The sequence below is a fragment of the Fundulus heteroclitus genome, chromosome 9, assembly GCF_011125445.2.
Source record: "Fundulus heteroclitus isolate FHET01 chromosome 9, MU-UCD_Fhet_4.1, whole genome shotgun sequence".
In the NCBI taxonomy this organism is placed as follows: domain Eukaryota; kingdom Metazoa; phylum Chordata; class Actinopteri; order Cyprinodontiformes; family Fundulidae; genus Fundulus; species Fundulus heteroclitus.
The window spans coordinates 33151933-33273828 of record NC_046369.1 but is presented as its reverse complement, the minus strand read 5'-3'; the positions used below and the strand labels follow the sequence as shown (position 1 = coordinate 33273828).

The window sequence follows — 121896 nt, the reverse complement described above, 5'->3', positions numbered from 1 at the left end:
AATGGACTTGTTCCGATTCATGGATTTATTTCACAGCCGTTTGCATGAAGGACGGCCTTCAGTGTTTTGCCACCTGTCACATCTCAAATCTCTGTTACTCCATCTTTAACTTGTAGGGGGATTTTTGAGCCTGCAGAAGGGAACCCTGCTACAACCCGACTGTCTGACATTGTTACTAATTAGAATATAAAAATGTATATCCAAACTATCCATTTAAAAGGTACAAAGTTGTGTTTTAGCAGAATTCCCAATGTAATCCATCATGGATGGACTACATGATGGAAGGCGGCCCCAAAAGGAGTTCTCCTCGGGCCCTGGCGGTAGTTTGGGCCGCCACTGCTCCGGTGTCTCGCGCTGGTGGAGCCTCTGAAACGTGTCGGCTCTCCCTGACATTAATTGGGACCGCGTGCTTTAACGTTTTCGGCGGGTTGGAGGTCGCGCCGACAGACCGCCGTAGACTCTGCGTAGTGCCGCATCTTCCTCAGTAAACGATCTCTGTGCTTCTGGGTTCCAGCCGGCGGAGGGCAGCCGGTTCAATGGTCTCGGCCCTGCCCCGATCCTTCAGCAGAAGAAGAGCCCGGCGCTGCGGCAGCCAGGCAGTCAGTCCTCCAGTGGTCGCTAGCGGTGCCTGGCCGGTTCAAGGCGGGGGGGAAGCAGTGATGCGACGGACCTAACGCGGAGCCAACAAGCAGACCCCGGCCAGTCGCCGTCCTCTTCCCGCCGCCGGACGCCTGTTTCACGGGGGGGGGAAGCGGCCGCCTTTGAGCAGGTAACTACCGCCGGGACTTCCTGAACGCGGCGCTGCCCGTCGCCCTCAGCGGCTCAGCTAGCCGGGATGCTAACGGTAGCTAACGCGCTGCTCTCGGTAAACCGTGTGCGGGTTTGACCAGACGAGGCGGCTTGTCGGTAGATAACGGGAGCCGTAGCAGGGGCGGCCCGGGCGGCGTGCTTCCTGCCTCGGTGCACCTAGCGTGGCCAGGTTAGCGTTCCCGTCAGAGGAATGCCACTTCCTGGTTGTTGCAGACTCCTGGAATGGGTTCATTTACATATCGGCTGGCCGGGTTTCACAAGGCTTTGTGTCTCGGGGCTGAACCAGAGTCGGACAACCGGTTGGATGTGATCAGTGTGTGTCATGTCCCTGGATGGAGCGCGCTGGTAGAGGGGACTGCGTGTTGTTCAGCGCGCCGCGTCCCCAATGGATCCCTCCGACGCGTCAGGTCATGGGTTGCCCCTCTGTAATCTGTCCCGTTCTGGCGGTAGGTTCCTGCTGCGAGGGCTGACGCGGGGTCTGATGTGTGTGTTTTTGTTTTGTGGTGGTTGTTTTTTTTTTTTTTTTGGTTTGGTTGTTTTGACACTGTGTTCTTCCGTCAGGTGGCCAGAGCTGCTGGTTCGGTGAGCACCTTCCCTGCCTGGTGGTAGATGTGAAAGATCCCAACGCAACCAGCCTCATCATGGGTCAGGACCGGGGCAAGTACGACTTCTACATCGGCCTGGCCTTGGCCATCAGCTCCAGCATCTTCATCGGTGGAAGCTTTATCCTCAAGAAGAAAGGACTCCTGAGATTGGCCAAGAAGGGATCCATGCGGGCAGGTACCTGAGTCCCCCCCCCCCCCCCCCCCCTCTCCCCTCTCTGTTTTCCCCCCTGAACATCCAGGTCACACCGTAGCTGGCAGCGCTGCTTGCAGGCACTCCCTGCTGTTGCTGGGCATCGCAGACAGCCAGAGGAGAAGTCAGACCAGTCAGGAAACTTGCTCGTCCCCACCCTGCGTCTTACAGGCGTGCTTAAGCCAGGGCGTGTTCGTATGTATTTGCGTGTGTCATCGACAGCCTTGTGAACTCCCGGTAATCATTAATGTCGTCCTGTTACTGGATCTTCTTTTTGTCCAGGTCTAAATGCGCTTCCTTGGTTCGGTTAGATCATTTGGTTCACTTACGAGAGGCTAGAGGGGAAAAAGAATCAGGTGAGACTGTCATGTCTCCCAGCTAACAGCACCAGAGATCCATCTGCGTAGCAGCGAGCCGACAGGAACGTCTCTGTCACTGGGAGACCCACAAAAGAGCAAAACTCTTCTTTTAGGGATCATCTGTGACTTTCAAGGCCCATTTTGATCCTTTTTTGTACGGTTCCCTGAAGAATTTAGAGCCCAGTTCTGAAAACCAAACAATGACTGGTTCAGAGTTGCACCAGTCTTATGAAACCCAGTTTTGCAATAATGTTACTTCTGAAACGTTGAGGCTTTTATTGCCAAACTGTTTGTAAGCTTGTTTTTGAAAGGTTGTAATGAACCTTTATCGTAACGATCTAACTTATAAAACCCAGTTTCCTATTTTATAATGGCAAGCTTTATTTTGAAAAGCCTTGCTGATCGCGGATTTAGTCCCATTTGGAAATAAAGAACTATTCTATAATCAAAGACGTATAAGATTGAGTCTCCATGGCCGCGTTCACACTGCAGGTCTTGATGCTCAGTTCTGATTTTTTTCTTTTTTTGCTGAGATAAGATTTTGTTTGAGTTGGCCGTTCATACTACTGTTAAATAAAACCGCCATCATACTTCTGTCTGAACGGTTCAGGACCACGAAGAGACCTGCATGGGCAGATGGGAGACGTCACAGAGCAGTGCAGTGTTTGCAGAAGTCATGGTGAATGTGAAAGTGTTCAATAAAGTTATTATTTTTTTAACTCAAAGGAAAAAAACAAACATGGATACTGGTAGACAGATATGGGTTGCGTTTGGGCAAAAAGATCGTATTTGGGTCGCATTTCCCTGCAGTGTGAATGTAGCCTTATTTAGGGGAAAGTAACCTCACAAAGTGCAAAGGTCCAAAATAAATGAGCGCAATATCGTAGGTGGTATTGACAAAACTTTAGAGTGAGCGGCAGCAGGGTGTGACGCCTACTTGTGATTGTTTTTTTTATATATATTTATGCTTTGTTTTTCTTAGACATGACCATGCGTCTCTTTTTAATGCACTCCTCTCAGCTCAGTGCCCTGCTGGACGCCACTGACACGACGGATTCACCATGAAGCTCATTTTGTTTGTGTTTTTCAGGGCAGGGCGGTCATGCGTATCTAAAAGAGTGGCTGTGGTGGGCCGGTTTACTATCAAGTAAGTCATGCTTGGGTTATAATGAGATCTGTTTCGTTCACTTTTTTTTTTTATTTGGCAAAGCCTCATAAATCTCTGTAAGTCTGCTGCTGTATAGAAACTTTTGTCCTGACATGGGAAGGTGTGCTTCAGCGTGATTTGGGTCTGTTACGTGCTCTGACCGTACGCCATCTTGTTTCCAGTGGGTGCTGGGGAAGCGGCTAACTTCGCAGCGTACGCTTTCGCTCCTGCAACCCTGGTCACGCCTCTGGGAGCCCTCAGCGTGCTCGTCAGGTAGGGCACATATCACAACAAGCTCCGTGTCGTTCGGCCATCTTGAAACTGAAAGCGCTACGAATAGCTCTCACACCTTTTCCAGCCCATTCTTAAGTAAATGACCTGAACTGATACGTGGTGTGGAATCCTCTGTTATCAGCTCTCTGTTGTCTCCTGGGTTCAAAATTTCCATGACAGGTTGTTGTTGGTTTTTCCTGTCGCAGTGCCGTGCTGTCGTCATACTTCTTGACGGAGCGGTTAAACCTGCACGGGAAGCTTGGCTGCCTGCTGAGCATCCTCGGCTCCACCACCATGGTTATTCACGCTCCAAAGGAGGAGGAGATCGCCAGCCTCAAAGACATGGCCAAGAAGCTGGTGGACCCAGGTATGGAGAGAACCACGGAGAACAAATCTGTTACGGATCGTTAGGTCAACGTGTCGTCAGTGAATGAGACATAGTCTGGGTGGGGAGGTGTAAAAGGTCCTGGCAAATGTAAAACATTTATCCTGTATTTGTTTTCAGTTCATGAGTCGGCGCTATAAATCCACCCTCCACTGCAGGCACAGCTGCGTATATGATTTAATATCTAATCTAAACCGTCCATTCCAGCTCTGGCTGCATGTTTAGGGTCTGCGTCCTGCTAGAAGGTGAAACTCCACACCGTCTCCTGTCTTTCGCGTTGTCTAACAGGTTTTCTCCAAGGGTTGTCCTGGATTCAGCACCATCTGTCTTTCCGTTGTCTGTGGGGAGCTGAAGAAAAGCACGAAGCTGCCACTACAATGTTTATTAGTTTTGCAGTTAGGTCAAAAAGCTGACTCTTATCTTGACTATATCATCTTCTTCCACGTTTGCTGTGTTCCCTTATGGCAAACAGGAATCTCACGCCTTCTTCTGGCCACATTTCCATAAGGGTGAGATTTAAATACAAATGGCTGATCTTTAGCAGATTCTCCCACCTGAGTTATGGACAAACGCAGCTCCTCCAGGGACTCTTAGATGACAGTCTGAGTAAATGATGTTCTTCCTGGCCTGTCAGTATAGGATGGCCGTATCTTGGGTCCATTTAGAGCGGTGCCAAAGTCTTACTATTTCATGCTGGATTACCACTAAAACAAAGGCGCACCACCAACTCGCCTCTGCTGAAGCCTCCATGTCGCACTGCTGCAATGCATCATGGACCAATGGCGTTACTGCCTTCAGTCCAGCTAAATAAGATGTAGCCTTTTGAAAAAGACAACTTGGAATCTCTACTAGATAAGGAAACAGCATCTTAGTTTGATTTTTAAATTTAAAATAAAGAAAAAAAAATCGGATGGCTACATTTTGTTCTGTGGGATGTTTATGAAATGATCAATGCTGATAGTTTTCAACCTAATGACAAATGGATGTAAAATGACCACTTTTAAATTATGAGGAATAAGTACAAGGAATCTCCACAACAGAATAACAAACAAATGACATTTAAGAACATCATTTGGTTCTTTGTCATTGTGAAAGGTCTACAGCAGAGTCCCAGTAAAAAGCATTGAAGTCGTTTTATCACATGCGAGTTAAATCACTTCCTTTCTCCTTGTTTTCCAGGGTTCGTCGTCTTCGCCACTCTAGTTGTGATCGTGGCTCTCATCTTCATCTTCGTGGTCTCGCCCCGCCACGGTCAGACCAACATCCTGGTCTACATCACCATCTGCTCGGTGATCGGGGCGCTCTCCGTGTCCTGCGTCAAAGGACTGGGCATCGCCATCAAGGAGGCCATCGCCGGGAAAAACGTCTTCAAAAACCCCCTGGCCTGGGTCCTCCTGGTGGGTCTGGTGGGCTGCGTGAGCACGCAGATCAACTACCTGAACAAGGCCCTGGACATCTTCAACACCTCCCTGGTGACGCCCATCTACTACGTGTTCTTCACCACGTCGGTGCTCACCTGCTCCGCCATCCTCTTCAAAGAGTGGGAGCACATGGGCGCGGGCGACGTGATCGGGACCCTCAGCGGCTTCCTCACCATCATCGTGGGCATCTTCCTGCTGCACGCCTTCAAGGACGTCAGCGTCAGCTTGGCCACGCTGGCCGTGTCCATCAGGAAGGAGGAGCGCGGCGCCCCGGCGGCCAACGGCTCGGCGGCCCACAGCAACTACGAGCTGCTGCACAACGAGTCCACGGAGGACGTGGAGGACAGGGGGCCGCCGTTCGACAGCGTCTCCAGGAGGAACGGAGCAATGACTTCCTCCTTGGACGGCTAGGAATCGCTCCGTTGATCGCTTCTTATACGAGACAATCAACTGTGAGGGGAGGGCACGCCGACGCACCAGTAGATTGTATTTGTTTTAATTTGCCTTAATTTACTCCAGACTGTCGTTCGGTTAACTTACCTGCATTCCTCTGTAGCTCTGTAAATATTTTTTTTTTTTACAGGAAGGCTTTGTTATATGTACATGGATCTTCATGCACTGACTTTCTATGAATCAATTCTAAAGCTAATATATGTTCTGCTTTGAGGACATTCTGACAATGACTTCATTTAATAGGAACTTCCCTATGATTGACCCTTTTTTTTTTTTTTGTGATACTTGAAAAGTAATTTATGTTTGGAGTCACTCAGACTTTCCTGGGAGAGGGTGGGGGAAATTTTTACATTTAAAAAAAAAAAAAAAAATCTCTTGACAAAAACAGATTTGTTACATATTTATTGAATTAAAATGATTAAAAGATTACAACCACAAGGCACAGTGAATCATTTGCTTAACATAAGGATGAGCGTGACTTCTCTTTAAAATGTTTCAGCATGCATGTTCAATAATGAAGACGGTATAAAATAACATTTTTATTCCTTAAAATAGGTTCACCCTTTAATGTTCCACCACTGCAAACCCTTAAATACTCATAAAACGCCATTTCCCTCCCTGCACTACGGCTACCTGCTGGTACTAAAGAGCGGCTCTTTGAAATAGGCCGGTTATCTATTCTTTTCTTATAAGGCACAGGTGAATAGAAAAAAAAAACAAGTCAAAGTGGCCCCTTGTGTTAATGGTCCTTTGCTACTGAAGGCCTACAGAAAGCTGAGAATGCTGACAGTGTTTGGAACTCAGAAGTGGTCCAAATGCAACCAGGAGAGCAGCAGCGCCTCAGCTGCCGGCGAGCGACTGGTGGATGGGGGGCTGGAAGCAGCGCACGTGTTCCACCGGCATGTTCTCTCCGTCTCCGGTCTTCATGTATTTGTTCAGGACGGCGAAGATCTCGTCGTTGAGCCCCTGGAATTTGCGGATTCTGTCCACCATCTTCTTCAGGGGCTGGAAAAAACATCAATCAAAAAACATCACGGTTACTTTGGTTCCTTTCAAACGCTTTAATTAAACCAAAATCCTGCCGCGCTGAAGTTAAGAGGTTCCACCCGGCTGGTGCTCAGCTGAATGCGTCGCCGTGAACCGGTGCCAAAGCCGGTAACTGATCCCACACCAGCCAGGTCCGATAAATACTGCATGCTTCACTGAGATGAAGGTTCCAGGCTGTCAGCAAAGAACTACGGATCGCATTTACAACCGATTCCAAGGTAAATTCAGTTATTCAGCAGTGAATAAAATAAATTCAGAACTGCCTGATGTGTTACAGGTTACTCGTTTCTGTGCATAGAAGTTTATTGCTAATTTTTTTAAGCAATTGTGAAAAGAGATCAACATGAAGACGGGGAGGAAACCAGAACCGGCACACATCACAGATGGTTTCTGTTTAATGCATGATCCCGACAATCTGATAAAAGATCTACTATTCAAAGGCTGAGTGACGCTTCGTCAATCTTTACATTTAGTCTTGCATTTAGACTGAACAATGCGCTCATTTCTTTTATATTAACACATTTCTGGATCTCTGCATGATTAAAGAACAGAATCTAGGTGATAAATCGTTCCAATCACCTGCAGTCACCATTGACTCAAATTTTCTAAACATGAAGATGAAGATCAGGAGTACTGGTGATGCTAAGAGAAGAAGTCCAGTACGACCCGACTCAGTGACCCTGATCTTCAGCTGCTGCCGGTTTCCATTTCAATGAAAGCCGGCAGCAAAAGTTCAATTAAATCTCTTAACTTAATATGAAGCAAATCCCTGTCAGCCTGATGTGGTCAGAGAATATATCCACACACTGCTGAGTAACTAACACATGGGATCTGTCAAGCAGAGAAACTTTTTACCTGCTTAACGATCAATATTTAAATAAAATATAGTGGCCTGATTTTGGTGGAGAAAAAAACGGGTCTCCCAGATTTACATTATTAAAAGAAAGGAATGTGAGTTCCAAACTTTTTTTCTTTAATCCTTTCCATTTTCAAGATTTTTGACCCTTTTCTGTAACAATAACTCTTATCCTTAAAAACACTTGTCGTATTTCAGAGAGGAATAAGCTGATTAATAAACTGTGCCCAAGTTTGCTTTTGAGTAAAAACTGCTGGATGTTTGTGGTCCTACTAGCAATTAATTAAAAATGAAAGCAAAATATATGGTTAAAAGCCTAATACTTTGTTGTACGTAAACATTTTCCTTGAAGAAGATTTTAATTTGCCAGGTAGGATTCCATGTTGGGCAATTTAAAAACTATTATCCATCTGTTTGTACCTGTGATACTTTTTCTATTTGTTTTGTTGTTGAAGCAGACTCCAAGAATGTCATCTCTCTATTCCTTTATTTTTTTCACCTTCATTCCCTTTTAACGTTTTCCCCACCTTTCTTCCCTCCTCTTTTACCTTTACGTTTCTGTGTCCATTGAATTTGGAAAAGCCCAAAATAATATCAACGTTTTTTTTTACATATACATCAAGCGGAGCACTACAGTGAAAGCAGTAATGCTTCACTTGTGAAAGTACATCTGTTGGGCTCTCTTTGGCTCAAGAAATCAATTCTTGGTGCTACACTGCCAGACAAGACACATTAAAGAAAAAAGATCAATCTGAATCATTTGCATGTTCTGGTGAGTCAAACTATTACCTATTCTTCAACTGCGGTTGAGCTTCATTCATTCCTCTGGCTGCAAACAGCCTGCTGCCCTCACTGTGGACACCTCTGACTTCATCTATGACGCATTTTAAATTATGAGTCTGAACATCAGTCATGTGATAAACTACCTCCCGTTTTACTCTCAGCTGGCATTATTGCTGACTAGCCAGTTTGAGTCTAACGAGCCAATCTATTTTCAATTATGAGCGCTAACGGGTTGCTCTTCTGTGGGGACTTGTTTGTGCATCTCTAATGGACACAGTTTAAAGGTTGTGTTATTCACTCTCTTCAACTCACCACACTCTTGATCATCTCATCCTTGCCGTCGTGCTTCTGCACCTTAAGCAGGTGATAGCTGAAGTCGAGGATGTCAAACCGTCTTTGTTGTCCCAGGAGGGCGATGATCATGCAGCCCGCCCAGTGGAGGCCATCGCCGAAGCACTGCCTGGAGGAAGGAGCGGGAAAGGGAAGCAGGTAAAGGAACGGTGTTGCATGTAGCAGCTCATTTGGTACTCGAGCAGAGACACAGCTCCTGCACTCACTCCACTGTGAACTCGTGGGCTCCCACCGGGATGCAATAGACAAACTGCATGGCGCTCCAGAGGCGGTGAAACTCCACGCACTCGTCCACGTGCATCACGCCGTTGCTGGGCAACGGGCCGCGCCAGATCGGGTCGTCCAAGAAGCCTCGCACGCGCGCCAGGATGACTTCGAACATGGACAGGCCGCAGCACAGCCTCTCTTTGGTCAGGAGGTCACCTTCACGCGCAATGGCTATTTGCTGAAAGAAGAAGAGCTTCATGTCATAATGTCTCCTCCGCAGCGCTTTAGAAAGCAAGGATGATGCTGCGACCAGAGAAATCCCTGCAGCCTTCCCTCCTGACAGCTTCAGGACGGTTATACCTGTGGGGTTCCAAGGCGCTCAATGAGAGGAACCATGTGCAGCGGCGTGTATTTAGCTTCCAGGCGCTTCATCTTGGCATCCAGACGTTCCCCCTCTACACAGCAAGGAGAACACAAAGAACTGAATTTTCTTATAACTGATCTGAGCTCTGCTGGAAAAAGGTTCATCTTTTAATAACCACACGTTTTAAATTCCCTTTAATTTCATAGTAAATAGGACCCCATCTTTCCAAAGACTTGTTCTCAAGCGCAGACTTTTGTGCAATAAATTTGCTTTGAATTAATTTATTATAATTGGCTATTTATAGCAAGTGTCTTAAAATAAATATTGACCAAAACCTTATATTGCTAGAACAAAAAATGCTATTTTTTCCCCTCAAGGTCTTGGCCTTCAAGACCTTTTGACTTCACAATTTGGGCCCAAAGGTTTGGACACCCCTGGTCTAAACAGCCATATTTGGAACCAGTGGTATAGAAAAAATGACTTATTTAAGAAACCTTTTCAGACTGGAGGGTAAACAGTCGACAGTTTTGTAAAGAAACATGAGTTGCTCACAAATAGGCAGTATTGTTTGGGAAATGATAGATCGACAGCCTTGGCACCGATTGATTTGGTAGAAACATTAAAGAAATGTATTAATAAATAAAAATGTATGTGAATGAACTGTTTTTAAATCTTAAAGCATTCAGCACTGGCAATCATACTATATTGATTAGAAAAACAGAGAAGCATGGATCCATTTTAAATTAATACATATCCAGATTAAAAAATATTACACATGGTGTACCTAAAGATTCAGTTCTAGTGCCCAAAATATTTTACCAGATTATATTATTATATAATATTAATTATACAGTGTATGGGTTGAAAACCCATGTCCTAAATAAGAAGGCAGTTCTATAGATTATACTGACTATAATCTATAGAACTAGGGGCGGTTTTGGCTCCATGGGTAGAGTAGTTCTCTTACAATCAGAACTCTGGGTTCGATTTCAGCTTCCTCCTGACATACTTGCCGATATGCCCTTGAGCATGGCATTTACTCCAAATTGAATGTGAATGTGTGCGTATTAATGTCTTAGTGTGACTATAGTTTAAAGCTCTAAGTTGTCAGTAGGACTAGAACAGCGCTATATAAATTCAGTCCATTTATCATATATGAATTACTGTGCAGGTGAGTGAGGACACAGACACATAAAGGTCAAATACAAACAAATATAATGCAGAAAATGGCCACCAAAATAATATCACTGATATAGAGAACATGCAAATTAGATATTTTAAAAATCAAAAGCTATAAATTGTCAACATCTGATTCATTTAATAAATAGAGTCCAAATAATATCACTAGCAAGAAATAAGTTACTTCCACATAAAATGCAGAAACTGTTTCAGACTAGGGAAATAGTTTAGGAGAGGAACTGAATTGAATTTCTTTTTATTTAAATAAGAATGTGTGTCAGGGCATCTTTGAATAGCATCTATGTCCATTTCATTTTCAGAAGTAAAAATGTAGAAAGGTCAGATTAATGTAAGCAATGGAAAATTGCATATGAGAAATATTATTGTGTTGCTTCTTTTTGATCCTTTGATTTTTTTTGCAACAACAGCTAATTGTGTTTAGCAACTGTAAATAGTATTAAAAAAACAATAGAAACGCTAATTGTTCAATTGAGTCATGTAGTGGGGTAAGAATATATGATCATAACCATCTAATTTTAAACAGTTTGAAATAAATAAAATAACTACAATATACACCAACTGTTATAATGCAAAAAACGCAAGTCTTAAGAAATTTTAGGTGTCATCTATATCTATAGAGCCATGTACTAGTAATCCTGTAAAGTTGAATCATTTAATCAATTAAAACCTTGATATCTGCTGCCATCCTCTAACAATGCACCAAGGAGGACGGCAGTATTTGGTTCTGACTGTTTGACATTTACTGTAGTCTGTTTTTTAACATATATATTCTGTCCTTTGCATTCCTCCTAAACCTCCATAAGAAAGCAAAATGTGGACCAATCTAAACCAAAAGTCAGAGAAAAGACTCCAACATGGTAAAATAACAGGAAGTTGAGAAATTTGAATAAATAAAATTTAATAAAACATTTACAACAGAAAATACCAATTCCTTCTTAAATCTCTCACTTCTACTCATTTAAAAAAATAAAAGCAAGATTAATGCTGCTGTTATAATGTTAATCAGATTTCAGAAATTTGCATCACACATAATGTAAATAATAATGTAAATAATAATAATAAAGTGAATGCTCCTTACCCTAGAATAATGGAAAGGATTTAATGTCCCTACCTTTGACATGGACTCGGGGCAGAATGTTTTGGAAAGGTGCGGCATGCAGTAAATCACAGACTTCTTCCTGAGACTGAAAGATAAGGAAAATTAAAATGTTTAGCAGCTGCCAACCAAAGTAAAGCAGAGATTTGTGCGCGCTGCGTCCTAATCGCATGGTTTTGCGTACCAGACTCTGCTCACTGAGCAGGCAGAACAGGAGGGCGTTGCCCACCTCCCTCAGGTTCTGGAAACACACCGTCTTGAGCTCAGCATACTCTATGATGTCCTTCAGCTGGTGGTGGAAGAACTCCAGGATGCCTGAAACAAAACAAGTGGGTTTACTAACCCTTTACTATCACTCACAGTTAAATAAATAAGCACAAGGATCTCTAAAGCTAACTTTGTTATTAATGACTAATCAGCATTTCTTAGGTTAATATATTCAGGGTTGCAGTGACATAGATCTGACGTTGAGTTGGAAACACGTTGATCTCCTCCAACATTAATCATCTTATCACATACCAGGGGAGCCATACTCATGGCGTGGAAGTCTGCAAATCTTGGGCATCACCTCCATCAGAGTCTTGACATACTGCAGTATGGTGCCCTGAAGCTGAATGATGTGAAAGGAGACGACAATGATGCAGAACTGCCCCACTGAAACAACAGAAGCCTCTCCCTGATGCTGTACGTCATACTCACCAGACTTTTGACGACCTTAAGCAGCTCCTCCATCACCACAGCAATGCCCTGGTAGCCCAGCAGTCGGCACATGACCTTAATGTGTGGAGGGCCCAGAAAGTTCCTGTAGGTGCTGTATGTGTTGCTGTAGGCCATGTTCAGGGTCTGCGTGCACAAAGGACAGCTGAGTTTACCGCTGCTCTTCACGTTTTATATACAACGTCACCCACAGCTGGTCTCTTAACATGAAAGTTGGAAAATATTTCCCTTCCACTTGTTCTTTGTTTCACGTTCCAAGTCCTCGCACAGTTCAAAAGACCAGGTTTAAGTTTTGTGCACAAAGCCGTTATAATGTGTTAGCAATGGGCCAGGAAAGGTTAGGCCATTAAAAGGACTTTTGCTTTTGTGTATTTACTGAACCAAAATTTGAAAACTCCTCCACTGTTTTGCATAAAATTCTTTAAATGTTTTTAAACAACCCTGTTTATATAAGGAACAATAACTTTTTTTTTAAATGTCCAAATGTGTTGTAAATTTTGTTGAATTTGACAGTTAAATTTTTTTAAATTCTGACCAGAATATCTTATTTTAAATCTGTCAGAACAATCTAAAAAATATTTTAAAAAAATTAATTAATAACCAATTTTATTATCTAATTATGGTTTTTATAATTTCAAATAAAATATAAGCCTCTTAAACTAAGTTTAAACTCAAAATAAAAATAAATAAGACAGAATCAAGAACAGGAAAATGTGTACAAAAGCAACTAATCTAAATAAGTTGATTTGAGAGTTTTGCTAAAGCAATGTCGGACTCCGTAATATTCTCTGGTCCCCTGCCTGATTTGACCAGTGATGACATGTTTAGCCGCATGTCATCATTCAACCGCTGGTTGTCTAGGTGGTGTCCTGAAAACGACGTGGGCTACATTGATAACTGGAGAACTTTCTGGGGAAAACCTGGTCTGATCCGGAGAGACGGCATCCATCCTACTTTGGATGGTGCAGCTCTTCTTTCTAGAAATCTGGCCGGATTTATTAGTTCTCCTAAATGCTGACAACCCAGGGTCCAGACCAGGAAGCAGAGCCGTAGTTTAACACACCTCTCTGCAGCTTCTGTACTGTTACCCATCCATTATCCTATTGAGACGGTGTCTTTCCCACGGCCAAAACTTAACAGATCAAAAACTTATCTAAAAGGAACAAATCATAAAAACCTAATAAAAATCAATACGGTTCACCTTGAACCTAAAAATAAAACAATTAAATGTGGTCTATTAAATATAAGGTCTCTCCCTCCAAAGACTTTGTTAGTTAACGAATTGATTTCTGATAAACAGATTGATTTGTTTTGTCTCACAGAAACCTGGCTACAAGAGGACTACGTTAGTATAAATGAGTCAACTCCCTCCAATTATTCAAATTTCCACATTCCCAGATCTGTGGGAAGAGGAAGAGGAGTGGCAACTATCTTTCAGTCTGATTTATCAATTAGTCCCAGGCCAATTAATAACTACAGTTCTTTTGAACATTTAACCCTCAGTTTCCCTCATCCAAACTGCAAAGCAATAAAACCTCTTCTGTTTGTTGTTTTGTATCGTCCACCAGGCCCTTACACTCAGTTTTTGGATGAGTTGTCAGATTTCTTATCTGATTTGGTGTTAAATACTGATAAGGCTATTATAGTGGGTGATTTTAACATCCATGTTGACAAAGAATGTGATAACCTTAGTGTAGCCTTTAAAACTATCCTAGATTCAATTGGTTTTGCTCAAAATGTGCATAAACCGACGCACTCTTGGCTCCATACTTTAGACCTTGTGCTGACATATGGCATTGATTGTGAAGAATTAACAGTATTTCCTCACAACCCTGTCCTATCTGATCATTTTTTAATAACATTTGAGTTTAATCTAACTGAGTTCTCCACCCCCAAAAGAGGGTTCCATTATAGTAGATCTTTATCGGATAATGCTGTATCAAAACTTAAAGAGTCTGTCCCCTTTTTAATATCCTCCGTATTGCAGAAATGCCCTGTAGATGGCAGCAATGTTGTTTCTTCCAATTCACAAATAGATGTCTTTGTAAACGGTATGACTTCGTCATTGCGTTCTGCATTAGACAATGTAGCTCCCTTAAAAAAGAAGGTGATTATTCACAGGAAGCTGGCTCCTTGGTTTAATTCAGAGCTGCGTTCCTTGAAGCACAATGTTATGAAATTGGAGAGAAAATGGCGCTCTACACACCAAGAGGAATCCTACTTAATCTGGAAGAACAGTCTATTGTTGTATAACAAGACCCTTCGCAGAGTTAGAGCAGCATATTTTTCATCATTAATTGAGGAGAATAAGAATAATCCTAGATTTCTCTTCAGTACAGTTGCCAAACTTACCCAGAGCCACAGCTCTGTTGATCCATCCATTCCCTTAGCTCTTAGCAGTAATGATTTTATGGGATTCTTCATAAATAAAATTGATTCCATTAAAAATAAAATAATTGGCATCCTCCCAAACATGATTACCTCATCCTCAGTAAGTGAGGCAGCATTGGAGGAATCCTTAGAACCTGTGCAGTGTCTGAACTGTTTAAAAGCAGTAGAGCTTTCTGAGCTATCTAAAATTTTAGCTTCATCTAAACCTTCTACCTGTAAGTTAGACCCAATCCCAACCAAGTTGTTTAAGGAGGTATTCCCTCTGATCAGTGGTCCTATTTTAGACATGATTAATCTATCCTTGGTAAATGGATATGTACCACAGGCTTTTAAAGTAGCTGTTATTAAACCTTTACTTAAGAAACCATCTCTTGATCAAGATGAGTTAGTAAATTACAGACCTATATCTAATCTTCTTATCTAAAATTCTTGAGAAAGTAGTTGCTAATCAACTATGTGAACATTTACAAAGTAATGACCTACTTGAGGAGTTTCAGTCAGGCTTCAGAGCTCATCATAGCACTGAAACAGCTCTGGTGAAGGTCACCAATGATATTCTCATAGCCTCAGATAATGGACTTGTGTCTATACTTGTCCTGTTAGATCTCAGTGCTGCATTTGATACAGTTGATCACAATATTCTCCTACAAAGACTTGAGCATACTGTAGGGATTAAGGGAAAAGCATTAGGCTGGTTTAAATCTTATCTGTTGGACAGATTCCAGTTTGTTCATGTTAATAATAAATCTTCCTCAAACTCTAGGGTCACTTGTGGAGTACCACAGGGTTCAGTCCTTGGACCAATTCTATTTACTATATATATGCTTCCGATTAGCAAAATTATCAGACAGCATGGGATTAATTTCCACTGTTATGCTGATGACACTCAGCTATATTTATCCATAAATCCTGATGAATCCAATCAGTTACTTCGACTGCAGTCATGTCTTGATGACATCAAAAGCTGGATGACTTTAAATTTCCTGCATTTAAATTCTGACAAGACAGAAGTTGTAATCTTTGGGCCAGAGTCTTCAAAAAATAAAGTTCTTAATCAATCCCTTAATCTGGATGGCATTAACTTGGCCTCTGGTAATAAAGTTAAAAATCTTGGTGTTGTTTTCGACCAAGACATGTCATTTAAATCTCATATTAAACAGGTTTCCAGAGTTTCCTTTTTTCACCTCCGGAATATCGCCAAAATTAGAAACATTCTGTCCAGGAGTGATGCTGAAAAACTAGTCCATGCATTTGTTACTTCAAGGCTGGACTCTTGTAATTCTTTACTATCAGGAAGTCCACAAAATGCAGTTCGAAGTCTTCAGCTGATTCAAAATGCTGCGGCAAGAGTTCTGATGAAAATCAACAAGAGGGATCATATTTCTCCTGTTTTAGCTTCCCTTCATTGGCTTCCTGTTAAATCAAGAATAGAATTTAAAATTCTTCTTCTAACGTATAAAGCCCTTAATAATCAAGCTCCATCATATATCAGAGCTCTGATTACCCCGTATGTTCCTAACAGAGCACTTTGCTCTCAGACTGCAGGTCTGCTGGTGGTTCCTAGAGTCTCTAAAAGTAGAATGGGAGGCAGATCCTTTAGCTATCAGGCTCCTCTCCTGTGGAACCAACTCCCAGTTTTGGTCCGTGAGTCAGACACCCTATCTATTTTTAAGACTAATGTTAAAACTTTCCTTTTTGACAAAGCTTATAGTTAGAGTGGCTCATACCCTGAGCTATCTCTATAGTTGTGCTGTGATAGGCCTAGGCTGCTGGAGGACATCAGGGTCTAATTTTCTCACTCTACTGATTTCTACTGTTCTTCAGTCTACTGTTCTCCAGTTTTGCATTGTATTACATTGAAGTCGGTCGAGGCAGATGACCGTTCATACTGAGCCCGGTTCTGCCGGAGGTTTTTCCTTCCCGTTAATGGGTGGTTTTTCTTCCCACTGTCGCTTCATGCTTGCTCAGTATGAGGGATTGCAGCAAAGCCATGTACAATGCAGATGACTCTTCCCCAGGAGTGAATGCTGCTTGTCGGGACTTTGATGCAATCAACTGGTTTCCTTATATAGGACATTTTGACCAATCTGTATAATCTGACCCAATCTGTATAATATGATTGAACTTGACTTTGTAAAGTGCCTTGAGATGACATGTTTCATGATTTGGCGCTATATAAATAAAATTGAATTGAATTGAATTGAATGAGAATATAAAATCCAAAAAAACAATCTAAATCCAATTTACTAAATAGAATACATGAAAAACAACAAAAATAAAACTATAAACCAAAATCAAATGGCTGAGCAAAAAAAACAACAACCAAAACAAAGATCAAACATTGTTGCACAATAAAATTACAATTACACATTTTTACAAGGTAATAAAACCAAGTACAACAGCTATTGATTATACGGGCTGATCTAGCAAACCCTACTAGGTTTCTGACACGCAACTGGACCAAGTTCTGATATCTGTGCTTAAAAATGAAAGCAACAAATCACACGGCAAACAGTAACGCTGATTTTCGTCTGAACTTAATGAAAAATGTGAACGAACTTAGAAGATGCTAATCTGAACACCAGGTTCAGACTCCCTTGGGTTCAGCTCCAGTTCTACTGTGGGAGGAAGCAGTGGGACAGATGGATCAGCCGACTGCTGAACTGTATTTTATCTTTTATCTGGACCTCGCCACTTAATATTCCAGATTCGCCACATGCTCGGCCAGCAGGAAATTACAGATCTGCTGTACCACAATGTTGCCAGATGAGCTAGCAAAGCAAAAAGGAAACAATCCCTCTGGAGAGCGTGACCTACAACTGACCTATGGATGGAAAATGGACTTTTTTCATCCATACCAGGAGATTTCAGCTCCCTCTCCTGTCATTGCTCTAATCCGGTAACACTCCCTCTAGTGTTGCAGAATCTGAGATAAAGACCCGCTGATCCGGGCTCCGGTCCCTCACAGCAGGAGTCAGCGTCGAGCATCTCTGTTTGGGGATCATGGAGCAGACGAATGAACACCGGCGGAGACGCAGGAACTGATCAAACAGCCCAGGGACCAACGCACTGGCATGATCGTCACACACTGCCGCTTTTCACGGTGAGTTTACCTTTTATCATGGTATGCTGTGAATGGTCACACAGTAAACTTCTCTACTGTAGAGGTTATGTGTTGGTGTCAGGAGATGATATAGAACGTTAATAAATGCCGAGTCAGAATACCTGTTTTTGTCTGATTAGATTAAGCTTTTAAAACGCTAACACTGCCTTTAAAACATGCAAATTGTAATTACGCAAGACTGTAAAAACACTGCCAGGGATTAGAGATGAATTAAAAGGGGGAAAAAAAACAGAATATAAAGTAAAACTGAAGCATAAAGTAAAACAAGCACTGTGCACAAAACCCACCTGCTTCCATTCTTTATGAGAGGAGGCAAAGTACAATTTTTATTTAGTCTTGACTTCCCATTAAATAATGGAAGTGAAAAACAGTCAAAGACTGAAGTGAACTTTAAATCGCCCTCCTAATCAAATCAGTCAACATTTGCTTTGGGTCAAAAAGATCTGATGTTTCCTAATGATGGTTTAAGCGCTCACAGATCATCACCTTCCCCATGACAGGTGACTGGGAATAAAGATAAGCCTCTTCACCAACAATCCTATATTATGTAATTCAGCGAACATCTGCACACATCTTCATCTGCCTTCCAGCATGTCCCAGATAATCCACCACACAATGCTTATTATTCTCCCCTGGAGTTTTGAATCCGTTAGTTGAAGCCTGTCAGAGCAATGAATGGAGACCAGCACATAGGAACACATCTTGAAACACGTGCCTTGGATGGGAAATTAGGTTACCATGGTGACCCAATTTGCCGAAACGACACCCAAAATCCCAAAAGGGTCAATGGGGAGACGTCAAGAAAAACAGTCTGAACTCAAGGCCTGGAAGAGCGTTCATGCTTCCACCTGATCAAATATGTACAGGGTGCAGTTTTCACAGTTAAAACCGCTTCTTTAATACCTCTGAGGATTTTCCTCAATTCACCCGTTAGGTTTGGAGAGAATAAATCCTTCAAATGGTTTGAAAGTTTCTTTTTAGAAATGTATGTTAACTCACCATCAGCACAACAAATCACACCATATAGACAATTTGTATGGAATTTTACAATAATTTAACACTTTCAGATAATATAGGATTATATCCTATAATCAGGATATATCTCCTTCCAGATCATAGGAGGGTCACATGATTCTATCCATAGACCTTAGTGTATCTACTTTAGTGTTTCTCTTGTCTAAATCTTCTTGTAATATCCGGTTTTAAAGGTATTTTTACATGTCAAATCTTTTACAAAAAGGTATTAGGCATCTGATCTTGTTGGCACTCACGATTAAACCTTTTTTTTTTTATATATATTATGTAGTATGGCTTTCAAACAGCGGCCATTTTATTGGAATATTTGCAGCTTATGTGACTTTGTTCCTCCTCCTGTCGGCCACTCCTGACTAAGGAAACTAGCTACTCACTAATACTACTCACTGAACTAAACCTGAAATGAAAAACCAGCATTAGCCTCACAAATAAGGCTCTAGGAAACTCTTCAAAATAAAAGTCTAGCCTTTTACATAGCTTACGTTATTCTAAGATTGCCATCCACATTTTACATGAAGTGGATGTAGTAGTGGACAAGGGATTATGTCTGGCCCTCAGAATGAAGCTCCAGGCTGACTGTCAACATAGACGTCTAGCTCTTATGGGTTGTAATGTTGAAGTTGGGGCAAAACCACCTTACAGTTTAAAAGAACAGTGTTGATCGAAATGGAGGGGCAGCTGAGCGATTGTTGGTTCTCTTTAATATGTAGCTATTCAGAAGGGAAAGACTAAAGCGGTGAAAAATGGTGTTGGGTGGGATGCAACAAGCAGCAGACAGCATCAGAGTTCCTTCAGCAGTTCTTCCCGCTGTATCTGACTCTAATGCGAGCATTGTTGCAGTAAAATGGGCCGACAGCAGTAAATGTCCTGTTCTTAATCTGTGTTTTCGTCACCTGTTTTACAGTGTGATTTCTAAAAGCAAGCAGGAAGCTCTTGGCGTGTGAAAATCCTTCCTCATAATGGGGGTAACGGTCTACAACGTCTCCTCCACCTCGGCCAGGGTCAACTGGCCTGCCTCGCCCACCTGCCTGGACACCTTCTACAGCGTCATGTACGACCCCAACTGGAACAGCCTCATCATGGGCTACAAGCGCAAGAGCTTCAAGCACGAGGAGCGCATCCCTGTCAGCCAGACCAACACCTACCTGGGCAACCTGCTGCCCCAGACCGCCTACTTCCTGTGCGTGACGTGCCAGGCCGCCGACCCGGTGCGGGAGCAGTGCCAGGTGTTCAGCACGCCCAGCGAGAGCAGCGAAGGCCACGACAGGGCCGGCTGGGAGGTGGCGGTGGGCGTGTGGCTGACCTGCTGCCTCCTGCTGCTGATCATCGCCGGCGTCCTTCTGTGGGGGTGCCTGCACAACATGTGCTCGCTGCCGGGGAGCACCGAGAGCCGGCCTGTCGTCACCACCTCTGTCCGCCAAGACATGTCCAGTTCGGGACGCCTCTTCACGGCCAGGAGCAGCAGCGAGGAAAGCATCAAACGGGCCAACGCCATGCAGACCTCGCTGATGCTGGCGCAGCCCGCGGGTCATGTAATTACCCCGGACCATGAGAGCTAAGCTGGCTGACAGAGAGCCAGCATTAATCGACTGGATTAAGGTCATCGCAGTATTGTTCTGCCCCGGTTGAATTATCACTCGACGTTTTACCGACTCAATGAAAATCCTATGTGTGTTTACGGCAATATACGGTTTCACAGGATCCGTCGCAAACACTATTTCTGCACCGTGTCAAGCTGTCCCAGTTAAAATGGTCACTGCTAGAAATATGAAGCTCACGAAAAGTCTTTTAACCTTTGTGTTCCACTAGATTTGCAGATTGGGTGTTTTTCCTAAACATTTGGACAAGAGCTAAAAACATAAGACTCGATGCAGTGTTTCCTACCATAAATAAAACTTCCCTTTCCTTTATATTCTATAGAGATTTAGTTATCAAGCAGGAAACATTTAGCTTGAACATTTGTTTATGCACAGCTGGTCAGGTCATGACAGAAGTCAATAAAAAAAAAATCCTTTGCTTATGGAATCCAGGGAAACAAAGTGGAAGTGAGTGACGATAACAGAGAGATACACTGACCTTTGACCCGTAAAGATAGTGGGGCTGAGCGTTGGGGGGCTTATCCCTCTGGAACTCTTGAGAGAAGGGCAGGATGGTGCGCACAAACCTGGACGCACAGAAGGAGATTAGTCAAGCATGCGTCACCGCTAATGTAAACAGCTGGATATATTACAGAGACAGAGACGGCAGGGAGCTGAAAACAGAAACGCACACATGGATCTGGTAGCCGTCAGGAGCATCTTCACCAACTATCAGCAACAATCAGTCCCGTCTCTATATAAACGAGCTGCTGTTGAAACTTTCAGAGTAACTTGGCCACTTTTAGTCAGCTGTAAACGAAAAGTGCTATTTCCAGTCTGGCAGCCCTGACTGCAGTACCTAACTGAGAACCCTGATGAGATTAAATTAAATTAAGACCAAACCAATAAATACCTGGGGCGACTAGACAGTAACCATTAATACATTCCTGCTGAGACATGCAGAGGGACTGATCATTTCAATTGGCCAATTTTCAGTTTGACCTGTCCCCACCAGTGACTAGCTGGTCAGAAATTCAAACATTTCTTATAAGCAAACGCACCATCCCTGAGCTCAAACAGTCTTCTGTGTGGATGCCGTCACTGAGGGAAGAAGAGACAGAGCTGGCCGGGTTTCAATCAGTGAGGCTTAAAACGCTCCAAGAAGTTGTTGAAAAGGAAACTGTAGAAACAACAGAAAGCTGAAGTATGGTGGCTGCTGGGTTTCAAACTTTTGCCGTTTTAAACCTTTCCACAGGACATGAATTTATCAAACTGGCAAAGGAGCAAACTGACACTGATCCAACTCTAGCTGACACCAGAAAGTTGAACATTTTACACCAAAGCTGTCTGCTCTTTTAAGCTGTTAACCCTCATCAGCAATGAAATACGCAGGATTTGAAAATGTTGGCAGCTTCTTAGGAATCCCGGAGTTAAGATAAAGATCTACATGCTCAAGGGAATATGGATAGAGAATGATGTTTACAGTTTTGGTAATGCTAATCATGCTAATAGCTAGTATAGGATGGTAAAAATCATTTTTAATGTCAACTCTAAATTATTGCTTTAGATGAGTAAAAACCTGCTTTATAATGACTCCTCTCGGACACACAGAGTCCAACAGGAAGGAAGGTAAGAAAACAATACGCTGAATGTTGTTAATTAATTCCTTAAAGGAAAATCAGAATCAGTCAAAACCAGTATCTGCAGGTCAAATATCGGACCTTTGCCACAATGATTGGTAGCAGGCTTTTAGAATAAAGTTTAAAGTAGAAATATGAAAATGTTATACCGGGCTTTGAAAAAGTTTAAAACATTCCTATCTGACTGCAGATTTAAGAAGAGCAGTCCCAATTATCTGTCTGTTTTATTCTGTAAAGCGATTCACTGAAATTTAATGCAAAACCAAAATTTACTGATACACAGTCGTCGTTTTATTTAGACAAATTCATGAGAAATGGGGAAAGAAGCAACTGAGCATTATGGTATTTTTTTGCCAACCAACCATCATACTGAATAATCTTTTTTTCCCCCCCAACTGTGGCAGCTGCAAGCTCAGCTCAGCTTCTGCTGAGTTGGACCATTAGCATCTATTTCTTTGATCTTTCTCATGTTTATATTTAAATATGGCACAGAACATGGCATTACTGCTAAAATTCACTTTTAAATGGGTCCCATTCTCTTTCATTTATAACTCCTTGAGCAAAATTATTCTTACAGAGTAAAACTGTAACCTGCAGACCACATTTTAGGTTTCAAAAAGCTTTTACGCATTGTAAGAAAATCATTTGCACACATTTTCTAAAAATGTAACTAAAAGTAAACTACAAGATATTAGGACGAGCATACAGTCTTTCTACTGACGTTGTAAACCAACCCACCTGTTGGTAGAGCCGTTGTAGCAATAGTTAGGCAGAAAGTCAAAGTTGAGCTCCCAGAAGACGTGCAGCGTTATCCTGCCGTATGGCGCCGACACGTTGTGGTTGGCCTCGCGGAACATGGCATCAAAGCTGTCCAGAGTCAAGAACTTGCTGAGGAGCTTGTGTGTCATGTGATTGATCTCCAGAAGACCTTCCAGCTCCTGTAGAGACAAACCCGTTACCAAAAGAACAAAGGAGAAGCCATTTATCATCCTGGAATAAACCCAAGCGGCGTACCATTATTGAGGTGAGGTCCTCACTCTCGAAGCGGTTGATTGCGAGTTCAAGAGATTTGTAAAGAGCTGCAGAAACTCTCTGGGTGATGAGTCGGTTCAGATCAATGGAGCGGCCCAGGAGCTAAGAGAAATGTTGTGTTAGTAAAGGAGGCGGTTTGAGGGGGAACAGAACCAGTGAGGGTGGCACTGCAAAGTCCACAGCAGGTACAGACACACCTGGACGTGGCGCTGCTTCAGCAGGGTCTCGTAGCGGTTGGAAGTCGGCCAGGGAATGTTGGCGCCCTGGTTCTTGCAGTCGGTTCTCAAACGTTTATCCAGAAGAAGACTAAAGGGTTTAAACATTTTCCATTATTTTAGATTGTGTATTAAGGGCCTAAGTGTTTTTCTTTCCATTTTTACCATAAGCTTTTTCCTTATTTCTTTACAATTTTATTTAGGTTCCACATCAATCGTCTGAACAAATCAGAAATAAACATCTGGAACGCTTTAAAGAAAAACATTTCAGCACCTCCTTTTTCACAACTTTAAAGAAATGTCTTTATGCTCGACTGTGACAAGCTAAGAAGAAGCTGAAAACCAAACGGGAGAACTCCATCTTGCTTTTTCTATACATTTTGTCTAAAGAAACCCTAATAAAAATACTATCAAAGTTAATAATTGGTGTTGTTCTTTGATATCCTAATGACAGTCCTCTGATGTCAGACATGAAGCGGTCTGACTACTGTCCATTTTTGTTCAAGCTTCAACCATCAGGAAGTGGGACACCAGTGTCTCTGTCCACCAGGATGTGGATATTTACTGAGGATACCGACCAGAAGGTTTCTGATCCAAAATGGACATCTTCAGGCTTGACTGAGATATGTAACTGTGAACATAGACAAGACAAGTGTCTCTGGAGAAAGGTTTAATATCAGAAGGGACGAAGACTGAGTTGTTTTTACCACAATGACAAGAAGCATGTTTGAAGGAGTTTAAAACTTCATCCTGTACCACCTCGACCCCCCAGGAACATACAGCAGGGTCCTTTTTGTGGACTTCAGCCTTTAACATGATCATCCCAGACATCCCCCACCAACAGTTCACCCAGCTCACCACCGTCTGTCAGTGGATCACCAATTTCCAGACTGACTGGGAGCAAGAGGCGATGCTGGGGAGCATTTTCTCCCACTCGATAACCATCAACACCCCCAGGGGCGTGTTCTCCCCTTACTCCTCCTCTCTACACAAGTAACTGCACCTCAGCAGACCGGTCTGTGAAACTCCTGAAGTTTGTAGATGACACCACTGTGAATGGTCTCTGGTCCAGCTTAGTGACGAGGATTGGCTGGGCCACTGGTGCAGTCTTCTAACCCACTGGAGATTAATTCACTCGTGACAGTGAGGATGACAATGGACATCTGGAGGACTAAACCCCCACCCACAAAGACAGTTTCTTCTCCCAGGCCATTTTTCTGATGGACACAATGAACACCTCACAGCCTGATTAGTCAGCTAAACAACTGTTGAACCAAAATAAGTTAATTCCACTTTCATTACCTTCCCTTTTTTATGTTTTTATGTTATATCAAATGTCTGAACATTGTTGGTGCTGTAACCAAGGTCAAATTTCTTTGCTTGTACAATCATGGCCAAATAAAGCCCACTCATAGTTTATAGGGGCATGGTGGTGGCAGCATCATGCCGAGGGTCAGTTTCACAACATGATGGCATTTGTCCCACGACATGGATAGAATAATGAAGAGAGCGAACCATTTCCTAAATACTTCAGCTTCACTTCAAATCAACAGCTTAATCTTTGACACAAGTGAGTGGTGGTAGCATCATGCTGAGGTTTCTTTTTTTTTTTTTGCTGCAGGTGACACTGGTGCATTGTGGATGGTACACAAAATGAATAAAATGACAAAGGAGAAACACCTTCAAACTCAGTCCTTTCAACTCAACTCAAATCATCAGCTAGGTGGTTGAAACTTGAACAAAGTTGGGTGTTGAAACAAGACAATGATCCTAAAGTACATTAAAACTGGGTTTGGGACGTATGGACCACTTTAAAATAACTTTCTGATACCGATACTAAGAATGGTCAAAGGTCCAGCCAGAATTATACCAGAAGCTCGTTGATGGTGATAAAAAAAACATATCTTTCTGCAACTTGCTAGCTGAGTTTCATCCAAATATCAATGGGCAGGTATGTATGTATGTATTCAAGTTAAATGTATAATTTTAACCTGTGTGGAACAGAGGAAAACGGCACATGAAATTCTAAACTTTGCACGCAATTGTTGTTTTTAGTCCATTCAAGTTATCTGTTGTATAATCTTTCTGTTCTGGAAAAAATAAAAAATGGTTCAAACCCATCACTAAAAGTTCACAATCATTGCGACATTTGTACGGATAATCCGTGTATGGAAACTTCTAACCATCACTGTTTTTATTAATTGTTTTCCGTCTAAAATCCTGCTTTCTTTAAAAGGATGCAGCACTACATCCCCCCATAATAAGGTTTTCACACACCCATTCAAAAACTCTGCGTCAACAGGTACTAAAAGAGGAGATCAGTAGCGCTCACCTTCCAGCTAGTATCTTGTAGTAGGCGAAAATCTGATCAGCCAGCTTGTAGACAAACTGATCAAAGCACAAGTTGACCTGAAAAAAAACAAAAAAAAGTTTTAGACAATTATAAAACTAAAACTTTTAATTAGAAACAAGTTAAAAAATTTTTAGCCGGCCCAATTGCCAAAGAATCAAACCACTTATTACTTTTTTTCCCCCCAATTTTGATTTAAAAAGGAAAAACTGATGTTACTCAACATTTCTGAACTGTTATGCAATGACTGAATATGTGAGATTACTGAAGAGGGCGGATGCATGGAGTTATGATGCACAAAATGACTGCAAACAATATACAGCTCTGCCACAGCATCAGAAAGATTAAGCTTTTCTAAAGGACCGTCACATCGAGCAGGATACGCTCAGCCCCTTACCTCAGCCTCTATTTCATCATAGAGGAACTGCTTCTTGAATTTGGTCAGAGCATAGTGGGCGCTGTCGTTGTACAAATCCAGAGGGTATAACACATACCTGCAAACATATGACGGAAACTCTGTTAGTCATGCAATGCCCTCAGATGGATTAAAACGGGCCTAAACGAGTTTAAGAGTAACACAGGAAGCTTGGTCCATCGCTGACTGCAGTCCTATGCCGGTGAGCTTTATTTGTACAGATAAAATACGATCACTGCTGTCATAAGCACATATTATGTCGGGGTATTATTGCAAAAAAAATAAAAAAATCTACTTTACTCATTTACTTGTGTCATACAACTAAATGAGTAAAGTTGATTTTTTTTGCAATAACCCGTAGAATTAGAGTTCTGGCCCATGCCAGAGAATGTGCTTAATGGCTTATGTAAATCTGCCCCGTACGACAGTAATCCTGTGGCCAACATGAAAACAGGCATGAAAACATGAAGAAACAACATCCAACTCTGCAGAGTTAACTGGAGAATCATCCCAACACTGGTCAGAAAGCAGAATATACAGTGCCTTGAATAATTATTCACTCCCCTGAACCTTTCTTCATGCTACAACCAAAACCGTCAATGTGTTTTATTGGGATTGTTTGTGTAAGATCAACACAAAGTGTATAAATAGGAAGTGGCATGAAAATGATTAATGGTTTCCAGAATCTTCTCCAACTACACATCTCCAAATCTGGTGATAATTTGTTTTTAGAAGCCTTTCTGATGTCAGACATGACATGACCCCAGGTAAAATATACCGAAACCAATTATTTCAGAGGTTACTGTATTAGGACATAGTCTTCACTCCATTAATTCAACATGTGGGGTAATGTGTTCTGCTAAGATGAGACTGAATTTAAGCTTTTGGTTTGAAGGCACAACACTAAGAAAAACTATTTTTGCGAATCACCCTGAACACACTGTCCTACCATGAAACATTCCAAAAACAAGTAAAAAAAACAAAGCAACTGGACTTGTTTTCCGGAAAACAAGTCCAGTTGCTTTGTTTTTTACTTTTTTTTGGAATGACCATGACCTGGATGACTGAGAATCTTCACCAGCATACCATGAAACATGGTGCTGCGTCTGGGTGTGGGCGACAAAGATCAATGCATATTCACACATTGATCGCGAAATGAACTTAAATCCAAGAGAATCAGTGGCAAAACGTGAAAATCGTTCACAGATGTTCTCCAATCAATCTGACAGTCTTTTATACGTGCAAAGAGTCATTCTCCAAAAGACTTGCGGCTGTAATTGCAGTAAAGTGTTTAAACATAGTATTGACTCAGGGTGGCTGAGCCCACAGCACACTTTGCTTTTTTTCCCCATCGTGTTAAAGCCTAATAAAGCCCAATGAAGTTTGTGTTTTTAACTTCACCATCAACATGTAAAAAGGTTCTGGAGATCTGAATACCTTTGGAAAGCACATCATGTGATGACAAATTTCTGGTAAATAATTAGACTAAAATGAATTCCAAACAACCTTGTTAACTGGATCATTAACATGCACAGAGTAATTAGTTTGTCTGGGTCGAACGAGACAAAGAAAGAACTGCTTCCATTTAATATCTGTCCTCTCAGAGCAAAACTAGAATTACTCCATCATTGAAGCCTCCTTGGTCTCCAGGATGTGATCGGTGAGGATCCATGGCATGGACATCTCGATGGGGAACTGGATCCTGCGGCCCATGGTGAGCTCCAGGAAGAACTCCCTGAACCAGAGCTGGGAGAGGTCACAGCACTGCTGCAGAGTCTCTGCAGGGAGATTTCAGAGAGCAGACATGGAGAATGCTTTTAAAAATCTGCTTTTTTTGTCTAAATGGCTACCATACACATTTCACAAAGCTGGCAGGAGCTTTCAAAATCAAACTATTTACCGCTGAAGTTCAGCAGGTGTGTGTAAAAGAAGGACTCCTTGTGAAAATGTTCAATGTCCAAGATGGTGGGGCCATCGAGACCGCTGCGCAGAGTCTTCTTTGAGCCACTTTTGTCAGCAATTAGAGACTCCAGCATCGTCCTCACCATGTAGAGCTGCGATGTTTATGAATATACAGAGAGAAGACGAAATCAGTCAGCAGTCAGGTGGATGTAGCCATTACCATCACAGGCAGAAACTAGGATTTTAGAAAGGTGGCTTCCTGTGGAAGGTCCCTGCAGCTGATCCGTGCTGGGCCATCATTTCATCCATAACTTCACTTTTATCTTTTATATTGTTGAAATCTGTTCTTAGAAGCAATCTGAAAAATAGATTGCTTCTAAGAACAAAGCTCTAAGCCGATAAAAACGGCACGGTTTATGCAACATAATGGATGAAACATCGCGCCCAACCTGTTGCTGGGCACCAAAACCGACACCTGAACACAGATCATCTTTTTATAGGCAGCCATGTCCATGTACACGTAAATGTTAGTGTAAGAGTGCTGCCTGACAAAGAAAAGCTTTACTAGGAGTCATCTGGGGGGAAAAATAAAATAAAAACAGAAAACGGGGTTTTTGGACAACATTCTGAAGACAGAGTTCAGCTCATCTCTCAGCATGACAACAGTGCAAACCTGCGCTCTAATCGGATGTGCTACACAGGCTCCGTGAGCTTCACAAGCCTGATTAATGTCAACTGGCAGAGCCTGACCTGGCAGCACCTTTGAAGTGTGACAAAGGATTATGGATTACGATAATAAAGGAACGTGTGTGTGACAAATAACAGGAAAATTCTGCCCAACGATTCGAGTGTAAACACTATCTGAGTGTAATCTAAATGATAATTTCCACACTGTGGGTCAATAAAGGTATTTCTACTCTATTGTAATGATAATGATAATGTAAACTATGACAATCCCACACTATATTCATTTGAATTTAAGCATTCAATTAAATTTTATTTGTATAGCGCCAATTCATGAAACATGTCATCTCAAGCCACTTTACAAAGTCAGATTAAATCAGATTATGCAGATTGGTCCAAAAGGTTTCCTCTCTAAAGAAACCCAGCAGGTTGCATCAAGTCTCGACAAGCAGCATTCACTCCTGAAGAAGCATAGAGCTACAGGGAGAGTCGTCTGCATTGTCCATGGCTTTGCAGCAATCCCTCATACTAAGCAAGCATGAAGCGACAGTGGAAAGAAAAAACCTCCCCTTTAACGGGAAGGAAAAACCTCCAGCAGAACCAGAACCAGGCTCAGTATGAACGGTTATCTGCCTCGACCCACTGGGGCTTAGAGAAGACAGAGCAGAGACACAGAAGCTCACATTGATCCAGGAATGCCTACTGTAATCTAACAATTAGAATAAAGTACTGTATACATTTATTTTAGTAACATCTTTGTTCACAGTGAGATGCACGTCTAGAGTCATCTGTTGACACATTTATGTTGATCCCACTCTACCTAAAGCACTCCTAGCAAGGCTAAAATGAGGAGCAGGTGAAGAGAGACCTGAGTGCTGGAGGGTCCCACAGCTCGACGAGGAACTTTAATGTCGAAGCCTCCCTTTGGGTCCTTCTCTCCTCTGAGGGCGGGGTCGTTGTGCGGCTCCCGGCCGCTCTCCCAGTCACAGACAGTCTTCCTGATGGCCTGAAGGACGCTGCAGTAAATAGATCATTCAGAAATCAGAATTAGTCTGAGCAAAGGGGGAAAAAAACTGTATCAGCAATTGTGATACTACATATTTATAAGGAAATCCACCAGTAAAATAGTTGTTTGTGTTCCAAAATAATCAAATATGGTTCTGTGCAAAAGACGGCACAGTTTTAGAGACACTGGATGCTTATAAAAAGGGAATAAAACATTCATAAATGTCAATGAATCATGAATGATGATTTTGAAAACCATCAATTCTTTAAGCCAAAACATAAAAATCAAGAAAAACAATCTAAAGCTGGTAACTTATGGAAAACATTTTAACATTTCTAAGAGTTTTTGCCCCACTGTTCCAATATATAAACTTTAATACAATCATTACACGCTTCTGGAAACTGACTTTATTGTTTGTAATGTATTTAATTATTGAAGCAGCTTTGTTAACGTACAATGTCCAAGACAAATTTCCCTGTGGGGACAATAAAGTATCCATCCATCCATCTACCCACCCACTAAATATTGTGCCGAGTGTGCATTCACTAATTCTGACTGTTCGGATTTTTTTATTAGCCGTGAGGTATTGACAAGCCTAATAGCTTCTGGAGAACATTTTAGGTTCAGGGACGACTGTTTGACATTCATGACAAGAAAAAATATTCATAGGAGTCAAAGTGACGCCTTAGTGTATTTAAGCGCCACCAACTAGAAAGCAGGGTGGTGGTGGCAGCATCATGCAGAGGGTCCTTTTTGTGGCCAGTGGTCCGGATTTATTGCACAGGTTAGATGAAATAATCAAAGACTACTTCCAAATGTTCCAAGTTCACCTCAAACCAACAGCTAGATAAAATGATGTGAGAAAAATCGATAATAAGTTTAAACTTGTGCACCCAATTATTGTTTGCTAAAATCCTTGTGGCTTTTGTCACTATAATTCCACTCAACAAAACAACCCACAGATAAGTGGGTGTACTGATCACCAGTCCTAGGCACAATGTGAAACCAGGTATGGGCGAGCTTTGCTTCCAACCTCTGGATGACGTTCTTCTTCTTCTTGATGGCATGCCGCAGCGGGTCCCTCAGGGTGATCTGAGCAAAGTCCTGCAGAGCTGAGTAGATGGTGTGACGGATGGCGTGGTTGAACACGCTCTCCATGCGCCCCATCAGCACCTGCAGTCCCTTTATCATGGCCATCACCTGCAAACCGCACCGCAGTCGATGAATGACAGGGCTACTAGGAGTCTGGAATGATACTTTAAATGCGACAATGTGACCGACCTCTACGAGAGCAAACTTCTCCTCGCTCGTGTAGTTGTACCGGGTGGCCCTCTCGTACTCTTCGGCGTTGTCGGGGCACTCCTTGTTGGAATATTTGTCTGTCGGGTGAACCAGTTTCCATGAATACTGCGGGAGAGACAGACCGGCTTTGAATGGTTGAAGGAGCAGAGTGCAGTTGTGTTGTGAACAAATCATTTCACTGTCTTCGGCAGACGGCCTGATCGCTCGTACCACTTCCATAACGTGAGCGCTCCACTGGGACAGCAGCTGCATGCCCTGCAGGGCCAGGTCAAACAACTTCCTGTACTCAGTGTCCGTCTTCTGGGACTCCTGACGCCCTGATCCAGTCACCACCTGCAATCACAACAAGAAATCCCACCAACTCATGACTCGTGAAATTCAGCAGGGCAAGGAAAGTTCAGGGAAGTTAGATTTTTCCACCTCTATGAAAAACTTGCAGATCATATAGTCAGCTAAAAACAGCCTGATTGTGGAGGTAGAACACAAAATATCAAAATATTAAGTATCCAGACGTGATGCATCACTCCAGCTAATGATCTGGTCTGCATCTCCCATACACACCTCGCTGTTGCTGTAGCGAGCGAGCTCGGAGATGAAGCGCATGTGATCGTCCCTGATCTGAATCATCTGCTCGCATATGTTGTACTGCGGGCTGCTGGATATAGAGGTGCAGGTCCATCTGGGCAGCGGAGTACGAGCAGAAAACACACAAATATCAAGCTGTGTGACGGTATCCAAGGTGTCATTGTGGGTCTACACACTTTGTTTCCATTTTTCTGATATCTGCCGTTTCATCCTCACCTGGATTTGTTCTCTTCAAAGTGAGCGCTGGTCTTGATGTACCGGGACAACTCGATCTGCATGTCACCAAACAGCGGGACCACCTGCAGTTGCTGTTGATCCCAAAACACACGGACAGCTCTTAGAAACGGCATATTTATAAATCCCAGCTAACAAAAACTAAAAGTTGGTTTACATTGGACAATAAAACTATTTGGTCAGCATAATGTTTCCTTATGAACACAGTAATGGCAACCTAAAAAGTGTTGTATCTGATAAATGTTCTGATATACTCAGATCTTCACCCCAAAAGAAAAAAACATCAGCAACATTCGACGTCAGTAAAGCGAGATTAAACATTTAAGTTCAGTTAAATGGTGCAACATGTGCAGCAGCCCCTTTCAAAGCCAACAAACGTCACATTAAAGCTGATGGAAAAATCTGAATTTCTGCCCTTTTTGGTGTCCTTTACTATAGAACTGTGCAAAAGTCTCAAAGTCCTGTTCTATCTCTTTCTATCATCAAGGAGTCAAGCACTGCAGCATTAGAGTGTAAAGTCGGATCAAAGTAAGATGAAGTGATGAATATTATATCAAATGTTTGCATTTACCTTGAAGAACTTGTCAATCTTAGTGAGGTTGATTCTCTTCTTTGCATCTAGTTTGTAGATGTTGCTGCTGTTTCCGTCCATGAGGTACAAGCCAAAGCCCATAACCTGCAGAAGAGTAAGGAGTTACATGGAGGATGTCCGTACTCGCTAACGGTGCTCCGCTTTAGGACTGCTAAATACATTGCATATGTATCGTTCTCCAAATATCAGTACGCAATAGGCATGATGAACAGCCTGGACTGCAATAAATGTTAGCTACATATCATGTGTTTGAGCGCTCTATGCCAAACCATGTACTGGCACTTGTTATTCTGTGTAGCAAAAAATATATTAGAAGGTAAAGAGGTGATAAGGTTAGGAGGTTTTATGCTAAAACAGCAGATGCCCACCAGAGGAAACCTTTAAAATAAATAAATTGATAAAAATTAGCTTTTTTTTTTTCTGGTAGCTGGAAAGGCTGCTGATATTTGATGTCTACGTTTGCTGTGCATCCAAAGCAGAAAGACATCAACCGTTTTAATCATGTGGTTATTTATCGCAAAGAACAACATTCATCAATATTTTCTCATGTTTTTCCCAATATCCTGCAGCTTTAATCAGTTTGGTTTCAGTTCCACTCACTTTGAGCAGCGTGTGCTTCTCATTGGGGGTGAGATACAACTTGTCCTCGTAGTAATCCACACACAGGTTGACGATGTCCGCCAGCAGCTCTTCGTAGCCGTTGATCACCTCCAGCTGCTGTTGGAGTGACTGATGGACGCGCCACAGGAGGAAACTCATTACATACTTACACGACAACATTTTGATCAAAACCCGATTCTATCATTTCTTATCGTGCATATCAACTCTATTTTGGGTCAGGCCATGTAGTATTTTTAAGAAATGCACCTTTTCTCTTCTTTAAATGTTCTTCTTCCTAACTTGACTTAAACCCCTCATTTTGAATGCACGTCTTAAATGACCACATTGACAATTGTTTTATAGAAAAAACACAGACAAACCTGAGTGATTTTGTTGTGGTTTGCCAGGAACATGGAAAGATTCTGAGACTCCTGAATGGAGGACGGTTCGGCCATCTTTCTGAGAAACTGGGCAGCTCTAAACAGAGAAAAAGATGAGCTTTGTTTGTGTGTGTATATATATATATATATATATATATATATATATATATATATATATATATATATATATATATATATATATATATATATATATATATATATATATATATATATAAAAAGCAACATTTAAAATAAAAACATTCTGAAAAACCAAAGATACTAACATGTAGTTTTCTGTTCAGTGGTTTAGCCATGTGAGATAACAGCATACATCTAGGAAAAATTGTAAATTCTGCTCTTTAAATAGCAGAATTTAAAGAGCTGCAGATTGGGAATGCATAAAAGCTAAAAGCAGTTCCAGCTGGTTCAGCCAATAAAGATGGAGAGGGATAACACGACAAACAAAAATAACTAAATGTTCTTTTGTAAAATGTATTATTAAAATATCAAGAAAATAACTTGTAATATCCATCCATCCATCCATTTTCTGCCACATCTATCCCTCATGGGGTCATGAGGGTTGCTGGTGCCGATCTCCAGCTGTCAATGGGTGAGAGGCGGGGTGCACCCTGGACAGGTCGCCAGTCTATCACAGATAATTTGTAATATTTATTGATTCAAATATAAAAGAAGAATGTTACAGAACATTCATTGAGGATTTTTTTTTCTTCCTCAATCAGAGGAAATAGTCCTCTAAGCTCTTCGCAGTGGGTGCACATTCCCATTTTCCCTGAGTTTAAATCTGCCGGACACATCCTGCCATCTAGTGTTGGCACCAGACAGCAGCTGTAGCACCACCTTTAAAGCTTCTGGATACCGTTTGTATGCGGAGTGGTCGTTCTTCACGCTGCACTTCATGTTCTTCAGCTCGTCAAGCACCGCGAACATGTTGATGAACTTTCCCAGGGTCAGCAGGTAAGCCTCCGAGACAAAGTCCTTCCTGCGCTCGGTGTGGCACAGACGGCGGACCTCCCCGCAGAAACGGTCAATCGCCAAGCGCTGGATGAAAAAAGGAGGCCGCTCTAATGAGTCGGGCGTAGCGGGCAATCAATTAAAAGACTCGGGTTGGTAAATATCAGAGCGTACCTGGAAGTACATGAAGTTCATCAGCTTGGTGACTTCTGGCTCAAGGACCTCCACAGTCTTCTCATAGATCTCCACTCTGTTGGGCTGCTCGTTGCATTTCACCTGAGAGAGGGGAGATGTTTTACTGCTTATACTGTTCATCTGTACAATGTTGTCAGCTAAGATTAATGTTTAGAAAAACAGCTAGAAATTTAGTGAGGATTTAAACCGGTCAGAGTCGTGATTGGATCGTTTACCTGCGGTATTGCACGGGAGCAGCTTCTCCAGGTGTACAGCATGACCGCATACTCCTGCCCCTCCTCCAACATGTCGTTCTGACCCAGACAGACACATTCAGTCACATCAAGCTCAAGCAGGGCACAGAAAACACACGACTCAAAGATGCATGCATGATCGCTTCTGGTGCAAGTTTATTCCCAGCGGACAGGAGGGGAAACCCGCTCTTCCTCTAAACAAAGTCCGGTTTGATCCCCACCCGAGCAATTATCCCTCACTAATTAGAGACAAAGACCTGCTATTCCAGACATGAGCAGTTTCAGAGCATCCATTTGTCCCCGGGCCGCTAGCTCTGGAGCTGGTATCCTGTGAGCTGCCTGCTGGACTGTATTAAATGTGCTGCTTTCAAAAGGCCTGAAACCCCGTTCTGGTAAATTTGTGTGTTTTTCCCCAGCAAGAGAACAGACACTGCTCAGAGTGCAGATGCGTACCATGCTGGAGTGGACTGTGGCCTGCTCGATGTATCTGGCGATGCCGGTGACAAAAGCATTTCGGTCCTCGAAGTTGGTGTTGAAATTGGGCTGGTGGAAAACGAAACATCAGTCAAACAAGTGTGCAAAATGATTTCAATACAACATTTTAGCACAGAGACAGGTCAGTTTGCCATGAGAAATCCAAAGAGCACAGGAAGCACCACTCAGCGTAAGCGGTAAAAGGACCGAGGATAAAAAGCAGCCGTCACACCACTGACCTGGTACATGACGGAGGCGGGGAGGGGCTCGATGCATGGCTGCTGGTCCGGGAGCGGCAGCTCCTCCAGCAGGTCCACGTTGGAAAGAGCATCCTCTAAAGTCACGGTGGACGCCATTTTGCTGAAAAGTAAGAATGAAAGGATGAAGATTTGCCCCTGTTGTCCAAAAACATCACCATGCTGCAGTATTAAAGTAGAACTTGGCAGCATTTATGCACAAACTCAAATACTGCATCCAGAAGCCGGCCAGCTGCTGGTACACAGCACTCCTGCTACTGTGTCAGGACTTTAAAAACCAGAGGAAGAATGGAACATATCCGTCTATTTAAGCAGTCATTTTACAAACAATGGTACAAATGTCAATTCATTTGTATAATTCAATATTTATCTGAACAGCTACCACAGTGCCGTGCTAAAGAGAGTGACACAAAGTAATCAAATTAAGATTTGAAAGAAAATATCTTGAGCCTCCAAAAATGAATGCTTTGTCAAACAAATTTTCACTGAAGTTTAAGCTCTTTAAGATTGGATGGAGGGTGTCTGAACATCATTTTCTGATCTTCCTGTAGATCCACAACTGAAGTGGTGCTGCCTGTCAATCCATCCTGGAGGCTTGTCACCAGCTGACCAATAGCAATTTGTCCCAAAGTGAAACCCCTCTGACCTGCAGGAGCTGCAGGTCCTTTCCTCCTGACAACATGTCCGGGGTTTTTACTGTACATTACGAATGCATTGTGGTCAGAGGGATTTTGTTAAAAAGACATCAGTAAAAATGGTTAAACGTTGCCAGTGGGGTAAGTACAATTAAGGTACGCATTACCCCGAATGTTTAGAAGGTGGAATACAGTTTATTCCTTTCCCAAAAGCTACGAGGAGTCTAGAAAAATGTAAAAGTTAAATATGCAACCAGCTGACCTCATCAGCAGCTGAACACAACGGTGGAACTCAGTTTGTGTTCATAATTATTGCTTAGTGGTTAAATTAAAGGGCAATACGTGACGCTGGTTCTGCTGTTTTTATGCGTTTTGGATATTTGTATGTTGAACTTCTGGTAGCATAGGTTGAGTCTGCCAGCTATAATCAGTTAACAGGACTTTACCCATTAAAGGCATACTATGCAACATTTTTCAGTTAATTAATATGTTCCATACCGTTTTGGATGATTAAATGAGTCATTTCAGGTTGAACAAAGGTTTTCTCGGCCGCCCTGGGGGTCTGTGGGGGAAATACCGCACTTGCAATGGCAAGAGCACTCGGCCCGCACTCACAGGCTCAGAAGTCTCGTGTGCATTGCGAGAGTCGGTCTTGCTTTACGGCGAGAACTGCTACACGCCCCCAGTGAAAGGCATGCTCGTTGCTAGCGCAGTGGCGATATTTGTGCAGTTATCATGGCGGAACCAGCGAGAAAACAGGGAAAGCCCATGTTGGAGCAGGCAAGAAAGAGGAGAAGGGCTCTGGACAGAGAGAGGAGTCGTACACGGGTGAACATCGGGCAAGCTTTTTCAGAATGGCGAGAACTAAAAGAAAAAGAAGGCTGCAAGGCTGACGCGGACCTCGCGTTTCTGCTGATGCGATTGTAAGTAACATGGTAGGGTTTCCCTCACGCTACCGCCTCGCCGACATTCCAAAAAAATAATAGCTTGTCTCCCCCCCCTCCTCTGCTCAGCGGCGCAAAGCTTGTCCCCCCCCTGCTCCGCCGGTCGTCCCAAATTCCTAGGGGAAACACTGCATTGGAATGGTTTCTCTCTCTCTGTGTTCATACTTTCACTGTGTTGGTCATTGTTTGTACTGCCGTTTTTTTGACTTTTCGTTGTGTTCGCCTGTCTGCTAAGCTCAAAACAACCGCGCCTGGCTTGATGGACAAACCAGGAGAACAGCTGAGCATATTTACAACAGTGCACTTTTACTTTCGCCCTCTGGGGGGAGCCTCGCTGGAAAATCAACCCCGGTTGCATAGTATACCTTTAAACGCTTTGTGCAAAAAAGAAGTAAAATTTGCGCTCCGAATACAGAATTTCACAGTAAATTCTTACCATGGAAAGATCAATGACAGCATGAAAACATCTACGTCAGTCTGCAGTAAATATTTTAAGTAACTAATATACATTTTAAGTTGGGTATTTAAACTTGGCTTTAACGTCGAGTTGTCAGCGGTTACCTTGAAATAATTTTACTGACTTGATGCACGACTTTTTCCCCTTACTGTTGGTAGATAAAGTAAAAATGTCTGTCAGTGCTGTGAGCTTCACTAACACAGCCACTGTAACGTCTTTGTGGTCGGGGCTTAAATCACCTGGGCTTCACTTCCACATGGGTGGAGCGAACCGCGCGTTGGCGTCACGTCGACTGGATTAAGGTTTGGGTTCTGACAGCGTCATTGTAACATACGAATCTGCTCTGTGTTTTGCTGCCTCTAAGCTTTTTTTTTTCAGGACTGAACTCCATCAATCTTACGCGCTTCCTGTTTTTTGCTGAGAAAAAGCATCCCTGCAGCATGGTTCTACCACCACCATGTTCCACGTTAGGATGCCGTGTTTAGGGAGACATGCAGCACAACTTTCCCTCCATACATAACATTTTGCACCTAGAATTAAAAAAAAGGTAACAGCACCTTTCTTCACGTGCTTGCTGTGTCCCTTAAATGGTCTAAAGCAGGTTCTGTTAAACAGCGGCTTTCTTCCAACCAAAGCCAGTTTTGTAAAGTGCACAACTAGCAGCTGTGAGGATAGATTCTCCCACCTAAACTGCCTCCCTTGACCAACCTATCAGGTTAAGGGGAGAACCATGGTTTCAACATCCTCTATTCTGTCCCTTCCACTTCACATTTATGTGCCACCTTGTATTTTTCTGTCACATTAAAATCCATAAAGGTCTGTGGATACAACGTGACAAAACGTTCAAAGGCATGAATACTGCAGCAGGGCAGAGAGGGCACGGCCAAAGGTGCAGCAGAGTTGTCCCTGCTTTGTCTTAAAGCCCGACATAGAGGAGGAAGCTGAACACAGGAAGCTGAAAGCTCAGTTTAAGGCCTTGGCTCTTCCCTGTAGGTTCCCTCAGCGCAGACGGCCGTCAGAAAGCCCGACGCTTCCGCTCCACACGGCTTCAGAACCAGGGTCAGGGTTTGGGCTGCTGAAAAGAACACCTCCCCCGTTTGGCGTCTCCCCGTCATTCCTCTGTGTAACATGATTTCATTTAAATACATCTGTGTGAACCGGCCACAGTTTGGTAACAACATACCAGACTATTTTTTCTGCTTTCATGTCCAGGCAAGCACGAATGTCAGTATTTGTGAGGGGAGGGTGGGAAAAAAATGTAGAGGAGCTCATTTTTTTAATCACTCAACCGGTTCCCAAATACTATAGCGATAATTTACCATCATATTTATGAGAACGTGATCTGATTTCTAAAATCTAGCAGCCCCACAGAACCAGGCAGTCAAAGAGAAGCCAACGGTCTGTTGTGTAGCACATTACCTAATGCCGTAGCCAACATTACGCCAGATTTGCAGCGGCTGTACTGGTCAGAAGGTGCGATGTGTTGCGCTTTAGTTTGCTTTCCCACAGTGCAGCTGACAGAGACGTCACCATCTGCAAACACTCAAAACCCCGCAGCAATCGGAAATGACAGAGTCCTCCAGACAAGCTGACAAAAGCCTCAAAGGTCAGTGGGAGTAGGACCAGCGTTGGCGTGGGTCGCCGACCTCCAGCTCCCCAGAGGGAAGTAGAGACGAGAGAACAAACGCCACAACAAGATGACGGGGTGCCATTTTGGGGCGGTTACGGCAAACGCAGGATGGAGGATCCCACCCTACTGACTCACTGCTGGCCAAAGGGAAAATGTTGCCTATTTTTAGTTAAATCGTTTGTTTTACCCACGAGGCTTTTAATTTGTGACTCACTTGACAGCTAGCAGCTATGAGTCAAACAAATGACGGGTCGACCAGCTAATCATCTAATGAGCAAAAGCGGTCCGTTTTTAAGTGATTGGTAGCAGGTCTAATAAAATTTAAAATTGTCTTTGTTGTTCAGTAAAAAAAAAAGTATACAATTTAAAACCTTCCACTTTGATTAGTATGTAATCGCCACAAAATGCCATTTGATACACTTACTTATGAATGTAGTGAATGTCAGAAAATTTAGGGCTGAATCCTGACAACAATAAATGAGGAAAGTCTCACTCCTTCATTTGCAGCATATGTTCTTTCTTGGTCCTCATGTTCATCACATTTCTTTGCCTTTTTAACACAAAGTTCATAAAAACGAGTTTGTCACACCTCGAAGACAACCGGGAATCGTTATCTGCCGATAGAACTTTGATCTGTAATATAAAATATTCAAATCAGCTACTGTATGCATGCTTGAGGTGGCAGGAAGGTTGGGAAACACGATGACAAATGAGACATGTTTGTACCTTTTACAAAGAACACCACAACGGTGACTATATCTTCATACAAGTGAATAAACAACGAGCTGGAAAGAATCACTTTAACAGGCAGTTATTACACTTATTTACATACTTTACAACTTAATTAAATTAATTTTGTATAGAATAATTGGCATCCACATGCCAGCTATCCATGGACCAGTTGCTGGTATGAAACTAGGACTGGGTATCATCTAGGATGAGCCGATACGATTCTCGATATAGCTCAGCTTGATTTTATTTACTTACTTTCAAATTAATGCCCAAAGTCGTTCAATCAACAAAACCAGCCAAATATTTTATGTTCAATTTATTGAACACTGATATATTAAAACAGGAAAATAAAATGCATCTGGTTCAATGCATATAACCAAAAATGTGCCCAATGTGCCCAAATTGCTGATTTTAGGGATAAAGGCGCTTCTTAAATCCTGTCAGTCTCGCTGTGAACAGTAATGGCGTGATTTAATAATGCCCCCTAGGGGTTGGGAGGTATATCGATATTGAAAGCCAGAATATTGATATATCGTTTTTAAAAACATCGATATTAATCTTTGTATTGATTTTTATGCACAACCCTATATAAAACTATACTAGGGTTTTAAAAGGTACAACTTCAAAGCTGCTCAAACTTTCTGCTGGAAAGTTTTATATGTTAGGAGATGGAAAACCATCGTACCATTTATCGGTATCGTTGGAAACAAAGTGATCATGAAAAGCATTCAGGTGAACTAATCGATGTTTGTAGAAAACCCAAAACAGACAAGCTTGCTTGTTTCCGAAGTAACACGAAATTTCTTTTTCGCCAGTGTTGGTTCCATATGAGCATCAATTAGGTGAAAATACATGGAAATATGACTTGTTTAGGGTTAGTGGTGCAGTGTCCCTGGTTTTCTAAAGCAGCAGCCTGTTCCATAACGGTGACGTTTCACTTTTCCAGCAGTATTTGGCTTTGCGGGCTCTGACTGTACTCAGCGACAGATTTAATGCCAAAAGATGATACTGATGCTAATTCACTGAAAACATTAAATTGCCCATCGCTAGTTTTTCAGCTTCTAAATTAGGACTGCAGGATTGTGCCGTTGCATGCACCACTTGTCTAATTCAAGCATAGCACGCGTGCTTCAACAGAGCACAGTCACAGCTAACCACACATGAATTAAAAAGAAATAGCTCCTCGTGCATTACTCAATTTTTGTCGCTATTTTTAAATACTTCCTTGTTCCTTTGAGGCTGCAGTGTCAGAGTTTGTTCACAGGCAAACGGCAGACCCGATTTTAAGCTATTCATGGTCTGAGAAACAGTTGGTTGGATTTCCCGTTGTGATATAAAGCCCTGAAAGGTCCCGTCTTATAGACTTTAATATACTCCCGTAAGTCTATAAATCACTGAACGACTTATGACCTAAATATATAACAGACTTGTTATCAGTGTATTAACCCTCCAGACCACTAAGGTCTTCTGGCTCCAGCCTGCTCTGCATACCCAGAACCAGAACCAAACATGGAGAAGCAGCATTTAGCCAGAAGGACGTTTAATGGGAATGGATATGAAAGGCAGCATACTGTTGAACTTCAAACAGCATCACTGACTGACAATTAGTCACTGAAAATGGGAAGTATGAACCTCAGACACAGCGAGCACGTGATGCACAGCCTACTTCAAGACAAGGACGAGCTATTCTTTACTGACCTTCAGGTCAGTGAGAGAAACCTGCAGGAATAACTACATTTTCTACAACCTCCTGATGCTTAAGACGGTGCTCCTTTGGTAATGCACAAAGAGAAACCGCTGACTTTCAGAATGTACAAGTGATCTTTAGCTGCAGAAAGAAGCCGTGCTTTTTATCTAGAAGAAGGAACCTTGGTGGGGTTTGCTTTAACTCAGTTCCTGTTGCTGTCTGACAAGGAACAAATACGGGAAGCAATTTCTCTTTAAGGGTTAAATCAGTCTGCTGAAGCAGCACACCACGTCTCCCCGAGTAAACACACACTAAGGAGCTTAAGCAACATTAAAGAAGGCAGCTCTGGTGTTCAGGCAAACAAAAGCAGACCAATCAATCTGTAGCATTTATTCAGGCCAATTATTGCCCATTTTGGGCAGTGGACCCACAGCATGCAGCCATGTCTGAAGGACTAAGAAAGGCATTCAACCATTATGCATTAGGATATAAAGTAATTTAAAAACTGTGAACCTTTAATCAGGTTTATTATTAATTATCATCATAATGATGATGATAATTAATAATAAACATGATAATTATCAGAACCATAATCATTATTATGATGATGATGATACTCTGCTTTTCCTGATCATCATACAGCCCCAGCATTAAACTGTCCTACAGGACGCGGCTGCAAACTATGAACATATTAAACACAGTAAGTAGCTGAACATACATATAAACAAGAATCAACCCCCTTTATGAAAAGGGAGTCCGAAGACCTGAGGACGTTTCTGCCCAGTTTCAAGATTACAATTTGTGAACCACTCTTTTAATTTTTGCGCCATTGCTGAGACCCTCTTTATACTGTCTGGATGCTTGAGAAGAAGCTACTCTTTATTCGTCGCAGAGCCCATGGGCAGAACCGGCGGGGGGGGGGGGGGGGGGGGGGGGGGGGGCACCATGCCCATGGATGAGACGTCAGAAGTCATTGACTCCATCTGAATACCCTTAACAATAGCTCCTAGCTCCTGTTCCTTGACCTTTCACGGGGTCAACAGTAAGAACCCCTTCATGGGGAGGAGAGGAGCTTCGGACTGCGGTGCCTAACTCAGACATCCTTTAACTCCGACGTCATCATGCAACAGAAAGGTACGGATGATGCGAGTCAAATCCAGGCCTACAGCCTTCTGAAAATGAACTACAAAGTGCGCGCTCTCTTCTCTCTGGACATTTTGATTGATTTCCGTGAGGAGGCTTGGCTTATAAGTCATGTCATGCAAAGGATTGTGGGATACCTTAAGGCTTCTTAGCACCGGTAAGGGAGGTCAGCAGGTTCCTAGGCAAAACTAGCCGTGAGAGGGAGCATACAGACTCCTTTTCCTACCTCTACCTTACTGACTGCACTATTCAGACAGCACTTATCATGGCGACCGCTGACGCACTTCCACTTTGGCTAACGAGTCCTTGGTCAATGAGGGTATTCAGATGGAGCCATAGTAGGACTCATCATTTTCCTCTTTGCGCCAATATTCTGTTCATCCAACTACTTCCTGCAGAACTTCAGTCCATTCTTGAGGCTTTATTCCTGGATAGATCCACCCTTCTCGTCAAAAAGTTCATTGTGATATAAAAACAATGCAGGTAGCACACTTTTCCTTGGAGGTAACCGTAACTAATGGAAGAACATGATTTCAAGCACATCTGTCATCCTTTTATAGCATCAAGTCTGGTACTTAGGCTGACTGAGTGACTTCAGCTGGGCTACAGCCATTACTGTATTAAGCACCTGTGTTCAGTTCTTGAAGATCTTTTTTAAACAGACTTAAAAAAGAAGTTAACATTTAAAATGTATTCAGTTTCTTCTTTCAGGAGGCATAAAAAGCAAGTCTAACATTTTGCTAGATTTCTCACGTTTGACCAACAATGAGGAAAAGGGAGATAAGTTGAATGCAATGACACAAAGCATGAGCCTAAAGTGCCCAGTAACAGGTCTGACTGTTTGCATGTGGAGGCAGGTGAAGCAGCTGCAGCAGCAGGTGGCCGGGATCAGAAATAAACCAGAGACAAGCTCAGGGTTCCTCCACATTTTCCATTTCTAACATCCAGACTCACATCTTCTATTTTTACCGTTCCTCTGGGGACCAGTGTTCAATTTTAGTTTAAACATTTGCTAGAAATTTAGAGTAAACAGTGCTACGTAATCTGCATGCTTCAAGATCCATAAAAACGTCTTTGAAGAGGAACCTAAAACCTGATTTATGACTTGAGGCCTGGCCACCCAAGCTATCAGTAATGCTGGCTGAGCAGTAGGCAACATCCCATACTAAAGGCTAAAATCTTAGATCAACACCATTTTCAATACCAACATTTCCAAGGCTTTTAAGGCATGACTATTTCTGGTTAAGAAGAAAAAAAAAATTCATTACAATATTTCACCTACCTTGATTAGGGAAAGAAAAAAAACAATAAACAGGGAACAACTCAGGCGTCATTTGGAGAAATATATCATTTAACTGTCACTTCCCTGTTTGGGAAAATAGTAGACCAAATAACACTACGTGTTAATATCCTTTATGGAAATATGTACCTTTGATTCAGTCACACAATTCTTGCATTTCTATATAAATTGAATATGTTTAGTGTGCCACAGTGTGCTTCTGAAGGACAAGCAAAGAAACATTCAAACCTAAAATAATTTGTGTTTCAAAACAAACTGGCACATACAAAACATTTTTGACAATGTAGACAAGATCTGGTGCTCCGTACAATTTCTGCCTTTCTGCTCATTTTGCATTACATTTTCTATTTAGTGATCAACTACAGCAGCAGCCTAGACTGCTATTGGTTCCTACGTTTTTCTGCTCTTCTCAGCTTCAGGGTGGCATCACTATTACCTTTCTTATTATTAGCCACATAGCCTCCTTTAGATTTACAACTAAAAAGGAGAAGTGATGGAGGAGTGAACTGCTTTGTTTGTTTCACTTTTTCATTATTAAATGGCCAACTGAGCAGTCAGCTGATCAACGTTGTCATGAGTTGATTGGTGCTCCAGATGAAGTGGAAAGCGCGTCTCATGGTGGAGCTCAGGCCAACAGAACCAGGTCGCTGGGCGGCCCGTAAAGCTAATAATCAAACAGGCACCGTTAGCTTATGCCTTCCAAGAGATTTCCTACTTCACTGTTTCTCGATCCAGGAACTTTATTGACATTTTTAAGCTGCTCTCAAACATCGGTGTCATAGCGTTAGCTTGTAGTGATACCTTAGCTGATGGCATCGTTCCGTTATTTTCCTGTCTGTCTGCCAGATAGAGAAAGCTCCTCCAAACAACGCATTGGTGTGCGTCTGGTTGATAAAGAGGTTAATTGTGTTTTTTCTGGTTCAACTCAACATGTTAGCAGAGTTCAAACTTCCAGCAGCAGATCATAGCTGAGCTGAATGTCTATTATCGCGGCGCTGCTGTCAGAAGTGCTACAATTTGACCAAATGGGAATCAGTCAGTTTATATCGATTGTGACTGAAATGAGTAGCTGTGAATAATTCATTTCTGTATCGATTATATCAAGATATTGATAATTTTGACAAGCCCATGCCAAACACAGGTCAGTCTAACCGTGGACAATCCCCAGCCTGGTTGGTGCATCACTAACACAGCTGTTAAGTAATGAGAAAAGAAACATTTTAAAGCCTTAAAACTAAGGCAACAGTTGTCTATTTGCTAAAAGAGAAAAGACCTTTATGCTGGACAGAACCATGAGTAACAAAAGACAAGGGGCCTGACATTATGAAACCTTTAGTTCAAACAATAAAGTAATCAACACTCTGGGGAAGGAAGCATTACTTTAAGTGAGAAACTGATGCAGAAGCAAACATCAATGCCCTGCACAACAGACACATTTCCTCTAAACATGGCAGAACAGAGGAACCCACTTCAGCGGCTTGGTGCATCAAGCTGTGCCAGGCTTAAGGAAGTCACAGATGTTGAAGCGCTGGTGTGAAAACATTTTTATGGCGACATGTCGCAGAATAACAAACCACAGATACCACGTATCATTGCAAAAATCACACTCACCTCAAATGCATACAGTAATACATGTCGAAATACACGTAATATAGCTTAAAAATCAACACATCTGGGCTGCAAGAGGTAGGAACTACAGAAAGTCCTGAAGACAATGCTGTCCATCTTTAGCATATTCATTTATGAGCATTTAAATCCACACACCTGTTCAGGTGGGGCTAGCCTTCTTAAAAGCCATTGCAAACCTCAAGGAGGTTCAATCAGTCACATGGCACTAGCTAAGGTGAATTAAACCCCAGTCACTTTCAGTGGTTATACTGGGCTGCGATCCTTAAACAAGAACCAGAACCACAGAGAAAGGAAACAAAAATAATATCTGCACCACTCTCACCAAAATGATCAACAGATGTGGTTACAAACATATCTTCATGCCTCACCAACCTCCTCCTTCCTTCCTTCCTTCCTCCCTTACTTCGTGTCTTCAAAGCTGATAAACGGAAAAATTCTCAAAAACAACTAACAAGAGCAGCTGAGGCAAAATGAACAACAAAGATACTCGTGTTTCCAAATGTAAGCGAGCAGCTCACTAGCAGCGGATTAGATACGGCGACTTTTTCTAACAGAAACAGGCAGCTAGTGCGGAGGAGGTCCGACCTTATTTAGTGGCATTTATAAAGACGGGCCTTTTATACGGTCCATGCTTGATAGTGCCCATATTGTTTTATAATGAACTAGTAAGCCAACAGAGTGTTAAAAAGGCTGTATGATAGGAGGTGTTTGTTGCAACGGTCACACCAGTCCATTCACACGTTGTTGTTGTTTTTTTTTACAGTTTTTCTCGATTGCCTACACACATTTTCTGGTACTTGAGACAAGCTTCATGTTGATTTGCACTGCTGACTGTTTATTGACAATTGTTTACATATACATTTGCAATACCGTACTACTTTAACTGTAATATGCAATTACCTTCCACTGCACTTTAATTTAAACAGCTTCTGTCCAAACTCTAATTATTCATTTTATAGTAATAGCTACCTGTATATCATGCTCACAATTCTGCCTATAGTAATAGCCACCTGTACATATATCCATAGTACATGTAAACTCTGTTATAATAATCATCTGTATATTATGCTATTGTACATATCTGTAAAACTCTAATATCCACCTGCTATTGCACTTCTGGTTAGACCTAAACTGCATTTTGTTGCCTTGTACCTGTGCCTGTGTAATGACAATAAAGTTGAATCTAATCTAATCTAACAATGACCTCAACATGTAACTCATTCGCCAAACCCCTGAACCAATTCTGCTGAACTACAAGCATAAGTCCTGCTTTACACTCAAATTGCAGTTCTAAAACACACCGTTTTCAAAACACTACACACAATTCTCTGCTTTTGGCACAAGTTTCATGCAGAAAATATCCTCTGTGACAAGGAACACACAGCCATTCAAATATGCACACTGACTCATCACAGGGGCAAACACCTGTCACACAATTTTCCAATTAGCAATCAGAGCTTTAGCATAAAAGGGCAACAGGTGAGCTCTTCAATGGAGCAATGGATGCCAACATTGGAAACAGAGGCAGAGCCAGAGCCAGAGGAGTGAGAGTAAGAGGAGGAGGAGGACAGGGAGGACGAGGAAGGCCAAGGACCACATGATCAACCACTGTGGTTGATCATGTGGTCAACCATGGTCTAACAATGAGGGAGGCTGGGCAAAGAGTACAGCCAAATCTGAGCAGGTACACTGTAGCATCCATCATCCGGACTTTCTGGAATGAGAATAGGTAAGAAATCTACTCTCACTATAAATTTTCAGTACTGCATATCAATACAGTACTCAATGAGTACAGTAGTACAGTATTGCCTGTGGGCTTCTGTAAGACTGTAAAAATACTGTAAAGCATGTTTCAAGTATTTATTAAATGTATACCTACTTTGTATTTTACTATTTGTTTGGCAGAACTGAAAGATTACCAACGCAAGGTGGTCGGAAACGTGTTCCGTCTCCTGAACAGGAAACTGAAATCATAAACACGGTCCTAGAAAACGGCATAACATTAAAGGCAATTCCAAAGAAAAATAATAGAAAACAACGACATACTTCAAAATATTGATAGGGTAAGCCTATTAACACTAGACCGTGTCTTACGCAGGAATCATCTCAGGATGAAGCAAGTCTACAGGGTGCCATTTGAAAGCACTTCAGAAAGAATCAAAGAATTGCAATATAACTGTGTGCAAGTGAGTCCCACAATTGATGCATACTTTCAACAATGTATACAGGAAATAATACATATTTCAATATTGTAATCACAATGATTGTGCTTCACAACGGTGACCACTCCATGTCTATTTCTGATATGGTCATGTGTCTTTCAGAGAGTCCTTAAGCTAGAGGCAGCTCCTGTTGAGCACCAGTTCATCTTCATTGATGAGGTTGGGTTCAACTGGGTTCGTAACTGGTTCACTGCCCACCAGGCTTTTTAGTTGTTTATCTCCCTCCATATACTCCATTCCTCAATCCTATTGAAGAATGGATTGAGGAATTTTCTTCTGCCTGGAGATGGAAAGTGTCTGACCGAAATCCACAAATGCGTATACCTCTTCTCCAAGCTATGAAGGACGTATGTGGAGATATAGCAGCTGATGCTTTTCATGGCTGGAATCGCCATGCTAGGCGATAATTCCCCCAGTGCTAGGCCCAGGAAAACATTGCGTGTGATGTGGATGAGATGCTGTGGCCCGACCGCAACAGAAAACACGAAGCAGCATAGTTTATTTTATTTTTTTATGTAGTAGTGTGTTGTTTTTTACTCCAGCTGTGTACAGTAAATTCTTCTGTTTTGTATGTAGTGTATGTGCAACTTTGTGTTGTTTGGGCATGGGATATAAACTGCGTACATTGTTTTTGTTGGGACAAATAAAATATATTTGTTACTGTAATGTGTATTTGAGTGCTGGTGTTGATTCTCAGTCATCCAGGTCATGATCATTCCAAAAACAGTAAAAAACAAAACAACTTGACTTTTTTCGAAATTTGAAGACGTTTCGCTTCCTATCCGAATGTGTATTTATGTGTTCTGGGTATAAAAACAATATAGTCAAATATTTTACAACACACTTATGTATAAGTTATACTGTCTGTAGTAAGTGTAACACTGAACAAAAAAAAGGCCTAAGTCATCATAATTAATGGTGTTTTCCATTCATCATAGTGTTTTACATTGAACTCATCAGTGTTCAACTGGTTCTTATGAATGTCTAATCATATCAAGGTTTGTGTGCTTCATTTGAAAACAAAATACCATTTTGAGAAGAAATAACATTGTTTTGAATGTAAAGTTTCATTTTGCGGGAGAATTGAGGGAGTTTGCCCATCGTGTCTGTGTTTTTTTTTTTATTTGTGTGTAGAATTCTGAGAATATGAGGCATTCTTTCAGAAAATATGTGCATAAACAATCGAGAAAAACTGTAAACACTTGGGATAAAATGTTCATCTTTTGAAGCTCATTTAGCTTCATGTTGTTAAGGAGACACTTCAACCTCTTCAAAGAGCCCTTTTTGCCCTCGGCTCAGCTTATTAAAGCTTGTTTAGATCCACAAATGCTACGTGACCTTTCGGAAACGGACAACTTGTGATTTCTGCTTTATCTATTTTGTCGTCATATTTAAAGAACCAGCGGTTTATTTCAGAGTTTGAGTTTAAAATAAAACAAAAACAGAACTTCTAAAAAAAAAAGAGGATTTATACATTTTTCTCTATGGGATGTTGATATTTGTGCAAAATTATGTAAAAAAAGCAACAAAAAAAAGAGAGCACAGTTACCAACCTAATGCCAAGAAAACTAGATCTAAAAACATATATTACTGGTAATTTAACTGTCATTCTGTTGTTGAGCAAGGCAATTACTGGTAGATCTGGGCATCGATTCAAATTTCAAGAATAGATTCCATTCAGATTCTCAAGATTAAAAAACGATTCTTTATGATCCGATCTCAAACAGGTTTGCTGGTATTAAAAACGTTCTTTTAGCCGTTACCTGAAATACAAGACTGTGTAGCTATGCAACATATTGATACTGGTATTATTTTTACATTCAACAGCAAATTAATAAAGTAATGGTAGTTAATGGCGGCTGTAAGGACCAAACTTTCTCCCTGAATGTTGAGAGAATTGCTGACACGAACATGCTGTGAGGCAGAATATTAAAACAGATCCAGGGTAGAGAACAGAGGACGCCAGAGAAATCTACAGCTGCTGTTTGGAGACTAGTCTGGTGCTTAATTAAAAACATGACATCAAAACTTCACCTTCCGGAGTGGAGCGTGAGCCGGAAATGCAGGCTCATTTAAGTTCACAATGGAATTTTTTCTTAAAAATTATTATTTTGCTATATCTTAATCATGTAAAGCACTTTGTATTGTCTTGTACTGAATTGTGCTATATAAATAAATTTGCCTTGCCTTGCCTTGCCTTAAAAGATCTTTGGTTATATGAATTGATCTTTAGGAATTTATCGATTAAAAATCGATTTAGAATTGGGAAATCAAATTCTCTTAACACAGCCCTAATTACTTCATCAAAGAAAAAAAGGGGGGGAGCTAAAGCCTCCATTTGTTATTTTATCCATTTTTAAAATCATTAGTTGGAATCTTTTAACATTGAGCCAAAGTCACTAAAGAGCGACTGTGGGAGGTCCAAAGAGCCGTTTGGGGTCCCAGAGGCCAAGGTTAGAGACCCCTGCTCTAATTAATACAAGGTTTTTAGTTTTGTTTTGGTAGAGTATTAAACTTTTTTTTTTGTTTAAGATCCAGAGGCAAATAAAACAACTGATCTTACCTGCAGTCATAAACCTGAGGAGCATGCGAGAAAGTCCCATGGGTCTAAATATGATGGGCTTTATCTGAAACATGTAACACTGAAACAGCAGATTGCTGTGAAGGACTTAGTTTTAGTTCCAGGTGATCCGAGAGCTTTTGAACCTGCTAATAAAATCAGCTAGCAGTTAGTTTGGACTATCCACTAGTCAGAAACTTTATTTATTTCCCCACACAGATGGTGGTATAGATTTAGCAAGCATATCTAAATAAGTGGACCCAGAAACTACCCTGGTTCCTTTGATAGCTTTATTCAGTGGCGCTATCAACCTGAAATTACAGTGGGACAATGGGCAGTGAACGCATCGTGAGATCTAGTTCCTGAACGCAGCAATCCCGGCTGACTGCCGCACAGAACTCAGTTCAGGAAACTAGTTCCCAAATTAAATAAATAAATAAATAAAAACAGGGAATAACTTAGACAAGGCAACATTGCTCCAAAACAAAGACCTTCTCTTCTGAACATCGGACATTCCCTGACTCGGGAATTTTAAAGCTCATTTTTAGGTACTTTAATAAAGTGGGTTAAGTTTTGCTCCTCCGCTCCCAACAACGAAGCGTCGGAAACCTGGATTTCCTCCAGGCGGCAACACGCGTTAAAAATGACCAGCTACACCGATTAAAGTGGGGAAACTTGTGCTGGAAGTTAACTCTTTGATGTGTGCAGTCCTGCCTCCACCGTGTAATAATGGCTCTGTCCCTCTGCGCCGAGCCTCGGCCTGAGATTAGTCCCAGCTCCGGCCTGTGAGCCAGGAAAATGGCTTTGCGTCGCAACCAGCTGTTCACCTCTCCGAGCTAATTATCTGTCTCAAGGCAGAGGGTTACTCTAACACAGCGCCGTTTGTATATATATGTATAAAAAAGTTTTTTTTTTTTAATAAAGTCAGCGCCATGCAACGCAACTTTCCCCCCTCCCTCTGAGCTGTGGGCGAGGTACCTGGGAGTCCACTCCACGCACAGCGAAACCAACTTCAGTCATTTCCACTCACCCGGAGTTGTCGGGAAACTTGTCCGTGTAGACGTCCCACTACAGCGCCATGCAGCCGGGGCTTCGATCCCTTCCGCGACCCTCCGGCCGTCCCGGCTTTGAACGCTTTCGGTCCGAGGGAGTGTTCTCTGTCGTCGGCCGGTAGACTCTTTGCTCGCTCGGTGTTATTCTCATAGGCGGCGGCGAGTAGTAGAGCAGGGAGTTCCTGTCCCTCAAACAGGGAAACTCAACAGGAAGCTGCGGTTCAGGCCTCCTCCGCTAGGGCAGGGACACGCAGGAATGTACAGTAGGTTAAGCAGCCTGCAGGTATGGAAGGTGGTAAGGGCCAAAAAAAAACATACCCATCCTGCCGGTGACACGCCTGATGGAAACTGCTGCATCGGCTTCATCTCTCTCCGCTACGGAATTGGTTTATATTTACTTTTACCAATAAATAATAACCATATGGTTCAAATTTTGCTTTAAAAATCAAACGTGTGTCGTAGTCCCGTGTATTTTGCCTTCTATAAAACAAAATGCCACAGTCAGTGCTTCTAAGCTATAGCTGGTAATCCTGTCCAGGAAACACTTTTATTCCACTGGATGAAATGGTCCTTCCAGCCTGACAGTAGTTAATACAGAATCAGTGGCGTAGGAATTGGGAGGGGGGGTAATGGTATTAAGCATTTAAATTTAAAGTAATACTAATTTAACATTTTAAAGACATAAAAAGACAACAAATACACATTAAAGTACTGTTTATAGGTTGGGTTCTGCAATGTTAAGAGTATAAAACTCATCTTTAGAACCAATCTCTGCTCAAAATGGGGATCTGCACCGCCTAATCTACTTTCAGCAGTTATCATCAGTTATTGCAACCATAAACTACAGAAAATACGGGCAGAGCGGCTCCTTCTGAGTTTACTCTGCTCCTGTCAGGATGAGCTCCAGTGCGTTATGAGGCGGAGGGATATTTCACCGTCACTTAGTTTAGAGCCAGAACAAGCAATTTCACTTTCAGAACCAAGCCCAAAAAACTTCAACCCACAACTCATGAAATTTCCAAGCGACTTTAGAAAAAATAAGACCAAAGTCGCATAAAATAAATGGGCTTCGCAACAGTGAGCATTCTTTCCAAGTGTGTCATATTACTCCGCCGCTCTGATCGAGTAAACAAATGTTTCGGCAAATTCTACATTTTAAAAAAGAAAAAGCTGCCGACAAGTCTCGCTCTCATGTCATCTTGAAGACATTCTTCTTCGAAATGTTGGCTACAGATGACGTTTTTTCTTCTCTCTGGCCAGAAGTTCAATGGCAAGTTGGCAATCCAAAACAAAAGAGCCGGTGGTGGATCATGAATTGGAAAGGTGAAAAAACTAATGTTTTTTCCACTTTTACCCAATGTATTGGAACATCCAATGGCCATGCACGTGGGCATTGTTACTCCAACAATAGCTCTCATGAATTTCAATGGTGAAGTCCTCTCGAAACCCGAAATAATTGTTGTTGATCGCAGCTGTGTACAACAGTTCTTATTGAATTAGCTTGTGATGAGCTTAAAGTATATCTGATTCTGAAGCGTAGTGCCTCACCGCAACATTACGTCACAGGATGTGATGTCAGGCAGCCATCATTGCCCAAATATCGGCAATGATGGATCTATTGGTTGTCCCACATGCCAATTATTGTTATGTTATGTAACACCAGTGTGCGTGCTTGTTCCTTGTTAGTTTCCGCTTGCTGGAGGGCGTGCTGACTTTTAGTGTTTATGTATCTGGTCACCTTCGGTTAGCTTCTGTGTTAGCCGTTGATTGCTGCTCCGCTGCTCTCACCGTATACTTTGAACATGGTTGAGAGTGCAAGAGGCAAACCGTGTAATAGTTTAAGAGAAGAAGACCAGTAGAAGGAAATAAGACCAGTGGATTTGAGAAAGATTTTTTTTCTCGCGGTCTCCTGAGGAGCAGAAAAGCAGATAAGAGGGTCTTGCGCATGCGCAGTTATTCAAAACCGTTGGGGAAACTTCTATTTTACATCATTGTTCAACTCGCTTAATATTCCTTTATGGTAAACCAACTCCCATATTCCATGTTTATCCCTTGGAGAATGTGTTTTTTCATGAAATGGCAGAGGTGGGACCAAGTCACTGTTGCAAGTCCCAAGTAAGACTCAAGTCTTCATCCTCAAGTCCCGAGTCAAGTCTCAAGTCAAAATAGGTATTTCTCAAGTCAAATCCCAAGTCTGAAACTTGTAATTTCAAGTCATTTCGAGTCTTTAACAATGTTTAAATACATGTTAAATTTAAATATTAGAGTGTGTGTTCTTTTTAAAGTATTATCTCAAAACATGATGAGACCAGTGCAACTGACCTTACAAAACAGTAAAATTAAACCTATCTTAAAAAATAGTCCTAATTTGAACTGTATTTTTCCAGAATATTCAGTGAAAAATGCAACAGCAGAACTTCATATTCAGATCCAAACAAAATTACTCTTGGGAACATTTTTGTCCTTAGCTTTTTTTATTTTTCCTTTTTTTTTAAAAAAAAAAAATCAGGCTAATTTAATTAGCTGTGCTGCATCTCACGCACACGTGTACACAGTGGGGAATGACAGTGACGGTCTGCATTTGCAGATACTGAGTGAAATGAATTAATGGTGCTCACTTTTTAAATTATAGATTCCATAAGCTTTAGATTTTGGGTAAAATATCAAGTCGTTTCAGGTTCAAGTCCAATTAAAGTCTCGAGTCATTGGTGTTAAAGTCCAAGCAAAGTCACAAGTCTCTGAACACTTATGCAAGTCAAGTCTAAAGTCATAAAATCAATGACTCGAGTCTGAGTCGTGTGATTCGAGTCCCACCTCTGTTGAATGGTGCTCAGTAGTTAGTTTGGCCCCCGTGTGCTGGTTTCCATAACATCGCCGCCATCGTTTGTCCGGTACAGGTCTGTTCGTCCCTCCATGGATATGCCTCCCCCGACCAACACTGACCCACCACCAAACCCATCATCCTGAACACTGCTGCAGGCAGCATAACGTTCACTGCAGCTTCTCCAGAACCTTTCATGTCTGTCACATGAGCTCAGAGTGAACCTGCTCTCATCTGTGAAAAGAACAGGGCACCGGGGCCAAACCTGACAATTGTGCTGTTCTCTGGTCAATGTCAGCTCCACGGTGCTGGACAGAGAGCAGGGGGCCCACTAGAGGGTGTCGGGCCCTCAGGCCACCCTCATGAAGTCTGTTTCTGATGGTTTGGTCTGAAACATGCCCTCCAGTGACCAGCTTGACATAATTTTGTAGGGTTCTAGCAGTACTCTTTCTATTTCTCCTTGCACAAAGGAGCAAACACCGGTCCTGCTGATGGGTTAAGGACCTCCTAAGGCTCCGTCCAGCTTTCCTAGAGTAACTCCCTGTCTCTGGGGATCTCCTCCATGCTTTTTAAACTGTGCTGGGAGACCCAGCAAACCTTCTAACAATGGCACATATTGATGTGCCCTCCTGGTGGAGTTGGACAGCCTGTGCAACCTCTGTAGGGTCCAGGTATCGCCTCATGCTGCCAGTAGTGACTCTGACCCTGGTATGAAAAAAATAATAATTAGGAGGCCTCAACCTCCAAGACCATTCCTGTTTTTGGGGTTGTCTCAGTGTTGCCCCTTTTGTGCACCTCTTGTTAAATTTCATTAACACCAGAACAACTGACACTTTTATTTTATCCCGATGTGCTTCTATTATAACTGCACGCTTTCTGAATTGGAGATTCACTGCTGGCTCCAACATGTTTTCCAAAGACCTGATAGACTAAAACCTAATGGGCCACAGGGCTGTGCACTTTGGGCCAGTAAACTTGATAAAAATGGACACCTGGACATCTTAACGGTTTCTGACCAATGTGTCTGCCAAGCATCTAAAGCACAGAGAGAAACTTATTTATGACCGTTGGCATTTCAGTCACACACACTTTCACCAGAAAAAAAATAGAAAATGTGCTGCTATAAAGCGCCATTGCTAGTAGCTCAATGAGTATAGCAGTTTACAACTTCCACTGTTTTCCCAACGTGCTACTGCAATACTGTTGCGTGTGATATTTATCTCCCAGCTTCCAAATCCTGTGGATTACAGTATACATCCACAACAAAACAAACCCAGCAGAGACCTGGCATATAATTAGATGAAGAATCACCTTTAGAGTCTTTAAAAAAGCAGTAGTCATTTTCTGTCTGATCAGTGTGTATCATTACCGCGGAGCAAAATGGCCCCGCTCTTGTTTAAAATGTTGAGTTCTTTTGTTTTTCTCTAAACATATGGGTTTCTTTTAATCGAGAAAAGCTCTAACAGAATATGTTTGTTTCATAATTTGTAGCTCTGGATTCACAATTCAGTTATTGAAACTACAACTGGGTTTCTTCAAGTTTCAGTTTCCACACATTTTCTGACCGCTTTAAGACAATTGTTATATAAATTTCAGACCCATATGATGGACAAAAAGAACAAAAGTTAATTCAATAACTTACCCACACAAAGAGATAACCTAGTGAGTTTAGAAATAATTTGGACAACTTATGTTGGTGACTAACTTTATTGCCTTTCACAACCAACAATAAGTATCATAATAAAAACAGTTTTTACAAGCAGATTTCTTTCACAGAAAAACATAAAATAAATACCACGTAAAAAAACTCTCTCCAGCAGGGTTTCCAAGAGTTTTGAAAGGAAGACTGACCCGTTCTTCTTGCTGAAAATACTTTTTTCCCCCCAGTGGAGCCCAAAATAATTTGCAAACTGGAGGACCATAATTATATTTTTTAAAGCATTGAATCTACAATAATTTATGGATCCCTTTCTTAGAGAAAATTGGACCCATTTGTTTAAATAAAATATTGTATGCAAATTTTTTTTATGGAACAGGTAAAAAACATACAAAAAGTGGTGTCATTTTTTAAATAATATCTTTTGGTCCTCGAGTACTTTCGACTTGACAGTTTTGGCCCATATGACAAAAAGTTTGGACACCCCTGATTTAAATGGACCTTTGCAACATTCTGATAAAACATTCTTTTTAGACACAGGAGGCTTTCTCTTGGTAACAGTTAAAGCAATCTCCACTTGTTCAGAGTACATTTAACATTGTGACCAATACTGTCTGGGATGAAGCTTCTGGTTTTTCTTGCAACTCTTCCAAGCATTGCACAGTCAGACGACCACGGGGTGATTCTGCTAAGATATTCATGAAAGAGACGGATAGCTGCCATAAAAGTAGCCACTAGTAAAAAAAAAAAAAAAAAAAAAAAAAAAATTCATGTCAGGGAAATTGCCTTAAAACCCATCTAGTGCAATACTGACAACAGCTTAAAGCAGGGGTCACCAACATGGTGCCAGCGAGGACCACATGTGGTCCCCATGAGCCTGTTCTAAAAAATAAAAAAATAAAAGCACAACCCGCCAGTGAGCTGCATCTAAAACTTTTCACGTTTATTCCTAGTTGCATTTATATAGATTTAAAAATGACAATAGCTACAACAAAGCATGGCAAATATGTTTATTTTACATGATGTGAGCTGTTGTACTAAAGCAGATGTTTATCTGGATCCTGCTCTGAGCAGCTGTTATCTTTACAACAAAGGATTCATCACAGGCTGAGTTAAGGTTCTTAAACTTCTAACAGAGTTGATTCTGTTCTTTTTTTCTTCTTTTCTGTTTGTAGCGCGCTGAATACACACACACCATACCATTAAATCGCTGCTCGGTCAAAACTATGTCAACGATGTTTGTCTTAAAAACATTTTTGTTGAAACTATCTGCTAACATATCTGCCATATCTTTACTTCGGAAGTCACTCCTTTACTTCTTAATCAGATCGATCAACATCAGTCAGATCGGTGCATCTTCTGGTCTCCCTGAAGTATTTATTTTTTTTTTTCCTTCTTCCTGGATTCAAGAGCAAATTCCGACCTGGTCAATCTTGTGTTTTCCCTTTTTCTTTCAACCCAGTTTGGTATTTTGTTGCTGATATGCTCAGATCCTAAGCACCTTACAGAACATCCAAAAGTCAAAAGATAAACATGTAATATTTCTGGTACTTTGATATTAGTCTGGATAAATGCCTTTTGTTCAGAGTACAAGATGCATTGACAGAACTAAGTCACAGATCACGTCAGAATCCTTTACTGATGCAGCCCCAATGATCTAGGTAGAAAAACAAATGGATTGGTTTCCTCTATTCCAACTTCTCCAGCACTATGAGCAAGACAAAGGAAAACTTTCAAGGGTCGTCAGGGGTGTAGTGACTGCAGTTCATCTAGAAATGACAGAGAATTAAAACAAACAAACGTTCTTGGTCAGGAGCTGGTGGATCCTGCCTCACTGTGAAGTAGATCATGAGCAGGGAGAGGGATCGGTCCACAAATACACAGGAGGAGTAAACTATTGATCTAAAGGCAGTAGGGATGACTGTCGCCATGAACATCTTCTAACACACAGGTGACATGGTGGACTGAAGTCAGGCAGCCCCCTGGCCTGCAACAGTTGTGGGGCCAAAATGATGTGCCTTTGATGTTATCTCTACCCGCAGTCTTTCAAAGGGAGAATGTTGAATATGACCCAAAAAATGCACACTCAATCACGGAGGTGGTATATGCTTTGGGCTGTTTTTTTCACCCCAAAGGTGGCGGATGTTCCTGCTGCATTGAGAGGCCGATAGACGGGCCCGCCTCCTAACATCTTTGATGAGCTCCATCCTCCTCGGCCAGAACACTGAAGGAGAGTTTGTGATGGACTTCAAAGCATGAAGCTGCAGAACCATTTTTAGGTCAAGTGGCCTTGCCATTGTCCAAACATCGGACATTTAGGATGATCTGAGAACGTGAAGCTGTAGATTTGGGTTGCCCAGCAACAGCCAAGAAAGTTAAAGAGTGGGCTGAAATTCCTTCCTGGGACGTGTGAACGTCTGATATCCGACTACTGAAAATGTCTCACTGCTAGCCCCCCCCCCCCAAATACCAAGTCATGTTCTGAAATGCTATCAGATATCTTTCACTTCAATGACTTGCTATTTTTTTTTTTTTTTTTTTACTTTCAAATTATGTTTTGGCTTAAAACTCTGACTTTCCATGTTAGAACAAACCCAGGATAAACGCGGGGAATCTGTTTTACAGGACTGTCTCAGAAAATTAGAATATTGTGATAAAGTTCTTTATTTTCTGTAATGCAATTAAAAAACATGAAATGTCATACATTCTGGATTCATTACAAATCAACTGAAATATCGCAAGCCTTTTGTTGTTTTAATATCGCTGATTATGGCGTACAGCTGAAGAAAATTCAAAAATCCTATCTCAAAATATTAGAATATTTCCTCAGATCAAGTAAAAGAAAAATGATAACAGCAAAACAAAATCAAACATTTGAAAATGTCCATTAATGCACTCAGTACTTGGTTGGGAATCCTTTTGCACAGATTACTGCATCAATGCGGCGTGGCATGGAGGCAATCAGCCTGTGGCATTGCTGAGGTGTTATGGATGCCCAGGATGCTTCAATAGCGGCCTTTAGCTCATTTGCATTGTTGGCTCTGGTGTCTTTCAGCTTCTTCTTCACAATAGCCCACAAATTCTCTATGGGGTTCAGGTCAGGGGCCATCGTTTGAGCTGAAGGTTGGTGTGTTCTTCGACAGTGCGACCAGTAATCCGTGCGCCTGGAACATCGTCTTGGGAAAGTTTAACGGCTGCAAAGTCGGTCATATCGCTGTTTCTGTTGTGCGTGTAATAGCTGGTTGCTACGGGCGTTCTCTACCTGTATGCCCTACCTAAGCGGCAAAAGGGGCGTTGCTCTTGAGACGGTGACGTCACTTGCGCGGTACGCCATTGGCAGGCCAATCAAGGACAGTAATGCCATGGTCAGTACACAAGTTGCTGTGAGAATCTTATGTCGTCTCTTAACCACTACCATACTTGTGATTTAGTTTACTGAACCAAGCTGAGTGTTTTTCAAGGCTCAGGAAACCCTGCAGTGTTTCCAGTTAATTAGACGATTCAAGTGATTAGTTGAATAGCCTACTAGTATACTTTTTCACGATATTCTAATATTTTGAGATAGGATATTTGGGTTTCTTAAGCTGTACGCCATAATCAGCGATATTAAAACAATAAAAGGCTTGCGATATTTCAGTTGATTTGTAATGAATCCAGAATGTATGACATTTCATGTTTTTTTAATTGCATTACAGAAAATAAAGAACTTTATCACAATATTCTAATTTTCTGAGACAGTCCTGTATTTGGATGTGAGCAAGCTTACAGTCAGCTGGGGCGTGGGTCGACTACTTGTTTCCCCTGATGAACTGAAACTGCACTTAAGTCACCTTCTGTGAGTTTGAAACGATTCATAAGGCTCGGAAAACCATTACAGATCCAACCCAAATGCAAAGCTTTTTATTGTTTTCACAAGAGGCTGTCAGAACAGAAATGATATGTGAACCCAAATGACAAAAACTCATCCACACAGGTTTTCAGAAAGTTACAGTTTAAACGTTTTAAACAAATATTCTTGGTAGCCTAAGCAATGTGGGTATGATTTTGTCAACTTAAACTGGTATTTTGTTTTTACTCATATTTTACCCCTTTACAGCACAGTGACCCAACTCCCAGCCAGTTACTTTACTAACCCTCCCGTTATGCTCGTTTATCAGGAACAGCAATGGTGTTCCTGGGTCAGTGTGACCCGGTGCATGTTTAATTAACATGTCTGAAACCAAAAAAAATCCTAACCACCAATTACTAACTCCATTACTAATTACTTTTACCCTTTTTGGGGCAGCAAGTGACCAGAGCTGTGGTTTCTGTGTAGGCTAACATGGAAGATTGATTACCAGCAGCTCAGCCCTCTTCATTTGGACATTTCAGACCATTTTGAGCTTTCTCTTTAGAGGCTTCAAACTTTAAAACAGGTCAATTTAACCCAGGAGGGTTACCTGGGCCGTTTTCCAGCATCAAGGGGCCTGTAGTCCTGCCACATGCATATAAAACCCATTTGTCTCAGTCAGAACTACTAATGCTAGAAAAAAAAATGCAACACAAATTTCTTGAAAATTAAAATAAAACTAGAACTGCAAGCAGTTATTAACGGGTTCCAAGCCCACCCACGCCCCGCCCCTTTGAGCATTTTTCTGGACTTCAGTTCAGCGTTCAACGCCATCATCCTACAGCATCTGGTGGAAAAACTGGAACATCTGGGCTTCAGCACACCCCTTTGCAACTGGCTGCTAGACCTCCTCAGCACCGGCTTCCTTCAGGGCTGCTTATGTTCAAGAACAAACCCTAATCTACTGACCACTATTTTCTCCATCCATTTACCTAAATGAGAAGTTAAAGCTATTGGTCATTAATTATTTTCCAGCTATTTGGTATTAAACCTTCTTTCCATATTTTATTGAATAATTTTAATATTAATTTCAATGTTACTTCCAGTATCTGTCGAAACATAGCATAACACAATTGATCCTCCCCTGGAGCTGAATATCCTGTCCCTTTCAATACTGTTTTAATTTATTTCATAGTTATATTCATGTCTAATGTTGATATACATTTTTTACATTTTCCCAATATATTTTATGATTTCCAAGTTTTTGTATCTTCTGCTTTCTATAAATATCTGTAAGATGATCGCCATTATGAACTGCAGCAAATGTCTCACCTAATAAATCTGCTTTACAGGAAGGTTACCTGGGCCGTTTTCCAGCATCATGGGGCCTGTAGTCCTGCCACATGCATATAAAACCCATTTGTCTCAGTCAGAACTACAAATGCTAGAATAAAAAAAAAAACAATGCAACAAATTTTTTGAAAATGAAAATAAAAATACACATTCTGGACAAATCAGTATGATTTAAGACCCAGTACTGAAAATAGGAGGTTATTAATGTTTTAAAGGCCTGATATTCGGATTATTGTGTTTAAGACAACAGAAACTCTGGTAAACACGATCATTTAGGATCATAACATTTATTTGAATGAAACCTTTGCTTATAAAAAACACACCAAGTTATTTTCCTTCTTCTTCGTTGTTATATTTGTCCCTTTTCTATGCTTAAACAACACTGTGCAATTTTATTTGTGCTTCCACATGTATACATATCCCTTATTTACAATGAATGATTATTTAAAAAAAACACAACTTGCAAAATAAATACAATGAAGACGTAGAAGTTTGTCCGTGAGCAGCTGGCCTAGCTGTGACCGTCGAACTCCAGCAGTCGGTGTTCAGCAGTCTGAGCAGAAGCAGGCGTGAGCTACTGATCACCACAGAGGTCACATGGCGACAAGTCAAAGACACAGAGATGAAGGAATGAGTGAAACACGGACGGTCGCTCAGCACTGCTCAAATCCTGCCATCAGAGAGAGGGCCAGCGACTCCACTGCACAAAAAGAGGCAAACAAACTAAATTAGTAAATCTGAGTAGACTGAGGCACGGACGCTGAGGAACCAGAAATCAACTTACAATGAGGGAAGGAGCCCCGACAAACCGCTTTATTGAGTATAGTCACCAGGAACATGTGACAGTTTTTGAAATCTGACTCCATCTTGTCGATCGACTCGATCCTGCAAGGAAACACAACATCCGGGTAAACGCGGTCGGCGCGGAGATTAGGTCTGGGGTGGTGGAGAAAAGTTGCCGTGTGCGCGTTACTGAGGAGGTCTTACTTCCAAGCTCCGAATCCAGCTTGCCATCGGTCCGAGAAGATGAGGACCAGATTGAGGACCTTCATTATCGCCTCCTTCACAAAACTCACCTGAGAAAAGAGACGGAGTTAGACGTTTTCTCTGTTCCAACAACTGCGGCACAGCCGGGCGTCTCAGAAGCCGCAGTGCCGACAGTCGTTCTAGTGATAACGCCATTTGTGGCCATAAAAGAGAGTTTTATGACTGCAGAACTGGGAACTTGAGGAACGGCATTGTGAATCATGACATACATAGGCGCAGACAAGCTGGTGTCAAAAGATGTTTAAAAAAAAACAACAACAACCACTGTAAACTAAATTCAGCTTTTATTACAGGGTAAAAGTGGATGGAGCCACTGTGCGGGGGGCTAAATGTGTTTAGTCTGCTGAAGTCCGTGTGCTTCAGTCAGACAATACCAGCTAAACCTGCCAAGAACAAACCCCTTTAAGTGGGCGCGCCGTGAAACAAAGGAGGAAGATGTGGATTTGGACCTCAAGCCTGCAGCTAAGTAGGGTGGAGGACCTATGGTAATGTGGGCCTGTTAATCCTTCAAAGGCCTTGAGGAACTTGTGCATGGCTGCACCAAACTCTTCCAATCACCAGAATATGTCTCTAGTCGTGAGCTGAAAGTGGGTCGTATTCGGGTCTTTTACCAGGATGACTTAAAGGATACGACCAAATCAGCAGAGAAAGGGCTCACCAGACATAAAATACATCCTTCTTGAAATATTCACCTCAGTCCCCAGACCTGAGCCCGTCTAGAGCCTGTGGGGTGGACTAAAGACAAGCTGGAAGATCTGGAGGGCTCTCTCTGTAGGAGGCAACCTTCTGAACATGTAGCGGATCATTGCTGACAAAGAGGGGCTTCTACACAGCACTGACAGCGAAGATGCCAATAATTGTGCCACTGGTCATTGAGCATCCTACCTCTGAAGAAGTGAACCTCAGCACAGGGTGCTTACCTTCTCCCTGAGTAGACAACGGTCATGGATGGTGGCCAAGTATCTGTAATGAATCTTGATCAGCTGGTCCAGGTCTTTTGCTTCCTGCACTTGGTGTTGAAACTCCAGCCCAGTGCTGTGCAGAATCTGCCAACACACGAGGAAGACACTTTTCAGACGGCGAGCCAAAAGATCCTGTTCTTTTATTGGTGAACCGAGGCTTTCTTCAGCTGGACGGTCAACGCAGGAGCTTGGTTTACCTACAGTGAAGCTACATTTGCATGTTGAATGAATGCAGGACTTTGGCATTTTCAATTTGATATCGCTTCCACTTAACGTCTGGTTAGCTCCTCAGTGAGACATGAGGCCAGACCAACCGCTAATGTTAGTATTGCTTTAAGACTAATTTGCCTCTCATTCATTTTTCTAGGGCTGAGCAATATATAGAGATTAAAAAAATATATATATCAAGATTTTTTTTTAAAAGAAATGAGACTACATCGACTGTATCATTGTATAAAGTTGTGTCTTATATATATATATATATATATATATATATATATATATATATATATATATATATATATATAAACTGTTTCACATATTTATCTACAGCTGTTAGTTTAAAAAAAAATGTGCCTGTGAGACATTTGGGATGAAGCTTTTATTCAGAGATGCCTTTTTGATAATTACTTTATAAAAAGAAAAACAGAGATAAATATTGTACATTGGAATTCAGCCTAAAAATATCGGGAACTATATAACTCCAACTCTGCTTGATGAAAGCGACCCAGTGCAATTATCCAGTGAAGCTGGTAATGAGCCTGAAACACGATGGACGGTGTTATCGCATGAAAAAAAATGACAAAAAGTGTCGCTTGTGCAGCTGGAGGGAAAGCTTTACAAGGAAAGCCAGGAAAGAAAACCTCAGGTAAAAGCAGAACAAGAAGCGTATGGTGGGTGGAGGAGCTGCAGAGACGGGCGGAGTGGGAGGGCTACGATAGAGTCATTTACATCAAAGCGTGGGGCTGTGTTAGAGCGGCCCAGTCAAAGTCCAGACGTAAACCAAATCAGGAATCCGTGGCAGGACTTGAAAACTAGCAACCGCAGAAGCTCTCCATCTGATCTGACTGAGCTTGAACCGTTTTACACAGAGGAGTGGGGTTCACTTTCAACATCTGGAGGACTGGCTCTACGCAGCTGAAAACAAAAGCATGCCACACTTTTCAGATTTTGATTTGTTAGAAATAAATTGCATCATTTAAAATAAATGAACCTCTGTTAATTAACTAAAACATGAAAAGTTTTATGCAGACCATCTGCAGCTGTCCTGCAGCATCATATCAGAACGTCTGCCTGGAGGAAAAAAAAGCCCCCCCCCCACTTACCCTGGTCATGATGTAGTTGTGGAGGCTGTTGACAAAGTGCATCAGTTTGACCCGCAGCAGACACATTCGGTGGATCTGCTGGCCTTTTGGCTGTTTCAGCTTTGCTTCCTCAGCAGGAGATCCTTCCACTTTCTTTGTGACTTCTGCAAAATCTAAACAAACCAACGCAAAAGCACTCAGCAACGACACAAGCTCCCTCGGCATCAACTGGATGGTGAGGTCCACGCTGAGGATGTTCACTCAACAACTAAACTGTTTCCTAACATGCATGTGTCCTAATAATTAGGGCTGGATGATAATTCAATAACGACATATAAAGTATTAAAGGGTGAATAAAAAGTTCAATAGAACAACAGTTTTCCTTCCTTTTGCATTCTAGCCTATCATGTAGGTTAATATTACAGTCACTAAATCCTCCCAACCAATCACAAACAGACCCAGGAACGCTCCGTCACTAAGCCCCGCCCCCTTCAGAGAGCACTTGCAGTTTTGGTAAAAAGCTGGTTGAATAAAGGGTTAAGTTTGAAGTCAGTGTTTGTGTGTTCTGAATCTAAAAATAAGTTGCTAAGCAACAGCATAAAACGACCAGGGCTGCATTTAAAGTATGTTTTGAATTTGTTGATAATTATCGATATTGATCAATATAGTTTTATTTTATCTATGTGCTTTTTTCCTATATTGTCTCGCCCTACTAATAATAAAAATAGAGAATAAAATGCATGTTTGGTTTTGTAAACAGTCCTAATACCAAAATCTGCAGTTTGCAATGATGCAAAGAAAAAAAAAAAAGAAAAAACAGAGGTGTGTTTGAATATTAACTTCCATCTGTGTTGCATGTGAGCCTTTCAGCTCTAATCTCCAGCCTCTTACCGCTGAATCGAAGCGTGTCCAGACTGTATTTAGCCCATTTAATCTGCAGCAGGAGAAGGAACACCTGATTGTAAATCTTCTGGCACTCAGAGCTGATCACAATGTCTACAGGCCAGGGCACCTGGGCAGAGCAAACCCGACAAATGTCAACAGGACAGTTTCACCCGCCGGTAAATCACACCTAATGCCTCCGTTTACCTTGTAGCTCAGGGTCAGGACCTCCAAATTATTCACCGGGTGCTTCTTCCTGGATGGGTCGAGAGGCTCCAAAAAGACCGATAACCTTATTGGACATGAAACGTTAGGAGGAAACATTTGCTTTGCAATTCTCCGTCTTTTAGACTCTGCTTCGTCAACCTGACCCTGAAGCGGTGCAGTACCTGCTGCTGTCCTCTGGGTAGCGCTGCCCCACTGCCTCCTGCAGCTGCATGTTGAGAAAGGAGGGCTGCTGCCAGCTCTCCTTTTCCTGCACCTTGTCGAAGATGGCGGTGTAGAAGTCGTACATGGTGTCCCCCGCCTCCAGCAGGAAGTAGTTCCTCATGGCCTGCAGGTATTCCAGCAGCCTGTGGACACAACGAGTGGGGGGGGGGGGGGGGGGGGGGGGGGGGGGGGGCCATGCTGGAGACATGATCTGACGCCAGCAGGGAGCCCTCATTCACCAGAGCGCAGCCTTACCTGTAGTCCTTCTTCAGCGTCTTCATGAGGTTCCCGCAGCACTCGATGTAGCGCCTCTGGATGTGCGGGTAGAGGCAGGAGCGCAGGGTGAGCTCGAAGGTCTGGCAGGTGACCGACTGGGACGAGCGGTCCACGGTGAAGTCGCCGCCGGAGAAGCGCTCGTGGAAGTCGCTCTGCTCCAGGTAGAGTCTGAGGAGGAGGAGGGAGGAGGAAGGCAGACGTTTACACGCACTCATGGACGCGAGGCTCAGGTTTCATTTTTGGGCTGCTAAGGATTTCTTTGTACCGGCTCCGTCTGCGGGGCGAAATAAACTACGCAATATTTCACTGATCCCTGAAACAGCAATCTGGTGCACAAAGTTTGCATTTATTGTAGATTTTCTCTAACACACACAGGGTGAAAATCCAGGCGTGCACACACACTGCTATTCAAAACAAAATGGCCTTATAGCAAGTTGGAGAAACCCTGTGCTTTCTGTAGCCATGCACAAGATCCTTAGATCCTACATGGATGCTTCAACACTAAAGTTAATTAGAACTGGTTTGGGTTCCCGGCATGTGGGAGTGGTGGCTCCCACAGGACAGCACGGTACTCGTGTCCTGGAGGTAAGGTTGTCAAATGTATCGACACTCTGAAAAGTATCGATACTCAAACACTGTATCCGGATACAATACTAATTTGGCATGATATCAATACTAAATATTTTAGCATATGAGGCAAACAAAGAAGGAAAACCCAAACATCTTAGCAGGCCTGCGTGCAAACATCATTTTAAAGTGGTGGCAACAAACTCAAGCAGCACAACAAACTTGGTCTCAAGGACCGACACCCTGGCCTTTATGATGAATTCCAACAGGTTAATAAATTAAAGATAAATAATTGAATACATTAAACGTATTAGTTGTGTTAGTGCGACTGGTGTTCCACATTAATGTTGTGTGATTAGCTGTGGCTAGCATGCTACTTAGTATGTGTTATATTTGGGTTATTTATTTAGCTTTTGTCCAAACACTTATTTAATTAGCATTTGTGGTTCTGTTAAGAAAGCATGTTCCATGTTGAAATTGAAAAAGGTTTTTCAAGGAGGTTTTCGTGTTAATAAAATATTTTTTATGCCTTTAATTATTTGTCCCTGTGGTATCGAAAATGGTATTGAGTATTGAATTTCTTCGTGGGTAATGATATTGGGTTTGAGATTTTAGTATCGTGACAACCCTACCTGGAGGGGACACAAGTATTGGAGAGGATACAAGGTTGCTTGTTTAATTCCCACAGACTGGCACTCTGGCTCCCTGAGCAAGACCCCGGACCCCAGAACGCTCCCCGGGCGCCGCACAGTGGCAGCCCACTGCTCATTAAGGCTGCGTTACATGCAGAGGAAAGATTTCAGTGGTTTGTAATATGTTGCAATGACAACATTATTATTATTATTATTATTATTATTATTATTATTATTATTATTATGGGCCTGGCCGTTCAGCATAGTCATACAGATCCAATAGGACTGAGGTTGGAACCAGTCCAGATGCCTGTGTTAGCCTGCATTATCCCCTCCAAAGCCAGCGTCAATGTGGGTGTGAGATCATCGCCATGTTTTATCAGCCAACTAATGCTGAAGCTGAACAGATTTTTACCAGTGGGAAGCAAACAGGCCCTTAGCATGATGCTACCACCTCCATGCTTGACAGCTGGGACAAACGTACTTCTGCTCAGTGCAGCCAGCCAGCTCGAGATAAGTCTCCTTTGATCAGAAAGCCCGTTCTCCAGGGGGGAGTTTGGCTTTTCCATGCTGGGGAGCAGCAGAGCTGTTTTATCTGGCCGGTGCACATGCTTACTAGCTTAGCGAATGAAGAAACAACATCTTGTGGTGAACCGTACCTTTATCCCTAACGCTTTTAGCTTTTATAAGAAACACTCCGTGAATTATTTTTCCCAGCAGAGGCAAAGTCAAGATTTGGTCCAAAATGTTGTTGTTTTTTTGCTCGCTGCTACGGGATCACCTGGCAAAGTTGATGGCCAACAGCGGATCGTGGACGTCGTCCGTCTCCAGGTGCTGCGCCATGATGGCCTGCATCTTTATCAGACTCCTGGCGGTGGCCTGCTGCTCCGTCACCCTGTCGGTCGGCGACTCCTCCGGGCTGCTGAGGCGGGACTGCACAGACTCCAGGAACAGCGCGTACAGACTCTTCCTCTCCGCATCTGCAAGGTCGTTTTTCTCTTATCATCCGATAAACACGTTTGGGGAAACAACACACAAAAAACCAACGTTCTGACGGGACCAAACACTGACCTCTGGACGATCTATCAGCGTCCTCGGCCTCCTTGCGGTCCAGATTTTTCAGCAGCTGCATGGACTTCCCGGCCATGATGATCTGCTTCAGCACGGGTTTGAGGAAGGACACCATGGTGAGCTGCCGGTTGCCGGCGCCCTGGTCCCCTCCCGAGCTGCCGCTGGACGCGTCGTTCAGCTTCTCCTCGCTGTCCACCATCTCCGACACGCTGTACAGGGTGTAGGTGGCGTACCAGAAGTCCCTGTGGTTTACGGCCACATCCTTGTTCCTGGAAAACAAAAAAACAGATTTCATTTCACTCCTGGGTTGCGTTATATCCTTCCTTCAGTGAGACCGGCGCAGCTGGTGTCTGGCCACAACCGCAAACGATACACACTCCTCATTTACGTGCAAGCATCGCATTTATATTCAGCCTGAGTCAATACTTTGGAGAAGCGGCTGCCATTGCACCTGCAAGTCTGTCGGGGTACGTCTCCACCAGTTTCCCCATTTTTTTATTTACGCATTCTCAAAACGTTGCCTCATTTTTCCTCCACTGCTTGGTTTTGACTCGTGGCAGAAAAAGTACACCGACTTCGTAGAAATGTGAGCTAGCAAAGGGGGTGTGCACAGTTTTGCGAGGCAGCGTGGAGGGATTCCTGCCGCCTACCTCTGGATGATGAACTCTTTGGCGGGGTCGAACAAATGCCCGTGAACAATCCACTCATCCACGATCTCCAAATACGGCCGCACCGTCTCGGTCCACAGAGAAAACAGCAGCGCCACCTGGCAAAGGGAGAGAGTCGGCGCACATTTAGAGCGTTGCGCTCCTTCAGACACGTCCAGAAGCTCCACCTTCAGTCGGAGGACGAGGGAGGAGGAGAAAAAGCACCAACCGCTTGCTCCGACGCGTCTCCGACGGCGTCGTACTCGATGATGGCCTTGTAGAGCGTATTCAGCAGGTGAGAGGCCCGCACCACATTGGGGGTGGCCGGGGGAACCTCGGCGACGCCCGTGCAGAAGACTTTGTGCAGCACTTTGATCTGGGCCAGGTGAGGGCTCAGGCGCTCCAGCACTGCAGACAGGGTCACCGTCTCGTCTGCAAACAGGCAACAGATCAGGAAGCTGCATGAGGGAGGCGGGCAGCTAGGCATCTCCATGCGCATAAGTGCACACTGCAAAAACAGAACTAAAAATAAGCAACATTTTCTTGAAATTAGTGTATTTGTACTTTATTTGAGCAGCTAAATAAGATTATATGCCAATGGGAAGAATAATTTTACCCCTAAAATAAGATAATTAGATATAATGCACTTGAAATAAGTTGATGAGATGAGTTGTTCTTATTTTAAGTGCAAACATCTTCTTCCATTGGCAGATTATCTTATTTAGCTGCTCAAATAAAGTACAAATACAGTAATTTCAAGAAAATTTAACTTATTCTTAGTTTAGTTTAGTCTGTTTTTGCAGTGCAATATCGTAGTTCTGGCCACACGGTTACGGTTCATCTACACAAAAGCGCTTTGTTTAGTAATAAACAGAGCAAAAGCAAAGCGAGAAACAGAAATGGAGTAAGCCAACGGGGCGCGATCACTTCACCAAAAAAAAAAAAAACTTTGCCTGCAACCAGAGGGAGTGACTGGCGCAGAAATTCGTTAAGTCCTAGTACGTGACCGGACCCCTTTAAGACAAATAAAGGACGGAAAATGCCATTTCCAGTTGGATATGTCTATCTTCAGGAATAAACGTGTCTTTTTTTGTGTAGCTTAGTCATTTTAGGCCAATTTAAGGAACAGAAGAGGTGTCAAACAAAAATTTCCTCTTACAACTTTAAGTTATTTTCATTCAATGCAGCCTAAATGACTTGAAAACAGAAGCAACGGCACAATAACCTGACTCTAGCCAGCTGTATTTCACTCCGCCTAGCTTCACTCACATACATCTGGGACCTCTCCATAGGAATTACCTTTATTTAAAAAAAAAAAAAAAAAACGAAGCTTTCTCAATTCAAAAAGTCTGGAGTAATGTGCAGTAACAAGCTTTATACAATGGCAAACAAACCAGCGAATTGCCTTTATTGAAGGCTGGGCCTTATCAAAAATCCTTGCATATGATTGGATAAGCCACTTGTCTGTCATCTTTATCGACGTGCTATGTCAATCACTCACACCAAAGCTAACCCGTGACGCTGATGATAGTGACGCAGGGAAAAACAAAACTCTTTTTTTTTTTTTATGTGTTTGCGGCTCTAGTTGCACGTGTTTTATTGACAGTGAGCTGACAGGAAGAGGGCGGAAGACAGGCGGCAAAGCGCCGCGGGTCGGAGTCGATCCTGGGTCGACCGCGTCGAGGACTAAAGGCCTCCTTATATGGTTCGCGCTAACCGCTCCGCCGCGGGCGAAAACATGGTTTCCACCAACAAAAGCCTTCAGAGTTCTCTGATGTTCTTTTAATGAAACAATATTAGGTAGATTGGACAACACGGAAGAAATAGCAGCATCAATGCTAACGCTTGCTTCCTCGACGAGCCGCCATTGCTGTCTAAATCAAAACAGTCTCACGTCACGGTCGCTTCTCCACTACGTCACATCTATGAAACTCCAGCCCTGCGTCCTGATTGGCTAGACAATAAAATTGGTTGGAGAAATAATTCTCTATGGGAGATGTCCCAGATGTATGTGAGTGGAGCTAGGCGGAGCGATATCCATATGGCTAGAGTCAGGTTAACGACACAACACACGACTGGGACCTTATGCTGCTTAGGCCTTCAGAGCCCAGTGAAGCCCGATGGTTGCTCCTGAACCAAAGGAAAACCCAAACAGGCCCGTCACAGTGGGTCATTCACAGCTTCCTGTGCTGCTTACCGTTGCTGATGACCTCTCGCTCAATGGCGGTCAGCTCCGCTTTGAAGCCGGTGAAGTATTTGTTGAGAGCCCACACAAAAGCCTGGTAGGTCCGGAACGGCGGCTCGGAGCCCTTCCTGTAGCTGTGGGAGGAGGCGGAGCCCGGCGGGCAGGGCTCCGAGCTGTGGCCCGTCACCTCGTCTATGAACCTCTGCAGCCTGAACACCGCCTGGCCGTACACGGCGACGTGCTCCAGCACCGAGCGCAGGCAGCTCTGCAGGACAAAACGTGACAGGCCGTATTCCTTCCATTAAAAAAAAACCCGACAACGTATCGCCCAGTGTTCACGTTTTCGTTCTGCCAGCTTACACTCGTCACATGGGTTACCACCACATCGTTCCTCACGCACACTTTGCCGTCGTGATGCTGGAATATAAAGTGCTTCTTCACACCGGAGAGGAGCCTGAAAAACACACAGATCATCCCCCGTGACAGAGAGATCAATAAGCTAACGCCATCAGCCCGTGGATCCGGGGAGGATCCGCGGGATCAGCGAGACGATTAACCGCGCGTCAGAGAGGCAGGAGACCGTCGGCCTCGGCATCTCCGGATCTTACCACAAGGTCTCCCGTACGACTTGAGTCTCGGTGACGAAGGCTTTCTCTTCAGGCAGGTACAGAGGATCGGTGTTATATAAGTGCTGGTCCCTGAGAGACACAAGCAGGAACACCTGAACGTCACGAATCCTTTCAACTCAGAAACACACCTTAAGGTTGTCCACGCCGAGTGGAACAGCAGCAATCACGTTAAAACACAATGATACCTCACAGGATCAAGATTAAGCTTTCCTCATTAAAAGCCATAGTTCAAGTAGGTCATTGGCTGTTTAGTTTGATTTTAAAGCCGGCTTTTATAATTCAAGCAACACTAAGATGTGATACTAGCATTAAAATAGCTTATATATCTGCAGCGCCCCAAAGTCAGAGCTAAATATGTTGGTTATTCTACATAACATCAGCGACTAAAGTCCCGGTTTATCACAGAGGAGGCCGCAGCAGGCCGAGGCTTACCAGACGTTGAGCAAGTTCGAGTGCAAGTGTAAGCTGTGAGGGAACCGAGGAGCGTGGGCGACCCAGTATGGAGTCACTACGTGCTGTTCCAGCCAGGCCCGGGCGTCCGGTTCGCCCACTGGGGGGAAAAAAAATAATAATTTAAAATATTACAACATGATACCAGCAAGGCATCATTTCTCATCTGAGTCCTTCTTTATTCTTATAAAAATGTGACGCTTTTGCCACCGTATATTGGAAAAAACACGAACACTGCAGGTGGCCCTGAACACACCATGTCCATTAAGGCAAGGACTAACAGAAGTATTTTAAAGTCTATTCTCTGAGATACAGGGATCCAGTGTAAGGACTTTAGAACTGGGGTGATGTGCTCTAACCTGACAACAGCCAGCTGCATGTATCGCTCCGCCTAGCTCCACTCACATACATCTGGGACACGGCTGATTGAAAGTGATTTCCCCAACCAAATTTTTGGTCTGGCCAATCAGGACGCAGGGCGGGTGTTTCATGGATGTGACGTAGTGGAGAAGCCACCGTGAGATTCCAACAACAATGGCGGCTCGCATCGAGGAAGCAAGCGTTAACATTGATGCTGCTATTTCTTCCGTGTTGTCCAATCTATCTGATATTGTTTCATTAAAAGAACATCAGAGAACGGCTCTTAAGGCTTTTGTTGGTGGAAACCATGTTTTCGCCCTTCTCCCGACCGGATTTGGCAAGTTTTGTTTTCCGGGGCGCGTACGCGCAACGCGGACGCGTCCCCGGAGCGGTTAGCGGTTAGCGCGAACCATATAAGGAGGCCTATTAGTCCTCAACGCGGTCGGCCCGGGATCGACTCCGACCCGCGGCGCTTTGCCGCCTGTCTTCCCCCCTCTTCCTGTCAGCTCACTGTCAATAAAAGGTGTGCCACTAAAGTGTTTCCCGCAGGAATTTGCTTATGCGAGGCGGACCGCCTCGCGGAGCGGGGTGGACGACATGTTTTCCGCAAACCGGCTCGCGCAGCGGGGGGGGGGGGGGGGGGGGAGAGGGACGACACGTTTTCCGCGGACCGGCTCGCGGAGCGGGGTTGGGGGGGGGGAGAGGGGCGACACGTTTTCCGCGGGGAGCCGCAAACACATAAAAAAAAAAAAAAAAAAAAAAAGGGGGGGTTTTTCCTGCGTCGGTCTCATCAGCGTCACAGGTTAGCTTCAGTGTGAGTGGTTGAAATAGCACGTCGATAAAGATGACAGACAAGTGGCTTATCCAATCATATGCAAGGAGTTTTGATAAGGCCCAGCCTTCAGTAAAGGCAATTCCTATGGCGGTGTCCCAGATGTATGTGAGTGGAGCTAGGCGGAGCGATACATGCAGCTGGCTGTTGTCAGGTTAGATGTGCTCTACTTTCTTAGTCTTAGTGAGGACGCGGGCAGCAGCGTTCTGGATCAGCTGCAGCTGTCTGATCCACTTTTTAGGAAGACCTGTTAAAACACTGTTGCAGTAATCAATTCTACTAAAAATAAACGCATGGATTGGTTTTTCCAGATCCTGCTGAGACATCAGTCCTTTAATCCTGGAAATGTTCTTCAGGTGGTAGAAAGCTGACCTTGTAATTATCTTTTGGAGGTTCAGGTCTGAGTCCATCACTACACCCAGATTTCGGGCCTGATTAGTGGTTCCTAGCTGAAGTGACTGAAGCTGTGAGCCATTAGGAGCCACGGCAGCAGCATCAGGATGCTTTGCCTCCTGCGGGGACCCGGAGGTTGATGGGAAGCTTGAATGAGCTAAACACAGGACAGTCCTGGAAGAAAGTACCCTTAGATGCTGCACAAGGCTTCATATTCAGGGCAGAGGTCCACCCTCCAGGAAGACAACAGTAAACATAGAGCCAGAGCTACAATGACACGTCATGTCTTGAATGGCCTATTTAAATCCCTCACCGCCATCCAACTGAGGGTCTGTGGCAAGACTTAAAGGTGATGTTCACAGACGGTCTCCCTCTGGTCTGACGTAAGTTGGGCTGTTTTAAAAGGACAAATGGGTAAAAAAAAAAAACATACCAAGACTTGCGGTTGTAATTGTAGTGAAAGTTTTTCCAATTATTATTATTTTTTACTCTTTTTCTGGCGCTAGTGGTTCATTTTTCATACAGTAGGCTGACGGGTAATGGGGTTTGAGAGAAGGTGGAAGACATGTGGCAGAGGACCACAGGCCAGAATCAAACCCGGGTCAGCCACATCGAGGACCATGTCCTCCGTATATAGGAGCACGCCCCACAATTATTATCTTGAGGCTGAATGGAAATAAAGTATTATATAAAGTGCTTTAAACCTCCCACCTGTCCATGCGACTGGAACCGACTTGCTGGTGGTGTCCTGGTCCTCCTGGGGGGTCCTGTCCAACTGGATCCCAGAGTCCTCCCTGCTGATTGGCTGCTGGCTGTCATCGTCCTCGCTCTCGTCCTCAGACCACTCCTACAAAAAGCGCAGCGTTAATCCAAACAGCTTCTGCCAGCTTCGAGGTGGGGGTGGGGGGTGGGGGGGGGGACACTCACCGGCGTGTCTGGGAACGGCCCAGCGTCCACCTCCTCCCCTTCCATGAGATACCTGGCCCAGTCGAAGCTGTCCGCTGGTTCTGCACGGACACGCGTTGAAGGCGCAGCGATCAGCGGGGGAATGCGGGGCGTGAACAATTCAAGATCTAAAGACATCTAAACCGAAATACAAGCTTACCGGCATCTTTCACCCTGGGTCTCTCTGTGAAGTTTGTGTTTGTGGGAGAATCTGATAAGAAAAGCAGCAGCGACAGGATACTATAGTGGGTATCTGTCTGGAAAAAACAAAACAAAAAAAACAACACAAAGAAAAAGGTATGAGAAAGTCTGAAGACACCATCTTCCCATGAGCTATCAGGATGTTGTGGCTCTTGCGTTTTAAAAGCACAGGACATGATGAAACGCGTTGGCCAAAAACGTCTGCGTTATTAGGTCACAGGAGAGTTTATTTTTCACTTTCAGGACTCCAGCTTTTCTTTATTACCTTCGCTCCAGGGGTATTGGGTAGCGGTGAGTTCAGGAACTCGTCAGTCAGTCTCCTCCAGCTCCCTGCTTTACTCAGGTCAGAGTGGACCATCAGCTTTTCATAGATCCTTAAAAAAAAAGAGAAAACAATAACAACAACAACAGGAGGATGCATAACAGGGTTCTGCAAAAGGTGGCAGCGCCAACAAGAACAAGCAGACCCCTTGCTTTGTTTCATTATTGCATTAACAAAAAATCCCACACACACTAAAAATGCTTTCAATACATTTTCACCTGGACAAAAAAAAATGAATCCAAAACAAAATGTTCAAACTCTCAAGGACCTCCATCGATCTCCCACTCGCTTATGAGCGAAGAGATTTTTATGACGAGAAGATATTAGAGTAGGATTTTTAAAAAGCGTAATCGAAACCCAGCCGGTAGCTTTTACAACTAGCATTCAGTCTTTGTTAAAGAAAGATATACTCCTAACCTTTAAAATTTATTGAAATATTAAAAAGGTTAGTTTTAATTTCAACAATTAGAGATGACTCGGATGTCTCTCTAAAGTCAATTTAGCCTGGCTACCTTCTTGTACTTTTTTCAATTTTTATTCCAGTTCATTTTTGGTCCATTGTAACGTCGAAATTAAAAAAGGACTCAGAGTTTTATGCAGATATTTCTATCTAGGCCAAGCTTTGAAAAGGGGAACCTTCAAAACTACAGACAGTGAGGATGGATGGACAAAAAAAAGGATGGGTAGATTCTTCCCGGGAGAGGGAGTAAATCTTAAAATAAAAAATATTTAATCCCTTTTCTTTTCCATGCTAATCCAGAGCAGCACGTTGACTTGCTTTTAGAGTGGATCTTAGGGCTGAATGATTATTCAATAACAATATATATTAGGAAAAAAAAGGGTCAATAAAAAGTTCAATAGAATAACAGTTTTCCTTCCTTTTGCATTGTAGCCATGTAGATTAATATTAACACTTAAAATACATGTTTTGAATTTGTTTTAATTTATTGTTCAATATGATTTTTATTTTATCGATATGCTTTTTTTTCTAAATCGTCCAGCCCCACTGACAGATCCACTAGGGCTGGGCTGGACAGACTGTCATGCTGCGTGGGAACTGTAAACAGTGCAGTCTGCGTGGGAAAACAAGACCCTACATAAAGGGAAGGAAGGAAGGAAGGAAGGAAGGAAGAAAGGAAAGGAAAGGAAAGGAAAGGAAAGGAAAGGAAAGGAAAGGAAAGGAAAGGAAAGGAAAGGCAAGGACACCACGCTGTCACTCACCCGCTGATCCTGCGTTGAATCTTATGGCTGTCAGCATCCAGATACCGATGGAACCTGCCGGAGGAGCACATCATCAGTCAAGCTTCTCGCAGCTAGCTAGCCTTGTCCTCAGGCTGGCTGCGGTGGGATCGAGCAGCGGAGGACGGACTCACTTGAAATTTGACCAAGCGAACTTGAGCGCCAGCTGGAAGTTCTGATCTTCCTCGTCTTGGAGCCCGCTGATGCATCGGATCAGCCTCTTCGTCTCCCTCTCCGTCTCCTTCTCGAAGGTGCTCCAGTGTGCCATGCTGCTTGCTAGCTTCGGACAGTTAGCTGCAGCTCGCTGTCTGCTCGGACATGCGGAGGGTTCGGTGGCTCTGCCGGAACCAAGAAAAGGTCCAAATGTACCTCCAGTCACAAAAAAATAACGCGAGAAGTTAGCTGTTTTTGTTCATGGATTCCTCCATGACTACCGCGCTCCGTTTGACTCGCAGGAAACAAGTGCGCATGCGCATGACAAAATAGGGTTGAGTCCGTTCTTTGCCATCTGAACGGTTAATATTAACGCTAATGTTGATGGCGTCTACCTTTTTGGATGCAGTCAAGCCTCTAACAGCAAAATAAATCTATTTTCATTCCAACAATCAAATTGTGCACTAATCTGCCTTATATACATCCCATAATACATTTCGTTACTACGGGTTACAGAACTCGCTCGGGGTTTGTTGTCAATTTCTAAACTCCACCCATAAACAGATTTAATCGTAACCCCGCCTTCACTCTCCGTAGTTTCCAAACAGTTTCATAAAAGAGGGGAATGGATATGACGTCATGGAGCTATACCTGTTACTCAAGTGCTTAAAAATGAGAGAGGCGGCAGCTGGTGAAAAATTAAGGAGCAAAACGCATGTAGCGTTGCGTCTTGGTCAGTCCGACGGGGCGTGACGGTGTTTTACCCAAACACACGAACACGAGACGCGCTCCCTCACCCTAGCCGGCGTGTTGTAGCGACGGCGAGGCGGGGTTATAGAAATTCCGCTATAGGTTGACATTTGTGTACACAGCGTTTGATTTTAAAATTTATTTAAGTTTTTTAATCATGACAAGCCCACAATTAATGTGACATTCATGTTTTACGATGAGTGGATGGCAAAGTTAATAAAAGTGGTGAAGACGTTTTCCTCCTGGTAACTAAGTGTGAAGGGCTTCAAATTTAGATCATGATATTTCGTGTTACTATTGTGATAACAATAAAAGGGATCACAACCTTACAACCTTTGCAGCCTTTATGTAGATAACTGTAGGACTGTATATGTCACTGCAAAACATACCTATTTTTAAATTTAGGCTTCTTCAGCACAGCAGTTACATAAAGAAGTGAGATTTTTATCATTAAACTGCACACAGTAACTGCACATAATTGTATTTTTGAATTTATTGACAAACATGGAACAAATAGGGGAGGAAATCGTTGAAATAATTCTGACAATAAATGCAAATACTCCCAAAATTCTTTAAATTCAACTTACTTACCGAACAAGATTGGAATGTGAGCGTATCCTTTTCTTTTCTGGTTTGTTTTTTTGCACAGGATGCCCAAATAACAGCGCATGGCAATGAGAAATATGATGTACAACCGTCCACAGTTCCTCTGCTGTTATATTTTTTTCCCTGACCCTCAACCTGGGAAAACATACAGATTCTATCATTCATCCATCCTTCCATTGTCAATACCACCCTATCTGTGCCTGGGGGGCTGGTGAGAGGTGGTCTGCGTACATCCTGGACAGGACGTCAGTCCGCCACAGAGCAGCATAGAGGAAAAACAACTATATGCAACATGCACTCACACCTGAGGGTATTTTAGAGAGACCGGTTGACCTATGTCATGTTTTTGGACCGTGGGAGGAAGCAAGAATGCCCAGGGTACAGGGAAAGCATGCATACTCCATGCAAAAAAAAAAGAAAAAAAAAAAAAAAGAGGATGGGATTTGAACCCGGGGCCTTGTTGGAAAGCAGCAGTGCTGCTGTACCACTGTGCAGCCCAGCAATATAATCATTATTTATTATCTTTATTGTGAAAAGAGACATTTTTTCTACATAAAACCAGCCTGTTCCTGTTTGGTTCCCGCTTCCATGCCATTCCCCAATACTTGCCTGGAATGGCAAGTATTGGGGTAGAGGCCAAACTAAAGTGCAGCTCATCTCGTGGATGCTGGAAACAGCTGAGCTTACTCTATTTTTATGAAAAAAAAAAAAAAAAAAAAAACACAAACACAAACACAAATCAAGTACATAAATTTGCAGGAGCATAATGTGATCACATAATTCCCCCTTAACTTCCCTGCCTGCCCCCTCATATCTGTGGGCATAGAACCGGCCCTGGGAGCAAGTCTCATAATATCTCCGTAGAACTAAAACAGAAATTGAATATAGGAAAAATTAAATACATATTTCTGATTTGCAGTTTTAACGCCTTTCTCTCTATTTAATAAGTCACGTTGTAAAGAACCCGATGTGATTTTAAAGCAAAACCCATTCTGTCACATAATCAGTTTAACTCATTTTCGGCTCATTTATCAAACGTAAAAGTAACACGAAAAAAAAAGCACGGATCAAAGAGGGAAAGTGGGACCATTGAACCTCATTCCGTCTCTGCAGTCAGGCGGCGTTTGAAGCCACGCCCACCCGGCGCATCGCTCGCCTCGCCGGATGAGAAATGGTGCGCACCCGCAGCAACACAGCGCAATAACTTTACAGTAGCGACCGCGGTGCCGCACAGATCGCCGCGCCGCCGATTCTTGTGAAAACAAGCTCCCCAGCCCCGTCTCGGCGAGAGGAGATGAAGAGGAGGCTCCACAAGAAGTACTTGGTTTTGATTCTGGCATATTCAGGTCTGCTTCTTCTAATCCCCTACGTGCTGGATTACCGGGACAAATCCGCGCAGAATGCCAAACTGCCGCAGCAGCAGCAGCCCAGATGCCCGGACCTGGAGAACACGGTGGCGCTCCTCTGGGACAACGGCTACAGAGCCAACGGCAGCGATGCGGCGGAGAGCCCGGCGAACAGGAGCCAGTCGCGGACGCACATCTACCTGCACGCCACCTGGAGGACCGGCTCGTCGTTTCTGGGCGAGCTGTTCAACCAGCATCCGGACGTCTTCTACCTGTACGAGCCCATGTGGCACATCTGGCAGGCTCTGTACCCCGGGGACGCGGGCAGCCTGCAGGGCGCGGTGCGCGACATGATGAACTCCCTGTACCGCTGCGACTTCTCCGTCCTCAAACTTTACGCCGGCTCGCAGAACATCACCACGTCGTTCATATTCGGGTGGAAGATGAACAAGGTGATCTGCTCGGAGCCGCTGTGCGACGCGCACAGGCGCCACGAGATCGGGCTGGTGAGGGAGGACCGGTGCGCCAAGTGCCAGAAGAGGGACCTGCGGGAGCTGGAGAAGGAGTGCAAGAAGTACCCGGTGATGGTGATCAAAGGGGTCCGCGTTCTGGACCTGAGCACCCTGGTGCCTCTGATGCGAGACCCGGCCATCAACCTGCAGATCATCCAGCTCTTCAGGGACCCGAGGGCCGTGCACAACTCGCGGCTGAAGTCCAAGCAGGCCCTGGTGAAGGAGAGCATCCAGGTGCTGCGCAGCAGGAAGCAGAGCGACAAGTACAAGCGGCTGCTGGTGCCCAGCAACAGGATGAACCGCGCAGAGAGCTACGTGGCCAGCGCCATGGAGCTGATCTGCGACAACTGGCTCAGCGACATGATGCTGGTGATCAACGCGCCTCCCTGGGTGAGGAGGAACTACCTGCGCCTTCGCTACGAGGACCTGGTCCTGCGCCCCATGGAGGAGCTGCAGAGGCTCTTCCGCTTCTCCAACCTCTCCAGCTTCCCCGCGCTGGAGAGGTTCGCGCTGAACATGACGCACGGACAGGGCTACTCGTCGGACAAGCCCTTCCTCATATCGTCCAGGGATGCCAAGGAGGCGATCTACGCGTGGAGGGAGCGGCTCAACGTGGAGCAGATCGGCCAGGTGGAGGCCTACTGCAGCGAGGTCATGAGGCACCTGGGGTATGAGAAGAACAACGCGGAGAAAGCCACATGAGGAGCAGAAATCCGCAGGGTAAGTTCATGCACAATCGGAGGATCTGGTTTGAATCAGAGTTTAAATCTAGACTCCCGTTTTGCACAGGAAGTGGGTAGGTGTGCGTTGTGTTGTGTTCTGTGTGCCGTGACCTATAACCTGCACCTCACTGAGCCAAACTGAAAGCGGAGCCACAGAAAAACACTCACTTTGGTCATTAAAGAGGACAGGCAGGCCGCAGAAGCGCTGCCTTTAACTGTAAACCTTCAATTGTTCTTACATGTCCCTTGATTGGTGAAGTCCAAAGGCCAGATTTAAAAGCTCCGCTCAGATCCACCTGTTGATTGCATCTCATTTGATCACAGAGCATGACATCCATTTGTAATCTACGCTCTCCTCCTCTTGGTTATAGATAGCAGTAATAGCTCACTCTTTTTTTCCTCTTTGGATCAGACTTTCCCTTTGAGTCCACTAACCGTCACGGGCTGATGAGTTACAGTGCCTTGGACCCTAACACGTTCTGTGCTGTTGCTATCACAGAGTTCAGCGTATTTTGTTAGGATTTCATGTCATGCACCAACACAACGTAGTGCATAATTCTGAAATGGATTGAACAAATAATACATGGTTTTGAAATTAAAACATGTATCTGTCCCCCCTTATGTCTAAAACCCGTTACAGCCGATTCGTTCAGAATTCACCTAATTAGTAGCAAAACAAAAAAAAATACTCCAGGTGTGTGTAATTCAATCACAGTATATTCAATTTTTATCCATCCATCCAGTGTCTAACACGCCTATCCCCTGTGGGTCACGAGGGGGGGTTGGTGCTCATCTCCAGCTGTCTATTCAATTTTCAATTCAATTAAATGTTATTTACGTAGCGTCATTTCATGATAAATGTCATCTCAAGGCACTTTCCAAAGTCAATTTCAATCAGATTATACAGATTGGTCAAAAAATTCCATATCTAAGGAAACCCAGTAGGTTGCATCAAGTCTTGACAAGCAGCATTCACTCCTGAAGAAGCGTAGAGCTACAGGGAGAGTCGTCTGCATCGTCCATGGCTTTGCTGCAATCCCTCATACTGAGCAAGCATGAAGCGACAGTGGAAAGGAAAATTCCCCATTAACAGGGAGGAGAACCAGGCTCAGTGTGAACGGTTATCTGCCTCGACTGACTGGGGGTTGCAGAAGACAGAGCAGAGACACAATATGAGAGACAAAAAAGCACAGAAGCACACATTGATCTAGTAATCTGTTCTATGTTAGATGGTAATAGCGGGAGATATGTCTCCCCTGGATGATGTCACAGCTAACAGAACGCCAGACCTGATGTACCTACTTTGAAGAAAAAAGAGAGAAAGCAAAAAGTTAAAAGCTGAAATAACGACAAACAATGCAAATTGCAGAACAGTAGGAGAACTCAGTAGAGTGAGATAAATAGACCGTGATGTCCTCCAGTAGCCTAAGCCTATAGCAGCATAACTACAGAGATAGCTCAGGGTACATGCAGCTGTTCTGCGAAGGCCTCAGAGGTTTGTTAGAGGACATTAAAAAAACAAGCAGCGTCATGGAAACCAGCAGACAGGTCAGGGAGAAAGTTGTTTAAAGCGCGGATTACTAAACATCACCAGGTTTGAACACCTCACAGAGCACTGGAAAGCATGTGGCACAACTGTAAATATACAGAGATACGGCCAGACAAGGGCAAGGAGAGCGGCAGAAGCAGCCAAGAGGCCCATGGTGACTCTGGAGGAGCTGCTGAGATCCACATCTCAGGAGAAAGAATCTGTTGACTGGGGCAACCATTACTAACGGAGGCCTCGAAATCTGGCCTTTATGGAAAATAGGTGAGACGAAAGCCAAAAGGTGTCCCGTTTTTTCAAGTTCCCAAGCCATGTGGGACTCAGCCACCATTTTCAGACTCTTAAGTAGCAGCAAGACGCTGAGTGTGGCGGAAAGCACTCAGCAACACCCTGAACTTACCACCCCTGTGCTGAAACATGGTGGCGGCAGCATCATGATGTGGTGATGCTCTTTTTTTTTGACCAATTTTTACTGTAAAAAAAAAAAAAAAAAAAAAAAAGCATGAAAACCATGTATCCATTCCTTCTGCATGACTGTTTGTGTCCAGAAGAAGTCCTGTGGTTGTGTGCATGTGTGTGTGTGTGTGTGTGTGGGGGGGGGGGGGGGGGGGGGGGGGGAACATGCACAGGGAGAACATGCAGGGAGTAAGTTCAAGGGGTGGGAATACTTTGACTTTTATTGTGTTGGTTGGAAAATAGTTAAAACCGAAATAAAAATCGCAGCAATACCGTCTAAATATTCGCGTAAGTGAGGAGCAGTAAAAACAAGAGGAATCAGAAGGATCTGCGTTCCCTTTAACGAGCGACTGTTCTGCTGCTGCATAGAGGGTTTGTTGTTCTGTCCCTGGCATGGCTTGGTTCCCTCATGGATGGCTCGGGGGGGGCTGGCAGTGAGTCACTGTGCTGTCGAGAAGGGAGTCATTGTTCGGGGCTGTCCGCGATGGGGCAGAGCTCCCAGTGGGGTTACAACCACGCTGTCACCAGCAGCTCCTACAAGCAAGAACCTTCAGTGCTGGGAGGCCCGAAAGCCGTCAGTGTGCAGCCCTATCAGGGGACTGATGGGGGGGTGGGTGGGCTTTGGCGACAGCTCCTACTTCTGATTCATTGTGTAGCTTGTAGCGTGACTTAAATATTTAACTTTTCTGCTTCTTTTCCCCTACAGGGTCCTCCTAACCAAGGCTGAGGGGCAGAAGGTGGAATAACAAAACAGGCTGCAGGAATGCGGTCCACCAGGAGCTCTCAAGCGTGCCTCTTGGGTTGTTTTTTAAATCCTCACCCGAGCTGGGTCGATGAACTGGAGAAATAGTGATACTGGAAAGGGGGGGGAGGAAGGAAAAAGAAAAAAGAAAAAAAAGCGAGAGAAAGAGCAGCCAATCAGACACAGTGGGATTTGAAACGAGGAGAAGGAAGCTTATTTTCTCACCGCGCTGCCTGTTTGACACCAGCAGGGTCCGTGGAGACGGAGAGGATTTGGGGAGGGGGGATGAAGCAAGAGACGGGGCTGGTTCGCTCTGCTGTTACTCTGGCAGACCTCTCTTCTTTTTAGGAGCGCTAATCCCTCCTCAAATCCTGCTCAAGCGAGGGCCATAAAAACCTGAGATGGGTCTGTCTTGGGACATGCATCCATGGGGGTGGGTTGGGGGGGGGGGGGGCAGCGTCAGGATCGCCTTTGGTTGGGCTGCTCACCCGTCTGAGCTGTGACTAGGCTTGGCAGCAACCCCTGCATTACTGATTCACTGACCGGACACAGGCTTACTAACAGTTCTAATGTAGCGCCGCGCTGAAAGCAGAAACTACAGTATTTTCCTGGAAAAAAAAAAAAAAGGACAGGCCTGACTGAGGAGCCATTGTCCCTCTCAGGAACCCAGACAGCTGCAGAGCCCCTTTGACGAATCCCTCACGTGGGCGTGAAATTTTCTAGCAAACCACAGAATTCCTGAAGACCTGTTTCCGTCCTCCACCGGTGGGCCTCTTCGTTCTCTAATCCAGAACGGTCCAGAACATTCTCAGATGCTGCGGCGTCCCCCTGGTCAAGGATGGGTTTCCAGGGGGGGAGGATCAAATGTCCGCCAGCATATCGTCGTGTTCAACTTCAAAAGTTGCTTCTGTTATAAATATTTTCTCTTGGATATTTGTGCATATGTGAACAAAAGAAATAACTCCAAACTATTTAAGTTCAAAGGAAGTATGTTACTGCTTGTATTAAAACTGTCATTTCTAGATTCACGCCGTTGATTATTGACCAGTGGAGCGCACTTTGGAACGTGAGCCGGGTTTGCCCTGAATACTTCCCTCCAGTTCAAAATACAATTGGAACGTGCCTTCAAGATCAATTGCAAACTGCAAACAGTGTCCAGTCACGGGTGATCGTAATGTACAGTGCCTTGCAAAAGTATCTTTAAGTGTCTTTTGGTACGATTTTCATGCAACAGACCGACACATAGTGGTGCATAATTGTCAAGTGGAGAAGGGGGGGAAAAAAAATCTGCATTTAGATTAACTCTGGCCAGCTTCCCTGTCACCGCCGTAGAAAAGCATCCCCACCGCATGACGCATCCACCTCCATGTTGCACCCCAGGGATGGCCAAATTGTTCGACATCTCTGAACAGCAGGGTGTACCTTGACTTTTGTTCACTAATGCTTTCCAACTAATCGCTGCATGAAAGGGAGACTTGTCTCATGCAAGCTCCGCTGAGTCGAAACTTTCTAGAACCAGCTTTCGACGTCTCAGTTGCAAGCCTTTGGGGGGATTGGGGGGGGGGGACGTCTCTCCCAGCTTTGCACCTCTAAATACTGAAATCTCACTGCCCTCTTTGCAAAATAGCTCAAGCTTAGTCAGATTAAACAGAATGTCTGCCGATATCAGTTGTTCGAATCTTGCCACAGCTTCTTTGCAGGATTTAGATGGATTTCACTGGATTTTTAATGTATTTTGATCCAAAAACCAATTGATTGTAATTCATATTTTGGGGTCCAACCTGCAAGGACAGGTTTTCGGCGCGTATCGCCCTCTTTTTAGCTCCATCCATTTCCCCGTTAACTGGCTAGCTCACGTGTCCCAGCTGAAGATAAGCATTCCTGAAACCATGGTGCTACCACCACAACTGTGGTCTCATCTGACCGTGGCAACCTTTTCTAGGGGTCTGAAACATGTTTCACGCGTGTGGCGTGAATACTTTTGGAAAGTACTGTACAGATATTGACACGCACTGGTTCATAAAGTAAGCATTAGGTGCCGGTCAAAGGGTCTCGTTTTAGAGACTGAAAATGTTACTGAAATCTCTTTTTGCACAATTTGATTTTTCCAAGTTCAAGGCGAGTTAGGGGAAGATTAGAAGAAAGTACACATAACAGTGCCGCTACGGCGCATTTGATTAAACACTTTCTTTGAAGGCTTTCGGTGTTAAGTGGAGCAGACCGTCCTGCGACCCAGATTTCAGGATTTTTATTAATATGTTGACATGCAGACCCTGGCACACAGCCTGGCTTCCAGCCGCTACTGGAAAAAACAGGTGCACATATTGACGATTTGGCTACATCTCATATTTCTTAGGTGCAGAGAGCATTTAAATATAGCCGACAGGACAGCTGACAACACAGCAGCGGGTGGGGACGTGAGAGGTTAGAGAAGAGTCGTGCAACTGTCCTCTTCTAGCCATAAAGTGCGTCCCTCTCCCCCCCCGTTTGCTGGTCCTCAAGGTTTTAGTTGTTCGTGAAGCTTCTGTCAATTGTGTGCTCCCACGTCTTTGGGGAAAACACTACATCTGTCAATCCATGTAAGTTCCTGTTCTGTGAATTGTCTTCAAATAAACCATTGAGTGAAGGGGAAATTTACAACAAGGAAGCAAAAACACAGCTGTTGTCTGGTTTCATTTTCTGGAGATGGATTCATTTGATAGACAATGTCCCCACCACATATTTTATCAGAAACAGTACAAGCATTCGCAGTGTTTAATAATGATGAACAAGCGACCATTTAAATTGTACATACAAGCTTTCACAGGCGCACACAACTTCCAGACTGTGAAGACTGCCATTAGTCTGCTTCACAGCGCGTCTCCCAACAGCCGAGTTTCAATGGCCTGTTCTGTATACAGCCTGGCAGCAGCTTACTTTACTAGATTCATTTCCTCCTGGAGGTCCCCGTTGGCCCATAAAACTTGCTCGAGACTGTCCCTCGTGTAAAAAGCCTCAGCTTCAACTCCGACAGTCATGCCTTTCACACTTGCCCCAGTGTACTCATGCATAAATACAATTTGGTGATGTCGGAAAGGTGGATTTAAAGGGCTCCACGGGGCTGTGTGGCAAATACAAAACAGGAAGCAGCTTAGTTATCGTAGGTGTAAGAGGGAAAACTAATGTCCTTCATCCAGCTCCTACGCTGGCCGTAAAGTGCCAAGAGTGCATCAACACAAACTGTTGGTCACATTGTTAAGGGAAGTAGGAGATTTAAGCTCCATCCCATCTTCAGAAGGAAAATATGGAAATATGATTGATTTTTTGCTGATAGTAAAGATGCGTAGGAGGAAGAATTCAATCAAAGCACAACAGATATAGTAGTAATTATATACTGTAAGCTAAAATAGTATAAAGGAGCCCTGAGATGTTAAATTAAGTGTGAAAACTCTTTTTCTGAGATCTAAAATGAGTATTTATATGAAGGTATTGAGAGTTTTGTTATGTTTTGGGATTTGTTTTGACAGAGCAATGATGTAGGAGTTGGGCAACGAGTAAGCCACTGTGCCAAATTTAAACACAATCCAATTTTGAATTCCACATGCATTCATTTGACAAACTGGGGAACATTCTCATTGTAAATGCCCCGAAGAACATCATTTGGTTCCATTTATTTATAGTGGACATCTTTTGGTTAGCAAAAAAAAGCAATACATCGTAGGAAAAATTAGTAGGTTAGCATAAATATATTAACTGTAAATCAACTGTTTGACATTTACTGTCTTGTTTTTTAGTATTTATAAAAGATACACAAGATTTATTTATAGACTTATAGACCCTTTTTGTTCTTTTTCCACGTGCGCGTACAGCTACTTAGGCTAACAGGGTTAGCTTAGTCTAAAGAAAATATAGGGAGACAGCTAGCTTTGTTTTAGCCATTACTTCGAATAACACTTTTGACCTGATACATCATTTTCAACCAAGGTTTAATGGACTAAGATTTCTTAAATTAAACCTACAGCCCAACCCTTAATAAAAAAATAAATTAAAAAACTCAAAAATAAGTCTAAAATGAATATTCTTTCCTTCAAAACATCTGTGTTTATATAGGCCGAAATAACAATGGGTTCTGTTTTTAATGTTACATAACCTGCTTGTTGAAGACTAGGCCGATTTTAAGCTAGGTCGCATGCTAGGGGTAAACCTGTTGCAAAATTCTTGTTTCCACTTTAAAGCACTTTAACTTTCTGTGAAATCTGTACAAGAACATCCAAAAACTAACCCTGCTTACTAATTTTGTCTATATTTGCATACAGTTGAAACAAACTACCTACATGTTAATTATTAAAGATGCTTTCTAAGCTAATTCAAGCTAGCTCTTCCCCAGCTCCTGGATTTTAAGTTCATCGTTCTGATAAATCTAAAAAGTCAATGTTTTTAGGACATTATGTGTCAAACCTTTGTTGGTCTCAGCTTGGTTTGAAGGTTTTTATTTGCTGCAGATTTTTGGTCTTAAAGTGATCAGTTTAAAAGGAAGAAAAAAAAAAGTGTCTTCACGGTAATGTTAACCCTGCAGCAATTGCAAAAAGGTCCAACTAAAAAGCTGTTAAGCTAAAAAAACTGAAAATAATTTAACTTCTTATGAATATAATTCGTCAACACTTAGAACTTTTAATATCCACTATGTAAAGATTGCGTATTTTGTTATATTTTGCGACTGTAATAGGCGTTTCAAAAAAATTCAATACATCAGTACACAATGCTGAGATGGAACGCTACAATGGCCAGCTCTTTACTTCACTTTGTAAGCTGGTTATTAACCTTGTTAGAGTGCAAATCCTCATGCCCTTTTTTTATTCCTAAATGGAATCTAGAGACGTCAGCGGCATCAAGTTGTGTCATGAGATACAATTTAACACAAAACACGATCCAGGTCATTTGAAAGAGCAGATGTTCACATACTGTCTGCAGCCGAGTGTTAATGGCCTCAACCAAAGAGAAACAAATTCCAGTACTGTAGTTATTTACATGCTAGTATTATTAAACCATCTTAAAGTTGAAGTGGCTGAGAGGAAAATGCCTTCCCTCTTTGCTTAAGTCCTCAACAGCAATGATTTCACAAGCCTACCAGAAACTGTTGTTCATCAGTAAATGTCATCAGGTAGACCTTTACCCCAGAACTTTTAGTCAAAGTTGTTTTTTGTGGTTGGTTAATGCCGATGGATAAACTGTGAAGACAAACTGGCCACATCACAAAGTGTGACCCAGCTTCCTATCCAGCGCAACCACAGTGTTGGGGGTATACACAATTTCCGTGCCCTGTCAAAAACGTTTGTCTTCTTCTGCAGAGAACACGGTCTGAAGAAGTGTCCCTCTACACCACAGGGGTATTGTGTCTTCTTTGGAATAAACTCCCTATCTAATGAGGATGAAACGCTCCTGGAGCTCTGCTCCCTGGCTTTGAGAGAGCCACGGGTCGCAATGAACCCTTCCCTGCTGTCAGCTCCCATCTCTCTGATCTGTCTTATCTTTGAAGGGCTGGGCACTCTGCCTGCATGGAACTGGAAAGAGCTGATGGCGAGATCGTCTCGGTGGGGGTCAGGCCAGGGAAGGTGGAAGTTCAGACAGGGCGGGTGGTCAGGCAGGGTCAGACGTGGTCCTCCATGGGGAAAACCAGGCGTGTGCCTCGGCTCAGCAGCTCCTGCTCACGGGAGTCCAGCTCCCGCTCCAGGGCCTCCTCTGATGTGCTGCCGCTCCTTTTTCCATTTGCGCTCCAGCCCGACCCCCCGGCGGCATCCGACCTGCTGGTGGACGCCCCGTTGGCTGTGATGGCGGTGTCACCAAACGTGAAGGTCAGGTCGGCGTCGTTGTGCATCAAGTCAGTGTCGGGGTCCCTTAGCTGCTCCTGGTTCTGAAATCAAGACCCAGAGTTAAGCATGATGGGACAGACAACAGTGGACACATGAGGAGTGAAGACATAAAAAGGGACAAACAGCATAAATACTCAGGTGGGAAACTGGATTTCAGAAATGAAAGACGGACCTTCATTTAGTAGCCAGTGCTGCAGTCACCAGTGACGTAAGATAAAAACAACAGGAAACCACAGGCCACTTTGAATCACATGTATGCGCCGTCTCACAGGCAGTGAAATGAGTCGACTCTTAAACACCCCACAATCAGTGAGAAAACACATGTTGCACTCTGATTAAATAGCAGCTGTGCAACATGGACTTCTCACAGCTCTTACTGAGTAGCTGAAATTCAATAGCTAGCCCATGTCCACCGGGGGTAGACAGGAGTCAATGCCGGGTCAATCAAAGGATTATTCAGCTCACTGGATACAACAAAAAAAAGTTACGTAACCATGCAACACTAGATATGAAGGGGAATGAAGATGCATTCGTAAGCGAATGTAATAAAATCTATTGTGCACTTTAATTGTTTAACAAAAGCCCACTTGAAATTACGATTGAACCACAGCCGTCCCCAGATCCTGCACGCCCCTCCTGCTGCAGCCATCGCGTGAGCACAAACAGCCTCATCGCCTGGCTGAAAACAGGCCCAAACCAATACCTGATCCAGTCCCATTTCAGCAGTAAATGTCAGCAAAATTGTTTGAGCCTTTTAAAACAGGAAACTGTAAATTTTGTGACCCAGTTGTAAAGATTAAAGCCTTTAACTCTCCCCCACTGTGACACCCTGCTTTCACCGGAGTAAACGGCAGACTAATGGATTTTCAATTTGTCCCTTCACCCCCGTCAGCTTGTAATTTCTACTAAGAATAGAAGAGGAAAAAAAAAAAAAAAAGTTCAAGCCACCCAGCTGTAGCGGCATTATGAATTGGGGCAGTATTCTGAGGTCTGAATCAGTCAGTTGAGAGGCATTTTCTAATATCCATAACTAAAGAGGAACCACGCTATGAGCTTTATTTAATCCAGGCTCTCCCCACGTGGTGAGGCAGAGCTCTGAGCGGCCCTGATTACACAGACAGACCCCTAAATTCAGCCTCCAGACTGTAGGGAGGAGAAAAAAAAAAAAAAAAGACTTTCTTATTTGTATCGTTTAAAACCAACCTTTAGATGATTAATTTTTATTTTTATAAAACCGGTGTGGAATTGGTAGCCTTCAGTGGAAGAAAAAAAAAAATCCCAAAACTGTTTAGTATTTTACATAGAATGAAAGAGAGCCATACTGAAGAGAGACCAGCGTGACCAAAGCTTCAATGGGCATTTTTGTGCTTAAATATCAGCGGGCAGTGTCTGTCAGAACACTGGTCATCATTGAGCTGGAGCTGAAAAGCCTCTTTTGTGCCAACAGAATGCAGCCCTCCACTTTAAATATTGCTGAAGGCCTCGCTTCTTTGTGTGTTCGCTGGCAGAATTCTTTGGATCTCCTCTGAGAGGGAGAAAGAAAGTTTCAGTATTCATGGATGTTCACAGACAGCCTTCCTTCTTCAGGCACAGTCTCACCTCTGAGGACACTTTAGACACACAGTCACATCAGTTTAGCTGATCTTTAAAGCCTTGCAGTACAGCACCAAAATAAACGTATCACTCATCTTAAAATAAATCCAATTTTTTTTAAAAAAAAGGCCAAATATCACTTCTCTACATTATTTTAAACTGCAAAATAGATGCAACAAAAGTTTATTTTATTAACATCTATTTATCTTTAAGCTCATCGCAGGTTAGAAATTGTTTTATCTGATATCCCTGGCTCTACCAACTGTGATCAGTCACATTTTTTTTTTAGGGGGCAAAGGTAAAGCCACACCCAGGTCTCATAACTACCAGACTCATGTAAGGAACCTGTAGTTTGTACCCATCTGACAAAATGAAGTAGGATTTAAAAAAAAATCAAATAAATAAAAATCTAAATCAACATATCATCTAAAGAATATATGAAGGAAATGTTCAAGATATGAAGGAAAGTCTACTAAACTGGAAAGGGTTACAATACAATTTCAAGACACCAGAACAACAACAACTTAAGTATTACAATCGTCTCAATGATCCGATAGACCTTTGGGGAAATACTCTGTGGACTGACGAGCCTCTGTGGACTGACTTTGTGACAGGTGTACATCCTGTTACATCTGACGCAGATCTGACACAGCGTTTCAGAAAAAAAAAAACAAATAAAAAAAACAACACATATCCAATTCGCCTTTTCTGGACCTAGACAACGCATTCATTCGGCTCTTGGGAGTAATCTGTAAAGGAGAACGTCAGCTGCCTCTTAACGAGGTCGGGTAAAAACAATAAGGCAGAGAAGAGTGGGCCAAAACTAAATGACTAAATTAAATCCAGGAGGGAACAAGCGATTTTTATAGCACTGCAACACAGAGGTTAACCGGATCTCATAATATTAAAACACCCCGTCAAACAATACATTTGCCAGTAATTTGCCAGTAATCCAGTAACTGGGGAGCATGTAACTTCCTCTAGTCAATTCGATCGAAACTATTTATATAGCACATTATATCCATGTTTGCAGAGCAGACCTGAAGTATAGCAGTTGTAATTGAACGCAGCTAGTCTGCAGCCACCCTTTAAAAAAAAAAAAAAAAGAAGAAGAAAAAAAACCTTGAATACATGTATGAAAGATTGATAAATTGCATGAGTTGGACACAAAGAACAACGTTCATAGCTCGCATGTTTTGTTTGATAATTCAATCGTTACCGTTTTCTGTATCTGAGCTGAAAAACATTTTATGCACACTGTAACGCACAAATAAATACCATGGTTGTTTGTGTATGCAACATCAAACATGACCCCCCCCCCCCCCCCCCCCCCCAAAAAAAAATACTGTCAGGTCAACTCCCCTGATTGACTGCTGCAAAGTGTAAGGAATAAGATGCAGAGGGGCCTCCAAAAGACCATGTTTTTCCATTTTTTCAGTTTTACTGTGCAGCTTACAGATTCTCTCCCCCCCCAAGGTCATTTTCAGCCATGTTAAAAAGGACCATGTGTTTTCTTCTGAGATTTAGAGGAGAAAGCCTTACTGAATTACCATCAGAGGTGGGTAGAGTAGCTAGAAATCTTACTCAAGAGTAGCGATAGCTACTTCTTCATAATATTTACTCAAGTAAAAGTAAGACGTACAGTGCAGTCAAACTATTTCTAGAAGGACATTTTGACATTTAGTCACTCAAGTAAAGGCAACTGAGTAAATGTAACTGGTTTCTACCCACCTCTGATTACCATCTAATACTGTATTGGAAAATTCAACATGCTTAAAAACAGCTCTTTAGTGATTTTCTTTTAGTTGATCCTCTAATATAGTTGTCAAAGAAGCCGAACTTTGATATAGTGAATTAATTCATTTCTTTGTGTCCCATCCAACCTCAACCTGGGCCTGCACGTCAGAGTCTCTTATATGCAGTAAGAGAGAAAGTTTTTCAGTTGCCCTTTTGTTCCCACAGAGTAGACTGATAAAGCCACCGGCTACAGACAGCACTTGGTTATATACAGCGGTGTGAAAAATGTCTGCCCCCTTCGTGATTTACTTCCTTCTTTTATTTATAAATTTTTTTTTGCATGTTTGTCACACTTAAGTATTTCAGAACACCAAACTAATTAAAATATAAATAAACGATGACACAAGTATGAGACAAGACTGTTAGGTTAATTGGCCTCTCTAAATTCTCCTTAGGTAGGAGTGTGTGAGAACGGTTGTTTGTCCTGTTTGTTTCTGTGTTGCCCTGCGATAGTCTGGCGACTTGGGAGTCTTTCCCAGCTCTGTGGAGGAATTTTGTCCCACTCATCTTTTATGGATTATTGTAATTTAGCCACACTTTGACTAGGCCACCTCAAAGTCTTTATTTGTTTTTTCTTCTTGATGCTGGTGTGTTTTGGATCATTGTCCTGCTGCAGAACCCAAGTTGGTTTCAGGTTGAGCTCACCAATAGATGGCTGGACATTTACCCTCAGGTTTTTTTTTTTGGTATAAAGCAGAATTCATGAGTCCATTTATTATCCAGATCCCGCAGCAGCAAAACAGCCCAGACCATCACACCACCACCATGTGGTACTATTGCTATGATATTCTTTTTCTGAAACGCGACCATTTGTAGATAATGGCTCTCACTGTGGTTCACTAGAGTCCCAGAGCTTTAGATATTGCTTTGTAACCCTTCCAAGACAGACAGATCCCAATTACTGTCTTTCTCATTTGTGCTTGAATTTTTTTGGATCGCGGTATGTTGTCTAGTTTTTTAATAACTTATGGTATACCTCACTTTGTCAGGCAGGTCCTGCTTGAGTGATTTCTAGAACAGGTGTGGCTATAGAAGGCGAACCTAAGCTTGATAATTCAGTTATGGGTTTGGATTGGGGGTGGGGGAGGGGCGGAGTTCCAAGTCACAGAGCCTTGGAACCTTTGATGTGGCTGAGAACCTTTGATGTGACTGAGAATAAATTAAAGCTGTTGTCTAAGGTCAGTTTGAGTTGTATCCGTGCTTCTATTCAGAACAGTCAGCAGCTAAAACACTCTGCTACCCGCCATTTTTCTTCTTCTGCGGTTTTGAAAATTGGAGGGCAGCCATAATGTTGTGGCTGTCCATTCATGTATTTCTTATCATCTCTGTCATACTGCGCACAAGCAAAAGATTCCCTGGAAGAAAAGTAGAACTTTTTCCCCCCCATTTACACAATAACAGAGACAGGGACGTTTTTCACCTGTTGCATTCTGGGCCCCGTTTTCACACTGTGGCACTGTAAAAGACAATCAGCGCTTGTCGTGTAAATGAACAGTACCAACGCAACCAACGTGTTCCGTTTTCACTAGAAAACGTTGACGTGTAAACAGGACCTGAGCTACCAGACCATATCATAACAATGGGTCTTTAAGATATAAAGAGACACCACATTTCTCTTTATATCAACAGTCGCTGTTGACTTGGCCAAGCGATTTGTGGACATCAAAAGTTGTGTACTCTCAGGAGACGGCAAGAATAAAAATGGAGGTAAAAAATGTTCTTGCCTGAGAAACTTGATGCTCACAGATCACATGCACACCCGCTTTAACCAGGAAGCTGCTGACTGTGTCAAAGCTATCAGTGGGAAAATCTGTCACGGAACGGTTGCTGTGTTTCGGTCGATGAGGTTTATGTCGTTGCTTCCCTTTAGGCCAAAACCTGTTTCATTATCCTGGTGTAAGAAAAGGACCAGCAACAGAAAGAGTTTGTCAGGTCAGGAGAACTCTGCCTACCTCCCCATTTTACGTTCACGACTCTCAGCCTTTTCTGCATAGAGCATCTTTGGGGGGTGTTAAGAGTCTGTCCATTGCTGCCAGTACGCGACAACACAGCCATCCAACAAAAACATTTTAGAAAGTCATGCCTCTCAAGACTCTTAAGTGTCAGAAAAGGGTTGCAGAATTACTCATCAGCTTTACAAAACAGCTTAGATTCAAATTCTTTAAAAGAATGAAAGACAAATTGCTCACAATTAATTGACTAAGTTATTTCTGGTCCTCAAATATGGTATTTATCATTCAAATAGCATAAATTGTACTGTATGTAACAGTTTCATTAAATAATTGAGACAGAAAGCACATGATTTGTTTTCACTATAAATCTGAATGCATTACAAAGAAATACTCACTTCATATGCCCGGGGACTGGTGGTCCGCAGTAGCTGGGCAGAGTGGAGGTGAGAGGTGGACCGCTGTGTGTCAAAATGGGCTTGAGGTAACTGGGAAGTCATTTAAGGAGAATAAGCTGAAAACATCCAAACAACCAGCTGGTATTAAGAGGCACACAATGTCCACCTTATGGAAATCTTCATTAAGCTTGAACATAAACTGGAGACAGGAGATTTATGCGGGGTTTTAACAATTTCTCACATGAAATGAGTAAAAAAAAAAGTCAAAACGGGTGAGAAGATGTGCACTGGTGGGATATTTTTGGTGTTTACGTTTGATCTAGATTCCTTGCTCTGAACAGATTCAGCTGGGATCTTTTCAAAGAACTGCAACAAAAAGGAATCTAAAGCTTTCTCTGCCTCTTGTTTGCAACCAGTCGGGTTGCTTTGACCGAACGCAGTGCTTAGTTTTCCCAGAATCCAGTCTGGCGATTATGGGTACTAGACGCAGCTGGTCCCATGCATCATGCTTGGCTATTTAGACCAGCGGTCAGTTGCACAGAGGAGAAACAGCACGCCGTGTCAGATATGTGGGTCAGAGCTGCAAAATGAGCCGAATCTACTGTGGCTTTGCTTTGGCTCCATATAGCGTGCGATACCGGGAGGAGAGTGTTTGCCTTCTGGAAAGAAAAAAAAGACAGCTGCCCCACTGAAAGCCAGAAACACAATCAACCACCTGGGGAGACAATTCTTTTGCAGAGATGGGAAGGGCAAAGGAAATGAGAGGACGAGCCACTAAATGCATTACCTTGAGCTTGTTGTTGCAGGCGACCGCGAAGGAAAAGCAAACATTTCATGAAATGATGTCGATTTATCTAATCTGGGACGTAGAACATGAACACCAGACAGTCACCCTGACAGGTTATAGGACTTCCTACTAAATCATCCAGATATTTGCCTTGTGATAGAATCATAAAGGATTCGTACAACAAAAAGGATACTTGTGATCGAATGTATACCAGTGCCTGAAGAGCCAAGCACTCTCTTGTTTGGTTTTGCTTTGGCCCTCATCCCGGGTGCCGTCCTGCAGAAGCACATGGTTGAAAAAGAAAAAACAAAAAAATTACATTTTCTTTGTTCTGTTCCCACAGTCAATGCGGTCAGAGAATAGCAGCAGTCATTTATTTGCATGCTACAGAGACAGATCAGAGGTTGGATGCAAAGCAGTTTAGTGTATTCTGAACCTACAACCTGTGTAACCGGCGTGCAGAAACACCAGACGTCTCTCAAAACCCCTCGTGATGAAGGTTTATCCATGTAAGGTTTCACACTGAAGATGTACTTTTTTATTTATCCGGTTTAACTAACTGAATGGGAACCTCTGCGTTGTACGGCATCACAATAACCAACAGAGCTTACTGAAAATACACAGATCAGACAAAACACTATGACCACCTGCCTCCTACGGGGTTTGGGGGCCACAGCAGCCCTGACCCAATGAGGCATGGATTCCACCAGACCGTTGAGGTTGTGCGGTGGTACCTGGCACCAACACGTTAGCAGCAGATCCTTTTACGCTCCAAGTTGTGAGGTGGAACCTCAGAGCCGTCAAGGCTCTGGCCACCTTCCTCCGTTGGGATGGCCTCCGGCTCCTGTTCCCATGAGGCCATTGTTGGTGCTTTAAGAGGTGGACAATGGTCAGCGTGGACGCTGTAAGTGACCTCCAGCTGTGCATCTCCATACACAAGAAACTGCTATGCCCTGTGTATTCTGACACGTCGTCAGAACAATCATTGAGTTCTTCACTGATCTGAGCTTCACTATCTCCTCCGTTGGCCCCAGCATGACCTCTCATTGCTTCATCAATCTTCCTTCCTTGGACCACTTTTGATAGATACAGACCACAACAGCTTTAATTTCGGAGACCGACCGACCCAGTCATCGAGGCGTCATAACTCAGCTGCTGGCGCTCAAATCTGTACACTTGCCTCTTTTTCCTTGCTTGCCAAATCAACTTTGAGGAGGATATGCTCACTCACTGCCTCGTATGTCCCAACGCCCCATCAGGTCCAATGATGAAGAGATAATCAGTGGGATCCACTTTAACCGTCAGTGGCCATAATGTTCTGCCTAATCTCTGTAGTTTTTCAATGAAAAACAAAACTTTAAAAGCTGTTGGCACGTGAACCATATTTGGCATTACTGTAGCTGTGAAAATGTTATACATAATTGAGATCTAGGATCACATTTACTAACTTAAATCACTGAAACGCCAATCTTTCTTTGGGTCATTGTGCTGCCCTGTGAATCAATGTCCCAACAGGTTGGACGAGACCCGATCTAACAAGTAGACCTGCACCGACAAGTCCAAACCCTACGCCTGTCTTGCTCAGTGGTGCCCTCTTTGTTTTTCCAGAGACAACACTTCCGCGTGTTCAGCCTTTCTGACTTTAAACAACAGACTACAAAACAGCAGAGCTAGAACAGATCAGACTCAGAGTCCAAAAGTGATTCTGGCTGAGCTTCTCACCCCCTGGAGGACTTGGAAGCTGTCTGCAGAGGGCTGCAGGTCTTGATCTGGATCCACACCAACCCTGTAACATGGGAGAAAAAAAACAGGGAAAATCCATGTTTTAAACTCAAGATTCACAGCAATTACAAAAAGTTATCATGTCCCAACACACAACAGAACTGCTAAACCTTATTCCCCAAGAGACAGTGACAGTCAGCGTTTAACCCACAGCCAGTTAAAGACAAATCCGACACAGAAATTACATGGTGTAAGTGTAACACTGGCATGGATTATTTCCAGTTAATATTCTGCTTGTTGGCTGAAAACAGAAATCATTAACCCTCAGAACCAAGTCAGATTTTACTTGTGCAGAAAATCTCCCATTAACCCCTGACCCGAAGAGAGAAGGTCCATGAACTGAACAAATTTAATCCCTGCAGTGTGTGTTTCTCCAGAACATACAGGAGTATTAAATCCAAAACGCATCTCTTCTCCCAAACTAAAGCATTTGGGTCATTACACTCTAATGCGTTTAGGTCAAGTGTACATGGCAAGGATGGCTAATAAATCCACTTAAGATAAAGCTCCATAAATTCTCAGTGGGGTTTAGCTTTCTGGCCAATCCAGCACAACGATGCCACGATTAAAACAGGTAATGGTACCTTTGGCAGAAATGGGGGGGGGGGGGGGTTGGCAGGTTATGCCTGATTTTCTTTTCATCTGAAGAGAAGAATTTGGACTGCTGAGCAACAGTCTAGTTTTTCCCCACCATAGCCCAGATTAGACGATTCTGACATTTTCCCTGGTCCAGGGGGGCTTTATACGAGGAAAGTGACAGCTGTAGTTCAGATGCTGGACGTGTCTTTGTAAAGTGGCTCCTGTAGCTCCGTCTCCAGCCCCAGTCCACAACTTGTGAATTTCCCAGCAACTCTTGAATTCGCAGCGCTTCACAGTCTTTGCAAGGCTACAGTCAGTCAGCTGCTTGTGCAACTTTTCCTTCCACTCAATTTTCCATCAATATGCTTGGATAGAGCTCTCTGGAGAGAGTTTTTCCACTGTGACCATAAGCTCTGCATCAATAACTCATCTAGACAACTGCGATTGTGTGTAGACCACAATATCACCCTAACAGATTTAAAAATGTTATTTGATCTCATGATCAAAGATGCAGATTCAGTCACTTTTTAAGGCTTTCATTCTGGATTGATTTGTGGTGAAAGACGTGAGAAGGACCTCTCCTTAGATGTCAAAATACACGCAGTTACTTTTTCTTTCTAGCTACTGCTTGTAATCAAGCTAAGCTAACCAGCACATAATGTTGTCTGCTGTTACTGTCGGTCGGACAGAGCGCCTTCCAAATAGTCAAAGATTTATTTACACAGCACATGCATATGTTGAGTCTTCCTAGCTGCTCCTGGTTTATTTCCACTGGGATGTCTCTAGCACAGCTGACAGGTATTGAGCCTGAACAGCCTGATGTTCAAAAGGGGCACTTTCATTTCGGTTAAACTCACTCTGATCCATCTGGATGGAGGCCAGAACGGAGACATGCAGCCTGTCACGGATATGTTTTACATGATTTTTCAAACACTGCGCAGGGGAAGCTCCATCTGGTGTTGTGGTTATCAATAAACCCTTCCCTGACTGTCACACAGAGGAAATGTCCTTTCTGGGTAAGCGATTCTCCTTCTCCTTTTTACCATGGCAGTTTCAAAAGAGGACGGCACGCATCCGGCTGTCTTTAAGGACTCTTCCTTGTCTCAGCTGAACACACACACACACACACACACACACACACACACACACAGAGGATCGGGGGCTGCACGGACAGCAGGGGGGACGCAAACAACATAGTGAAGCAAATGACGGAGGGAAGTGGATCTGGGAGGGATAAACTTGACACAGTGACTGCCACCCTCTCAAAAAAACAGAGCACAGCCCAATGCATGACACAGGATAAAGAGTTGTGCATGCACAGACTGTAAGGGAACGCTCCAATGACTTCATTACACCCTTTAATCCTAATCCCGCAACATCCACTCCTCTTTTAATCCAAATCTTCCGTGCAAGCAATTTTATTTCTGCCCTCTAGCAAATCCTGAAAAGAGCAAAGAAAAAAAAAAAACAAAAACAAAAACAGAGCAACTACCCGGTCACAGTTGGTTTCTTTCTACACATTACCCTCCCTCTTTTGCACAAACATTTCCAATCAGTTTATGAAAGTGTGTCAAGCTGCATAGAGACGGCATGTGAACCGCTCCTTGCTTTGCTGTGTGTGGGTGGAAGAAATGGTAGCCAATCTACTGAGAGAAAACAGAAAAAGGAACAGACCCCTGTTTTTTTTTCTCCCCGCAACACAGAGCAGCCTTGACTAAAGCGTTTCACCGCATCACAGTGAGGTTATTTCTCAGGCTGCAGGAGCGCCTCAACCACATCCAGGCTGACGTATAACACTATCAGCTCAGGTGGTTTCAAGCCTATTTTCAGAGGAGCCTTTTTTCCTTTTTTTAAAATGGACCTTTGTTGAAGATGCCCACTGTTTGGCTTCACCAGAAGATTTTCACAGAAGATTTTCCCAACACCAGTTAGCACCAGTGAAATGATTTACATTCATATACGGCACCTGGAGTATTCCCACTTTCCGTGCCGACAGCGCTCGTCCTGAAACCTTTTGCCGTTTCCAAATCTAGCACATCGTAAACACGTGTAAATGTGAGCAGGAATGAGAAAGGTACATCATAAACCCTAAAAACACTGGATTTTTGTTTTTATTCAGTAATTACATGAGATTTTTTAAGACAAAAGCATTGTTTTTTTTTTCTTTACCTGTGGATTAAAGCCCAAATGTTATGAAAAAGAAGATGAAAAATGATGGCATGGTGATCGGTTATATAAAATGAGACATTTCAACCCCTTTGCTTACAAGCTTTAGTAATTTGGATGGAACATTAAACGATAGAAATTAGCAGATATAGTTTAATGAGATTCATTGGCCAGCCTTTTATTTCCTGACTTGAAATTTTCTTGAATCTCTATTTAGATGTAAATGTTTTTTTATGATTGAATATGTACAACAATTTTTTTTATTTTACATATTTTTTGTCCTATATTGATATTTTTTTCCTTCTTTCTTAAATTCTCTATACCTTGTTTCATACTGAAAAATAAGTAAAATAAATAAATGGTAGCTAAAGACAATGGTTTGGGATTCCCAGATTTAAAGGTACAGTGAAGGCAGCATGATTTGAAATAACTATTTGGGTAAAAATTGGGAGGAGGGAAAATTTCACATCACCCTGAAAGCATCGTTTCTGCTGTGAAACATGGAGGTGGCAGCATCATGCTGTGGGGACGCCTGTCTTCATCAAGGACTAGGGCTCCATCCGAATACCCTTAATAATAGCTCCTAGCACTGGGTCAACAGTGAGAAGTATACCGTGGGGAGGAAAGGAGCTACGGACCGCTGTGCCCATTTTGGACAGACTTTACCTCCAACGCCATTACATGATGGAAACACACATGGAGGATTCTAGTCAAATCCAGGCCTACAGCTTTCTAAAAATTAAATGCTTTCTTCTCTCTGGACATTTTCATTGATTTCCGTAAGGTAGGCTGTGCTTATACATCATGTCATGCAAAGGATTATGGGATACCTTAAGGGTTCTTAGCGTCAGTAAGGGAAGTCACGGGGTTCCTAGGCAGAGCTAGCCGCGAGAGGAAGCATACAGGCTCCTTTTCCTACCTCCTTCCTTACTGCATTATTCAGACAGCACTTATCATGGCGACCGCTGACACATTTCCACTTTGGTTGAAGAGTCCTTGCTCTATAAGGGTATTCGAGCCTAGGAATCTGGTCAGAGTTTTTTTGGAAGAAACCTATAGCTAAATAGGGGGCAGCACTGCGAGAAAACCTGTCAGAGGCTGCAAAAGGGTTAAGACTGGGGTGGATGTTCACTTTCCAGCTGGGTGACAGCCCTGAACATTCAGCCAGAGCTGCAATGGGAAGGTTAAGATCATATATTTATTGATTAGAATGGCCCAGCCAAATTGAAAGTCTGAAAACTGATTTTCACAGTCACCCTCTTTAATCTGAATAAATCCAGTGAAAGGTGTTTTTGCTGAATACAAACATACGCTACACTTTTTACATTTTTATTAGTGCATAGTTTGAAAACCATGTATCATTTTTCTTCCTCTTCACAATTATCCACCACTTTGTGTTGGCTGGTCAAATGAAATATCAGTTACAAAAAGATTGGGGTTTGCGTTTGTAATGTGAAAAAAAAACATGAAAAAAAAAGATGTTGGAAGACTTGTGTAAAGCTGTGTAAAAGTGACCACACAGCATTTTTTTAAGTTACTGGCAACAGTGTGGGCTAAATATAACATTCTTCCGTTTTTTTCTGGATGTAACATACAAGGCTCAGATTATCCCATTTAGTCCTTGAACTCAGTCTTTACCTCATTATAATGCATTTAGATTTTCAATAGTATATAAATATACTAAAATATATTAAATCATAATATCTAAACAAAGTTACAACATCTATAGCAATTACTTTTAATATAGTTTGAAGTAATTCCATTGTAGTACAATATATAGAAATGAATAATTTAATTATGTAAAGAGTATTATTAGTATTGTTTTGAACTATTCAAGGGGAATAATTATTCCTATTTCTATAGAGTGCCATCCTGTTTACTGAATTTAACCAAATATAGATTTGAACAAATAAACATTTTAGATAAATCGCATTTAAACGTCATCTAAGGTATGCTACCAATGTTTCAGTATAGTACTCGCTCGTCTCCGATAAGCCCATTGATGGCTTGAGACACATGTACTCCGTAAACATGTAATTAAATGTTGGTTAAACAGGTTCTCAGAACTTTTACAAAATGCTGCAGCAAACTAGTCATAGATGCGCAATAACTTGGTTAAATCACAATGAAAACAGCTGTAATAATATTCTTCACAATACATGAATACATGTAATTCGTATCTATGGAAACAATGGGCCAAAAATAAAGGCAAACTATAGCCAAGTAGAATAGAAGTTATTTATATGACAGCCAATGGTGACTCCATAGAAACAGATAAAACATGGTATATGAACTGGCACCTTGGAGTTCTCCCATCATTTAAAGAGGCTGTATGTGTTATGAAATGCTGATAAGGTGCCGACTTTGCTTTAGAGCAAAGCAAACGCAAACCAGTATGTGAAGATAAAAAAATAAAATCAGAGTGTTTGGAGTTTGTCTGGGAATGACGTTGAGAGCTTGGGATTGCTTTTTGAAGGTCTTTAAAAGATTTTCTTAAAAAAAAACTTTCACTTCTCTATGTGGGAGATACGGTATAATCATCAAACTACACAGAAGCCCATTTCTGCCTGTTCAAAAAGGGAAAGGCCGAATCATTTCAGGAAGGCAGACGTGTTTTGATCATCTTAGGTCAGAAAATGTGCAAAAAACAAAACAGTCAATGGCTCTAAAGTCTTTTGGTTATTCTGACTAGATCTGGTCAAGTTTAAACAAATAGAACCAAAGCTCCCTGTTGGAAACCTGCAACTAAGAGGGACATCTTGGTCTCATCAAGTCTGTAAGTATGAACGTTTAAGTATGAACATTAAATGCATCAGCAGCAGCAGTCCCACATCACATTTCATTCATCACCCAAGCGCCTGATGATCCTAGCAGCTTACCAGGATGCTCTGCCTCAACAACTTACAGATGGCATGTTCCTCATTAACATACAGAGAAGAAAATGCCGCTGAATAACGGGCCGCCATGGTCCCAACTGTCCAGTTAGTTGGTGTAAATCTGTATGCAGTCAGTTACATAAGATTAGATCTGAACCACAGAGGGCCACAGCGGATATTTGCATGCTGCACAGCACATGTCCCAGTATCCAAGGCACAGGGTTCACAGGGGAAGCTCTCTGAAACCTGCGCCAGACAACAGCTCCGGTCCGGTCCAGGGAGGCATTACTCATATTAAACAGAGCCTGCTCGCTCAGCCCCGCTGCCGCCGCAGAGATAATCCGCTTTATCGTGATAAATGGAAGCTCTCAGAGCATGATGGGCAGACAACGAATACGAGCGAGGCCGAGCGAGGCCCAGACAGCAAAACAGCCAAATTACCGCAGGAGCACAGCTCAGAACGCGGCAGCTTGGAACAGGCCGAGGAGGTGCAATCTGATGATTAAATTCATTTTGTTCTCTGACCCAAGTTCAGGTAGATGTGAAAAATATCCCCACAGCTCTGTGGGGGAGGAACTGTGGGAGCAGCAGAGAACTCTGGCGCCCTCTCCTGGCCGTCCCTGGCTCATTCAATTACAAACCGACCGTGGTAGAAGTACGCAAAAAGCTGACCTCATCAACTACTGAAGGACTCTTTGACAGCAAGTTTCAGCATCTTTCAGCAACTAGTTCACAACAACAGCACCAGCTACACCATTTACCTCCAGTAGTTCAATGTTTTCACTGCAATAGATCAGAAAGCTGTAATTATTTATCAACTGCTGACACTTGTCTGACTTATAAGAGCACAAGTTTTACAACTCTGCCAAAGGGAGCCACCAGTCAGACAAACGCCCGAGCTACTTGGCATTTTGAGAGTAACAAGACCAAATTAGTTGTCATACTAATTAACCAAATGGCATTAAATGCTAACATGTTTAGTTATCAAGTTCTGCTCAGTACTTTACCAGTAACACTTAAAAAGTGAACTCTAGTTAACCCTAAATGCACATTGGATGATTTGGCGAGGCCATGTTAGCCAGACCTTAAATGTGTCTGCTTGGCCGATCTCAATATTTCACAAGTCCACTTGGGACATGGGAATCCCAAACCCAGTTTGACATTTCAGTGCTAAAATAGACCAGATACACCAGCAGCTAACCCTCCAGCAAACCAGCAGTTCAGCGGTGCCTCTGACTCCATCTACCACTTTCTGTCTTCCTTCGGTCTCTCACACATCTCAGCTCATTTGGAAATCTAAATCATCTCCCTGCCAACCTGACCCACTCTCTGCCTCTTTAGTTGAAGCCTGCCGTCCTCCCCCACTGCCTTTGATAGCTGCTGTTGCCCCGTCACAGCTCAGAGAGAGCTCTCATCAAAATAAGAAATGACCTCCTGATGGCAGCAGACATCTGCAACACTGACTCACAGGGCATGTTTAAATCCCACCGCAGAATCCGTCTTTTTAAATTTCAATTTATTAAACTTCAATTTATTATGACTAATGTCTTTTGCCACTTTGTTAACTCTTTTGGAAGTCTTTTTCTCTAAAGTCTTCCTATTATACTTATTCTATTGTGTTTTTTTATTCTTTTTCTGGGGTTTTAAATGGCACTAGTGGCTTGCTTTTTTATAAAGAAGGCTGACATGAAAGAGTGTTTGAGAGAGGGGGGAAAGAGATGCGGTAAAACACATCAAGCTGGAATTGAATTTATTTCTATTCTGTTATTTCTATGATTTATGTCTTGTCTCAATTATGCAGGGTTACCTTGAGTGAAAGGTGGAGACAAAAAAAAGGCATTATTATTATTATTATTATTATTATTAATATTATTATTATTTAGCGCCAAATCATGATACATGTCATCTTATTATTATTTTTTTATTTTTTATTATTATTTTAAAGCAAACTACTTGAAGTTTTAATGGTCTTTAGAGTTCTCTTGAGCAGCTAAACGTGCTAATTAGTTAACCTTTGAGACATATGCAGAATATCACGCGGCCCTAAAAACGTTTTTTGTTTTTTTTATTAAAAAGTCTTGTTATTTCAAGAGAATATCCGTCACCTGATGTGCAGCCAGGAAAGCATGGGTGTGGTTCCCCCACCGAACACCCAGACCGTGAAGAAGACAATAAGCAGCGTAGTGGTAAACATCATCTGCCGGGCGTAGGTGGCAGTGTCCCGGATGGCTAAGGCAAATGCCATCGCCCCGCGTAATCCTGGAAAGACAGCCAACGCAAAAGTGTTACACAATCTATTGAGATTAGCCATAATTGTTTAAATCTTTTGCTTTAATTTGGTACCTGCAAACATCATCATGTGCTGAATGTTTCCCCTGATCTTGTCTCTTCGACCGAGGTTGAGGAGGAAGGACAGCGGGTAAATGTTGAGACCTCTGGCAATAAATATGGCCATCTGACACGGGACGGTTAAGAGGTTTGATGTAGAGCATTTCCAAGATTTAGATATCATTTCTTATGCTTATTAGGATTTTTGTTGCCAGGGAATTCAAAGGATACAAAAGCTCCAATAATGAAGATTGGGCTGAAAATGTGCTTCTGGAACGTGAACAGAGCCAAGCCCATGTATGAGAAGATGAAATTCTCAGCCAGGAAGTGAAGAACCTCAAAGAGCTGTGAATTAAAGTACAATTTTAGTCTTTTCACTTGGAAATCATAGTAAAACATTCACACAACGAGCTTTAAAGACCGACTTCTGTATGAGGAGTGTGACTTTCTTCGAAACAGACTAAGAGCCAGCCTGTACGCTGATGGAAAAGTGTCACGCTGCATGCTGTTTACATGCTAATCTGCAACCTGGCCGCAAGACCGAGCCCCCCTCTGGGAAACCGGGCAGTCGTGTCGGGACAGATGTCCTCGGACAGCACCGATTAAGGTCACAGCGGGCTGATCGTGGCGCCATCTGGTACGAGCACCCTGTTCAGACTGGCGGGGCAGGGGAGGGGGTTCAAAATGAAGGGGGCTGCATGAGGGAGGCGGCCAGATGCTACCTGCTTGGTGCGTTTTGTGGACTCCTCAGAGAGATTGTTGTACGTGTAGTGAGCCTGCGTGATGCCGCAGAACAGCACGGCCACGACACCTGTTGGAAAAAAAAAACACACGTGTTACATGGAATTCAATCCACATGCTGCATTACTGGAGAGTTTTAAACACACAATGGTATTTATCTATACGTTGAAAAAAAATGTCTAAGTTCTTTTGCCTCTTCTCTGCCTTAAAAATCACAAATTACGCTGACGTTCTTTTGAAATCATTTAATAATCTTGCAGTGTTACATTTTAATTTTAGTGCTGAAGTACCTCATGTTAAAATTAACATATTAGCTAGCAGAGGAAGGCACCATCTTGGTAAGGTGCAGTGAAAATGAATAGCAAATTTAAAAAAGAAAACAAAGGGCGTGCTTTGGTAGAGCAGCGGTTAGCGCACACGACCCATATACGGGGGCCTTAGTCCTCGAAGTGGCCGACCCGGGTTTGAATCCAAGCTGTGGCCTTTTGCCGGATGTCTCCCCCCTGTCAGCCCACTGTACAAAAAAAAAATGAGCCACTAGTGCTGTAAAAACTTCAACAACTTTTCTTTTTTTTTAAATAAACGAAAGTAATTAAACTTAAAGACTTTCTGGAAAACAAAGATGTACAAAGACATGAGCCTTGTGAACTGGATGATTTTATGCTGGACCGGTCTTAACTGATGATCAAAAAGAAAGAAAATCTGATATTTTTTTCCAACTACCTGAACACATCATACAGCCAATAACACGTCGGTGTGAAAACTTTGATCGAGGGAAGACAATTCACAGTTACCTATTCTTTGTATTTGCAAAATGTTTAAAATGAAGTCAGAAGAACCAAATGAGGGTTAAGAAAGCTTCTAGAAAGGAAATAGAGAGATCTGTCATACTACCTGCTACTTTTAAACAGACAGGTGATGTCAGCAGATAAGAGTAAGGCTGACGATATTACTAAAAAGCTGCTCCGTTTTATCCTTTTGAGTCCAAAACTCAAAATCTGTTGTGGAACTATGAGTGATGTCCAATAGAGTGCTACAAACTCAGTGACAGTATGGTGCTACATGCTCAACAGAAAATACACGCAGGGGTTCAATAAAGCTAGTTGTGCTACAAGCTAAAAGAAATAAAAAATTTTTTTTAAAAAAGCTACAAATTATTTCAGTGCCATTGTAATGAGGATTGTGTTTTTGGTTTTGAAGTATTCGGGATACTTTGTTTAGGCGTAGAGCTGTGCAACACAGACTGCTCTCTCACACACACACACAGTATGATATCACCCCTGCTCATAATACAAGTTATAAATGATTGATCTCAGAATGGTTGCTGTATCGGTATAAGAAATGACAAACTTATTTTCACACATCTGGAGGTAAAGCAGAGCCTTTATCTCTCAAATAATAGGTTACACCCATGCTATGTATTTTCAATAAGTCTGGTAGGGGGAAACAATATTTTGAGATTAAAAATAGGTATAATTGTTCCTGTTGAAAGAGTAAATGAGATGTGCTGTAATTCTTTACAGCAGAGTCCGTCCCGTAACTGAAGATTTTCTTGCTTTTGTGAAGTTACTGTACAGTGAGTGAGAGAGAAAAAACATCCACAACTTAGTCCTGTTCCTTTTTTTTTGTTTTCTTTAAAACAATGAACACTTCATTGTAAAAAAAAAAATAAATAAAAAATAGCTTCAATTTATACTCCAATTTTCTAAAGCTTTGACCCTTTGTAACAAAAACATAAAAAAATAGTTACAAAACTTGGCCACAGAATGTCTGGCCAGTGACATCTGTACTAAAAAGAACTGGTTAGCAGAGCCTTTTCATAAAGTTTTATAACTCCAGAACTCTTTTCACTGAATTTATTGGGGAAAACCCCTACTGATAATTAATATATTGATCAACAAATGTAGCTGGGGAAGTTTCTACATAGTAACCTTCTAGATAACTGAAAAATGTGTACCAAAGCCATCATTTCTTGTGTATAATTTGACAAGTCATATACAGCACAAACCATATTCGCTTTGCAAGATATTTTTCATATTGTTTATCCAGGGTCCCAATATCTTTACCATTTGAAAATAAACAATTCCAGATTAACATTTTTTTCTCTCTTCGCCTATTTTTATATAATACAATGAAGAGCAAAAACGATCTTGTAGGATTTTAAACATGGAAACACTCAAACACTTCAAAATGTGATGAATAGGCGTTTAAGTTTTTTTTTTCCTCTCTTTTCTTTTCTGTATTTACTTTGATCAGATCTTTTTTGAAAGATGTAGAACACTCTAGGATTATGAATTTGGACTGATTATCCTACAGTAAGGCACATGTTAGGCTCTGGGATCCTCTTGTGGAAGAAAAAAAAACCCAGAGTAATTTTTGAATTTAGATGGTTTAGATGCCAAACCATGCTTTGTTTTGTATCGAACGACTGTAACAAACGAGTTTAGTTTAAAACCCTGATCTAAAGTGGTCCATAGGCAAAAAAAAAAAAAGGTGTATGATATTAACCTTTTTGGATCATTAAATGATTGCACAGTTATCCGTGCATCCTGTAATTTTCTAAAAGAACAAAGATGACGAATAAAGTGGAAATAAAATGCTATGTCATGTTGCAAATCAGCGATAACGGAAACAATTCAAGTATAAAATACACTGAATAATGTTACTTCATAAAGTCTAATTTTTATGTTTTTGATCAGTGCTGAATTTTATTTTCAGTGTTCTTTTTTAGACTTGGAAATTGGCCAAATCAAATACCAGACTTTTAAAATTTTTTTTTACAGATTTAAATTAATTTAAAGCAAGATGGCTCACCGGTGAACCCGCAGGCCTCCGCTAGCAGGAAGGTGCTCCAGGACATGAGGAAGAAGAGGGCCGTCTCCAGCAGAGGGAAGCAGTGCAACTTGGTGAACTTGGTGACGTAGACTCAAGTTAAAGACCAACAAGGTTTTGCATTTTCACCAACAACACTCATTAGGAACAATATGACTCAGGCTCTTAGAAATGAGTGCACACAGGGAAGGATATGAGAGCCGTGAAGACACCCGTGGCTGCCCCCATCACAAAGGAGCCGCTGAAAATCCCCAGGAAAATTCCCACCGATTTAAAAAAGGCAGAGGCATCAAACATGTGTGTATTTGCACCAGCGGGTTGGTAGGCCATGATGGAGCTGCGATGTAAAAAAAAAACAGCACACACAGCAGTTTTGTTATGCTGGTATAGGTCAAAATCACAACCGTTTAAATGATCGACATTCATTTTGGTAACTCAGAGCTTGTGATAAATTTTACCCACGTGTCGTTAAAAAACAAACAAAAAAAACTGATTAACTAAATTGAGCATTTTAACAATCTCCAATTTACAAGTGACTCACAACTTCCACTAGAGGGAGGTAAAGTGCTGCTGCATGGCAAGTATGAGCAGCAGCACAAAGGGGCAGGTTTCACAAATAGGTGAAAAATTCAACAACGACTTGAAAACCATCCTGGTAGAAACCTGTATTGGTTGAATCACTAAAAAGACCTGAAATGGATTTTGGCACAAGGCTTTAAAGAGGCTGAATATTCAGGAGTTATCCCCATCACAGCACTGATGATATTAGGTCAACACGCTAAATGCATCTATTTTATGTTTAGGTGCTGCTCAAAGAGAAACATCATGTTTGAAAAAGAAGGGAACTTCTACCTGGAAGGTGGTTATTTTTGTTAATAAAGACAATTTAATTTGCAAGGCAAATAGGGACCAAACCTATTGAGGTACTTGGGCTTCACCTGCCATGATGACGGCAGTTCCACTGTAGTGAAGAAACAACTTAACCAGAAAGCAAAGCTATAAATTACATGCCTGTCTATGTTACGACGGGCATGAGATAGCTATTGTGCCTGAGGAACGCAATCCAGGATTTTCTGGGTACATCTCACGGGTAGGAGACCCTGGGGAGGACCCAGAACCTTACTGGGGGGTCTGGAGATCCCTTTAAGAATCAGCTTTCTCCTGAAGATAGCTAGGGGATGTTATTGGGGAGAGGGGCAGACATGTTTCTCTCTTGGAGCCATTATGTTTATGACATAATCTTGGGTGATGGATAGAATAATGAAGGGATGGAACATCACTTTTGGCAACATAGATTTTTATAAAGCAAAATGACGAGTCACAGCTAATCACGCAGACTGATGCAGCCCACAGCCTCGGCCATCATGACCTTGGGTCGCTACACAGACAATGTTTGGCGGCAGCAAAATGCCTTTTCTGAAAGTGTAGCTGCTTTTTATCTGCTAACATAACATTGTATCCGATGAATATAAATACTAAGCTTGACCTGAAACCTCTAAGCAGTGGAAATCTAACAATCAGACTAAAAAAAAAAAAAGGAAATAAAGGGAACATGACTTAAAAACATGACTTACGAGGACAGCACAATGGCCACAGCATCGTTCATAACACTCTCTCCGAACAGCAGAGCATAGAGATCCCCATCGGCATGGAGCTCATTGAATATGGCCAATACAGTCACTATAAGCAGAGATAAATAATAATTAAAACTAAAATACTAATTTAAACAAATACCTACATGCACAGACTATTCACAGCTGTATTGCCTCTGTCATTACTCGTAGGTTGTACCTGGGTCCGTGGCCGAGATTATGGCCCCAAAGAAAAGGCAGTCAGTGTAGTAGAACTTATCAGTCAGCTGTCCGACCGCCCTCATCAGCTTCACCACGCCGTACATCAGATTCCTGGGGCAAGCAGTAAAGAGTCTTTCAGCTAATCAGCTTGGGAACGCAGAAACAAAGAGGATATCCCATTTCAGACAAGTGTGAGGAGAAGAAAGGAGAGCCTCACCCAATAACAAAGCATGAGATTGCAGTGCCGAGAAAGGCATAGGTAATGATGGAGCCCAGATTCCTGAAGAAGTGTCTCTGAAAAGGGGACAAAAAGACAATATGACAAGTATATTTCATTGATTTATGAACAAGGCTGAGAAAAAAAAAAACTCAATTCCTGAAAAAACACTGATCATGCTGCCTTCCAGCACTGAATCCTGAAAGGTCACTGACTGCCGTGGCTCATACAGAAAAACAAACACACATCCAGCTGCTTTTGGAACAAACAAGCTGTTTTTGTGTTACTTTGCCCGCGAAAAGTAACACAAAAACAGCTGACTCAGATTTTTTTTTTTTTTTTTCCCCAAACAGGAAATTTCTTTTCCTCTGTAGCCTAGTGGTCACATCTATCAAAATGAATTGTTGACATTCTGCAGATCAGTGACGACCCAGTTCAGGAACATCAAGCCAAATCTGCCAATCAATTAGAGCCATGAGTGGCATTGGTGGTTTAAATGTTCCTTAAAATAAAGAAAAAACAACAACAACAACAACAAAAATCCTACTTATGCCTGGTAAAAGAGAAGCTCTTCGAGTTGAAATCCCCCCCCCCCTCCTCCTCCTCCATTTCCTGAGGACTTTCATTTGACTCAGCAAATTCCAGATTGCAGCACACTTCCAAAAAAACAAAACCTCTCCGCATCCACAGTTTTGTGACCTACAAAGCTCTGTTAAGTTCAATTTCTAATAACAAAATAATAACATTTTGAGTTTGGGAAGTTAAATAACTAATGCTCCTCTAACATGTCATCACTTCATAGTGTCATTTCAATGGTTTTAAATAAAACTCACTTCTAAAACACATTTCATGTTTTTCAACGAATTATTCACAAAAGGCATTATCTTGAAGGAAAACCAGCTAAACACCATTTGTAAATGTAACTATTTGGTCATCTTAATGAAGGCTAGCTATGATAGATAGCTAGCCCTCACTCTTCTGGCTTTTCTTGTTGTTGTCTTCAGACAGAATCCAATTCTTAGGCACTCAAAGGCAGATAAAGAATTTTAAATATCTGCTAGTTCCTGAGGTGCTTGAAAATGTAAATTAAAGTACTTTTAGATTAGGCTATACAAGCTTAAACTGGCCCCACACAAACCAATGATACCATCATGACTGTCGGGGTGTGGGTTGGATTCAAATGGAAGATCCCTGAAGTCAGAATGCTGACTTGAAAGGCTGGAGGCCCTCACCAAATATGGCTGCCAATAGTTGCCAATCGAAAATCCTTGTACAAAACTAATTATTTTGTTCCATCCCTCTATCAAGAAGAGTCTATTGTCGTTATGCAATGGGGAGATTGTTGAACAACCCAATCAAGCAACCCTTAAAAAAAAGAAAAAGAGACCAGTTACAGTTTATATACTGATGTTTTAAAAAACAATGTATAACCCATATACGGAGGCCTTTGTGTTTGAAACCACATTCCCGGGTTCAACTCCAGGCCATGGACCTTTTCCGCATGTCTTCCTACCCTATCTCGGCCTCCCTCCCTGTCAGCCTCCTTTCAATAAAGGCCACTAGTACCACAAAAAAAGTAAAAGTTCATGTTTCCAAGCCGTGAAAAAGTTCCACTGTTCCTTTAAAAATCGGTATAAGGTGCCAGAATGACCATAGTTTTCTTTGGCTGCATGGAGGACAACTCAGGGTTCTCCTACCTCACCTGGTGCTTTGCACTGTCAATCAAATGTCTTAAATAGTCTCCTACACTTTTGCTGCAGACCAGAAAGATGAATTTCGCTGTTTGGAAATATTTCTGGTTGCAGAAACACCAACAGCCAAGGTGTGCAAAGTAAACAGCCATCACTCTTAAACCAGGTAACACTACTGCATCAGGAATGGGTACTTCTGCTGTAAGGTCACCATCTGATTTTATTATATCCAAGGATAAACTGACCATCTGCTAATTAAACTTCTGTGCTCTCTGTCTCCTAGTGGGCAGATAACACCTTGCCTTGTTGTCAGATTGTAGTTCATGCCATTAGTTTCCCTTTTGGTTACAAGCATTCAGCATCCTGAGGTGAGAGAAGTGGCAAAAAAAACATTAAAAAAAATAGAGTAATATTGAATAATTCTATTATTGGGACGTTGCTTGGATATTGTGGACATTATAGTATCAATTGATGTGACGCCACCTGTCAATCAACTTTAGAGGCTTGTCAGTAACTGACCAATCAGCGATTGTAATTTGTCCCAAAGTGAAATGCCCTTTAGCCGCAGGGGGCTCCAAAACCCTTAAAGTGTACCTCAGTCCAGTATGCCATCAGGATTCTGCCAAAAGTGCGCACACGCAATAAATACTCATACGAGCAGTTTTAGTTCATACAGACGCTTGTAAACTACTCCTCACAAGCATTGGCGGCATAGTCCAGGAGAGTAGCACACAGACAGTACCACATGAGACGCAGCTCATGTGGTACTGTCTGTAGATCACGTCATCCAATGCCCAAAAAAGAAAAGGCAGATTTGTAATAGTTCAACTAGACTATAGTTATTTTGCAAGCTACATGTTGGTTGACAAGCAGGTCTAAACGAAAAGCAATTGGATCCTGTACTTACATTCCTGGTATGCCTTTTTGTTTCAAACGTCTGCTGTTGTTTCTCATTGTTATAACACAGAGAGAATCTTATACTGGCCCAAGCCTGGTTCCACTGTAGCTGTAAATTGTGGACAGCTCTTAAGTAGTTTACAAAAATGTATCCCGTCACTACAGGGAAAACATCAGCAAATAAAATCCAAAGCCAACTACCACTCTCCAAATAAATTTCTGTAACATCAAAGGCAAAAGCAAAAACAGTTTCTGTCGTCAGCTGTTTTTCTGACAGCAAAAGTGTCAGAGAGGAAACGAAAGACATCTGCTCTCGACATCCCTTCAAAAAGGACGCGTATGTTGACTACTCTGTCTGGCCAACGCCATGTTGTCTTTGCAAACCATCTGTCCAATGAAACCCTGCGTCAGCAGACGCTTCAGCCGCACTCCACAACGCCAGCTCATGTTACTGCGTCGCTTCGCTTCATCTCAGAAGCAGCCACAAGTGCTGGCTTTCACATGACAATGTCTTACCTTCTTCAGACTGTACCCAGCGTGGAAAATAATCGGAGGGAGCAAGATGTTAAAGAAAACCTCGGGGTCAAAGGTCACCTAGAGGAGACACGAGGTTTACGGTTAACAGGATAAAAGTAGCAGAATGCAGAACAGATGGCCGATTCTTTCCCTTACCTGGCGCAGCATGTCATTCTGCTCCACGTTGTGAATCTCTCGGATGTTGATCTCCCCTTTGTATGTGTACTCGAAGAACTTGCCACTGACATTAAGCAGCAGGGTGCTGGAAGGTCCTTGCTTCAGCGAGCATTTCGTAGGAGTCTTGTTGTGGTAGCTGGTGGCAGGAATGCCGTAACGCAGGATCACACCGACCAGCAAACCTGACGAATCAAGCCAGAACAATGGCAGAGGGATTTAACATTTGCTATGTTGTATTTAGAGTGCTTTAGAAATAAATATGCTACGGTATCATAATCTCTGCCACTATATTAGTCACAATTTTCTAGTGCTGGGTTTTGTCACATGTTGCAATATCCTGCTGGAAACTGCCACGAGAATACGGTTACACTGTGGACACATGTGGAAGGATATGGTCAGCAACGATTTTCAGGAAGGTTGCAGGATTGAAAAGATGCTCAGTTGGCAAAAGAGGCTCCAGAAAACATCCCCACATCATTACCCCAACACCGGCCTGAACTGTGGAAGGCAGGACAGATCCATGCTTTTTAATGCCGATGACGCCGTATTCTGACCTTACCATGTGAATGTTGATACAAAAAAATTCAGACACCCAAGACCAGGCGATTTCCAATTTGTTAATGTCCAATCTAGATGTGCCTGTGTGAATTGTAGCACGTTTCCTATTCTTAGCCAACAGGAGTGGCACCCAGAGATCCTCATATTCTGCATTTAGATGGTATTCTCCAAATCCTTGTTTGTAATAATAGGGCATTTGAGCCACTGTTGCGCTTTTTCTTTTTTTTTTTTTTTTTTTTTTTAAAATCATCTCAAACCAGTTTTTCACCATTGTCTAACAACCTCTGTTCCGACATTAATGAATGGGTTGGATAAGAGTCTTGCCCTACCAGGCCACATTCGAAGTCAATTAAACCCGTGTTGTTCCCCATTCCAAGTCACAGGTTGAAATCCAGCCAGTTGTCCCTCCCATCTACACGCAGAAATGCTTCAGAGTTCCTGTTGCTCTGTGTAAACAAGCCGTTTCGAACTGCGTATACTAAAGTGGAAAGTGAGGGTGATTCTTTGTGCATTTCTGGTTTATGAGCAGACTGGATCAAGTTGCAGCACACAAAGAGCAGCAGAGTTGAAGAAAAATGAGGAGCTGATGGGTAGAATCTGGCGGAGAGAGTTGGAGTCAAGCAGAAAGTGATGAGAGAGGCACTTAGGGGAGCATAAATCCTATGATCAGACATGAGTTATCTACTGGAGACCTGGCAGAGTAAACCTGTCATCTCGGGGCTTACCCGTTCACTCTGCCACCAGGTTAAATACGAACATCACACTCTGGCTTTGGCCTCACCACACAAGCACACATGTACAAAGCGGTTTCATGCAGACTCCGAATCAAACCACCTGTTGTTTCACTTCCAGTAAGAAAAAAAAAATGATGCTTAGATTACAGAGACAGGGAATTTTAGGTTCTTTCCATAGAGCTGGACAAGAAAGTACCGTAAAAACATTAAGTACCATGAACAAACAAGCGTTTCTGTTTAGGCTGTTCTTTATGCAGCTAATCGGGGCTTTCGCCTACTACAGAATAATCCTTCTGATCTTACAGTGCATTGCTCAGCTTCCCCAAGAGAAGTGAATCGCACAACAGCACGACTGCTGCACATTGTTTGTGCTTTTTTTTTTTTTTTTTTTTTTTAAAACAGCAGCCAAGTGTTTGAATGGAGAAGTATTGCAGAGCTGTGCTATTAGTTTTCTGTCTTGGACAGTCAGGCTAAAATGTCCCACTGGAGCACACAAAAAAATAAATAAATCAAAGTCTGCACTTTTTCCCCTGACGAGAGATCTCTAGTTAATGAGTGACATTAGCGGTCCCTACAACTGGACTGTCTGGGTTCTGTTTCGAAAGTCCTGCAGCAGAACATGTAGCTGACCCACTGCGCAGCTGTATTCTTCACACAGCATGGCCAGACCAACACGAATGATACAGATTTGTGTCCGATCATGATCAGACAAACGTTTTCTTCTCTGAAACAGAAGAAACAGATTTTTGTTTCCGTAACTTTAGGCAGTGAAGTGGAAAAAGCACAAGACCCCTCAAAGAGCATCAGTTATTGTGTCTGTGTCCCCAACAGAAATAAAAAAAAAAAAACAATATTCGCATGTCTCAGTGAAACAACATATTACAAGAGTTTTATTTTGCCAAATCAGCATATGCATTGTTACAGAGATGAAAACACAAAATAGAAAATAAGCGCATTAATATAAAGTGCATAATATTAACAGCAGTTGATTATTTGTCAGGATCTAATGCAGGAGTCTGGTGCTTCTGCTTTTAACGTTGGAAACAGAATAAGGACAGCCCAATGACCCTGCCTCTATGACAATTGGAGTAATTTTGCTTCCTAATATCGTTTGGTTTAAACTACCAAACATTACTTGCATTTTGTACTCAAGTAGAGGCACACGAAAAGTTTTGAGGAGTATGCGATTAGTATCGAAGGGAGCAATATGTTGTTATGGATCATCTACCCTACGTCTATACCCCCTTACCAGTGCAGGGTCGTATGGGGGCTGGTGCCTATGTCCAGCAGTCCTTAGAGTGATTAAAATCCATTAAAGCTATTTTAATTCTCACTAACTGCATTTGGTGCATTTTTCCCATTTTAATTCTCACTAACTGCATTTGGTGCATTTTTCCCCATTTTAATGGGGTTTCATGGGACAAAAACACAGGACTCCATAATCTGATTCAGAGCAGCTCCAAGACAGAAGCCAGACAAGGAGACGCTTAGCCCCCTAAAAGTATCAGGGGACCCTCAGGGCTAGGACTGTCCCACAAATCTGGTTTAAAGACAAGTGATGCACAAGAGATACATCAGTGGTCGCTGTGCAAAATAAATAAATTATTGGGATCCTTAATATCCAAAATAAAAAATATTCTGTTTTTTCTGTTGTTTTGGAAGTAGGCTCGCCTATTTTTTTTAGCCGCATATTTCTGCATGATATGACCACCTAAACTGCAGAAGTATCAACTTATATTTTAATTAAACAGGATTATTTCCCCAAAATGATTTGCATTAATTGAAACAACCCAAGATGGGGAATGGAGACCAAGGGGCATTCTGTTCAATAATTTCCATGATCTTCTCGGCCAGTATAAACTCCTGAAGCCACAAGAGAAATTTAGTACAAACAAACTGGTATTTTTAAGAGCACACATTTTATTATAGATAAGTAGGTGTGGGCAAGATTACTCATTATGGTAACCAGTGAGAAAGTCTACCACAGTTTTGTTAAAGTTACGATTTAAAATCCATACATTTTTCGTCAGACTGTTCCTACTGTTTAGAAGTCTTCTTTTGAGACACAGCTCTCCTCCACAAATGTTGCAGCAATAGTTATCTTTTCCTGCTTTGAAAAATGTATTGTGGTGAAAAAACAAAACAAAAAGACCGTCAGATGGTGTGGAAATAAAAAGGAGCACAGACTTCTTGTAATGTTAATGCAGCGTTTAAAACCAACTGATAAACTACAACTGACATGCATGCCTGGCTGCAGGCGGGCTGGCTGAAGCAGATAGCCTCACTAACTAACCAGCCAATATCAACTTCTTAATACTGTCTTACTCTAAAAAGATTAGAACTGCAAAAAATTCTAATTAGGCTGTAAAATGAGCAACCCCCCCCCCCCAAAAAAAAACACAAGCTTGTCTTACTGTCAGAATCTTCTATTGACCCAACCACACTGTGAATTGAATAGGATTCAAACAACATTCATTTGGTTCTAATGTCTGTAAATGTACTGTAGTGCAAGACAAATAACTTTCCAGTCATAAATTCTAATAATGGTTTTAATCCCTAATGATTGATCGCATCTGGAAAAATCTCAAACCAAGCTTTGATCAAGACACCATACTCAGAACCGGCTCTGATCTCATAATAGTTTTTTATTTATGCATTTTGTGGTTGTTTTTTTGCTTATTGAGGGATATTTTTGCAAGCATGTCATATTTTTTTATATACACGTCATAAGAACCATGGTCCATTAATCACTTATAGATGTTTAACCATTTGTGAAAAGTAGATAACTATTTTCAAACAGTAAAGCTCCACCTCTAAACTAAACCTTGACCACAAACGCTTCAGATGCATGTTTGTTTCATACCTTTCCTAATTGTGTGCGTTTCAATGAATGTCACATCGCCACAAACGAGCCTGACATCATGCATACGTAAATTCTGCCACGTTTATCAGAAGCTTTTTAGAAATGACAACGACAAAAGATTAAAAGGGGGGAAAAAAGAATCATGCATACAAGACAAAAACTTAAAGTTGATGCGTGGATACCTGACAATCCACCCGTTGTAATTTGCATCTCTGACTGAAACCTGTGCGGGCAGGGTTTAAAAAAAAAAAAAAACTGAACTCCAGCCCGGCGGCCCACATCCTCCTAATTGCGCCCCTGGTGATACCACAAGTGAACTGAGTTATGTTTGTGAGTGAGTCAGGGAGAGAGCTGTGTTTGCAGCAGTGCTGTGGTTGCAGCAGTGCTGAGCAGCTGAAAGCATCTTCTAGAAATTAGCACGAGCCCAGCCAATTAGAGGCAATCTGAGCGCGTGGGTGCATTTTTTTTTTTGCTTGGACCCCGCAGGTCCAATCTCCTCATCAGGGGACACTGAATCACGCAAACCCCCGGCGGGGAGGCGGCGGCAGCTGCAGGAGCAGAGCCCGTGTCTGTGTGCGTGCGTGCGTGCGAGTCATTTCCACATCCTCACCGTAAATCATTGCCAGCCCGGTTTCGTGCAGGAAGCGAACCCGTCTGTGCTTGAACAGCCAAATGGTGAGAATGGTGAGCGTCAGCAGCGAGATGAATGTCAGCAAATTGACGCTGTCCTGTCGGTGACTTTCCTCTGCCTCCTTCTCGGTTACAAGTTCCTCCACCATTCCGCCGTCCTCCGCCTTGAGTCCCGACACCGCGCTCAGTAAGAGCCAGAGCAGCATCCTCGGCGCCATCGTGCTCCGGTGCTGCGTACCGGGGAGCGTCGGTGGCTTTAGGATGAGGCTGCCGAGAGGAGCGCACGCAGCAACCTCTTTGCCATGTCACAGCTGGAAGAACAGCGCACACTCAGCGCAGCCAAGTGGAGACACGGCCCATCGCTCACAGACCGAGGAGCTCAACCTTTTAAAGGTACACGCCACGATGCAACGCAGGCAGACCTTCTAGCACCAGGCTTGACGAAGCTCTGCCCTGACTGTGGCGGAGAGACCACCTGCGCACCAAGTCAGCCAACCAGCGGACTGCAAGCTACTGAGTCACTGCTCTGAGATTTTGATGATTGTGCAACTCGGAGGTCACTCCTCTCGAAAACAGGAAATTTTAACCGTCGCTGCCTGCGCAAAAGAGAAGTAGAATCAGATGTGCTGTCGGGGAGATCTGGAGCGGGGGGGATGTTGGGAAGGGTTGAGCGCGCAGGGGGAGTGGCATTGAAACACTACGCAGTGATCAGCGTTGCTTATGATGGCAGGAAATCAAAGCGTTCAGTGGAGAAATGGACTTTAGACAGGGGCGGTTCTTGCATGAACGCTGCCCCGGGCAAGCTCCTCCTTCTCCACCTAATGGTGTGGCAAATATTTCAAGGGGGAAGACTGTGATGAGAGGAGATTTATTTATTTTAGTAAGAATCAGATATTGTTTTTACGGATATTTCACAAATTCAAATAGTTTTCAATAACCCGTCATCTGTGCATAATTTTAGTCCAAATTCGAGATGTAGTTTTAATCTTAATCCCAAAAACAATAATAATAATAATAATGGTTTCTTTCTTGTGTATTCACCTACAGCATAAAAAATATATGATTTTCAGAATGCATGGAGTTTTTGATCAGTTTACCCAAAAAGTAGTTGGGTAGACGCATACTGACTCCGAGCATCTCAAATAAATAAATAAATAAATAAAGTGAATGTTGCTTTTTGTTCTAATCATTGTAGGAAAAAAAAAGGAATAAAACATAGGGGACTTTGGGATGGTATACACAAAAGGATATTGGTCAAATTCAGTCCCATTATTATATTGTGCAACTAAGTTCACTTGTTACAAAACTGTGCAGTGGAGTGGCCCAAAGGGGAACCGGCTGCACTAGAAGCAGTCCTAGTAAACAGTAATTTCCTAAAAAGTTCTCTGCTGAAGCCTGTGCAAAATCTGGTCTGACCAAAGGGAACTTAGTGTATACTGGGTTTGTCAACTTTTACCTGGAACTGCAAAGGTATGACCGGATCACCGAGGATGTTTGCCCATGGCTATGTGCCCTTTCAGACTGAGGGTTTAATGAACCTGTTCACCTTAAAGAGCCCAGAGCACTGTTGTGCCATTACGCACTGTTTTAAGTTATTTAATGTTTAATAAATAACTCTTGTTCTGTTAGGTATTGTCTGGTGAATATCAGCCCAAAGAGCTGATATTCACAGGACAATAGTTGAAATGAACGATTCGAGCACTAGCATTCTTTTAACAGCAAACTCTGCACACATATAAAATAAAGGAGTGACGACTTCTCTTCAAGTTCAAGAGTTTATTAATGGAAATAAAAATTAACAACCAAATAATGCTGTTTATCTGAATTAACATTATATTTCCATCAACAAATTATCTCTACTAGGCTAGTGGAACTTAACTAAAACTAATAAGCAAAATTAAGATAAAAAGAAGCTAAGAAACTATGTACACACAAAAGAAACAAAAAGGACAAAATAGTTGAAAACCATCATCAGAATGATTCAGTGAATCCTGGTTCACTGCAGATCCAATTTAGAGAACTAAAGTTCATCTTAAAGAATGTGGAATGAGATCAAATTAGCTTAATTTAGAACATTTAGTATGTTCAACCCATTCACAATGCAAACCATGAGTTAAACAAAACATTTGAGAGAATAACATTTTAATGATTTGCTCTGTAAAATTGGCAACATTTGGAACACTTGATTTTATTAATGCAAGGATCCTCCGGGAAGCTAAGGGCGCTATAGCGATTGGTCGCCCAATGGGCTAACCCTAAAGTTATACCAAACGGCATTAAATCAACATTAATCTTCCCTATTAATGATGCACAAATGCTCATAACATTATCGAATGATGGCAGAGTGCAATGAAAACAAACATTATTTTGAAAACGAACCATAGTTGCGTGGTAGCTGTAATCTATTAAGAGGGCTAGTGGACTTTCAGCACTAATTTAAAAAAAACTTTTAAGGTCTATTTTGTGGTAATAGGCAGACCGAATATCCCATTGATGTAAAAAGCCCTTATGGATATAAAGTTTGTTATGACCGTAAATCACTCTCAAACACGTCAGCAAAACTTGGTTTTCTAGAATGCTAACAGAAGCTAGCTTGTTAGCTCGGTCAAGTTCGTTTTGGTTTCCTTATATAGGACATTTTTGACCAATCTGTATAATCTGACCCAATCTGTATAATATGATTGAACTTGATTTTGTAAAGTGCCTTGAGATTACATGTTTCATGATTTGGCGCTATATAAATAAAATTGAATTGAATTAAATTGAAGCAGTCAAAAACACATTAAGTAAACCATTCTAAACTTCCCCTGTTTATTTCTTTGCCAAA

At 42.6% G+C, this 121896-nt stretch overlaps 6 protein-coding genes across 7 annotated transcripts; 3 read left to right on the top strand and 3 right to left on the bottom strand.

Annotated features, from left to right (window-relative positions):
- The first annotated feature begins 220 nt into the window (after nucleotides 1–220).
- Nucleotides 221–6031, top strand: nipa2 (NIPA magnesium transporter 2). Of its 2 annotated transcripts, none has more exons than XM_012861141.3 (6): nucleotides 221–769; nucleotides 1372–1590; nucleotides 3055–3111; nucleotides 3294–3384; nucleotides 3591–3751; nucleotides 4949–6031. In XM_012861141.3, exons 2-6 carry the CDS (start codon nucleotides 1452–1454, stop codon nucleotides 5599–5601), a joined length of 1101 nt encoding a protein of 366 aa, XP_012716595.2. In that variant the 5' UTR covers nucleotides 221–769; nucleotides 1372–1451; the 3' UTR covers nucleotides 5602–6031. The 2 variants fall into 2 exon arrangements, with proteins under 2 accessions (XP_012716595.2, XP_012716594.2); XM_012861140.3 differs by lacking the exon at nucleotides 221–769 and adding an exon at nucleotides 826–1256.
- Nucleotides 6030–51669, bottom strand: cyfip1 (cytoplasmic FMR1 interacting protein 1). The gene is made up of 31 exons (XM_012861139.3): nucleotides 51429–51669; nucleotides 35442–35562; nucleotides 35182–35271; nucleotides 34711–34788; nucleotides 34475–34576; nucleotides 34206–34387; nucleotides 33329–33425; nucleotides 32949–33077; nucleotides 32328–32432; nucleotides 31739–31830; nucleotides 31499–31616; nucleotides 31148–31270; nucleotides 30917–31042; nucleotides 30669–30835; nucleotides 29498–29645; nucleotides 27944–28097; nucleotides 27665–27821; nucleotides 26026–26122; nucleotides 25611–25687; nucleotides 23261–23369; nucleotides 23046–23165; nucleotides 22770–22969; nucleotides 20891–20978; nucleotides 12247–12390; nucleotides 12067–12157; nucleotides 11732–11862; nucleotides 11563–11635; nucleotides 9248–9342; nucleotides 8887–9125; nucleotides 8642–8789; nucleotides 6030–6648 (listed from the first exon to the last, which is right to left on the bottom strand). Exons 2-31 carry the CDS (start codon nucleotides 35556–35558, stop codon nucleotides 6484–6486), a joined length of 3762 nt encoding a protein of 1253 aa, XP_012716593.2. The 5' UTR covers nucleotides 35559–35562; nucleotides 51429–51669; the 3' UTR covers nucleotides 6030–6483.
- Nucleotides 19761–20884, top strand: LOC105925351 (fibronectin type III domain-containing protein 9). Its single transcript, XM_021315762.2, has one exon. The coding sequence runs from the start codon at nucleotides 19774–19776 to the stop codon at nucleotides 20371–20373; it is 600 nt and encodes a 199-aa protein (XP_021171437.2). The 5' UTR covers nucleotides 19761–19773; the 3' UTR covers nucleotides 20374–20884.
- A 9623-nt stretch (nucleotides 51670–61292) lies between the features above and the next one.
- On the bottom strand, nucleotides 61293–76940 carry tubgcp5 (tubulin, gamma complex associated protein 5). The gene is made up of 23 exons (XM_021315692.2): nucleotides 76618–76940; nucleotides 76466–76519; nucleotides 75188–75296; nucleotides 74882–74978; nucleotides 74704–74783; nucleotides 74488–74623; nucleotides 72174–72291; nucleotides 71721–71810; nucleotides 71473–71566; nucleotides 71125–71377; nucleotides 69157–69359; nucleotides 68931–69046; nucleotides 68281–68549; nucleotides 67991–68189; nucleotides 65990–66178; nucleotides 65695–65877; nucleotides 65513–65597; nucleotides 65315–65435; nucleotides 64445–64596; nucleotides 63078–63203; nucleotides 62098–62186; nucleotides 61895–61995; nucleotides 61293–61810 (listed from the first exon to the last, which is right to left on the bottom strand). Exons 1-23 carry the CDS (start codon nucleotides 76749–76751, stop codon nucleotides 61764–61766), a joined length of 3045 nt encoding a protein of 1014 aa, XP_021171367.2. The 5' UTR covers nucleotides 76752–76940; the 3' UTR covers nucleotides 61293–61763.
- A 2142-nt stretch (nucleotides 76941–79082) lies between these two features.
- Nucleotides 79083–84589, top strand: chst7 (carbohydrate (N-acetylglucosamine 6-O) sulfotransferase 7). Its single transcript, XM_012861278.3, has 2 exons — nucleotides 79083–80570; nucleotides 83281–84589. The coding sequence occupies exon 1, from the start codon at nucleotides 79287–79289 to the stop codon at nucleotides 80550–80552; it is 1266 nt and encodes a 421-aa protein (XP_012716732.1). The 5' UTR covers nucleotides 79083–79286; the 3' UTR covers nucleotides 80553–80570; nucleotides 83281–84589.
- Nucleotides 84590–86055: 1466 nt separating this feature from the next.
- Nucleotides 86056–119403, bottom strand: slc9a7 (solute carrier family 9 member 7). The gene is given in 18 exon segments (XM_012861143.3): nucleotides 86056–89206; nucleotides 94903–94925; nucleotides 94928–94992; nucleotides 95883–95965; nucleotides 97412–97475; nucleotides 100017–100079; nucleotides 105198–105351; nucleotides 105436–105547; nucleotides 105652–105765; nucleotides 106143–106231; nucleotides 108976–109081; nucleotides 109189–109330; nucleotides 110568–110673; nucleotides 110785–110897; nucleotides 111004–111080; nucleotides 114108–114185; nucleotides 114264–114466; nucleotides 119050–119403. Coding segments are annotated over 18 exon segments (2094 nt in total). The 5' UTR covers nucleotides 119288–119403; the 3' UTR covers nucleotides 86056–88942.
- Between the last annotated feature and the right edge of the window lie 2493 nt (nucleotides 119404–121896).

Bases quoted from the DNA above. Each gene is read 5' to 3' on its own strand.
- nipa2 (XM_012861140.3), top strand. From the start codon at position 1,196: ATGGATCCCTCCGACGCGTCAGGTCATGGGTTGCCCCTCTGTAATCTG. The intron at 1,591-3,054 runs GTACCTGAGTCC...TGTGTTTTTCAG, and splicing joins GAAGGGATCCATGCGGGCAG to GGCAGGGCGGTCATGCGTAT. The intron at 3,385-3,590 runs GTAGGGCACATA...TTCCTGTCGCAG, and splicing joins GCCCTCAGCGTGCTCGTCAG to TGCCGTGCTGTCGTCATACT.
- LOC105925351 (XM_021315762.2), top strand. From the start codon at position 19,774: ATGGGGGTAACGGTCTACAACGTCTCCTCCACCTCGGCCAGGGTCAAC.
- cyfip1 (XM_012861139.3), bottom strand. From the start codon at position 35,558: ATGGCGTCCACCGTGACTTTAGAGGATGCTCTTTCCAACGTGGACCTG. The intron at 28,098-29,497 runs GTCTCTCTTCAC...TAAACATCGCAG, and splicing joins TGGGACCCTCCAGCACTCAG to CTCTACATGGTGAGGACGAT. The intron at 12,158-12,246 runs GTGAGTATGACG...CACATCATTCAG, and splicing joins TTAAGGTCGTCAAAAGTCTG to CTTCAGGGCACCATACTGCA.
- tubgcp5 (XM_021315692.2), bottom strand. From the start codon at position 76,751: ATGGCACACTGGAGCACCTTCGAGAAGGAGACGGAGAGGGAGACGAAG. The intron at 75,297-76,465 runs GTGAGTGACAGC...TTTTTTTTTAAG, and splicing joins ATTCAACGCAGGATCAGCGG to GATCTATGAAAAGCTGATGG. The intron at 61,996-62,097 runs GTAAGACCTCCT...GTTTCCTTGCAG, and splicing joins GCTGGATTCGGAGCTTGGAA to GATCGAGTCGATCGACAAGA.
- chst7 (XM_012861278.3), top strand. From the start codon at position 79,287: ATGAAGAGGAGGCTCCACAAGAAGTACTTGGTTTTGATTCTGGCATAT.